Source organism: Mugil cephalus, chromosome 19, assembly GCF_022458985.1.
Source record: "Mugil cephalus isolate CIBA_MC_2020 chromosome 19, CIBA_Mcephalus_1.1, whole genome shotgun sequence".
Taxonomy (NCBI): domain Eukaryota; kingdom Metazoa; phylum Chordata; class Actinopteri; order Mugiliformes; family Mugilidae; genus Mugil; species Mugil cephalus.
In genome coordinates, this window is record NC_061788.1 from 114,099 (window position 1) to 258,277 (window position 144,179).

At 40.3% G+C, this 144,179-nt stretch overlaps 5 protein-coding genes and 1 pseudogene across 7 annotated transcripts in view; 3 read left to right on the plus strand and 3 right to left on the minus strand.

Annotated features, from left to right (window-relative positions):
• Positions 1 to 262: 262 nt before the first annotated feature.
• Positions 263 to 1,383, minus strand: LOC124996985 (septin-1-like). Its single transcript, XM_047570441.1, is given in 1 exon segment — positions 263 to 1,383. A coding segment is annotated over 1 exon segment (1,098 nt). The 5' UTR covers positions 1,361 to 1,383.
• Positions 1,384 to 4,654: 3,271 nt separating this feature from the next.
• Positions 4,655 to 25,544, plus strand: LOC124996283. Of its 2 annotated transcripts, XM_047569117.1 has the most exons (3): positions 4,655 to 4,681; positions 17,085 to 17,143; positions 22,678 to 25,544. In XM_047569117.1, exons 2-3 carry the CDS (start codon positions 17,133 to 17,135, stop codon positions 24,284 to 24,286), a joined length of 1,620 nt encoding a protein of 539 aa, XP_047425073.1. In that variant the 5' UTR covers positions 4,655 to 4,681; positions 17,085 to 17,132; the 3' UTR covers positions 24,287 to 25,544. The 2 variants fall into 2 exon arrangements, with proteins under 2 accessions (XP_047425073.1, XP_047425074.1); XM_047569118.1 differs by lacking the exon at positions 4,655 to 4,681 and having other exon boundaries at positions 14,248 to 17,143.
• A 25,378-nt stretch (positions 25,545 to 50,922) lies between these two features.
• Positions 50,923 to 90,708, minus strand: LOC124996228. Its single transcript, XM_047569031.1, has 4 exons — positions 90,665 to 90,708; positions 87,903 to 87,955; positions 55,937 to 57,442; positions 50,923 to 53,770 (listed from the first exon to the last, which is right to left on the minus strand). The coding sequence occupies exons 2-4, from the start codon at positions 87,911 to 87,913 to the stop codon at positions 52,159 to 52,161; spliced, it is 3,129 nt and encodes a 1,042-aa protein (XP_047424987.1). The 5' UTR covers positions 87,914 to 87,955; positions 90,665 to 90,708; the 3' UTR covers positions 50,923 to 52,158.
• A 3,555-nt stretch (positions 90,709 to 94,263) lies between these two features.
• On the plus strand, positions 94,264 to 109,525 carry LOC124996208. Of its 2 annotated transcripts, none has more exons than XM_047569002.1 (3): positions 94,264 to 94,302; positions 94,519 to 94,573; positions 106,954 to 109,525. In XM_047569002.1, the coding sequence occupies exons 2-3, from the start codon at positions 94,566 to 94,568 to the stop codon at positions 108,566 to 108,568; spliced, it is 1,623 nt and encodes a 540-aa protein (XP_047424958.1). In that variant the 5' UTR covers positions 94,264 to 94,302; positions 94,519 to 94,565; the 3' UTR covers positions 108,569 to 109,525. The 2 variants fall into 2 exon arrangements, with proteins under 2 accessions (XP_047424958.1, XP_047424960.1); XM_047569004.1 differs by having other exon boundaries at positions 94,279 to 94,302; positions 94,522 to 94,573.
• Positions 99,347 to 105,222, plus strand: LOC124996209 (annotated as a pseudogene).
• Positions 109,526 to 142,676: 33,151 nt separating the features above from the next.
• Positions 142,677 to 144,179, minus strand: part of LOC124996305 — a 21,194-nt gene continuing 19,691 nt past the window's right edge. Inside the window, exon 3 of the mRNA XM_047569148.1 lies at positions 142,677 to 144,179. This exon is cut by the window's right edge and continues 802 nt beyond it. Coding sequence (XP_047425104.1) covers positions 143,364 to 144,179 — 816 coding nt within the window. The 3' untranslated portion in view covers positions 142,677 to 143,363.

Genomic DNA, 144,179 nt, shown 5'->3' on the forward strand with positions numbered 1-144,179 from the left:
CTGTCTCCTCTCTCCTTCATCTTGTTAATCAGGAAGTCCAAGTGGACATGAGTGGACACTGAATTAACATTCAGGGCGATTTGCTCCAGGTTGACAACATGTTGGTAGGCCTCATCCAGGAGCTGGGACTTCTCTAATGTCAATTGGTTCATTTCTTTCTCAAGATTTTCCAAAAGGCTCAACTTATTCTCATTTTCTGATTTATTCTTCTCATACTTCTGTTTTATTTCTTCTTCAGTTTTCTGAACTCTCCTCATCTTGGTCACATCCACTTTTCTTTCACATGATCTGTTACCGGACACTTGTTGGTACAAACAGTACAGTGGCCTTTGTACATGACCTCACATTGTTCAGGTTTCCTGGCCATTGTGCATCCAGGATAGTGACCGTTCTCCTTACAGACAGCTCCTTTATGAAAAATCAACCCCCACATCCCACCATCAATAGCTTCTTTTTCTTTGTGGACCTCATCAACTTCTACAGTGAACTTTTTATTCTTCTTCATCTCTTCTTTGTGTTTCTTCAGTTTTTCTGCGATTAGTTTGATCTCATTCTGTTTCAGTTCAGTCAGTTTGATTCTCTCTTCCAGGTTTTGGATGCAGGCTGTCAGTCTGATACGTTCATTCAGAACATCCACAGTTTTCATCAGTTTCTGAGGAGCAGTTTTTTCCAGAAAAGCTGTGAACTCTCTCATTCCTCTCACTGATATTTTGTCAGCATCTTCCAGGTATTCTTCTTCTTCTTCCTCTGTTCTGTCTTCACTCTGACAGTTGTTCAACAGGAAGTGAAGAGGTTGATTCTTCTATTTTTTTGCACATTTAATTTTTGCAGCTTCAAGAGCTTGAAGAGCATTTACAGGTCTACTTCCATCTGAGTGTGTGATGAGAGCTACAATGTTTTTCTCCAGGTCTTTTCCAAACAGAGAAACCACTGAATCAAAGACGTACATCAGTCGATCACTGAGTCGATTCTCACTGGCCTTCACCACCAGACCCACTGCAATAACTTCATGAACTCCATCCTCTGATCTAAACAAGTCAAATAATCTTTGACTGATGATGAGATCACGTTCAATCCCTCTGGTGTCTCCATATCCAGGAGTATCGATGATGGTCAGAGAGTAGGGCAGAGTTTCACCTTCAAAACCAAAGATCTGGTACACGATCACATCTGATGTCTGACTTTCTGCTTGACTTCATTCCTCTTCCTCTATGATCTGATACCAGACTTTATCCTCAAACTTCACTCCCATGGTGTAGTTGACCAGAGAGTTGATCAGAGTAGATTTTCCTGCTCCTGATTCTCCAACCAGTAAGATGGTTCTATTGGTCTTGTTCATGTTTCTTTCTCCAACAGTCATTCTAATCAGAGTTCCAAACTCTTCTTTCTTTGGTTTCAGTTGGTAAACAGAAGGAGATCTGAATACTTCTGGGGATGATGTCTTCATAGTTCGAGGGGATTTTAGAGTTCCTGTTGAAAAAGTGTTACATGTTATAATTTAACAGATTATTTATATTTCAATTCAAGTAAATTAGATTTGACAGCAAATAAAGGTCTCGTTATTGTTGGATCAAATAAGATATTTCAGATGACCTACTTTCAGTGAGTTTGAATAAGCTGAGTTTTTTTTTCCTATTTTTTTTACAATTTGAATTCAGGTGTTGCTTTTTGAAAACAACACACACACATAAATATATATGAGCAAGGGAATCAGGGTCAGAGACAGGATACTAAGGCTACGTTATCAAGACCAAAAAACCTGGGTTGACTCGTTCACATCGAGTGAGTTTTTCACTCGATGTGAAAGGGGCAAAAGAGTGTCAACAACCCTGCAATCAACCTGGGATCTCAACACTGGTCGATGTGAATTGGAATGCTGCGTCGACCCGGGTTTTTCTCTTTGACACCAATATATCTGCCTGTTACATTCTGACTGGAAGCCTGACAGACTGGATCATTGTAGAAGCTTCAGCTCAAAAACAAGTTTTGATCTTCTTCCATAAAGACTGATCTCTGAAGGGCAGAGATTATTATTGTTCCTTTTTTTTTAATCAAATAAATCAAATATGCTGTAATACGATTGTTAATGGAAGTGCATAGGTGAATGACGACTGTGATCTCCCACACTTTAACCATCATGACAGCGCTCTGCATCTGAGGAAAAGAGGGGATTTGGTGGCAGATATCAGGCTCTGTGCAGGACACAGTGATTTATTCTAATATCAGCCTTTAGATAGAGCGGGGGTTTGACCGGTCCATTCTTCAGGTCATCAACAAACTGCAACTTTATCGGCAATATATGCAAAGACGTACGAGGGAGGAAAAAACAGGCAGCAGCTCTCACAGCGGGAGGTCCGACCTTTGAAAAGCTATCTTTTTTGAGTGTTTTTTTTTTCTCGACCGTCCCATTCATTTTCAATGGGAAATTCTTCGTAAGTTTTACAACTTGCTGCTGTAGGGGCTGGGTCCTTAGGTGAAGCCCTGTAGCCCCTAATAAAACCCTTATTGGCCTATATCTTCCGAACATATTGTGAAAAATAAATTATACTGGTGTTGTTTAGAATTGTAAATAAAAACTTTATTGTGATCTCGCAGGCCGAGCCGAATGAATACGAAGATGGTCGAATTTTACGATCATGTGGTTGACAAGAAGTGACGTCATCCGGAAGCGCCGGATCCTCGGGCTGAACATATCTGGCCCGTTGCACATCTGCAACGGCGTCCCCCTCCACAAGATGGCAGCCGCGCAGATGCATCAAGATGAGGATGAGCTTGGAAAGACAAAAGTTTCAGACAATTTCACACACACACTGTCACGCTCCAAGTAGCGAGAGTCCACGCTCTGAAGACTTATCAAAACGAGGATTAATACAACAATAAACAAGGCTTATGTCTACATTTTAAAATTGAATGAATGAATGGAGTATGTAGGTGAGAGTAGCCCCTAATCAGAAATTTGTATTTGCGGATAGCAAAACACGCGTGCAAATCAAATATATTTGTAGATCACCCTCTGTGCGTTGACAAATATTAATGAGACAAATTTAATCCCATACTAATAGAGGTGATTCAGGCTGACGTGAAGGTTCAGAACGTGACTGCAATGATGATTTGGTTGTTGTTGGAGACAATGGGGCGACTGTGGCTTAGTAGGTAGAGAGGTAAGTGGTGATTCTGTGTCCTTGTCTTTTATTTGTGAATGTGTTATGAGTTTCCTGTTTTATTTTGTTAAGTTTCTTGGCTTCCTGTCTTTTGTGCCTCCTTGTGTGATTGTTTATTGGTTTCTCCTGGTGTGATTGCCCTCATTAGTTTCACCTGTTTCACCTGTGTCTTGTCATCCCTCAGCCCTCTTGTCTATTTATGGCCCTGCCTTTCCCTTTGTTCTCTGTCCCATCGTTTTAATCTTCAGTTTCAGTGTTCCTGTGATTTTTGGTTCCCAGTTTGTCTGTTTTTTTGTTTTTTTTTTTTGTTTTGTTTTTTTTAGAGATGGGCAGATGAAGCCTTGTGAAGCTTTTGAGGCTTCTTCCTGATTGTACCGAAAAAAGATTCGAAGCTTCAAAGCATCAAAGACAGACCCTACCGGTGACATCTAGTGGTTAGCTGCAATTATAGCAGCAACACGGGCATTTCGCGTCTCCTTATAATGAGTGAAGCAGCGCCAAAGATTCGAATCAGCCACCTCACTTCCGGTGTTTCGTTGTGACGTATGAAGCTTCAAACGTCATCGGTCACGTGATTACGGAGATTTGATACAAGCCTACACACAGCGTTTCGAATCAGTCTGCTTCAACAGAGTGAAACAGGCTTCGGAGTCTCCGTATCAAACGTCCCATCTCTAGTTTTTTTCTTTCATTTTCTCATCCTGCCACTGCTCTAGCCAAATATTTTTGTTTGGAACCTTGGCCTCATCTCCCCATCCCAACATGACAGGTGTGGTTGGACAATGAACATAATTGATCTGTTCCCAGAGTCTCAAAGATAATCAAGCTGTTGCTCAGTATATTCTATTAAACATTCTAAGCTGGAACTGAACTGTTTATCTCTGAATCTGCAACAAACAGTGTTTGCTTTGCTGAGAGACGCTCTGTTATAAGAAGGTCAGAGAAAAGAGCAGTGGTTAATGAGGACAGTACAACTTTATTGTTCTTCACCCGTAAGCTGTGATTGAATCTGGCACCAGAAAGCAGCTGAGCGGGAAGAGCAATAACCACATTTCCTTATGACGGCTGGTTGAACTGTGATCACATTAAGTTTATCACGCAAAGATCAGTTGTGTAATTTACGTGAACCTTAGTAAGAATTAATGATTGAAGGAATCGTAAGACCAGGACATGATGGTTTTATGATTCATTTATTTGACTGAAACCTGATACTGGGCCACATGCTTTCACACACTGTTACTAAAATGAATGTGAGCTGTTGATTCAAACGTGTTCAAAATGTCAGTCATAAAAACATTTGTTTTAGGTTGTTTCGTTCCTTTGACTCACTAGGGACTCATCCTTTGGTTCAGTTCTCATTATTAATGCCTTCATCTGTTCATCGGAGGGTTCTAGTTAAAGCTTCTCTGAAGTCATGTGACCACAGCGTCTGTTCCTCCCTCTGTTGAAAGATAAAACCTCTAAGCTCTCACTCCTCTCTGTTCTTCTTGGCTCAGCATCACAGAGCTTCCTGACACCAGGTAAGACCAGTTCAAATGTTGGAGTTAGAGGGAAAACAACTGAGTTCAGTCTTTTATATATGTTTCTAAAATGCTAAATTAAAAAAAAAAAAGATTTTTTATACAGAGTGGAAACTGAACAGTCTTTCGATGTTAAAACTCAAGGCAGTGAGTGGTTTGTTGTTGCCTCTTGATTACTGCCCTGAGCACTGTAATTACTGAATTAAGTTCAGAGAGGTCGCTTCAGCTGGAGGAAGGAAGCCTTGAGTCTTTTCTCTAATTCCTACAATCTTAGAGTAAAGAAGCTGATGAAGTCATTACTACAGAGCTGAAAAGAGACTTGGGATTCTTCTTGTTTTCTTCTATTAACAGTGAATAATATGCTGTTCTACTATTATGCAGAGCTTTTTTATAAGTTCATAAACTATTTAATCTACTATGTGATTTCCAATTTAGACGTGAGAAACTCAGGTCACTTTCACACCAGAGCTGTTTGATCCACTTTATACGGACCAGAGTTCGTAGCTCCACTGTGTTCTGGTGGAGTTTGTAGGCAGCATGAATCTTCACAGGAGTAAACACAGGACCAAATGCAGAAAGCCACACAGTATGTAGTGTGTCTTCTCTTTTATCCGTGTAACACAGGACTATTCAACTATTTGCTGTGGCCATATTGTAGGAAGACTATGGTTTGTCGGCCGGACAATCTCTATAGTACTATTGTCAGATTGAATTAACAAAGTGCCACACATTTTCGATAATTTGATTGAACTCTTAAAATTCTAAACAGCACTGGTTAGATTTCTCTGCAAGTAATTAAAAGAAAAAAATAAGCAGTTAAATTAAATCAATATAGCTGCATGCACCAATGAGGGGGTCCAAGCACATCGGCCAATTGGCCATAAGGCCAGACGGGAAGTTCCGAGCCAATCGGCGAAGGATTGGCGGAAATACGAGCTGACTTCCTGGTTGGCAGCTCAGCCGGCAATTTTGATTGGCTGTAGCGGGCAAACGGATTGGACAATGAAACTGCCACTAAGTAACTTTTGTGCGGCTCGGTCTGAAGATAATCTGTGCCGATTTTCGTGAGAATCGGACAAAATTTGCGACCCATGAATCTTTTTAAGGTTGTGGACAAAATCCAATATGATGGCCACATTTTTGCAATAGCGTGAAAAGTTTTGCCAGATCCTGGAAGGGGACATTCCACAGTTTCAACTAACATGAAAATTTACTCTGAAATCCTAACACGTCAAGAGAAAAGAGCAAAAACGCAATTTCTTAATTACAGCTGCCTAGTCAGTGCCGACAACGATTGGCTATCACGAAAAGTTGGCATTAACTATCATTGGGGCACCCCACAGTGCCTGTGGATGTCACAAAGTCATTTCAAATATAAACCCACCAAGAGATATGGGCAAAAACGATGTTTTTCTAATTACAGCGCCCCCTAGTGCAAAATGGCACCAAATTCATGGTGTCCACTTGGGACCGGGTCAGGACCCATATTGCCAAATGTGATATCAATATGTCACACCGTTGCGAAGATATGAACTCACACTGAAAACGGCGCCTTCGCCGCTGATTTCGATTGGCCGCAGCAGTTGAACGAAGTGGAAATTAAAAAACCCATCTAGTAACTTTTGAAAACCCATCTAGACCCATGAAAACTTTTGAAGGTTTTTGACAAAATCCAAGATGGCGGAAAATCTATAATGACATATTGTGACGTCATAGGGTAGGCTGAACTCAGCATGATCCAAGGATCACAAGGACACCTTGTTTGTAAATTTCGGGCGTACCATGCGGCGGTTTTCCGTCGCTCCCTTCCACGATATGTGTTCGCAACGAGAGTCTCTGGGTTATATAAAATGATCCTCATTTGCATTCATAACAATGGCTGGATACAATCGATGTGCCGTGTGCGGATGTATCAATGATCCCAGATGTAACTCCAAGTAAGTGTACATGATTATGTCCGTAGATGTCTTGTTAAATGTTCCCAATTTGATGAATATGTTTTATATCATGTAACTGCTATGATTGAATGTATGTGTAAAGCTTCGGAAAATTAAATTGATGTATGTTGTTACCGGCTTATGTAAGGATAAGAGAGCAATTGTGATCATTATATCTATACTGTAAGGTGTTATTTTTAAATATATCATTAACATCATTAAATAACATTAATATCAATCCGTTTTGATAAATGCCTACAAGCCTTTCAGTGGCGTTGCACATGATCTGCATTTTCAATTCGACCAATTTATATAGTATCATAAATAAATGTCAGACATTTCTAATAAACCAAAGGGATTAAAAAAATGGGTTGAGAATTCAGTGAGTAATGATGCTTGTAATCGTTGATAGACCTCTGCCTCAGTTCACTAAAAGCGTCAGTAAATTGTTGCAGTAGCAACGAGCGCCATCTGCCGGGCCCTAATTAGAGGCGCCAATGAACGGCATCTGGGAATGTAATTTACAATGTTCATAGGACAAAATTTGTGAGATTGCAATGCCAAAACACAGTGGAGAAGTGACGGAAACTACGACTCCCAGAATGCATTGCACGCTTGGAAAATGGCCGCCCTCCTGGCGTCCCATTCATTTCTATGGGGAAATTTTTGGCAGTTTAATAATATCAGCACGAAAATTTATAGCAGGCATGGCGTGAATGACGCCCTCTGGGCACCCACACTAATGAGAAAACAGCCGAGATGTGCGGCCTTTGAGCTCCCCCTGGTTGGACAAATGTGAAAAAAATGGGCCAGCAGTGGTTCATATGAAGAGACAGTAGAAAATGTGTGGTCTTTCAGCTCCCCCTACTGTGAAATAAAAAGCAGTTCAGGCGTACATCCAAATATATTATGGTATATGAGGCAACGCGACACTTTTGCTACCTGCAGCGTCCCCGAGAAGCCTAAAGACACCAAATTTGGCAAGTGCCGTAGGGGCGGGGTCTGGAGACGGATTATTAAAATTACATTTCGATATGTCAAAGCGTTCCCAAGATATGACCTCACATCCCGTCTGGAACCTTTGCCACCTATTTCTATTGGCTATTGCGGACAAACGGATTGGACAATGAAAGTGCCACTAAGTAACTTTTGTGCGGCTCGGTCTGAAGATAATCTGTGCCAATTTTCGTGAGGATCAGACAAAATTTGTGACCCCGTGAAACTTTCTAAAGGTTTTTGACAAAATCCAATATGGCGGACAAATTCTTGCGATTGCGTGAAAACTTTTGCCAGATCCTGAAAGGGGACATTCCACAGTATCAGCAAACATGAAAATGTACTCAGAAATCCTAATACATTAAGAGAAAAGAGCAAAAACGCAATTGTGTTAATTACAACGCCCCCTAGTGCCTGAATGACACCAAATTTGGCACATCTCCTTGGGGTGGGTGCTGAAGATGTACAGGCAAATTTTATTTTGATATGTCAAAGCGTTCCCGAGATATGACCTCACATCCCGTCTATAGTACCTGTGGATGTCACAAAGTCATTTCATATACAAACCCATCAAGAGATATCAGCAAAAAACACGTTTTTCTAATTACAGCGCCCCCTAGAGGCCAAACAACACCAATGGTTCATGGTGTCCACTTGGGACCGGGTCAGGACCCATATTGCCAAATGTGATGTCAATATGTCACACCAGATATGAGCTCACATCGAAAATGGCGCCTTCGCAGCCACATTTGATTGGCTGTAGTGGGCGTACAAATGCGACGGCGAGGACGGCAATTAGTAACTTTTGTGCGGCTTGGTCTAAAGACGTCTGAAACTTTTTAAAGGTTTTTGACAAAATCCAAGATGGCGGAAAATCTATCATGACGCATTATGATGTCATAGGGTAGGCTGAACTCAGCATCATCCAAAGATCACAAGAATACTTTGTAAATTTCGGGCTTACGGTTCAAAAGTTACATATGCAAATGTACTTCCAATTTTGACCCATTGGTGGCACTAGAGCGTACTTACTGGCAACATGTAACGCAGCAAATTAAAGATCATCCTGTCCTTAATCAATGTGCAAATTTTCACAACTTTTTACCATACGGTTCTATGGGCTGCCATAGACTCCAATGGCAGAAGACGGAAGAATAATAATAAATATAGCTGCATGCAGCAATGAGGGGTCCAAGCAGTTATGGACTCCATACAGCAAGATGACGCCATGGGGAGATGCAAAACACCCAGCCGTCAGCAGTTCATATGAACAGAAATTAGAAAACAGCAGAGATGTGCGGTCTTTGAGCTCCCCCTGTGGGAGAGATATGAAAAAAATTGGGCAAGCAGTGGTTCATATGAAGAGGCAGTTGAAAATGTGTGGTCTTTGAGCTCCCCGTAGTGGGAAATGAAAAGTAGTTCAGACCTACATGCAAACACATCAAGTTATATGAGTCAACACGATATTTTTGCCACCTGCAGCACCCCCGAGTGGCCTTATGACACCAAAGTGTCGTCGAGGCAGGGTCTGCAGACGGATTATTAAATTTCATTTCGATATGTCTAAACATTCCCGAGATATGACATCATATCCCGCTGGGCCGAAATGTGTGGCTTTTGAGTTCCCCCTGGTGGGACAGATGTAAAAAATGCATAATTTTTGATGACTGCAGCACCCCCGAGTGGCCTAATGACACCAAATTTGGCACATCTCCTTAGGGTGGGTGATGGAGATGTACGGGCAAATTTTATTTTGATATATCAAAGCGTTCCCGAGATATGACCTCACATCCTGTCTGGAACCTTCGCCACCAATTTTGATTAGCTGTTGCGGGCAAACGGATTGGACAATGAAAATGCCACTAAGTAACTTTTGTGCAACTCGGTCTGAAGATAATCTGTGCCGATTTTCTTGGGAATCAGAGAAAATTTTTAGACGCGTGAAACTTTTTAAAGGTTTTTGACAAAATCCAATATGGTGGCCAAATTCTTATGATTGCGTGAAAAGTTTTGCCAGCCCCTGAAAGGGGACATTCCACAGTATCAGCAAACATGAAAATCTAGTCGGAAATCCTAACATGTAAAGAGAAAAGAGCAAAAACGCAATTTTGTTAATTTCGGTGCCTCCTAGTGGCCGAATGACACCAGATTTTTATTGCGCATTTCGGAGGGGGTCCCAAAGTGTGCGACCAAGTTTGGTCTTCGGAAGTCAAAGCGTCGTCGAGACACACGCAAATTTCCTGTTTGGTGGCGTAACCGTCGACAACGATTGGCTAACACCAAAACTTGACATTAACTATCAATGGGGCACCCTATAGTACGTGTGGATGTCACAAAGTCATTTCAAATACAAACCAGTCAAGAAATATGAGCAAAAGACACGTTTTTCAAATTACAGCACCCCCTAGAGGCCAAACGACACCAAATTCATCGTGTCCACTTGGGACCGAGTCAAGACCCATATTCTCAAATGTGATGTCAATGTGTCTCACTGTTGCCGAGATATGAGCTCACATCGAAAACGGCGCCTTCGCTGCCACATTTGATTGGCTGTAGTGGGCGTACAAATGTGAAGGCGAGGACAGCAATTAGTAACTTTTATGCGGCTTGGTCTAAAGATAGTCTGTGCCGATTTTCGTGAGAATCGGACAAAATTTGCGACGCGTGAAACTTTTTAAAGGTTTTTGACAAAATCCAAGATGGCGGAAAATCTATCATGACGCATTATGACGTCATAGGGTAGGCTGAACTCAGCATCATCCAAGGATCACAAGGATTCCTTGTTTGTAAATTTCAGGCATACGGTTCAAAAGTTATGTACACAAATGTACTTCCAACTTTGACCCATTGGTGGTGCTAGAGCGTACTTACTGGCAACATGTTACTCAGGCAAATTAAAGATCGTCCTGTCCTTAATCAATGTGCAAAATTTCACAACTTTTTACCATACGGTTCTATGGGCTGCCGTAGACTCCAATGGCAGAAGACGGAAGAATAAGAAGAAGAAGAAGAAGAAAAAAACGTAGAAACACAATGGGTTCCTCGCAGCTTCGCTGCTTAAATAATATTTACTCAGTTTAGTCATCAGATTAGGAGCACTTAACACCATATCTCTGGCTTCAGCTGGCATCCATGGTCTGCACACGTCTGTATCCCCAATAACGATCTTTGGAAGCATTGCAGTTTGCCCATCATCCTTAAATTTTGATCTTGTGATTACTTTCTCTACTGATGGTGGAACTTTAGACTGCTTCACAAATTCCATCTGCAACCCTGATGCCTGCTCTTCTGTCTGCTCTTGCTGATCGTTCTGCCCATCTCTTTCTCTGCCTCACTATCCAACATTCGATCTTGACAAGATCCTCCTGCTCCACACTGTCCTGATCCTTCACCTGAGTCGGGTACCTCTGGTTGTTTCAATGGTTATTTCAATCACTCAACATTCATTCAATTAGAACAAACAACACATTCTGATATCTCAAAAGGGCCCATCAACCTTACTTCAAATGCATCATAAGTTCTCTGTAGTGATAAATTACCTTGTAGTAATTTTATTATTTATGTTAACATATTAAAAATTTGAGAAGGTCCAGGTTCGAGTCCAGCTCGGGTCTTTCTAGGGGGAGTTTGAATGTTCTCCCTGTGTCTGCGTGGGTTTTCTCCAGGTACTTCGGTTTCCTCCCCCTTCCAAAGACATGCTCGTTAGGCTGATTGGTGACTCTAAATTGAACCTAGGTGTGAATGTGAATGGTTCATTGTCTCTGTGTTAGTCCTGAGACAGTCTGTCACTCGGGGGCGCAGCAGTCTGTTCATGCATTCAGAGCCAGAACCATTCTGACCAGCCCCTCATGCCAGGAGGAATATAAGATGAGAACTTAGGTGGGAGGTCAACCACTGGCTATCACCATCTGTGGTGGCAGTCATTTCATTTCGTTCCTAAAAAAGGAACACTGATCCACCTCCAAACTAAATCTGTTTTTGAGCAATTCTGTCACATTTTAAATCTTGCTGATGGTTTTAAGTGTGCTTCTTTAGCTTCAGGTCAAACAGGCCATTTCATAAATTTGGAATAGGCTTTGTCCAATTTAAAGTAATGACATTAGATCCTTTCCAAATAATCCTTCTGTCATAATCATTAGAACTTATTAGATTTCAAAAACCTACAAATTATTACATTTTCCACCTATGAAATTATATTGCCCTATGAATAAATTTGGTAGAACTGATGAGAAATCATTGTACATTGTATATATACATTTTTTAATCGAGTGAATCAAGGGCAACAGATGCAGTTTACGTAAGTTCTTATATTCCCTTTGAGAACAGCTTAACATGTATTTTTCTGTAAAGCCAGTCTGACATTTTAATATAATGGGTTTTATTACTTCACAAGAACTGGAAAATAACTGTATTGCTTTATGTTCTTTGAGGTAATGTATAGGGAATGGCAGGGATAGATCATGTTGCCGGTCCCTAAAGTAAAGCAGCTAGTTGACATGAATGACTACAGAACAGTGGCCCTCTCCTCCCATCTGATGAGGAGTTGAAGATGCAGTGCTCTACATGGTCCACAGGGTTCACTCACCTGGATGAGTCCGAGGGTTATGTTAGAGTGATGTTCTTTGACTTCTCTAGTGCCTTTAATACAATCAGACCTGATATCCTGGGGAACAAAATGGAGGGGATGGGGTTGGACCATCTCCTTACCTCCTGGGTTATGGACTACCTGAACCAACAACTGCAGTTTGTGCGGTTGCAGAATGGGGCAGCACCCCTATGAATTTTATGTTTTTGTTTTTTCAGACAGATCAATGATTTTTTAACACAGCTTTCACAAAACATCTTAGTTCTATTTTGGATCGTTACATTATTTAACTTTGCACATAGAAACTAAATTATTTCACAAAAAACAAAAACTACCAGGGTCTATCATGCTGGACATCAGTATGCAGTCGTTTGTTGGAGTTTGTTTGTCTTGCACATCTCCACGCCGAGGGGGGTCCCAGCCCTTAACCATATGGACATAAAGAAAGAAATAATAAGTTAAAATCCTTTGTCCATGAGTTATAAAAGTAAATGAATGAACCAAGTTAAAATAAGCCATGTAAAACAACATAAATATAAATCAACTGTGAAAATAAATAATTATAATCAGGATGAATTAAAATCATCAAACGTGATAAAAACAAAATCAAGAAGAAATAAAATCATGTAAATAAAATCCAATAAAAGCCTGATTAAAGAGATGAGTCTTGAGCCTCTTTTTAAAAGTATCAACAGTCTCTGTGGCCCTGAGGTTCTCCAGCTGTTCCACAGTCGGGGTCATAATAACTGAATGCCGCCTCCCCGTGTGTCCTAGATCTAACTTGTGGTTGGATAAAAGGCCGGAGGATCTTAGCGTCTGTGAGGGTTGATACGGTAAAAGTAGGTCAGACAAGTAAGAAGCTCCACGACCCTTAAGACATTTAAAAACTACTAAATCAACCTTAAAATCCATCCTGAAACTCACGGGGAGCCAATGCAGAGATTTAAACCTGGTGCAATGTGTTCTTGCCCTCTGGTCCTCGTCAGCACACCAGAGGCTGAATTCTGTAATAATTGTTAACTGGAATTTGTCTTTTTATGAAGACCAGAGAGCAGAGCATTACAATAATCCACATGACAGGAGATAAAAGGCTTTTACAGGCAGACTCTGGTTATATTCTCAAGATGGCAGAAACCTGTCTTTGTTGTGTTTTTGTCAAAGATAACACCCAGATTGTTAACAGATTGTGATATCTTAAAATCCTGTAGTTTCGGTAAAAGTTTCTCTCTCTGGTGTTCAGGACCAATGACTAAAACCTCTGTTTGTCCAGGTTGAGCTGCATGAAGTTCTCTGCCATCCATAACTTAATATCTAAAATACAGTTTAAGTCATCAGTCATAAGTCATCAGGAGACAGTCATATACAGCTGTGTATCGTCAGCATAACTATAAAAGTTGATGCCGTGTCTCCTGATGACGCCCCCCAGGGGAATCATGTGTAAGTTAAAGAGGGCTGGGCCTAGAATTGACCCCTGGGAACCCCACACTCAATCCCATGGGTTCCTAAAGAACAGGTATCCAGACTCAAAAAGAGACTTCTGTCGGAGAGGTATGAGATGAACGAGTTAAGAACAGAACCAGAGAGGCCGACCAGGTGTCTCAGTCTGTTAATTAAAATACAATGGTCTAATCTATCGAAGGTGGCCTTAGGTCCACCAGAACCATGAGTGAGTTTATGGTTATCTAAAGTGCACCTGATGTCATTTAAGATCTTTAAAAGGGCTGTCTCTGTACTGTGGTTCATCCTAAAACCAGACTGATGCTATTCTAAGACGTTGTTTTTACTCAAGAAATCATTTACTTGAATAAAAACTATACTTTAAAATGATAAGTTGAATACTGGCAGATAGTTATTAAAAGTGTTGGGGTCTAAGTTGTTCTTCTTCAGCAGAGGCCTCACCTGCGTAAGGTAGCATTTCCTCACCGTTCTCACAGGGGCCACGGTTAAAATGAACAATGTTAAAAAACACAGAAATGGTCAGACACAGTAAGATCCATAACAGAGGACACACCCACGGACAGGCCAAAGGCTATGACCAGGTCCAGGGTGTGCCTCCTGCTGTAGGTCGGCTGCGTGACATGTTGGGTAAAATCAAGGCAATGTAAAATGTTTAAAAGTTCTCTGGACAGAGTACGAAGATCAATTTGTAGATTAAAATCACTAGTTATTAAAACTCTGTTATATGATGTGTGGATAATTGATAACAGATTGGAGAAGTCTCAGATAAAAGAGAAGGAATAACGGGGTGGTCTGTAGATTGTGGCATGGAGGATAGGTGGGCTGCTGAAAACAGAATCAGAATCAGAATTACTTTATTGATCCCATGGGGAAATTACGTTTCGTTACAGCAGCTACTACCCAAAGTGAACCAGTGTTAAGAACAAAGAGCAATGTAAGCAATAATGTAAGAGAATGTAAAAACTATAAGACCATGTACAAGCATAAGTGAACCTGTGTTCTGAGTTGTTGCTCATTGAATTGAATATGGGATATTGCACAGCGGGAAAAGTCTTGCCCCAAAATTATTGCACATGGTGAAAATATATAAGGAAATATGTACAAGTATATGAAAATGAAGTGAACATGAGTTATTGCACATTATCAGTATAAACAAAGGTGTGGTACTCAAATAATGTCTAACTGTTAAAAAGAACTTAATTTTTTATAACTGACACAGTCCCTCAATTCAACTCAATTCAGTTTTATTTATATAGCGCCAATAACAATACAAATTGTCTCAAGACGCTTCACAAAAATCAGCCTGAAACCTCCAAAGCAGCCTGAGGGCGACGGTGGCAAGGAAAAACTCCCTTTAACAGGAAGAAACCTAACTGCTATAAACAAAAAACAGCATGATCACCCGAACGGAGTCCACATAATAGCTGGTGACTACAACCACGCAAACTTGGAATCTGTGCTCCCGACTTTGTACCAGCATGTGAAGTGTCCCACCAGAGGTAACAACATTCTGGACCACATCTACACTAACAGCAACCACGCATACAGAGCCATCCCTCTCCCTCACCTGGGACAGTCAGATCACTTCTGCTTGCTGCTTGCTCCAGCATAAACCCCCCTCAGATACAGATCACCACCGGTCACAAAGACTATCACGACCTATCCCCAGCATGCACTCTCTCAACTACAGGACTGCTTCGATCACACTATGTGGGACGTATTCGAACATGAGGACCTAGCAACATATAAAGAGTCAGTCCTGTCCTACATCAAGTTCTGTATTGAGAGTGTCACTGTGGATAAATGCATACGTGTCTTCCCCAATAACAAACCCTGGATGACCGGCCATGTCCGCATGCTCCTTCGGGCCCGTGACTCTGTTTTCAGATCAGGGAACAGAGAGCTGTACAGTGCTGCCCAGGCTGACCTGAAGAGAGGAGGCTAAGGTGGCTCACAAGAAGAAGATCGAGAACCACTTCTCAGACAATAACCCACAGCAGGTGTGGCAGGTCATACAGGGCATTACCAACTACAGAGGTCATATAGCAACACCTGGAAGCTCAGACATGTTGCTAGCACTCTCTGATGACCTCTCCTGGTCTTCAAACACTACAGCAGTGGTCAAGAAGGCCCAGCAGTGGATCCACTTCCTGAGGGTGCTCAGGAGGAACAACCTGGAGAGCAAGCTGCTGGAGACCTTCTACAGAGCCTGCATTGAAAGCCTCCTGACTTACTGCATCTCAGTGTGGTATGCTAGCTGCACTGAGGCAGACAAGAAGAGGCTACAGAGGATCATCAGCCACCCTCTGCCTTCCCTGGACACCATCTACACCTCCCGCTGCTCAAACAGAGCCAGGAAAATTATTCAGGACAGTTTTCACCCAGGCCATCACCTGTTCACACTGCCTTCCTCTGGACAGCGGTACAGGTGCATTAAGTCCAGAACAAACAGACTGAAAAACAGTTTTTATCCCAAAGCCAACACAATACTGAACTGAAACAGAGACTGACAACATTGCATTATATAAATGTACATACATGACATACATAAATACATAATTTATTCATTAACTTATTTATTGCAATTTCTATTTCATTTATCTTTTTATATTTTTAACATTGAATGACTGATGTCTGCACTGGTATTGTTATTGCGTATCGTTTGTCTGTCTTTTTATGTGATGGCACTTTAAGGTTTTAGCTTTAATTTTGTCGTACTGCTGCACAATGACAAATACATTCTGATTCTGATTCTGGTACCTGAAGAAGCAAATTAAGAGCAGAGGGTAGGCAGCGGACTGAATATGTTTAATATGAAGCTTCCCCAACATTTCTGCAAACCTTCCTGATGTGAAATTGGTTCCCTGGTCACTTTGAATAACCCTAAGAATACCAAAAACAGCAGTGAACCACATTAATGCTTTCACCACTGACTTGGCTGTTATGTTGCATAAGGGAAACACAGCTGGATATCCAGTTGTTTGACACAGAACTGTAAAACGATACAGACTCCCTGACTTTGATTTTGGCAACGGGCCAACACAATCAATCAGCAAATGCTCAAAAGGGTTACGCCCCCGTAGCCCTTATTAAAGAGCAAGAGAAGAAATACACAATCACACCTGGGGTTCAAATTTTCTGTGACAGGCACATTGTTTCCTGGACACCACCTTCACAGTCAATGATGACATGCAGCTCCCACAGGTCAGATTAGGAAGGAATCAAGAGAAGGGAGATTGTGATGGATGTTCAGCTACTACAGTACGTGCAAATGAACTATATTAGTAGTAGTAGTATATTTTTGTCCATGCATGTACCGCAAAGTTGGCAGATTTAGAAAGGGGATCAGTGTGGGATTTAAATGTAATGGTCTGTTTTTGTCTTTATGTCATAAAAGAAGCTGTGATGTTTTTTTTGTTTTATCCAGATGCCATCACGTGTTTGATCCTCACAGCCTCCGTTATCAAGCATCACCATGGAAACACAGTAAGTACTGTACCATTAACACAACATTATATATCCAATCCAATCCAACTTTATTTACAAAGTGCTTTAAAAAACACCAACGTGCTGTACAGAAGACTTAAATAAAAGACAACAAGACAACAGCAGCCGTGCAGTAAAAACAATAAGAAATTAAATGAATTCAACGTCTTTCATGATGTTCAAGGCTAAGGAGAAGATATGACTTAAAAAGTAGGGTTTGCAGGGTTATAAAACCGGACTGGTAGACCTCAAGAGTATTGTTGTCATCCAGGAGGCCATTAACACTGTACAGTATCTTTTCAAGGATTTTTGAAAGAACACAGCATATATACACAATAACAATATAAATACAGTATGTCAACAGAGAATAGGACTCTATATGTATATATGGATAGACGTCTATACAGTAAAAAGATTGTAAGGAAACACTAAAAATAATAGGTCAGGAAGAATCTCACACACCAGGCACATCTTGCTTAGTCAGTCTTGTTTAGATCAATTTTCAGGCACAAAACCAGGAAAACATGATTATATTGAGTAGATCAAGTTGAGTAACCAAAAGAACACAATACACACATAAAACTACCATTTGTTGCATACCTCTATGCCAAAGCAGGAACTTGAGGAGTACTTGGTGGCGGTAAAAAAAGCTAAGGAAAGGTTTAGGAAGATGGCACTCCCCTCTGATATTCCACCAATCGGAGAAATAGGCAGTCAGTGTGATGTTAGCCCACCAAGGTGGAAAGAGGTTCAGGAGGTGGTGAGGCGTGCAAGAGCCTCTTCAGCCCCGGGACCTAATGGAGTCCCGTATCGGCTGGATAAAAGTGCATCAGATGTATTGAGATTTCTTTGGAAATTGATGAAGGTAGTTTGGAAGAAAGAAGTCATTCCCAAGGCACGGCGTAGAGCATGGGAGATTTTCATTCCCAAAGAGAAGGGCTCAGTAGAGATAAATAAGTTTAGACCGATCAATTTACTTAATGTTGAGGGGAAGATCTTCTTCAGTGTTGTGGCACAGAGGCTGTCTAGGTACTTGGAGGAAAATGGCTCGATCTGTACTTCGGTGCAAAAGGCTGGAATCCCCGGCTTTTCTGGATGCTTAGAACACACCAGTATGATTTGGAACCAAATCCAGTTAGCAAAGTGAGAAAAGAGTGACCTGCATGCTGTATTTCTAGACCTGGCTAACGTGTTTGGTTCAGTTCCTCACAGTTTGTTTTTGGAAGCTCTTGATTTTTTCCAGGCAGTATCAAAGGCCTAGTCAAAGCAGTCTTTGCAGATATACAGCTCTGCGTTACTACAGCAGAGTACGACCATGACGTCAACTGCTCCATGTAGTAGCAGACTGCTGGATAACTTAAACAGCAACTTGCAGTGGGCTAGGATGAAGGTGAAGCCGAGTAAGTCTAGGAGTATCCCAGTCGTTAAAGGAAAGGTAGTAGATAAGAAATTTGTTATAAATGAGGAGGTGATTCCCACAGCGCTAGAGAAGTCAATGAAGAGTCTGGGAAGGTTGTATGATGCAAGTCTCAGCGATGTAGCACTGTTTGAGGGATTGAGACAAGAAATGATTCAAGGCATTTCAAGCATAGACCGGTCAGGGCTCCCAGGAAAGATGAGGTTATGGTGTATCCAGTTTGACCCGACTAATGTGGACACTGAAAGTATATGAGGTCTCTCTGATAAAGGTTGAGAAGCTTGAAAGGATGATTAACTCATCAATTAGGAGATGGCTTGGTGTCCCACGCTGCTTAAGTGGTGCAGCCTTGTATGGGAAAGACATACTTGAGCTCCCAGTAACTAGTCTAAAAGAGGAGTTTAAGTGTGCTAAGGCTAGACTGGAGATGACTCTTACTCAGTCAAAAGATCCAGTATCAGGCGGACAGCCCCCACGGTTAAGACAGGGAGGAAGTGGAACCCAAGAGATGCGGTTCAGGAGGCGTAGGCTGCCCTCAGGCTCAGGGATATCATGGGGCATGTGCAGCAAGGGCGTGGAGGCCTGGGACTGTGTGCAGAGGCAGGGAGCAAGGTGTCCATGGCGGAAAAGAGGAAGATGGTTGTGGAGGAAATTCATTGGCAAGAGGAAGCAATGAGATGCATGAAGGCAGTGTCGCAGGCTAAGCAAGGACAGTGGGTGAACTGGGAGAGTGTAGAGAAAAGGAAGGTGTCGTGAAGAGAGCTGTGGAGCATGGAGGCTAGTAGGATTAGATTTATGATGGGGGGGCAGTTTATGATGTGCTGCCATCTCCCCAGAACCTAAACTGGTGGTTAGGGGAGGATACTGCCTGCCCACTTTGTTCTTGTGTATGTACGCTCAGCCACATTTTGTCAGGTTAGTCTCTCCCAAGGGAGATACACCTGGCGCCACAACCAGGTTCTGAAATGCTTAGAAGCTACAGTTGAGGAAAAACGGATTGAAGCAAATTCCTCAGCTGCTAGAAAAGAGAATAAGCATATTATGTTTGTTCAGGAGGGAGATAAAGCCAGATCAGGGAGGCGCAGGCATAATGTAGGGCAGCTAAGTGTGGGCGGAGCCTGGGAGCGGAGGACCGATTTAGATGGCGCCCTGAGCGTCCCACAACAGATAGCTGTGACCCTTAAAAGGCCGGACGTGCTGTTGTGGTCTGAGAAAGAAAGGATAGTTTATTTTGTGGAGTTAACTGTCCGGTGGGAAAACAGAGTTGAAGAGACGAGAGAGATAGATATGAGGAGTTGAAATCGGAAGCGGAGCAGCGAGGCTAGAGCGCTCATGTGCGCCCAGTGGAGGTCGGCTGCCGTGGATTTGTGTCGAAATCTGCCATTGCTCTCCTGTGTGAGTTGGGCATTCATGGAAAAGAACAGAGGGTCACTGTAAAGAATATGTCCCTGGCAGCGGAGCCAGCGAGTCAGTGGTTGTGGCTACGGAGGAATCATGCTAACTGGGGAGCATGCTAAAGGTAAGGCTAGCTATGTACAGTCAATAGTTAGCAGTTATAGTAAAATTAATCTAATCTGTTGGTTCAAAGGCACATGGCTCACTGTTAAGCCTTCTTCCCATTATTTCTTACCTACTGCTGGTGGTTAGACTAATTAGCTGGTATCTGATAGTGTTATTTTGACAGGCAGAAGGAAGAGATGCCTGGTCCGAGGCAGGGTTACATCCTGCAATTCCGACATTCTACAATTCAACGTGTCACTATTCCGACATACGTACATCCCGCCATTCCGACAAAGTTTCGTCCAGGCATTCCAACACGGTTTTAGTTTCCATAGGGAAATGTGCATACTTCTGATGCAGCCTGACTTAATCCATACTATGCATTATGCATTATGTGAGATAAATGTAAGTCAGATAAATAGAGTTTAAATTCAGATTCTTTTTTTTTTTGTATGAAGTGTGCTGTGAGTAGGGAGGCTGATTGAGTGCAGGGAGGCGGCCGCACCCCTGCCTCCCTAGTTCCGATGTCTATGGCTGCCTGTCATTAATGTCATTAATGTCTGATCATAACAGTTTTAGAAAAGGACAGGGAGGAGGTCGCTTGTCAGTGGAGGTGATCGTAATGTTGTTCTCAGATTCCAACTTTTTGTCTAATGGAGCGGCATCACAGTTATCAGTCTCTGCATGTTAATGTAATAATTAATGTTGCATGTGATGTGTAAAGGCCACAAAAGATTTGTCGGTATGGAAGACGGATAATATACCATTATTAGGACCTTAGGAGGCAAATATTTTCGGAATGATGGGACGTTTGATTAAAGGGCTATGTGTTGCCATCCTGACAATTAGGACCTAATGTCAGAATGGCGTTATGTCCGTTGCCACCTCCGAAGCAGAAGGAAGAGATGTCTGGTCCAAGTGTAGTCGCATTTCCATCATCTCTATTACCTGCTGCTGGTGGCTAGGTTAGTTAGTAGCTGACCACCGGTCTGCTGGTTGGTTCTCCAATTGGACCTGGCTTCTAAAGGAGTTTTGCCTTAGATCATGGCACAAGGGATTGTGCAAGGGATCTCATCCTGTGTATTAATGAATATTGCTCAGCACAAAACATGTGACACACAAGAAGACTATATAAACTACACCCCAGATGTGTGTTGTGGGGTTGTTCCACGGTGTTGTTTGGTACAGATGTGTTCTGTGAAATAAAGTCCCACTAAAGATGAGTATTTGGCTTATGTGTGGTTTATTAACTTCTAATAGTGATTGGCAAAAATTGGAGTCAACAGAGTCAGTCTCGCTGATATATAGGCTTTGTTTCCAGGTCACATGTTCTTTTGTGACATCATCATTATCATCATCCATCTTTCCATATAAACCTACACTTGTGACATCTTTCCTCGGTTTGTCTCACAGCAGTGGCACTTGCAGAAAACCAAGCTGGTGCTGGTATCAAATGGTGGCTGTGGGTCTAAATTAAGTTTTATTCTCTTCAAACAAAGGAACTGACTGCATGTTATTAGCTCAGGTGTTGTTAGTGGCAGCAAGGAGGCCCAATTGTATGGAGGTGATTGATTGGTTGTTTCATGTGTTTACTCCTTGGTTTCATGCTGTGATTCGATTCGATTCAATTCAATTCAATTCAGTTTTATTTATATAGCGCCAATAACAATTCAAATCATCTCAAGACGCTTCATAAAAACCAGCCTGAAACCTCCAGAGCAGCCTGAGGGAAAAACTCCCTTTTAACAGGAAGAAACCTTAAGCAGAACCAGCTCATATGGAGGAACCATCTGCTGAAGATCAGCCGGTTAGAACCAGTGAAGATAGAGAGAAAAGAAGAACAGGAGAAACAAGATAAACTAACTTCTGTCATAGATACAAACATCAAGCTGAAGGAAACATGTAGGGTCTAGTAATATAACACATAGCTGATGATCTGTGACAGTTTGTGAGTATAACAGGAATCATGGGCAGGTTGGTGAATCGTTCATCTAGGTAGGAGTGGACAACTGGAGGACGACATGAAGACTGGGACAGATGTAGTTTATGGAGCTCCACAGGTCTGATACACAGCACTCCAGACCATGAAGACTGGGCTGGTTGATGAGGCCACGGCAGCAGATGTAGCTTAGAACTCCACAGGTCAGATATTCAGCACTCCAGACCGGAGACCCTCACAAGAAGATGGAGGGGAGAGAGGGAGACACAGTGGTTAGTAAATTATAAGAGATAGAAATAAAATGATAAGATATTAGAGGACAGGAGCCAGAGAAGAAAGAGGAGAGGACATGTCCTCAGTACATCGTCCCCCTGCAGCCTAGGCCCACGCACACAAACACACGCGCACATGCGCGCGTGCACACACACAAAGTGTGTCTTCTAGTGGACTAAGGTCCTTCTCATAATATTGTTAGCCAGCCTTGGAGGTTCCTGGAGTTCAGCTTACTGAATGATGATCTTTAATCTATGGCAGATGGTAAGGAATGATTTGAACCCAGCCTTACTATCCTGTCTCTGACCTTGATGCCCTTGCTTATATACAATTATGTGTGTTGAAAAAGTCAATATATAAATAATCTGTTAAATTATAACATGTAATGCTTCACTTTTTCAACAGGAACTCTAAAATCCCCTCAAAATATCAGGACATCATCTCCAGAAGTAATCGGATCTCCTCAGGATCTCCTTCTATCTACCAGCTGAAACCAAAGAAAGAGGAGATTGGATCTCTGACTAGAATGACTGTTGGAGAAAGAAACTTGAACAAGACCAATAGAACCATCTTACTGACTGGAGAATCAGGAACAGGAAAATCTACTCTGATCAACTCTCTGGTCAACTACACCATGGGAGTGAAGTTTGAGGATGACGTCTGGTTTAAGATCATAGAGGAAGAGGAAAGAAGACAAACAGAAAGTCAGACATCAGATGTGATCGTGTACCAGATCTTTGGTTTTGAAGATGAAACTCTGCCCTACTCTTTGACCATCATCGATACTCCTGGATATGGAGACACCAGAGGACTTGAACATGATCTCATCATCAATCAGAGATTATTTGACTTGTTTAGATCAGATGATGGAGTTCATGAAGTTACTGCAGTGGGTTTGGTGGTGAAGAACAGTGAGAATCGACTGAATGACCGACTGTCATACATCTTAAATTCAGTGACGTCTCTGTTTGGAAAAGACCTGGAGAAAAACATCATAGCTCTCATCACACACTCAGATGGAAGAAAACCTAGAAATGCTCTTGAAGCTCTTGAAGCTGCAAAAGTTAAATGTGCAAAAAATGAGAAGAATCAACCTCTTCACTTCCTGTTTAACAACTGTCAGAGTGAAGACAGAACAGAGGAAGAAGAATACCTGAAACATGCTGATCAAATATCAGTAAAAGGAATGAGAGAGTTCACAGATTTTCTGGAAAAAACTGCTCCTCGGAAACTGATGAAAACTGTGGATGTTCTGAATGAACATATCAGACTGACAGCCTGCATCCCAAACCTGGAAGAGAGAATCAACCTGACTGAACTGAAACAGAGAAAGATCAAACAGATTCAAGAAGAGGTGAAGAAACATGAAGAAGAGATGAAGAAGAATGAAAAGTTCACTGTAGAATTTGATGAGTTCTACATAGAAAAAGAACCTATTGGTGGTGGGATGTGGGGGTTCATGCTTCATAAAGGAGCTGTCTCTTGTAAAGTGTGTGAGGAGAACTGTCACTATCCATGCACAATGGCCAAAAGACCTGAAAAATGTAAGGTCATGAAGACAGGTCAGTGTACTGTTTGTACCAACAAGTGTCCTGTATCAGCTCATGTGAAAGAAAAGTGGAAATATGTGACCAAGACGAGGAGAGTTAAGAAAACTGAAGCTGAAATTATACAGATGTATGGGAAGAATATGGCAGAAAGATGGAAGAAGTTGAACCTTTTGGAAAATATTGAGAAAGAAATGAACCAACTGACATCACAGAAGTCCCAGCTCCTGGATGAGGCCTACAAACATGTTGTCAACCTGGAGCAGATTGCCCTGAATGTTAATTCAGTCTCCACTCATGTCCACTTGGACTTCCTGATTGACAAGATGAAGGAGAGAGGAGACAGAGAGAAGGTCCAGAAACTGGAGGAGATGAAAAACAGAGTGGATGAAGGAACCAGAGCAGCACTGAGATACATGAAGAATAAACAGGATCTGGAAAATAAGTTAGATGACTTAGTACTGTAGATGATCAACATGATTGTGATCTTTTAGCTGATCTGATCTTTAAACATGAATCAGTTGTTTGATTGTGAGTGTGTTCAGTGTAATATCCAGTTGATATTTCCAATCAGAAACATGGTGGAGGAAGTATTGCGATTATTGACTTCAGTCAAAGTACCAACACCAACATATTAGTAGTGTTATCAGTTGTCAGTAAAATGTAGTTCATGTATCAGCAGTAAAAGTATTCCATGAGGAAAATGTTGTATCAGTGTGATATGATTGTGTCTCCTATTCCTGGCTTGTTGTTGTCATTCTAATCAGTTTGTACAGAGGATGTTACTCACACTGAACTCCGACACAGTGGAGAAATCTTCTGCTGAGCTGGAGCTCCATCCAACTTTCACACTTGAGTGTTTTTGAAGAGAACAGTCCTGAAATCTAATGTTCTTTGATTTGATTCATACCTTGGATTCGTCATGTGTTTATGCTGGAATGACTAGTTGGAATATTTCACATGACTCAGTGGAAACATTTTGATCATTTTATGTTGTAAACCAGTGTTTCCCAATCCTGGTCCTCGGGGAACACTGCCCTGCATGTTTTAGATGTTTCCTGCTCCAACATTCAAATGAGTGGCTCCTTATCAGGCCACTGCAGAGCTTGATGACGAGCTGATCATTTGAATCAGGTGTGGTGGAGGAGGAAAACATCTAAACCATGCAGGGCAGGGTTAGGGTTAGGGGGACCAGGATTGGTAAACATTGGTGTAAACTGTGAATGGGTTTTAGGAGTCAAAATAGGAAAAACCTGGAAGTGTGCTTCTTTATTATTTTAATTTATTCAGAGGTCTGTGAAAGGGACACAACATCTCCACTGTAACACCCCACAGAGAATGGTGAAGTGGCTTTTATCAGTTATTTAGAATGGGACCCTTTGTAATCAAAGCAGAGAGCGTATCCCTCCTTCCACAACATGATTGAAAGAGACCAGTTGCTTAAATGTGTGTCTGAATAATGTGTTCTTATTATTCAAAATTGATACATAGAATAGACCACATGTCAGAAGTGGAACACTGTCGGTTCCATAGGTACTTCTTTACAAAGGAGTTGGAATCTTAATCTATATGGAATGACTAGTTGGAATATTTCACATGACTCTGTGGAAACATTGTGGATCATTTCATGTTGATTTTTTGAATTCATTGTATTCTGTTCTTCACATTCAATCATCTCCTGGTTGAAGCAGTTTTCTGTGAATCCCGAATAAAATTTTCAGTCTCGTTAAACTTCTGCTGAACTATGTTTCTGTAAAAGTTGATGTATTTTAAGTGTGCATTTTCATCACAGTAACATGTGTTCAGCCTGTATAATTAAATTTATTTTTTTCCAAAGCTTGAATGAGAAGAAAAACATAAATAGATACCTTCTGTCAAAAGGTTTGATGGACTACCCTCGTTGACCTGTAGGTCAATGGGGTGAGTCCTTAGGGAATTAATCGCACAGATGATGTTGCTGAAGGTCAAAGGTCACATATGGGAGTAATTATAATCCATGTTAAGTGTCTGTGAAGGTTCTCAGTCATCCAGGTCATGGTAATCCAAAAGGTGTTGAATAAGGTCAGCTGGACTTGTAGACATTCTTGAAGACGTTTCATCCGAGTAACTTCAGTTCTGATAGACTAGTGGAAAGTTGAGGTTTACATAGGAAAACTCTGTGGGTACCACCCATCAGAAACTTGTTTGACCAGAAACTGGGGTCACTATTTCCATAATGGCTGGTACTTACCTGTCCTTCAATGGAGGGGACTGTGTGTCTAGGCTACTTACCCTATGAATAGAGCTCTAACGGGGCTATTGTTAGTGGGGCTGTTAGTGGGGATAAGTTTGCACAGAGAACCACCTTGTCAGAAAACCTGAACAGTTTTTCGAGTTTCTGTTTTCAGAGCAGTACATCGTGAAGTGCTGTGGCTTTCTGAATGACTATGGTGCAGTGGCAGTACAGGGACAGGTACGTCCTCCCTCCTGGGAAAAGAAACAACATATTTATGGAGCTGGTACATGAGCATGAGCAGATTCTGTTCTACGATACAGACAGTTTAATCTACATCATCAGAGAGGGAATGACTCCACTCCCCACAGGAACTACCTGGGGCAGCTGACAGATGAGCTGGGCGAGAACAGCATTCAAGAGTTTGCAGCTGCAGGGCCTAAAAGTTATGCCTATCAGACCAAAGGGGGTAAAGTGTCACTGCACCTGACGGAGAACATAGTGAAACAAGAGAGCTGTAAAAAAAAAATCAATTAGGACACCATTAAACAGTTGGTAGAAGGCTACATTCAATTCAATTCAATTCAATTCAGTTTTATTTATGTAGCGCCAATAACAATACAAATTGTCTCAAGACACTTTACAAAAACCAGCCTGAAACCTCCAGAGCAGCCTGAGGGCAAAACTCCCTTTTAACAGGAAGAAACCTGGAGCAGAATCAGCTCATATGGAGGAACCATCTGCTGAAGACCACCCGGGTAGAAACAGAGAAGATAGAGAGAAAAGAAGAACAGGAGAAACAAGATAAACTAACTTCTGTCATAGATACAAACATCAAGCTGAAGGAAACATGTAGGATCTAGTAATATAACACATAGCTGATGATCTGTGAGACAGTTTGTGAGTATAACCGGAACCATGGGCAGGTTGGTGAATAGTTCATCTAGGTAGGAGTGGACAACTGGAGGAGGACATGAAGACTGGGACAGATGTAGTTTAGAAGACTGGGCTGGTTGATGAGGCCACGGCAGCAGATGTAGCTTAGAACTCCACAGGTCAGATATTCAGCACTCCAGACCACAGACCCTCACAAGAAGATGGAGGGGAGAGAGGGAGACACAGTGGTTAGTAAATTATAAGAGATAGAAAATAAAATGATAAGATATTAGAGGACAGGAGCCAGAGAAGAAAGAGGAGAGGACATGTCCTCAGTGCATCGTCCCCCTGCAGCCTAGGCCTATAGCAGCATAACTAAGGGATGGTTAAGTCCAGCTCTAACTATAAACTTTGTCTAAAAGGAAAGTCTTAGTCCTGACCTTGAATGTAGAGACTGTGTCTGCCTCCAGAACCCAAACTGGGAGCTGGTTCCACATGAGAGAACCCTGATAGCTGAAGGCTCTACCTCCCATTCTACTTTTAGAACCTCTAGGAACCACAAGCAGACCTGCACTTAGAGATCGTAGTGATCTGTTGGGACAGTATGGTTCTATGAGGTCTTTCAGATATGATGGAGCTAGGCCTTTCAGGGCCTTGTATGTAAGGAGGAGGATTTTAAATTCAATTCTAGATTTTAAAGGGAGCCAATGAAGAGAAGCTAATACTGGAGTAATATGATCTCTCTTGCTAATTCCTGTCAGTGTTCTTGCTGCAGCGTTTTGAATCAATTGGAGGCTTTTTAAAGAGTATTTGGAGCCAGACAGTAACGAGTTACAAAAATCCAGCCTGGAAGACACAAATGCATGAACTAGTTTTTCCGCATCACTCTGAGAAAGGATGTTCCTAATTTTGATGATATTACAAAGGTGAAAGAAAGCAGTCCTGGTCACCTGCTTTATGTGAGAATTAAAGGACATATCCTGGTCAAATATAACACCAAGGTTTTTCACAGTAGTACTGGAGGCCAAGGTAACGCCATCCAACAAAAGCAGGTGATTAGATAATGAATCTCTGACATGTTTAGAGCCAAATACGATAACTTCTGTTTTGTCTGAGTTTAAAAGTAGAAAATTACAGGTCATCCTGGCCTTTATGTCTTTAAGGTGCTTGGAGTTTAACCAGCGAATTAGTATCATCTGGTTTCATGGATAAATATAGCTGGGTATCATCTGCGTAGCAATGGAAGTTTATGCCGTGCTTTCTAATAATATTGCCTAAGGGAAGCATGTATAATGTGAATAATATTGGTTTTAGCACAGAACCCTGAGGAACTCCATAGCTTACTTTGGTATATATAGAAGAGTTGTTGTTTACATGGACAAACTGGAATCTGTCTGACAGATATGATTCAAACCAGTCTTGTGCAGTTCCTGTAATCTTGATCACACTTTCAAGTCTCTGTAGTAGAATACTGTGATCAATAGTGTCAAATGCAGCACTAAGATCTAGCAGGACAAGTATAAAGGCAAGTCCATCGTCTGAAGCCATGAGGAGATCATTGGTAACTTTAACCAGAGCTGTTTCTGTACAATGATGAGCTCTTAAACCTGACTGAAACTCTTCAAACAAACCATTCCTGTTTAAAGTCACCTACTATAATGACTTTATCTGTTCTAAGAACTAAATCACTTAGAAACTCAGAGAATTCAGCTAAAAATTCTGACTAAGGAGCAGGTGGGCGATACATCACAACAATCACTCTGCTCACTTCTTGTTTCCTCCTGCAAAACCCGCCCACCAAGGAAGCTACAGCTGTGTTTATCACATTTATGTATTTTCTCATAATTTCTCCTCTGAAAGTCGTCCTCTCTCTTCTCTCAGCTAAACAGAGACTCTGAAATTTCCCTCTAAGTGTTCATAAGCATCTTTGAAAACATGACCAGTCCAAACTGACTGAATGATCCAGTGACAACAGCCCCCATGTTATTCTTCATGGAACCATGTTAGTATATCAGGAGAACCCTGATTCTCATGTTTTACTATGATAACCTCGGCATCCAACACATGCCTCCCTCAGCCCCAAACAGTCTAATACCTCCACCTGACAAATGGATGAGAATCCTTTTACTCGGATACATAATTACGAGCTCAGAGGGTTATCTTGGTAACCAAACAATACTCACTATCTAATACTGACTAATTAGACACACAGAACCTTGGTTTGGTCACATTTGACTTCCATTCATAAGATTCAGAAAGCTGTTAAATACGATTGGATATCTACCAATATCCAATCATGAAATCATAATCTTTATTCAAGATTATCAGATCCAACAGTTCTTATCATCAAAGTGGTCGTCCTGCCTCTGCTGTTAGTGGTCGTTGTCCTTTATTTCTACTGTAAGGTACTGTATACATCAGACTGAGTTAATTGAAGAGTAGAGTGAGGTAGTAAGTCAGATTTGTGCACTGTCATGTCTCTCCAGGCCAGCAGGGGGCGGAAGAAGAACAGACAGGAGGACATTGAGCTGACTGAATGTGACCTCTGACATCTATCTATCTATCTATCTATCTATCTATCTATCTATCTATCTATCTATCTATCTATCTATCTATCTATCTATCTATCTATCTATCTATCTATCTATCTATCTATCTATCTATCTATCTGTTATAAATGCCCCTGCAGCACTCCTGTGGTCCAAGCACACAATGCAATTCAAATCTAAACACAAACAGATCAAGAAGTCAGGAGTGATTACAAAAAGGATAAATGTTTAATTACTGCTCTTGAAACGAATGGGTTAACAGCCCTCACGTGTCACTTGGAATAAAATTAGAGACACCCTAGTGAACAAGTAGTGTCTCTGTATCTCTGGTAGCATCCCTCCCTTTGACACTTGGTCTATACCAGGCATGTCAAACTCAGTTTGGCTCTGGGGCCGGATCCAGACTTTCTGTTCTCAGGTGGGCCGGATCAGTAAAAGAATGTCAACTCCAAATATTTAGCTTTGTTTTTCATTACTATGCTTTATCATTCAGCCTACATTTTTAGCCTACCCTACATATTATAATCACGGATGACAAGGGATCTTTTCTAAGCACAACACATTTATTCAAAAACAATGAAAAAAAAAAGATTTTTCATGTGTGGCGGTGAATGTGTTAACAACTAGTTTATTTTAACAGCTGAGTGAATGCAGTTTTACACCTGAACCAACTCACCACACTAAACAAACTCAAGTGGGAGCTATGAAAAAAATATTTTCGCCTTAATTGTCATACTGCTTTGAAATAAATAAAAAAAGAAATACAAAATAAAATAAAATAAGTAAATAAAATAAAAAGTTATAGCAGTGCATGGGCAATAGGATTAGACTACATCAGATCAAACTACTAGGCTGGGCCTACTGAGGCTGAGAATATACTGCACAATATTAATTGTCTTTAATATGACATACTTGTCTTTATGATGAGTGGCGCCGAATATTAAACTCTTTGAACACTGCAAGTTGCTGATTACATACCAAGCACACTGGTTTTGCATTCACTTCTGTGAATAAATACTTCTCGGTCCATTTCTCCTGGAAAACTCTGCACTCCGTGTCCACTCTTCTTTTTTTTTGACAGTGCCATTTTGGGAAGGGTGTGTTGACCGATAACTTGTTTAGTAGTGGTGAATGGTGAAGCAAGATTGCCGGTTTATTTTTACTTGGACACATCACGTTGCGAATGTTTATTTCCTGTGACTAACTCGTGTCAGTGCCGCATGCTTGACGTGAGCGCTTTTACACATTTACTGCCCTCTAGCGGCCGGAGGGAGCATTTGGTTTAAAAAAATCACAACTTTTAATAGAAATGAGCTAGAGACTCGATTCTTTTTTTGACATACTCAGAAATTTATGCCGGGCCGGATTAAATCACCCAACGGGCCGGGTCCGGCCCGCATGTTTGACATGCCTGGTCTATACCATGTGTCAGTAGTTCATGGTGAGGGAATAGATAGTTATGCACACATAATGTTATGACCCAGCTTGTGCAGTAGCTCAATGGGTAGTGTTAAGGAACTAAAAAAGCTATTTATTATTAGGCTCAAATTGTAGCCTGGAAACGTACAAAACAAACAAAAGGTGGACTCCAACAGATCTCAATTATCTAAGGTGACAAAAAGAAATAAAAACTAGATGATACAACAACTTTGAGCTATTTGTATCGTATGTACTGTATATCGTATGTATGTATATTTGTGAACCAAAAAAAAAGAAAGAAAAAGAAAAAAGAAAATCACCACAGTTGGGGCTCTTTAACAATGACAAAGTAAAAATGGATCTGATTACCTCTAAACAAAAGATCTTAATTACAGAAAAAAGTACTAGGCTTAAAACCAGAACAAAATCTGTAAAGCACTAATGCTAGATAAATGAAAGGTATGTACTCAAATAAGTGAACAGCAGTACACCCTAATGTTGTTGCCATGAGTGCCAGGTAGTCCATGCTTACATAGTGGTGTCCCATCCAATGGACCAGGATTGGTCAGAGTTGAGCCAATAGGACCCCCAGCAGATTAACAGAGCTCCTGTCAGGAATCTCAGGGACTATTTCTTTGATGTCAAATCAGCTTAATTAAAATGTCTTTGATCCAAATGTTTCCACTTAGTCATGTGAAATATTCCAACTAGTCATTCCAGCATGAACACATGAAGAATCCAAGGTATGAATCAAATCAAAGAACATTAGATTTCAGGACTGTTCTCTTCAAAAACACTCAAGTGTGAAAGTTGGATGGAGCTCCAGCTCAGCAGAAGATTTCTCCACTGTGTCGGAGTTCAGTGTGAGTAACATCCTCTGTACAAACTGATTAGAATGACAACAAGCCAGGAATAGGAGACACAATCACACCGATACAACATTTTCCTCATGGAATACATTTACTGCTGATACATGAACTACATTTTACTGACAACTGATAACTGCTAATACACTGCCCAGTCAAAAAAAAAAAAAAAGTCTTCACCTGTCTTTAACTGACCTAATAATTCAGAGCCTTCTGATGGATAATTAGTTCATGGTGATCATCTTTTAGCTGGTTTTCAACAAGTTATTTAAGACCAACTGATGCAATGAGGAGCTTCTCATTTCTTCAACAACCATGTGGAAAGACACATCCCGTGGTGGTGGAGAAGAAGTTAGTCTGTTGGAGAAGGGTCATATCATTGGCTGCATCAAGCAGAGGAAACATCTAAGGAGACTGAAGCTGGGTACTAGTAAATTAATAAATTAGTAAACTAATAAAACTGGGCTCTGAATCCCAAGCCATTTTTGGCAGTTTTTGGTATTTGCCACATTTTTACTCACTGTGATCTAATTTTTCTGTGCACAGTCAAGTCCTACACCTCTATAGATTCAGGACACATAGGGCTATAGGTAGATGTAACTAATTTTTGTCTCATGCAATATAACAAAATTTAAAAGCTTGAAATCATTAGAAAAAAAGAACGGAAATTGAATTTCTCTGATTATTTCTTGTAAAAATTCAAAAGTGTCAGGCCGTTACTCAAAGCAGGACTCAGAATGCAGAGATATGGAATGACAAAAGGCTTTTATTGGATTCTCCGGAGATCCCACACAGAGGGACAAACAAATGGCTACAAAAAACCTAGATGCTAACTGTGACTACTGTGAACGAAAAACTCTCCAGGAGGAAGAAAAACTCAAATCAAAGAAACAAATCGAAAAACACAAAAACACTCCGAATGGAGGAAAACCTCAGGACTAAGGATCTAAACTAAGGAAAGAATTAACAAACAAAAACTCTCTCTTCGAGAGGAATAACTGGCTTACTTGGCAACTTCTATGGGTGTAGACATGAAACAAGGCTCGGGTGCAGGTCGAGGACGATAACACTCTGGCACAAGACAAGGGGAACACAGACTACTTAAACACATGGAGGGAAATAGGGGACAGGTGGAAACACTTAGGGCAATCAGACTGAGAAATTAAAAATATTGGCGGTTGCACAACATTCAGAGAATATAAAAATTCTGAGACCTCTTTTGATTTTGGTAACTTTCGGCAGTTTTTTCTTCTCTTTCATTTTTACTCACTGTGGTGTCATTTTTCACCGTAATATGAAGTCCTACACCTCTATAGACTCAAGACACACAGGGCTATAGGCTGACATAACTCAATTATGTCTAGATGCAGTGTAAAAAATTTAAAACCTTTAATAATTAGAAAAAAGAAAAACGGAAATTGAATTGGTCTGATTTTATTCTTGTAAAATATTCAAAAAAATATGAATTATTATATACAACACATTTTCAGGTACCCTGAAGCATAAGGAACATAGGAAAAATATTGGTAGTTGCACTACATTCAGAAAATATAAAAATTCTGAGACTTTTGATATTTGTAATATTTAGCCGTTTTTTCTTCTGTTACATTTTGACTTACTGTGGTCTCATTTTTTATTGTAATATAAAGTCCTGCGCATCTATAGGTCAGGACAAGCCCGGCTACAGGCTGATATAACTCAATAATGTTTTCTAAGAGTTATAAAATAATCAGAATGTAAGAAAACATTGTAAAAAGAACAGGGTTGTTTACTTTCAGCCCATCCCCCCACCAGCCACATACACACAGACGTTCCTTCGCACATACACACAGGCACACGTGTGTTCGATATGTTAATGATGTCGCCTCTGAGGCATTCAGTCTTCAGGCGCCAGTCTTTACAGCTTTCAGATCGGACAAAAGGTTTGTAAATACGAGTAATTTAAAAAATAGTAGTACTTTGAGGATTCAGAGGGAACTGTCCAACGCTGCATTATTAAAAACTGGAAGGATCTTGGGGAAACATTGTCTTCCACGAAGAAATATCGTTAGTGTGGTGAAACCAGAGTCCAGACCTGAACTCCATTGAGAATCTTTAGGATGTGCTGGAGAAGATTTGTGCTGTGGTCAGACTCTAATATAATCAACACAAGATCTTCCAAAAGGCGTTGAATACGGGACAACTGGACGTGTAGAATTTTCTTGAAGATATTTCGCCACATATCATAAATGATGTTGTTGATCTACATCAATCATTATTTTGCATTTTTCCAATTCCCATCAGTTTACCCCACACATACTGTACACCAGCTGTAGTTCCTTCACCCTGTCTGTTTTTCATCTCCTCCAGTTTCCGGACCTTCTCTCTGTCTCCTCTCTCCTTCATCTTGTCAATCAGGAAGTCCAAGTGGACATGAGTGGACACTGAATCAACATTCAGGGCGATCTGCTCCAGGTTGACAACATGTTGGTAGGCCTCATCCAGGAGCTGGGACTTCTCTGATCTCAGTTGGTTCATTTCTTTCTCAAGATTTTCCAAAAGGCTCAACTTCTTCTCACTTTCTGATTTATTCTTCTCATACTTCTGTTTCATTTCTTCTTCAGTTTTCTGAACTTTCCTCGTCCTGGTCACATTTTCCACTTTTCTTTCACATGAGCTGATGCAGGACACTTGTTGGTACATGAAGTACAGCGACCTTTCTTCATGACCTTACAGTGTTCAGGTTTCCTGGCCTCTGTGCATGGATAGTGACAGTTCTCCTCACAGAGTTTACAACAGACAGCTGCTTGATAAAAAAAACCACCCCCACATTCCACCATCAATAGGTTCTTTTTCTTTGTAGGGCTCATCAAATTCTACACTGAACATTTCATTCTTCTTCATCACTTCTTCATGTTTTTTAAGAGCTTCTTGCGTCTGTTTGATTTCTGTCTGTTTCATTTCAGTCAGGTTGATTCTGTCTTCCAGGTTTTGGAATATGGCTGTCAGTCTGACACGTTCATGCAGAACATCCATCTAATTTCTGCAGCTTCAAGAGCTTGAAGAGCATTTTTCGGTTTTCTTCCATTAGAGTGTGTGATGAGAGCTACAATGTTTTTTACATGTTTTGCTCTAAACAGAGACTGAATTAAAGACGTACATCAGTCAATCACTGAGTCTGTTGTCACTGGTCTTCATCACCAGACCCACTACATTAACTTCATGAACTCCATCCTTTGATCTAAACAAGTCAAATAATCTCTGATGGTGAATCGATGATGGTCAGAGAGTAGGGCAGAGTTTTATCTTCAAAACCAAAGATCTGGTACACGATTACATCTGATGTCTGACTTTCTAATTGTCTTCTTTTCTCCTCTTCTATGATCTGAAACCAGACTTCATCCTTAAACTTCACTCCCATGGTGTAGTTGACCATTGAATTGACCAGAGCTGATTTTCCTGCTCCTGATTCTCCAACCAGTAAGATTCAATTCAGTTCAATTCAGCCGGTTAGAAACAGAGAAGATAGAGAGAAAAGAAGAGCAGGAGAAACAAGATAAACTAACTTCTGTCATAGATACATACATCAAGCGGAAGGAAACATGTAGGGTCTAGTAATATAACACATAGCTGATGATCTGTGAGACAGTTTGTGAGTATAACAGGAATTATGGGCAGGTTGGTGAATTGTTCATCTAGGTAGGAGTGGACAACTGGAGGAGGCCATGATGACTGGGACAGATGTATTTTATGGAGCTCCACAGGTCTGATACACAGCACTCCAGACCATGAAGACTGGGCTGGTTGATGAGGCCATGGCAGCTGATGTAGCTTAGAACTCCACAGGTCAGATATTCAGCACTCCAGACCAGAGACCCTCACAAGATGATGGAGGGGGTATTACGAAGGTGGAAGAAAGCAGTCCTGGTCACCTGCTTTATGTGAGAATTAAAGGTCATATCCTGGTCAAATATAACACCAAGGTTTTTCACAGTAGTACTGGAGGCCAAGGTAATGCCATCCAACAAAAGCAGGTGATTAGATAATGAATCTCTGACATGTTTAGAGCCAAATACGATAACTTCAGTTTTGTCTGAGTTTAAAAGTAGAAAATTACAGGTCATCCAAGCCTTTATGTCTTTAAGGCATGCTTGGAGTTTAACCAGCGGATTAGTTTTATCTGGTTTCATGGATAAATATAGCTGGGTATCATCTGCGTAGCAATGGAAGTTTATGCCGTGCTTTCTAATAATATTGCTTAAGGGAAGCATGTATAATGTGAATAATATTGGTCCTAGCACAGAACCATGAGGAACCCCATAGCTTACTTTGGTATGTATAGAAGAGTTGTTGTTGTTAAATGATCAAGCAACTGATTGACAACAACCCTTTCCAAAACTTTAGAGATAAAAGGAAGGTTGGAAATTGGCCTATAGTTGGCTAAAACATCTGGGTCAAGAGTGGGTTTTTTAAGTAATGGTTTAATTACAGCAGTTTCAAAAGACTGGGGCACATATCCTGTTAATAAAGATAATTTATCTGATTTAATATGGAGGTATTAATTAATGGATAAACCTCCTTGAGCAACTTAGTTGGGATGGGGTCTAGAAGACAAGTTGATGGTTTAGATGCTGTAATAACTGAAGTGAGCTCAGGAGGATCAATTAGGGAGAAAGAATCCAAATATTGACTAGGTCCTACAGAGGTTTCTAATGCCACTGTACTTACATCTTTGACAGATGGAAGGGTGCTAGGAATTTTATCTCTAATGCCAACAATTTTATCAGTGAAGAAGCTCATGAAATCATTACTGCTGAGGTCTGAAGGAATAGATGGCTCAACAGAGCTGTGACTCTTTGTCAGCCTGGCTACAGTGTTGAAAAGAAATCTGGGGTTGTTCTTGTTTTCTTCTATTAATGAAGAATAATACGCTGTCCTAATCTTACGGAGAGTTTTTTTATAAGTTGTTAAACTATCTTTCCAGGCTATGTGAGCTTCTTCAGAACTAGTGGAATGCCAAATTCTTTCCAGCTTTCGAACTGTCTGCTTTGAACTACGCAACTGTGAATTATACCATGGAGCTACCCTCCTTCGATTTACCACCTTCTTTTTAAGAGGAGCAACTAGATTTAAAGTTGTACTAAGCGATGCTGTCGTGCTGTCAACAAAATAATCTATTTGTGATCGAGTTAGATTGTGGTTGCTGACATCCACATCACTAACATAAGGCACTGGGTTAAATATTGAAGGTATTAATTCCTTATATCTAGTTACAGCATCATCAGATAAGTGTCTACCATAACGAAATGTCTCTCCAATTTCTGTGTAATTACTTATAGTAAATTCAAATGTTACAAGAAAATGATCAGACAATAGAGGGTTGTGAGAATATACGGTCAGACCTTCAGTTTCTATGCCATAAGTTAGTACAAGATCTAAGGTGTGATTGAAATAGTGAGTTGAACCATTTACATTCTGAGAAAAGCCAATTGAGTCTAATAATGACATGAATGAAGAGCTAAGACTGTCACTGCCAACATCAACATGGATGTTAAAGTCACCTACTATAATGACTTTATCTGTTCTAAGCACTAAATCCCATAGAAACTCAGAGAATTCAGCTAAAAATTCCGAGTAAGGAGCAGGTGGGCGATACACCACAACAAAGAGAATATGTTTTTGTGTTTTCCAGTCTGGATGAGCAAGACTAAGAGTGAGGCTTTCAAACGAATTAAAGCTTTGCTTAGGTCTAGGATTAATACATAAATCAGAGTGGAAGATTGCTGCCACTCCTCCTCCTCGGCCTGTGCCTCGAGGAATGTGATAGTTACTATGAATGGGTGGCGTGGACTCATTTAAACTGACATACTCATCATGCTGAAGCCACGTTTCAGTCAAACTAAATAGATCAATCTGATGATCAGTTATCAAATCAGGTCACTAAAAGAGATTTAGATGAGATGGTTCTATTGGTCTTGTTCAGATTTTTTTTTTTTACCAACAGTCATTCTAGTCAGAGTTCCAATCTTCTCTTCTGTTGGTTTCAGCTGGTAGACAGAAGGAGATCCTGAACAGATCAAAATACTGATGATGTCCTGATATTTTGATGAGATGCTGAACCTGTAGAAAAAGTTGAGATTTTATATATTGAAACTTTCCGCACATAATTTTCACCCTAGGTGCCTACTAGGTGTTGTAGCCCACCCATTAGAATGTTATGGTACACAGTGTCAAAGGCTGCGATTAGGTCCAGGACAAGGATCACGAAGTCACCAGAGTCGTTTGCCAGGAGGATGTTAGGGAAGCAAGTGCTCCTCTAAGCTCTTTCTCAGCTCCCACAAAGATTGTACCATTATCTGAGTGCATAGAAGATACTTGTCCTCTTCGGCTGATGAACCTTCTTAACACATCAATACATGCGTCAGTATACAAGGATGAAGCCACTTCCAAATGAACAGTTCCGCTTCCAAAACAAGTAAAGATGACACCATACCGTTTACACACACCTCGACCTCTCTTCACTTCTTAAGGCCCAAAGTAATCTACTCCCACATTTGCGAAGGGAGGGAGATCGGGAAGGAGCCTTTCCTTTGGTAAGTCTTTTCTCACAGCTGAAATGGTGCTTGTTATCCAGAACTTCTTTGACAGCATGTGATTTCTTCCACCATGGCCAACTTGTTGGTGCATGTGTCTTAATATGAGTGTGGAGATGTGTTGATCTTTCGACAAGATGAGTGGATGCTTTACCTCTTCTACCAACATTCATCTCCAACCTTCATCCCTTTAGAGGCGCAGTCAGCAGGGTTGTCTTTAGTATTGATGTACTTCCATTGAGAGACATGAGTTGCATCTCTGATGGTTGACACCCAATTCGCCACAAATGTGTGGAAACATCCGTCCTCATTTCTTATGTACTTGAGTACTGAAGTACTATCTGTCCAGAAAGTTGACTGATCCAGTGGCAGCTCCAATTCTGCTTTTACCATGTGATCCACTCTAGCGGCGAGGACAGCAGCTGTAAGCTCCAGGCGAGGAATGGTTATCTGTTTCAGTGGGGTGACTCTTCGCTTTCCCAGCAGGAAGGAGACATGGACCTGGCTCTCACTGTTTTCAACTCTGAGGTAGGTGACAGCGCCAAATCCATCTTCACTGGCATCAGAAAAGTTGTGCGGCTCTGCTTTAATGGGCTTTCCAAAGTGTTTGGGCTTAATGCATCTCTTCACTTTAAATGAAGCCAACCCTTTAAGATCCTCCAGCCATCCTGTCCACTGATGGCTAATGTCTGCAGGTATGCTGTCATTCCACCCACAACATCTGTGACAGAGCTCTTGCAACATAACCTTTACTGGCAGTGTCACTGGTGCAAGAAACCCCAAGGGATCATGAACTGAACAGATTACAGACAACAATCCTCTTCTACTCTGTGCTTGCTCTTTCACCATCATTTTCAATTTGAATGTGTCCGACTCCACACACAACTGCAGTCCAAGGGCTCTCTCAACTGGAAGCCCGTCTCTATCCAAATCCAGTTCTTTCCAGTCTTTAGCTCTATGCTCCTCTTTAATGGTTTGCAGCACTGTCCGGCTGTTACTGATCCATTTTGTCAAAGTAAAGCCTCCCTTTAGGCAGAGGTCCCTGAGAGCTTTAACATCGCAAACGGCCTCCTCCTCTGTGGGCAAACTCTTCAAACAGTCATCAACATAAAAATTTTGCCTGACCGTTTTTACCACCTCTGATGGAAAGTGTGCATAGTTGTCTTCTGCTGTCCTCCTGAGTGAATAACTGGCACAACTTGGAGATGAGACTGCTCCAAACAAATGAACTGTCATCCGATATTCCACAATCTCTTGGCTCAATTTAACATCAGGCCACCATAGGAAGCGAAGAAAGTCCTTGTCCTCTTCAGCAACTTTAACCTGGTAGAACGTAGACTGAATGTCTCCCATGAACGCCACTGGCTCCTGTCTGAATCTGGCAAGGACTCCTAGCAGTGAACTGGTCAGGTTTGGGCCTTGAAGAAGCTGGCTGTTGAGTGAGGCACCCTTAAACTCAGCTGAACAGTCAAACACAACACGCAAAGTACCCTTTCTGGGATTACGCACACCATGATGGGGAAGATACCAAACTTTTCCATTTTCTCCATCCAGTTGATGTTGAGGCACTTTCTCTGCGTAGTCTTTCCTTGTAACATCAGGGAAGAAACTGGTGTATTCCTTATAAAACAGTTAATCTTTTATGAACTTACCCTTCAGTCCTAGCAGCCTTTGCTTGACCATGCTAAGATTATTGGGAAGAGTGAGCTGCTCTTTCCTAATACTGTAATGACCATCCTGAAGCTGTGGCGACTCATCCATAATCTTTAAGAATCTGATGTCTTTCCTTGACATCTCTTTTTCCTCTGTACTTCTGTCATTGAAATCATGATCGTACTGGTTGTTCAACATCAGCTCCAGCTTACACATAGAAATCCTATTGACGGCAGCCACTGAGAACCCTGTTTTAAGTTTGCTGTTCTTTCCGTCTCGAAGGAGACCATTAACTACCCAACCAAGTACAGTTCTTACTGCATATGGGCCATTCCCTTGGCTGTTGACAACTTCCCAGGGTTCCAATACCTTTGGGACGTTGGTACCAATCAACACGTTAACACTGGCGTGTATGCAGGGAATCTGAACTTCAGAGAGGTGAGACCACTGTGACAGCTCTTCCTGTGAGATAATGTTGTTGGGCATCACAGGCATTTCTCTTTGAGTGAGAACTTCTGGGAGACTATAAAAGTCATCACTGTCAAGACCAGACACTTCCAGGCCATTCAAAACATGAGTGGAAACAATGTTTTCTTGCCCCATGGTGCATAAAAGGAAACTGGTTCTTCTACCGTTGATGTTCAACCTTCACATAAGATGCTCTGAACAGAATGTGGCTGTACTGCCGGGATCCAGGAACGCATAGGTTTGGATTATTTGGTCTCTCCTAATGGATTTATGTCGGACGTGTGAGACGTGGGCACAACACATGCATTTTTTGATCTTTCCATTGAGTTCTGCCTGTGTGGGATTAAGCATGAACCTTTGGTTGTGTCAACAGTAACTGTAGTGGCAAAGCTATCATCTCTGACTCTGCTGAACTTGAACTGAGACTTGAACTTGTTAACACTCGTTGATGCAGGTAAACCATTTGTCTTGTCCTGAATGTCCCCGAAGAGTGGATCCGGAATGATCTTAACTTGACGTTCAGTAAATGAAACAAGATCATTAAAACAAGCTCTGCGATTATACCTCTCCAGGATGTCATATGCTCTTGTCCTCCATTGTTCTCTGAATTTATATGGGAATTTTGTCATGATTGCTCTCATGTTGGTTGTCATGTCTAGTTCTCGCATATACTGAAGCTCCTCCATCACGTGGCAACAACCACGCAAAAATAGAAAAAAGGCTTGTAGTGATTTCACATCCTCTGATTTCACTGGAAGCCAAGACAGAACCTTCTTTATATATGCTGCAGCAATCCTGTATTCATTTCCAAAGTGTTCTTGTAGAAGTTCTTTAGCCAGTTGATAACCTCTGTCAGGAATCATGTGCTGACAGCTCCTCACCAAATCTCTGGGTTGACCTGTTGTAAACTGCTCCAAAAAATACAGTCAGCCTTTTTTGCATTTGATTCCACTCCATGCTCAAAAGCTCTGATGAAGTTTCTGTGCTGGAGAGGATCACCGTCGAATACTGGAATGTCTCGAGATGGTAAGGACAGTAAGCGTTGTTGTTGAACAAGAACTGCTGTTATTTCATTCTGCTTATGCATTATGGTGCATACATCTCCATGCATTTGTACAGAATATGGATGTAGTTGTTCAATTAATGCAGGCTGCTCATCATTTACTGGCAAATAAAATAATAAAAATAGTTTAATGCTGTGTGTCTCCATATTGTGTTTCTGTTGCTTTCCTGTGCGTCTCCTGTCCTGATCCAAGGATGCACTGCTGCCTTTTTCCACAGTGTGTGTGTTCCATGCTCTTGAGTCCTTATGACATACTGGGAAATTGGTTTGTGGCACTGCACTCCATGTCCAGGGTTCATATGACTTTGCTGCAGGGTTGAGTCTTTGGAAGTTGTTTTTTGTTCCATCTCTCTTTGTAGATATGAATTCATTCCATTTGATGATGCGTGGGATTTGTTTGAACGTTCTGAAGCAGTTCGTAAAACTGCTAGTTTTGCTGTAGATGCCGCAATTTCAGCATCAAGCTCCAGTTGCTCCCTTTTCCTTCTCAGTTCTGCTTCTTGCTTCTCCAGAGCATGTTTTTCCTTTAATGCTGCAGATTGAGCAAGGAGTGCAGCCTTTTCTGCCTCTGTTTTAATGTGGGCAGATGCTGTTGTTTGACCACTTTTGCTGCTTTAACTACTGCATGTACTTTTGCGGTGAGAACGTTTACTGGCAACATTTGAAATACTGTCATCAGGATGAACATCATCAATCACATCAACAACATTTTCATTTTTTGTGAACCATTATTTAACATCATCAATGAAACCATTTTCAATCAACATTTTTGCAGCAAACCATGTATTTTGTTTCCCACTTTCTTCAGTGGGCAGTAAAGGCTCCAGAGAATGATGAATATTTTTTGCTTCTTCACACAAACAAATCATTTTTTCCAGTGCACCTTTTACCTGTGCAACACTGTTTTATGCATATACTCTTCAATGACCTTCTCATATTTTTTACCTTGCTTAATTGATCCTTTCTTACATTTTGCAGATTCTCCAACTTTTCAACAAAAGCCTTATGTGTTAATTTAACAATTCTTTTACCTTTACCCAACTGTGCTTCATTTGAATTTCCCACTTTACTAGAAGCAGTGACAGCAGCCAGTTCCTCGACCGGCTCATCACATTTACCGTCCATAACGTCCTCAATGAAATCCAAACGATGCGAAAAGTTCAGTCTTAACACGCGATCATCATTGTTTTTAGCAACCAATGCATTGGGATTACGCTTGCAAAATAGTGTGCACACTTTCTTTTTATTATATATAATAATTATTATTTATTTTATTATGGCCATGAAACCGGTAGCGCTACTCCTCATACCTTGATGCCAGCTTTGGGCGCCGTAAGATGGTCCGGTGGGAGCAGTATCTCATTGGATGAATCAGCTGATGATCACTGTCACTCCGGAAAACACGGCCGTTGTTGACGTCTTCCGTGCGGCTCGGCTGGCTCGGAAACCCGGCGTTGACTCCAGCGTTGCCTCTGCCTCCGTGCGGTGTCCTTTCCGCGACTAACTACGACTTCTAACCGAAGTGAAGTTTTTGACTTAATGTAGTGACTTGCTCTTAAAAAATAACAAACGAACCTAAGCCACCTGAGGGGTGGTGAATGTAAACTTAAAACAAAGGCTCACATGATTGCCACAACGCAATAACCAAACAACATGCTATTACTTTTCTTTCTGAAATTAGAAAAACTGCGATAAATTTCCCATTGGAAATGGATGCGACGGACGAAAAAAAAAACCCGCAAAAAAGACAGTTTTTTAAAGGTCTACTGCTCAGGCATACTTTCACCTACAGACTTCATTTAAACTTTAAAATGTAGACACAAGCCTTGTGTATTGATGTATTATTTCCTCGTTTTGAGGACGGTCTTACCGTTGTTGATCAATCACTGTTCAATGACCATGATCTTTTTCCAAAAATCTCGTTTTAGAGTGCGGAATGTTGGTACTGTGTGTGAAATCGCCTGAAAATTTTCTCTTTCCATGCTCGTCCCCGGCACAATTTACACACTAGACACATGATTTTTTCCACAGTTGTAGACAAACTTGTTGTGTCTCTCACAATGTGCTCAGCAAAGCAGTGAGACGTACAGAATTTAAACTGCAAGCCTCTGTTCACGGTAAAGTACCTGTCTGCTCTCCATTCAGTCCAAAGATTTTCTGAGAGAAGGAGAAGGACCTTTGTCTTTAACTCGTGAATGTGTCCAAAATATTTACTCTACAAGGACAAAAAACATATCAAAGTCTTCAGGAAGGTCTTACGACACCCACAGTCTGCTTGTTTTTCTTATAGGAGCTAACGTTTGTCACAGTGAGCCCAAATGTGAGACCAGTGAAAAGGGGGGAATCTAGCTCTTTTCTGTGTGCCGGCTCTGCGCGCTTCCGTCGTCATTGATGACCACTGTGAGTTGCCATGGCAACCCCTGAGCCTCAGGCCTGGGCCACAGCTGAGACCAGTTCATTAATCAGCTGTCCCTGCTGTTAATACAGCTGATCCCTGTGTCCCACACATTAATGTTACAACAACACACACCAACACACACACCTCCCCACCAGGTACCTTTATGTTGTTACAGTTACACACATATACACACATGTCTGCGCGTAAGCACGCCACACACATACACACACAGGTAACTTTATGTTATTGCAGTTACAGATACACACAGGAAGAGTAGTAGGATGCACAAACATGTCCGCAAAAGCACTCATTAATCTCTCACACACAGGCTTACTGTGTTAAGTGTAGGCTAACTATGCTAACTCCCATGTTGACAAAGACGGTACACCCGGCAGCAGCCCCCCGTAGCCCTTTCAAAATTTTCCAGAGTGAATTTTCTAGTGTTACTCGGTTGTTTCTTAGTTTTTAGCTCCAGTGTTTTCCTCATAGGGGCCTTCCACTCACTGAAGGAGTTATGCCTAGCCTGCCTACAGTGGTGCAGTCCAGGAGGTTGTCTTGGTCTGCAGGGCTGTGGCTCCAGGGCTTTATGGCCGTCTATGGCATCTCTCAGTGTAGACAGCTTCTAAAGAACAAAGTTTCCTCACCTGGTCCATCAGTGCTTAGCCATACTGTATTTTATCTTGGGTGGGAGCTTGGGGAGTATGCATGCGTGTAGTATTGTTACAACCCGGCTCGTCTAGGAGGGCAGTAACATAACAACAAATCCTCTCTACTACATAACACATTTAACTGGGTTTTACAGAAAGGAGAAATACCACCCTCCTGGAGGGAAGCAACCATCTCAGTCATTCCCAAAGAGGACAAAGACAGGCAAGAGTGTGGAAACTACCAACCTATTAGTGTCCTTAATCTAAATTATAAATTATTTACGTCCATTTTGGCTCGCAGACTAGTAACAATTCTACCTGATCTCATCCGTTTAGATCAAACTGGATTCATCCAGCAGAGACAAACTCTGTACTAGACCAGACAAATACAAAACTAAATCATTGATAGTGGGATTAGACGCTGAGAAAGCCTTTGATTTAGTTCGATGGGTATTTCTGTATAAAGTGATGGGAAAGTTTGGCTTTCAAGATAAATTTATTAGAACAATTCAGTCCCTATATAATAAACCCACAGCTCGAATAAAGATTAATGGGGATCTCTCTGACTCCTTTGTCTTGGAGAGGGGAACGAGACAGGGATGTCCGATCTCCCCTCTTCTTTTTGCTTTATTTATCCAACCCCTGGGCCAATTGATATGACAAAGTGAAGTTGTCAAAGGTATCACCATAGCAGGGACTGAACGAAGAGTAGCGATGTTCGCAGATGATGTTTTGGTGTTCTTGGAGGAGCCCGAGGAATCATCTATAGGATTGATGACACTACTGGAGGATTTTGGGAAATAATCCGGTTATAATCTTAATATCTAAAAAACATAGGTCATGACTTTAAATTGTAGTGTCCCAATAAATCTACAGGATAAATTTAATCTCAAATGTGAAGCCAATTCAATAAGATATTTAGGCATTAATTTGCACTAGTGCAATGGGGAATACCAGGCCAGGTGGAAAGAATTAGAATTTGATTTGTCCACTATGTTTCCCCTTGAAGCCACAATTACTGATAGAGGACTGGCAGCTAAATTGGAAAACATAGACAACCCTTGGATTAATCAAACACTGAAAATATGGCAGAAAGTAGTTAAAGCTTGTGGAATACAGAAGGTGCTAACACTTTTTAGATGGTGTGCCTATGATACAGAATTTTTACCTAATAGGGGAGATAAAAGATTTGTATCTTGGAAAACAAAGTTTTCAGTGTTTAAAGGCCAAGCATGATCTACAACAAAATTACATTTTCAGATTTCTCCAAATTCATGACTATTTCAACCAAAAATGTAGAACTACAGACCTATCAGCAGCAGAATAGCATTCTACAAAATCTTGAAATCAGCCTCCAGCTCAACTCTGAAAAAATGCATTTCTAGATTATATGATTCGCTTTTTCATGCTACTAATGAAAATACACTTCATATTAAAGAAAAATGGGAAAAAGAGGCAGGAATGAGGCTGTCTGAGGAGGATTGGGGGGAAATGTGCACTTTTCAGTGGTCTTCAACAAACTCAATGGACTGGCAGGAGCACTGTTGGAAAAATGTTATAAGATATTTTAAGACCCCATATAAAGAAAAATACAAGAACTCAAACTGTTGGAGAAAATGTGGTTCTTCAGAGGCAAACCATTTTCATATATTCTGGGGATGCCCCAAATTGGACCAATACTGGAGTGGGATCCACAACACATTAAATACAGTGTTTAAGTGTCAAATTCCCCTTAATTTTGAAAATCTGTATCTGGGTCATGTTGTGTGTTTGACATTAAGGAGGGATATAAAGCTGCTTCAGGCCCTTTTGGCTGCAAGTAAATAATCCATCACCAGAAAGTGGTTAAATCCAACACCACCTACAATTAATGATTGGCACGGCACAATTCTGGAAATATTCGAGATGGAAAAGTTGGCCTATTGTTTGAGGACCCAAAAAGATAAGTTTGACCAAATTTGGGAAAAATGGATTGAATTCATAACTCGAGCAGACTTTGTATGACCCCTCTGAAGTATTTATTCATTTATTTTTCACCTTTTCCTAGATGAAAATTAAAATAAGTAAGCTCCCTCACTTAATTGTATATAGCTGTCATTTTAAGACTGTTAGTCTGATGTTTACTGAAAGATAACCCCAAGTATGCAGGCTGTAAACATGTAGGTAAAAGGGAGGGTCTAATGTGTGTGTGTGTGTGTGTGTGTGTGTGTGTGTGTGTGTGTGTGTGTACCTGAATGTACTAAACCTTCTATATTCAATGGACAGATTTTATATTTTTGGGCTGATGTCTGTTTGTAAATGCCTTTTCCAAACAAAATAAAAAAAATACAAAAAAAAAAAAAAAGGTTGTAGTCTTGTACCAACAGTGCACACCGCATGAGTCGCTGGTTGGGGGTAAACATGCGGAGCAGAAAAACAAGGGGATTATGATATTATGATCAGTGTACACGTCAACAGGTAGAGTGTTAGACCCAACATAGACCTCAAAGTACTGTAGTGCTAACAACAGAGCAAGTGTTTCCTTCTCAGTGGTGAAATAATTTGCCTGGTGTCGGTTGAACTTACGAGAAAAGTAAGCAACAGGATGATCAGTACCATCATCCCCTTTCTGTAAAAGGACTGCACCAGCGCATACAGCGCTGGCATCTACCTCGAGCTGAAGGGGCTTTGAAAAGTCAGGGGCTGCAAGCACGGGAGCATGACTTAATAAACTCTTTACATTATCGAATGCTACCTGGGATTCTGTAGTCCACACGTAGTCTACCTTAGTGCTGAGTAAGCTGGTTAGCAGAAAGGCGATACTGCAGAAGTTCCGGCACTAACTTCTACAATAGCCAGCCATTCCCAGGAACCGATGCAATGCTTTGCGTGAGGTTGGAACGGGTATTTCTAATGGCATCAACCTTCGCCTCCATGGGGTGCACCTGTCCCTGTCCAACTTGCTGACCGAGATAAGTTACAGTGGCTTTTCCAAAATCGCATTTTGCCAAATTTAGTGTGAATGTAGTGCAGGCCAAACGGTCAAAAACCTGTTCCAATACATGCATGTGTTTCTCCCAGGTATCTGCATGATAACATCATCGAGGTAAGCGCTGCAATTTGGTAAACCGGACAATGCAGTGTTAACAAGTCTCTGGAATGTGGCAGGGGCGTTACACATACCAAAAGCCATCACATTGTACTGGCAGAAATGATCGGGGGTGACAAATGCGGAAATCTCTTTGGCACGATCCGTTAAAGGTACCTGTCAATAACCTTTTAGCTAGTCCAACTTGCTTACAAAGTTTGCAGAGCCCAGGTTATCGATACAGTCCCCCATGCAAGGGAGAGGATATGAATCTCGAACAGTAACTGCATTTACTTTGGGGAAATCCGTGATAAACCTTGGAGAGCCATCGGGTTTAGCGTCTAGCAAACACGGCGAGCTCCACGGACTGGAACTAGCAGACGCCAAATCATTTTGCAAGAGATACTCTACCTCCTGTTTCATCAACTGTCGCTTAGTCTGATTGGCACGGTACGCATGTTGTTTTATGGGGCGCGCATCTTTTACTTCTATATCATGTTTCAAGACAGAAGTGTGAGTCGGAACATTGCTGAATAAACAATTATATCAGCCAAGCAGCACCTTCAGATCACATTGTTGTTCCGCGTTTAAATTTTGCAAACAGCACGACAGGGTTGCGAGCATTTTCAAATTTGAGAGGCGGACCGGCTGCTGTGTAGGAGCACGTATCTGCGGATCATCTCCGTGGGGAGCACCCACAGACTCTGTCACGATGATACCAGCAGCTTTAACGTCTGGCAGTCCGGCCTCTGAGGGTGAGGGAGCAGCCGCGCTGACCGTGTCCTTGCAGGACTGGTAGCGTTTTAACAGGTTAATGTGGCAGACTCTACTCTTACGCCTTCTGTCTGGAGTACAGAGTACATAATCAGTGTCACTAAGATGTTCTTTAATGACATAAGGACAGGAGAATTTTGCTGCGAAAAACAGATCCTGTGCAGGGTAGCAACACCAAAACTTTATCACTTACCTCAAACCTGCATGCTATAGCAGAATGATCATAATAACGCTTCATGACCGCTTGTGAGTCACTAAAAGTGGCTTTAGCCAGAGTGTTAACTCGTTAAAGACACTCCCTAAACTGGGTGACATGATCAACAGCAGGCTTTTTGGATGCAGACTCGCATGACAAGATCTGGTCGTGATTTAAGCGGCCCACAAGGCGTGTGGCCAAAAACAAGCTCTGCAGGACTAAACCCAACTGATTCCTGCACTACGTCACGTGCAGCAAACAAGACAAAGGGTATTCCCTCATCCCACTGTTATTCAATTTTCAGACAGTATTTTCTGAGCAATAACTTTATCGCTGATGCCAGCACTCTAATGCTCCTTGCAATTGGGGATGGTATGCGGAAGACACGATGTGGTGCACCCTCAAACTCTCGAGTACCTGTTTAAAGAGACCAGACTTAAAATTAGAGCCCTGATCCGTCTGGATCACTCGCGGTAATCCAAAGGTAGGAAAAAACTTAAGTAAAGCTTTCATTTTACTTACGTTATCGAACGGAGTGGAATAGCCTCTGGGTAATGAGTGGCAGCGCACATAATATTTAACAAATACTGATTTCCGCTTTTAGTTTGCGGTAAAGACTTGACTAGATGAGTCAATGTTCACCTCACGATCTGCTTTAATCAGTCCTACCCCTTTTGCTTGAGAAGAGCGTGAGGACTGCTCTCTGCGTTTTAGTGTCAAGCAATTTGCAATGACATGGCCGACCTGATGACAGTAGTAACATTCTCTTGCCTCTTTCAGCCCACGGGTTTTGATGGTTTGGGAGCAGAGGAGAAATTTGGGACAGCAGGGACTTGTGAAAAAACAGATTTATGGGTTAATACATACTCATCAGCCAGCACAGCGGCCGCAGAAAGTGTATCCACTTTCTGTTCATTCAGGTACACAACAATACGCTCAGATAAACACTTTTTAAAGTCCTCTACAAGGATCAACTCTCTTAACGTATTGAAATCATGCACTTTACACGTTGCACACCATTTATCAAAAAGAGTTCCCTTCTCACGGGCAAACTCAACATAGGTCTGAGCAGAAGTTTTCTTATGACCTCGGAACTTCTGGCGGTACGCTTCAGGCACAAGTTCGTATGCTCGTAAAATAGCCATCTTGACGGTTTCATAATCTAACCTTTCTTCGACAGGGAGTGTGGCCATAGCGTCCAGAGCTTAACCATGCATTTTACACTGAAGAAGTGTCCATGTTTCAGGTGGCCATTGTAAAGCAGCCGGTATCCTCTCAAACACATTGAAGTAGGAGTCAACTTCATTATCCTGAAACACCGGTACTAAAGCTATATGCTTACTGATGTCAAGGTGGAAGGTGGCGCTACAGGCTGAGCCTGTAGGAGCCCTGCGCCCCCTGTCAGAAGCCTCAAACTCAAGTTGTCTCAGTCTCACAGCCCATTCCGTTTCAGCCTGAAGTTCAGCTTTTCTTATTTCAAGGATCATACTTGGGCAGAGTAAACGGGGTCTTCCCTCACACACCTGCCTGGTAGGCTTTCCCAGCATTTACGGGCATCTCAGTACTTGGACCACTCTCTGCTTCTGCTGGAGAACTGGGAAGAGACACAGACTCCATCTGTTCAGTCAGTGTAATCACCCCCCGTTCCACCAATCCACCAATCACTCGTTCTTTAATTTCTTTTTTAAACATGGACCGGACAAAGGGGATATAGAAGTGAGTCGCTGTCTCCACTATATCATCCTTCCTACAACTATGTACTTGTTCAATAGTAGGATTTACTACGAATTCATCCAACCTTTCTGCCATGGTGCCTAGTCGTCAGCACTCGTTCAAGAAACAGCTGACTCCACTAAGGATCTCACTTTACATAGTAATCAAAATTTCAACAACTCTCACTAAATAATTAAACAGTGACAGACCCAATTCCAGTGTCAAATTTACAATTACCAATGTACAATTTTTACTTCATAGAGCTGACAGAACAAGAAAAAAACACAACAAAAAAGGCTACGACAGCCGACAGCGGCAGCCGTAACAAGTATGCTGTGTGTCGGTGTATGCATGCGTGTGTGTGCTTAAATGAGGGTATGGACAAATATAGTTAATGATTCCTGCTCTTTGGAAACAAATGGTGAGTGTAGGATTTAACCTGAAGAATAGTTTTTATTTACTTAAACCTTCCCAGGTAAACTTAAAAAATAATAATAATAATAATAATAATTAAATTACACAGGCTGCACAAATTAGTAAGCTAATATACATCAACTTTTACATAAACATTGTTAAGCAGAAGCTTGAAGACACTGAAAAGTAGCTGATGATCCAGTGAAGACACTCTGAGTAAACTGATTTCATGAAGTAGAGATTTTATTCATGATTCACAGAAACCTGTTTCATCTAGGAGATGGTTGAAAGAGAATAAAAGAATATAATAAATTTAAAAAGTCAGAGCAACATAAAATTATCCAAATGTTTCCATTGAGTCATCTGAAGTAATCCAGCTAGTCATTCCATTTAGATTAAGATATGTATTTACAACAAGTGAACTCTGTGGTAAAGCAGTACCTATGGATCTGACAGCGTTCCTCTTCTGACACGTGGTCTATACCATGTGTCAATTTTGAATGATGAGAACACATTAAGGCAAAAACACATTTAAGCAACTAGTCTCTTTTTTCATTGTTGTGGGAGGTGGGATTTGCTCTGTGCTTTGATCACAAAAGGTCACATGCATTTAAACCTATTATAAATTACTGATACAAGCCATTCAAATCACAACTCAACACTCACTTGGCTGACTCACTGGACCCTGCACTCTTCTTGCCTTGCCACTCTCCCTGTCACTCTTTGTTGTTTTTACCTGGTCTTACACCTTTAGGGTGACGTTGGGAGACCTGAAAGGTACAATAGACCTTAAATGTATTATCAGTATAATTAACATGATATGAAGTGCACTTCCATCTAGAATGAAAAATCTTCCAGGTTCTCTTTAGACCTGCAGCACCGATTATGTCAACTACTCAAAACTCATTCACAGTTTACAACATAAAATTATTGAAATTATTTAGTCTGAGTCATGTGAAATATTCCAACTAGTCATTCCAGCATGAACACATGAAGAATCCAAGGTATGAATCAAATCAAAGAACATTAGATTTCAGGACTGTTCTCTTCAAAAACACTCAAGTGTGAAAGTTGGATGGAGCTCCAGCTCAGCAGAGGATTTCTCCACTGTGTCTGAGTTCAGTGTGAGTAACATCCTCTGTACAAACTGATTAGAATGACAACAACAAGCCAGGAATAGGAGACACAATCATATCACACTGATACAACATTTTCCTCATGGAATACTTTTACTGCTGATACATGAACTACATTTTACTGACAACTGATAACACTACTAATATGTTGGTGTTGGCAGTTTGACTGAAGTCAATGATCTGAATACTTCCTCCACCATGTTTCTGATTGGAAATATCAACTGGATATTACACTGAACACAATCACAACCAAACAACTGATTAATGTTTAAAGATCAGATCAGCTAAAAGATCACAATCATGCTGATCATCTACATCAATGAAGCTTTAACTCATTTTCCAGATCCAGTTTATTCTTCATGTATATCAGTGCTGCTCTGGTTCCGTCATCCTCTCTGTTTTTCATCTCCTCCAGTTTCTGGACCTTCTCTCTGTCTCCTCTTTCCTTCGTCTTCTCAATCAGGAAGTCCAAGTGGACATGAGTGGACACTGAATCAACATTCAGGGCAATCTGCTCCAGGTTGACAACATGTTGGTAGGCCTCATCCAGGAGCTGGGACTTCTCTGATGTCAGTTGGTTCATTTCTTTCTCAAGATTTTCCAAAAGGCTCAACTTATTCTCACTTTCTGATTTATTCTTCTCAAACTTCTGTTTTATTTCAGCTTCAGTTTTCTTAACTTTCCTCGTCTTGGTCACATATTTCCACTTTTGTTTCAAATGGGTTAATGCAGGACACTTGTTGGTACAAACAGTACAGTGACCTCTCTTCATGACCTCACATTTATGAGGTTTCCAGACCATTGTGCATCCAGGATAGTGACAGTTCTCCTCACAGACAGAACAACAGACAGCTCCTTCATAAAACAACAACCCCCACATCCCACCACCAATAGGTACTTTTTCTTTGTAGACCTCATCAATTTCTACAGTGAAGTTTTTGTTCAACTTCATCTGTTCTTTATGTTTCTTCAGAGCTTCTTGAATCTGTTTGATCTCATTCTGTTTCAGTTCAGTCAGTTTGATTCTCTCTTCCAGGTTTTGGATGCAGGCTGTCAGTCTGACACGTCCATTTAGCACATCCACAGTTTTCTCCATTTTCTGAGGAGCATTTTTTTCCAGAAAAACTGTGAACTCTCTCATTCCTCTCACTGATATTTTGTCAGCATCTTCCAGGTATTCTTCTTCTTCTTCCTCTGTTCTTTCGTCACTCTGACAGTTGTTAAACAGGAAGTAAACAGGTTGATTCTTCTCATTTTTGGCACATTTAATATTTGCAGCTTCAAGAGCTTGAAGAGCATTTTTAGGTTTTCTTCCATGTGAGTGTGTCATGAGAGCTACAATTTTCTTCTCCAGATCTTTTCCAAACAGAGACGTCACTGAATTTAAGACGTACATGAGTCGATCATTCAGTCGATTCTCACTGGCCTTCATCACCAGACCCACTGCATTAACTTCATGAACTCCATCCTCTGATCTAAACAAGTCAAATAATCTTTGATTGATGATGAGATCACGTCCAATTCCTCCTGTGTCTCCATATCCAGGAGTATCGATGATGGTCAGAGAGTAGGGCAGAGTTTTATCTTCAAAACCAAAGATCTGGTACACGATCACATCTGATGTCTGACTTTCTGATTGACTTCTTTTCTCCTCCTCTACGATCTGAAACCAGACTTCATCCTCAAACTTCACTCCCATGGTGTAGTTGACCAGAGAGTTGATCAGAGTAGATTTTCCTGATCCTGTTTCTCCAACCAGTAAGATGGTTCTATTGGTCTTGTTCATGTTTCTTTCTCCAACAGTCATCCTAGTCAGAGTTCCAATCTCCTCTTTCTTTGGTTTCAGCTGGTAGATAGAAGGAGATCCTGAAGAGATCTGAAAACTTCTGGAGATGATGTCATCATATTTTGAGGGGAATCTAGAGCTTCTGTTGAAAAAGTAAACCATTACATGTTATAATTAACAGATTATTCATATTTCAACCAAGTAAATAAAATATTACATCAAATAAAGGTATTCTTAATCATGACTTTTTGGCTCAAACATTAATGATACAACAAGTAGTTCCGACCAAGCAATCTGATTGGTCAATAAGATATTTAGAATGTGCTCAAATCAGCATTACAGCACGGCTGACTCATCACTAAAAAAAAATGCTCCGCCAAGTCTGTGGCAACATTGTGTCCGTCTCCATGGCAACACTGTAACTGTCAGAGTTGGAGCAGGAAAACGCAGAAAATACAAAATAGATCGGTTGTTGTTAATTTTGATTTATTTGGTGGTTTCAGTTTCGATGAATGGTTGGAGCATTTTTGCTCATTTATATATATTGATTTAGTTCTGTAAAGACCGAGACTGTGTTAAAACATGAACGTCAGCTCATCTGGGACTAGAAAATCATTTCTGTTGCTAGGTCATTACTAAGGTTCAGATTATTTGCTGTAGTTGTGAACTAGGTTCCATTACACATAGGGGTCTACTGACGTGACTGATTGTGTTCCAGTTCCCTGTTTCCATTTATTTCCATGGAAACAGGAAGCACACTCGCAAAAAAATTTAAATTTTGAGAGCAAAATGTCCATCAACATGAACATATATTTAAATATGCACTTTATTTTGTTGGTAATTGTTGTATAATCGCTTGATCGCTTGATCTAAAGATAGTCTATGCCGATTTGTGTGAGAATCGGACAAGATTTGAGAACGGTGAAACTTTTGAAGTGTTTTCGACAAAATCCAAGATGGCGGGCGAATTATTACAATGACGTGAAAACTTGTGCAAGATGCTGAAAGGGGACCTTCCACAGTATCAGCAGAAGTAAAAAAAAACTATTTTAAATCCACACACGTCAAGAGAAATAAGTAAAAATGCAATTTTGAGTCACAAAGCGTCTGACCAAATGTGGTGTTCGTAAGGAAAAATGTCGCCAAAATATGACCAAACTTCCTATTTGGCGACTTCACCGCTGATGGTACTCGGCTACCATCAAAAGTTGGCATGAACTATCAATGGGGCACCCCACAGTACCTGTGGATGTCACAAAGTAATTTCAAATATAAAGTCATCAAGAAATATGAGCAAAAACCATGTTTTTCTAATTACAGCACCCCTAGAGGCCAAATGACGACTTGGGACCGGGTCAGGACACATATTGCCAAATGTGATGTCAATATGTCTCACCGTTGCCGAGATATGAGCTCACATCAAAAACGACGCCTTCATTGCTGATTTTGATTTGCCACAGCGGACGAACAAAATGTCCATCTCATGACTTTTGTGCGGCTTGGTCTGAAGATAGTCTGTTCCGATTTTCATGAGAATCGGACAAAATTTGCGATCCGTGAAAACTTGTAAAGGTTTTTGACAAAATCCAAGATGGCGGAAAATCTATCATGACGCATTATGATGTCAAAAGGTAGGCTGAACTCAGCATCATCCAAGGATTCCAACGGTACCTTGTTTGTAAAATTTCGGGCATACGGTTCAAAAGTTACGTATGCAAATGTACCTCCAACTTTGACCCGTTGGTAGCACTAGAGTGTACTTACTGGCAACATGTAACTCAGGCAAATTAAATGTTCAACTGTCCTTAATCTATGTGCAAAATTTCATAACTTTTTACCATATGGTTCTATGGGCTGCCATAGACTCCAATGGCAGAAGACGGAAGAATGCTTGGAACCCTAGCACAACAAGCTCTCCATACTTGCTGCACCCAAAACAGGGAATATAGAAGATAACCCTAGGCCAACTCAAAGCTGAATCAGTGACTCTTTTGGCAGCGATTCTGTTGACACCATATAAACACAGTGTGGCTCTTCAGCGACAGGAGAAACAGCAGCTGTATCAAGCATGCGTATCTTAAAGCGATACAATTACCAACAGAAGGGTTTCGCTCTGGGACTATGACCCCCCCCCACACACACACACACACTCTCTCTTTCTCTCTCTTACTCTCTCTCTCTCTCTCTCTCTATATATATATATATATATATATATATATATATATAAGGTTTCTCATTTAGATTATCTTTAGAATATCTTTGTTTAAATTTCTGCATGTTACAGTGCCTTCTTTTTGGTCTACCATACCTGTTATGCAGTGCTGCTTTTGTTCCATCCTCCAGTTTCTGGACCTTCTCTCTGTTTTCTCTCTCCTCCATCTTCTCAATCGGGATGTCCAAGTGGACAAGAGTGGATACTGAATTAACATTCGGGGCGATCTGCTTCAGTCTGACAACATGTTGGTAGGCCTCATCCAGGAGCTGGGACTTCTCTGATGTCAGTTGGTTCATTTCTTTCTCAAGATTTTCCACAAGACTCAACCTCTTCTCACTTTCTGATTTATTCTTCTCATACTTCTGTTTCATTTCAGCTTCAGTTTTCTGAACTCTTCTCGTTTTGGTCACATATTTCCACTTTTCTTTCACATGAGCTGATACAGGACATTTGTTGGTACATGAAGTACAGTGACCTCTATTCATGACCTCACAGTGTTCAGGTTTCCAGACCATTGTGCATCCAGGATAGTGACAGTTCTCCTCACAGACAGTACAACAGACAGCTTGACCATAAAACACCAACCACCTCATCCCACCATCAATAGGTTGTTTATCTTTGTAGGGCTCATCAAATTCTACTGGAAACGTTTTATTTTTCTTCATCTCTTCTTGAATCTGTTTGATCTCATTCTGTTTCAGTTCAGTCAGTTTGATTCTCTCTTCAAGGTTGTGGATGCAGGCTGTCAGTCTGATAGGTACATGCAACCCAACTAATGCCCGCAGCTGATGAGGTGTTGTTTTTTGTAGGAAGGCTGTGAAGTGACCCATTCCTTTCTCTGTTAGTTTCCATGCACTTTCTAAACTAAACTGTGTTCCCTCTGTTCTCTGTAGGTTCTGTTGGTTATCAAACAGGAAGTGAACAGGTTGATTGCTCTCATTTTTTGCACATTTAGTATCCATATCTTCTAAAGCTTGAAGAGTTTTTGGTTTACTTCCATCTGAGTGTGTCATGAGAGCTACAGTGTTTTTCTCCAGGTCTTTTCCAAACAGAGAATCCACTGAATCAAATATGTACATCAGTCGATCACTGAGTCTATTGTCACTGGCCTTCATCACCAGACCCACTGCATTAACTTCATGAACTCCATCCTCTGATCTAAACAAGTCCAACAATCTTTGACTTATGATAAGATCTTGTTCAGTTCCTCTGGTGTCTCCACATCCAGGGGTGTCGATGATGGTCAGAGAGTAGGGCAGAGTTTTATCTTCAAAACCAAAGATCTGGTACACGATCACATCTGATGTTTGACTTTCCGACTGACTTCTTTCCTTCTCGTCTACGATCTGAAACCAGACTTCATCCTCAAACTTCACTCCCATGGTGTAGTTGACCAGAGAGTTGATCAAAGTAGATTTTCCTGATCCTGTTTCTCCAACCAGTAAGATGGTTCTATTGGTCTTGTTCAAGTTTCTTTTTCCAACAGTCATCCTAGTCAGAGATCCAATCTCCTCTTTCTTTGGTTTCAGCTGGTAGATAAAAGGAGATCCTGAACGGATCAGGATACTTCTGGAGATGATGTCCTGATACTTTGATGACCTGTTAAATGTAATGTAAAAAAAAAGAAAAAATACATTGAAATGTTAATTGCAGTTTTGTATTTTTAAGTTTATTTCATTTTTATAGTACCTTAAAAGCGAAGAACATTTGCACCACACACATTGCGTTGCGGATGACGCAAGAATGGTAGTGATGTGGTCTCACTCCTTGTTAAATTGCAGTAGTCCAGCCTGGATTATATGAATGCATGAATAACTGTTTCTAGGTCAGGGGATGATAAGAAGTGCCTGACTTTTGACATGGTTCTGACGTGGAGGAAACTGGACCCGACAACAGAATTTAGATGCCTGTTGAAACTTAAGTTACTGTCAAGACACATAGTTTCTTTGCATATGATGTGATATAGGAGGAGAGGTGGTCGAGGTACTCACAGTAGTAAACCCAGTCTTTGATGTCATCAAACTACGGGTGATGTCAGTCTGACTTGAATCGAGGGGGAGATAGATCTGTGTGTCATTGGCATAGCAATGAAAGGAGATGTCTTATCTTTGCATAATTTTTCTGAACGGGAGCATGTACAGACTGAAGAGAAGTGGTCCTAAAATTGCGCCCTGGGGAACCCCACATGTAATATTTGTGTGGAGGAGGAGTTACCAATAGAAATAATGAATTGTTTGTTTGAGATCTAGAACAGAACCATTCAAGGACAGGACCGATCATGCCAACCCAGTGGAGAGATGGAGGAGATGGAGGAGAATTTTTTGGTTAACAGTGTCTAAGGCTGCACTGAGGTTTAAAAGAATTAAGATGGAGCATTTGCCGGCATTCACAGCCCAGGGGAGGTCATTTGTTACCCTTAAAAGAGATGCCTCTGAGCTGTGGTGTTACCAGAACCCTGACTGGGATTTTTTTACATATATTGTTGTGGTTTAAGAAGGACAGAATAAAAATATTTTTTTCCCAAACATCTTGCAAGGAAAGCTTAAAAACTGTAAAAATGTTTGGAATATTTGGGTCAAGACCAGGCTTCTTGATGAATGGCTGGAGTATGGCATGCTTGAAACAAGACAGTACGACACCTGTGGCTAAAGAGCTGTTAAAAATTGTCATTAAGCTTCAATTGATTGCTGCAATAATTTTGTTGCATCAAGTTTGCAGCTAGTTGCCTTCTTGCTTGTAATTATGCATCTGAGCTGGGGTAATGAAATAGAGATGAAATTGTTAAAGACAGGAGGTTTCCCAGAGGAACAATAAGATTTTCATAGTGTGTGAAATATTTGACCTGATGTTTTCAATTTTGTTTAGAAAGAAGTCTTTAAACTGGTCACAAGTTATTTGGGAGGGGGAGTCAGCTGGGGGGTTAATAACAGAGTTTATGATACTGAACAGGTTTCTGAAGTGATGATTGCTCTAGATGATGATATCTTGGAGGTATTTTGTTTTTGAGTCTCTAACGGCAGATTGGTATGTAATCAGAAGTTCCTTATACTGTATATTTCACACGATATATGCAGTTTGTCTTTTGTCCATTTATGCTCTGCTTTCCGGCACTCTCTGCGTATAGAGCGTGTAGATTCATTTAGCCAGTGGTTCATTTTAGACCTCCTTGCTTTGATCTTGAGAGGGACGATGGAATCCAAGATAGACAGACATGATGTTTGGAAGAGGTCTAATAGTGCTTCAGTTGTCAAACAAATAGAGAGGAATTCAATAACAGACTGTGGAATCAGCAATATAGGCACTGACAATAGGCTAGGTGTGGTAGAATTGATTATGCGTGAGCAAAGGGACAGGCAGTTTTAGTGCTGGTAGGGGAAGCTCAGTGTCAAATAGAACTAGAAAATGACAAATTGTAAAGGGTCTTAATGTTATGCTGGTTCACGTAGGTGGGGCACATTCGAGCGTGGGGTTGAAGTGGGGGTTCATGGGGTGGGCCAGGGTGGGCTGGGGATCTGCCATCCTTGTAAGTTGCTGTATGTGTCTGAGGGGGTGTGGTAGGGGTGGGGGGTCATATGCTGCAGTCGGGGGAGGCTGGAGTCTATCCCAGCTATCATTGGGTGAGAGGTGGGGTACACCCTCCACAGGTTGCCAGTCTACATCAGGACCAACACAGAGAGATAGACAACCATTCACACTCACACTTATGGCAATTTAGAATCACCAATGAGCCTCATGAGCATGAGGTGGGAGGAAGCTGGTGTCCTCAGAGAGAAATCTTAAAACTGGTGTAATATGTTCTCTCAGACATTTTCTGTAATTTTGCCTCAGAACCAATAACTAAAACCTTAGTTTTGTCCTGGTTAAACTGTGGGAAATTCTCTGCCATCCAGGTCTTAATCTCTAAAATAGTGTTAAGAAGGACCTCAATCAGTCCTGGGTCATCAGTAGACACAATTATTTATAGCTATGTATCATCAGCAGAGCTATGAAAAAACTTATTCTGTGACTCCTAATGACTTTGCCAAGTGGCAGGATGTACAGATTAGAAACTGTTGGACTGAAGACTGAGCCTTGGCAGGCACCACAACCCAGTTTGTTTCTCAATTTCTCAGAAGAAGAATAGAAAAAGAATAGAATAGAAAAATACTTTATTCATCCCCTGGTGAAAATTTGAGTGTCCAGTGGCTTGTACACAAACATACACATACATCAACATAACCAAAAAGAGGAGGAAGACTGGAAATATGTATAAGACTGTATTAACATGTAAAACTATGTACATTTGACCAATTTACAGGTGAGTATTTCAGCATATAGACAGTGGTGACTTGTAGAATATGAGTAGCATTTCAATGTACACACTGAAGGATCTGAGTCTCCGAAGGAAGACGAGTAGTCCCTTCCTGTAATGGCATCCGTGTTAAGAGACCAGTTAAGAGTCTGGTAGGCTGGTGAATGTATAATTTTTGTTGGTTTAAGTTGAATTAAATGTGATATGCTGTATATGGGGTTAAAAGGAGTGTCTGAAGCTCCTTAGTGCCCACTGCCATCAGACTGTACAACGGCAGTGTGAACAGAGCTCACAGCTCTGAACTCACTGAGCCCATATGTAGCCTACTTACACTGTCACTTTATCCAAACTGCTTTCACTTTGTATCCTGTACTTGTTGTTGCTTGTTGCCTGGTGTCCTGTTTAATCTTGTTGTCCTATTTAATTTCTTTAATTCTTTAATTTCTTTCTGGTCACTGTTGTGCTGCTGTAACATTTGAATTTCCCCAATGGGGATCAATAAAGTACTGTCTTATCTTGTCTTGTCTTGTCTTAATTTTGTTTTGGTTGGAAGGTTTAGTGGTTTTCTTTGTATTTGCTATTGTAGGTACTATATGCTGGTATGTTGATGTTTATGTTGGTGTCAGTATCAGCTGTTAGTTTGACGCCAGTCACACATGTTACCGGGAGTGTGGTCAAATCAAATCAAATCAGCTTTATTTATTGCATGCATCAGCGTCTGTGTTTGCTCAAGAGAGAAACGGGTGGACTCTGGCTATGCTCTTGAGGTGGTAAAATCCAGCTTTTACTATGCTTTTAACATGAGGAATAAAACCAAGCGGTAACACTTTCTATGAAGGTTGTATTTATAATGCCCTATGAATGCACTCATAGTATTTCATAAGGTGTCTATAAAGCATTATAATGGTCATTATTACCATCTATACATATTCACAAGTCGTCATAACCAACTTCATGATGCATTATGACAACTGGTTATGAATGATTATAATTTTAATCTGAATAGTGCATTATAAATATGTCAATATCTGCCTAGTCACTTGTTAGTTTTATGATGCATCATAACTACTTTGCTTTGCTAAATGTGTGCAGTGCTGCATAATGAGTTTTGACTTCTACTATAGTGCTTTATATCTGTAGCTATAAGTATATGTAATAAAGTTATAATAAAGTATACATCTCCCTACAGCACACACTTATAAACAGCTATGCAATATCACGAGTGCTATTCGTCAGCTCTAAGTAAAGTGACAAGAATATGACACTATTATTAACAGATATAAGTTACTATGAGTAATTAAAAGGTGCAATGAACTAAGGACTGAGTCTGGCATCTTTACCCCATATGCGAAATATTATAAATGACTATGTTAATATCATAGGTGTTATTTGTCAGCTTTAAGTAAAGTAGAGAAAATGAGGTGTATATAAATAGATAAAAGACTATTATAAACAAATATGAGGCACAATGAAATGAGAGCCTGGACAGTAAAGACAAAAGGAATGCATTAAGTTCACTTTATTCTCATTTAAACTAACACACATAATCAGAATGATTATCAATGCTCTGAGCACATTACACAAACACATGAAACACGTGAAACAGGCCAAGAAAGTGGCACGGCGTGGTCCTAGAGATGTGGCTCTTAAAAGTGCCTTTGGGTTGGTGAGGTGATTCAGGGTCAGAGGTCAGGAGATGGTTTGACAGCAACTATAAGAAGAACACAGGCAAATCTTTAGTGATCTAGCTGGGTTTGTTTTTATGCAGAAAGGTTTGATTGAAAACACATAAGCAGATCACGTTTTTGTTGTTTAAAGCAGCCTAATGAGACATTATGTTACCGCATATCATGCAGGCACCGCAGATTACCCGTAGGTGGCTTAAGCTAGCTAGACGAAAGTTACCAGACACGGCTAGTTTTCCCTCACAAGTTAGATCGTTTTCATATTCTTGCGTTTAATGATTGAAACCATTTGAAATCATTGCTTTAATATGTAAACAATGTGCTTCATGTAAGCAAAGTAAGGCATTAGCTCTGAAAACACTAGCAGGACGGAGACATATCCTACCTGTCCTGGAAAGGGCTCAGCGGAGAAAGGGCAGAAAAACCGCTTTACAACCAGTACATACAGTCAATGCTTTACGACAGTGGGAGGAGCTGGAGAGGGAGGTGGGTGGGTGGGGTCAGAGATCAGGGGTCATGGACTAAGGAATGACATTTCTACAATAATAATAATATTAATAAAAACGATATTAAAATAATATCTGATGGCATTAGTTTTGACATAATATCTGATGGCAATGTCCGCATGAATAAATGCGGACATTTCTAGCGATCCTGTATAAAGAAACCGATATAACAAATAACCATCAATTTTTTTTTCGAATCTCAAAGTGCCGAATCCTGCAGCAAAATTGACATTACATTAAAAACCTAAATAATACCATTACAAATCTAGTCTAAATAATTAACCAGTGTGAAATACGATAAACGATCACACGACTTTACTGTCCCTCCCGATCGTGTATCGTATTTCACATTCCTTGAGGAATATCTGGGAAATAAAATGTCCTGTTCCATTGTAATTAAGGTTCAAAAATGAAATAAAATCAAACCCCTTCATTGCGCAGTGTCACATTGACAGTCGTCCTCATAGCATGAAATACCTTCCAATTGAAATACATCAGTTTGCAATTCGTTTCGAGCGGCACAAAAATTTGAGAAAAATCGGCAGGCACCAAACAATAGATTCATTTTCGTGAGAGTTTCACATCCACTGTGAGACCGGGTTGGGATTTAACATACAGGATCGCTAGAAATGTCTGCATTTATTTATTTCTATGTACGGCAAGATACCACTACACTGGCAATGCCATCAGATATTATTTTAATATCGTGTTTAATAATATTATTATTATTGTAGAAATGTCATTTCTTAGTCCATGACCCCTGACCTCTGACCCCACCCACCACCCTCTCCAGCTCCTCCCACTGTTGTAAAGCATTGACTGTATGTACTGGTCGTAACGCGTTTTTTTCTGCCCTTTCTCTGCTGAGCCCTCTCCAGGACAGGTAGGACGTCTCTCTGTCCTGCTAGTGTTTTGGGAGCTAATGCCTTACTTTGCTTACATGAAGCACATGGTTTACGTATGAAAGCAATGATTTCGAATGGTTTCAATAATTAAACGCAAGAATATGAAAATGATCTAATTTGTGAATTAAAACTAGCCGTGTCGGGTCACTTTCGTCTAGCTAACTTAAGCCACCTACGGGTAATCTGCGGTGCCTGCATGATATGCGGTAACATAATGTCTCATTAGGCTGCTTTAAACAAAAAAACGTGATCTGCTTATGTGTTTTCAATCAAACCTTTATGCATAAAAAACAAACCCAGCTAGAGCACTAAAGATTTGCCTCAAAGGCACTTTTAAGAGCCACATCTCTAGGACCACGCCGTGCCACTTTTGTGGCCTGTTTCATGTGTTTCATGTGTTTATGTAATGTGCTCAGAACATTGATAATCATTCTGAGTATGTGTGTTGGTTTAAATGAAAATAAAGTGAACTAAATGCAGTCCTTTTGTCTTTACTGTCCAGGCTCTCATTTCATTGTGCCTCATATTTGTTTATAATCTTATATCTGCAACACCTCATTTGCTCTACTTTACTTCAAGCTGACAAATAACACCTATGATATTAACATAGTCATTTATAATATTCTGCATATGAGGTAAAGATGCCAGACTCAGGACTTAGTTCATTGCACCTTTTAATTACTCATAGTAACTTATATCTGTTAATAATAGTGTCATATTCTTGTCACTTTACTTAGAGCTGACAAATAATGATATTGCATAGCTGTTTATAAGTGTGTGCTGTAGGGAGATGTATACATTATTATAACTTTATTACATATACTTATGGCTACAGATATAAAGCACTATAGGCGAAGTCAAAACTCATTATGCATCACTATACACATTTAGCAAAGCAAAGTAGTTATGATGCATCATAATACTAACAAGTGACTAGACAGATATTGACATATTTATAATGCACTATTCAGATTAAAATTATAATCATTCATAACCAGTTGTCATGATGCATCATGACGTTGGTTATGACGACTTGTGAATATGTATAGATGGTAATAATGACCATTATAATGCTTTATAGACACCTTATAAAATACTATGAGTGCATTCATAGGGCATTATAAATACAACCTTCATAGAAAGTGTTACCAACCAAGCTCAGAGTCAATAATAATGCCAAAGGTCTACATTGTGTGTAGTTGTGGTAAGAGTTTCTCTTTCTGAGCCTCAGGTCTGATAACTAAAACCTCAGTATTGTCCTGGTTGAGCTGTAGGAAGTTCTCTGCCATCCACGTCTTAATATCTAAAATATTAAGATATATTGCTGCCAGCCATACTGGAGGCTGGGTACCCACCTCCCTGCCGCGGATCTGTGAGGATCCGTAGACAGGACCACGTGCTAGATAATCTCCGTCTGGTTAAATGTGCCTCCATAAAGACGGATCAGCGTTTGGTACGCATGGCTCTCATCAACACCAGATCCATTGCAAATAAGAGTTATCCTAAATGTCTAGTTTACTAAGTATTCCTTGGATTTCCTCCTGTTGACTGAAACCTGGCTGAAACCAGGTGAAAACATTGCGTTTTCTGAGTTCCTCCCACCCAGCTGTTCTTTGTTCAGCTCCCCGTGATTGTCGGGGCGGGGGGCTTGCTGCTGTGTTCAATGATAATTTTGAATGTCGACTTCTTCTTCCATCAGGTACATACTCCTTGTCTGAATTGCAATTGTTTAAGCTGGAGATCGTAAGTCATGTTTTGTGTGCAGTCGTCTATAATCGAAATATGATAAGGGCTTTATTTACGAGTCATTCCCCCAAAATATGACAAGCTCCTGATCTGTGGGGATTTTAATGTTCACGTTTGTTGCCCATCTGACCAATTTGCCACTGACTTCATCTGTGGATAAACCAACACACCATCTTGGGCACACATTGGACCTTGGTATTTCTTTCAGGCTCTCGGTTTCCCTTAAAGAGATGATCTGAGACTGCAATCTCAGATCATCTCCCTATCGTTTTTGAAGTGATAGCCCCCCCAACCAGTCAGCAAACCTCTTGCTCCATCCTGTCAGCGGAGTATCATCACTCCCTCCACAGACGATGAATTTACTGTTGCTTTCAATGACTTACAGTTTCTTCCCTTGAATGGCTTGGCTTCCCGTCTCTGTCCTGATCATTTTCTCTCCTCCTTCTATTCCACCTGTGCTGGGATTCTGGACTCTATTGCCCCTTTTAGGCTAAAATCTGCCAAGCCAAGAACGGACCTCTGGCTGAATGACACTACCCGCACCATCAGGCAATGTTGCAGGCAGGCAAAACGCAGACTGAAGACAAACTGCATGTGTCTCTGGAAATGTCAAGGGACTGTCTCACTGATTATCAGAGAGCTGTACGTGAAGCAAAATCTCTGTACCTCTCTAATATTATTTCTAGCAGCAGTCATTGTCCCAAGGTGCTATTTGATACAATAAATGTTTTTGTTAACCCATGCACTTCTGCTGTGACTGATGTATCAAAAGTCACTTGTGAGAATTTTCTTCATTATTTTGTTGACAAAGTGGATTCTGTCAGAAAAGACACCAGTGAGAGTGTCATTATGAGAACAAATAAGGATTTGCCTGTTGCCCCAGCTCATTCTGCTGAGTTTGAACTGGTTTTCCTCTCTTCTCTCTGTGACATAGTGAAATCTCTGAAACCTACAAATCGCCCATTGGATATTGTCCCTGCCAAAGTGTTGAAAATGGTTTTTAATATTGTGGGGCCCAGTCTCCTGGTTTTTATTAACTCCTGCCTTAGATTAAGAACCGTCCCATCTGCCTTTAAACATGCTGTGGTCATGCCCCTTCTTAAAAAGCCTAATCTTGACCCCTCAGTGTTATCAAACTTTAGACCTGTTTCAAATCTGCCCTTTCTTTACAAGGTTTTAGAAAAAGTAGTTTTTATACAATTACAGTCCTTTCTTCTCAGCACAGCACTGAGTCTGCACTGTTAAAGGTGCACAACGATATTGCTCTGTCTGTGGATGCCAAATGCCCTGTTGTGTTAGTGCTGCTTGATCTCACAGCAGCCCTTGACACAGTGGACCATGGAGTCCTCCTGTCACATCTAAGTACTTATGTCGGCATGCATGGCTCTGCATTGAAGTGGTTTACGTCTTATTTGTCCAGAATAACCTTCCCCGTTATGGTTGGTGACCTGTCCTCTTCCACTGCTCCTCTCTCCTCTGGAGTCCCACAAGGATCTATTCTTGGCCCTATCCTCTTCTCATTGCACATGTTACCACTTGGGTCAATTATAGCTGAGTGTGTAGCTTAATTTGTAATATTTATACCACTGCTACCTTTATTTTTTAATGAAATACAACAAGAAAGTGTCAGACACTCTCTGTGAAGTAAAAAATAAAAAAAAAAATGGTTAGAGCCAGCCAACGGTTAAAACAAAGAAAAAGAAAAAGACCTCCATCAGGCAGGGACGCAGCACAAGTTGCATTAATCTGCACCACGTCCGAACGAACCCACGTTTACTAGAACTCCACTGGTTGATAAGTAATTACAAACCACAGTAAAAACAAACCTGAAGAAACTCTAAATGTTATGGGAAAAGACCGCGAACCTGAGAGACAGAGAGCTGTTGTGTGTCACAGTGAGCAGAGAGGGACACAGTAACACATGTGTATGTGTGTAGAGGAGGGGAGCAGCGCCTATCACAGAATGCAGACACAGTCAGATAACCAATGAGGATTTCATTCATTCTGAGCTCAGATATTGACTCCTATTAGTCCTATAATACTCGTACTCTGCAAAAGTGCTCGATCCGTACCAGATACTCGTTTCAGCCTAATATCTGGCTCAACTCTACCCAGTAGTAACACTTTTATCTTATTGTATCTTTTCGATTTTGTTGTATTTTATTGCTTTTCACTGTTCTTCTATTGATTTAAATAGTTTTTGCTTATTCTTCTCTTTATTTATAACCTGCTGTACACTGTAAAAAAAAAAGTAATATAACGTATATTACTGTTTATTTTACAGATAGTTTCTGTTTATAAAATACAATTTAATTTATGAAAAGAGACTGTGATTAAGAAGAGACACGTCCGATGTAAAATAACATGAAATTACTGTAACTGTGAAAATAAAAATACTGATATTTATTGTTAAAATACGTTCACAAATGTATTGTAATTTTACAAATATTTGTGCGTTATTTAATGGAATAAACTGTAAAATTCAACTTTAAAACTTAAAACTTCAAAAAATCATTTAAAATTACTGAGAAATTAATAGTAAAATAACTATTTAACAATGTAGGCTACTGTGTGTATATATATACAATCCAATGTAAATCACAACGTCTTGAATTATTTCAAATCATGTCTGAACAAAACACGTGTAATCAGGAGACATTTTACTGCTGTAACGTCTCCCTGCACAAACACAAAAGACAAAAATGATGACAAAAGTATGGCCAGCGGGGGCCAGTATATATCTATGACTGTTAGTAGTCAGCCAGATCAACCACTTTTTATTTTATTTACACTAACGTTAGCTTAGCACTTAACAGTGAGTCATTACGTTTGCTTTTGTGAACTGACTGACACAGGCGGAGAGAAAGAGGAAAAACATTTCTTTAGAGCTGCAACAATGAACAATAATCGATTATTAATCCTCTTTTTCACTAATTTTTTGGCCATAACTTTTACTGGGTGTCTTGAAATAGCATGATTTCTGGCTAGGATAGGAAGCTGGATTTTATGGAACGTGTCAAAATGTCAAAGTCTTCTTTCCACGCAGACTGCTCCTACTCTTCCACTTGCAGGTGTCACTACTGAGACATTTTAAGTGTATTTTCTTCCAAAGAAGAGACAACAAATGTTTTATAAATGATACTGAGATTTGGTAATGGTTTATTTCAACCAGTTACTCTTTCTTAAAACTAATATTTTCATCTTCCTCTTGCCTCTCACAAATATAGGAAGAGCGACCTACTCTGCCTTTTTCAAGGTTTTTCACGTTTTAATTTTGGTGCAACACTAGTCAGTGGTCAGCATGAAATTCAACACCATACTGAGAAATATGTAAAGGATAAGCTAACGTTCATCTTCTGGTTTATTGAGGGGAGATCTGCTAATACAGTTTACGTCGACTATTTCACAACCAATAGCATTTATTTAGATTTTGGGAAATTTCATGATTTATATTTTTTTTTTTCGTTCTCTCTGCAGATAAGTGGTGAGAGTTGATTTCATGGCATAAACTGGTGGTTAAGAACTCCACTCCTTTCCATGCTGAACTGTACAGTGAAGCAATGCACTTCACAGTAGGAGAAACCTTAGTCAAAGAATCCAATGTTGAGCAGCTACCAAGGTGCAGTGGAAAGGCACTCGGTACGAAAAGGGTCTTTCTGTGTTTAAACCAAGGTTAGGCACTTGAATTCAGAAAGACTGAGCTCATGCTTGTGATGCCGGACCAGCACGTATACTTTGTTACACCTCATGATGTGTCCTATATGCCAGCATTTGCATTGTATGAAGTGAAACAAGAAAGACAGAGCATTAAATGTTGGAAACCTGAGCAGAAACTAGATTATTACCATTTGCATGTGTACAAGCTTTGTGGGACAAGAGTAATTTCACTTAAGCATAGCACTGTTGACTCCGAGTCATCTGGAGTTTGAAAGATTAACATGTGACAGTAAAAGTAGTAGCAATAGTTCCCCCAACAACAATATGTTGTTCATTTAGTTCCCATGTATAGTCAGTCTGGTGTGTATTTTCTTAGTAGTGTGTTATGTTGACATCTCACAAGCTTGTCTATCCCAAAGCAACGGTGTCATCTAAAGTCGGACTCGTGTGACTGCTGTGGTGTTGGAAAAGGCTGTATCTTCTTGCACCTTTATCCTGGTCCTGCCCCTTAAACTGTTTTTAGCTCTTATTAACCGCTAATGTTTTCTGTCTTCTCTTCAGGTGGTTACAGCTCAGAAACTGCAACTTCACCACGGTCAACAAAAAGTTCAAGTATGGACACCACACCTCGTCAACTGTCTGGATAGAGTATGGATTCATTTCCAGTGAGGTTTGACAAAGTTTGTAATCAATGTTGTGGATGTATGGTGACTCGGCCAGGTTATGGATGCCTTGTATGTAAATTGGTAACTCAACTATTTTGTACTTCTTTCTTTTTTACTTTTTTTTCATAACCAGTTCAGTTGAATTTTATTGTTTTTTTGTTTCAGAACCAGTCATTTTAATTGAATTGGATATTTTGGAATATTGCTGTAATAATAGCTACCTGTTACAGTTGAATAAAAATAGGGAGAATGGGAAATTGAGCTGTTCTTGTTCAGCTTCATTCTTGCAATCTAACCAAATATCTACCGTGTTTTCCGGACTATAAGCCGCTACTTTTTTCCCCATGCTTTGAACCATGCAGCTTATGCAAAGATGCGGCTTCTTTTTTTTTTTTTTTGCGATAAATCCTTCACAAAAACTGGCCGCATGCAAAAAGCATCATTTTCAGCCAGCTTTACCCCGGGATGACAGCGACACAGAAAAGGTATGTGACGAAGCTCTTCTGAGGCTGTTCAACTCAGACACTGAAGAAGATGACTTCAGTAGTTTCAGTTCCCAGGAGGAGGATGAATAAACCAATAACTTTTCTGTTTTGTTTGATCAGCACATTTACTTTTATGTTACAGGCACCGTTCGGAAACTGATCAGTTATATTCAGCTAAACTAATCAGTTCAGTAGATATCAGCAGTTTATAGCCCGGTGCGGCTTATATATGTACATTTCCATTTAAAAAAAAAAAAATAAAATAAAAAAAACTTTGTGGGTGTGGCTTATATTGAGGTGCGCTCTATAGTCCGGAAAATACGATAGTTTTGCAACAGTTTTTTGACGTGTTTTGAAAGATGAATCACATTATTTTGTGTCATATACTGTTATATTACATCAAATATAAAGTAATATACAATCTCTTCCCATAAAATAATGTCATTAAAACCGATTAATAACAGTACATTTCTGTAAATTTAAGCATTATTATTCGTAATTCAACATTTATTTACCATATTTCTAGGTAATTTAATTGTTTAAAAACGTGAAAATGTTTCGAATTAATTGTTAAAACAACCTGAAAATTAGACGAAATCTTGTTATAATTACAAGTACAAACTGTATTGTAATTTACGATTTTTTTTTACAGTGTAAAGCACTTTGGTACACTGAAAGGATTGTTGTAAAGGACTGTATAAATAAAGTACATTTACATTTACATTATGGTTTTCACTGATAATGTTTGAAAAATGTGCCCGTCTTGCTTCCTGTATTGCCTTATTGTATGTTTTTAGCTCAGACTTTAGAATATGGAGGTTTATTTGTAATTTGTTCTTTCTCCATTTCCAACCCGACACTTTCTTTTTAATTGTTTTATTTCATCATTAATCCATGGAAGTGTTGGGTTGCAGGTGAGTTTTTTTGTTTTGGAGCAACTTCATCGAGTACTGTTTTTTGAATTTTCTTATTAAAACTATCTAAAAATAAAATCACAAGACGATCAGTTAAAATATCCATAAAATTGGTAGCCACCGGACTTTCGGTTGCATCATATAGAGAGAGGACGCATGTGTTAAGGCTCCCAGTTCGCATTTTGTTACTTTAATTTTTTAACTACCTTTCTGTGAGCATTTTGATATAATCTACGTTGCTTGACCTAGTTTAGTCAATTTCGCATAAGATGAGCAAACCTAAAAACACTAAATCAGCCAACAACTTGGAAACTCCGGCTACACATGCTGCTATGAGTGCTGCGGGCAAGCTAGCATCTTTTGCAGCTAGCAACTCTTCAGCATCGGCAGAAACTCCAGCAGCTGTGGTCAGCATGGACCAGCTGTCTGCAGAGTTCGCCAAACAAAGAACCTCGTTATAGGAGGATGTTTCTTCCCTGATTCAAGAGGCTATCAAACTGCTGCAGACTTCACTGGACACACTGTGCCTAGTTTTAGTTACACCACTACATTTTTGCAACAAATGCTCACTTTAGTTCATCTAAGAAACATAATTGTGTACTTTATTACAACCATTGCTCTTACTTATCTGTACTTACTACTCTTTCCATTCTTATTCTTTATAGTTAAACATTAGGGATGGTATTGATGCAAAGAGGGCTGCCATATGATTCATTAGCTGGAATCTGAAAGGTGTAAATGGGCTTGTTAAAAGAGCCAGCATATTTAATCATCTAAAATACTTAAAATGTGATGATACATTTCTATAGGAAACCCATTTACTGGTTAAAGATCAAGTCAGACTAAAAAAAGGATGGGTGGGGAATGTTTTCCATTCCAGTCTTAATTCTAAAACTTGTGGAACAGCCATATTGATTAATAAGAGAATTCAATTTAGTGCAACCACTGTCACCTCAGACCCACACGGACGATTTGTAATGGTTTCTGGGCTTCTCTGCCATAAGCCGGTGGTTTTGATGAATATCTATGCCCCAAATTGGGATGATGATAAATTTATGGGGAAAATAATTTCATTAATTCCAGATTTGAACTCACAACAATTGATATTTGGCAGCGATTTAAACTGTGTAATGAATCCAGTAGTAGATGTTCCAATTTCAAATCTACGAACCTGTCTAAAAAGGCCAAGCTGTTATCAAACTTTATGAACCAGATAGGAAGTGTTGACCCCTGGCATTCTTTATTTCCACAAAGCAAGACCTTTTCTTTTTTTTTCCCCTCTGTACACTACTCGTATAATAGAATAGATTATTTTTTTATTGACCAGACTCTTCTCCCCTTTGTCACAAACGCTGAATACTGAACTATAGTTGAATCAGAAGATGCCCCTGTAATATTAGACCTTGCATTCCTTTCTTACGAATTAGAACACTCTTCTTGGAAATTGGACAGAAATCTTCTGGTTGATGACACTTTTTGTGAAATGATTTCCCAAAAAAATAGATGACTTTATAGATCTCAACAAAAATGATGACACTTCCCCTCCTCTTTTGTGGGAAACATTAAAAGTGGTAATCAGAGATGAGATTATATCATATTCTGCTAAAACAAATAAAATGAAAAGAATAAAACAGGAGGAGTTCATTAAAGCAATAGCTATAGTGGATTCTCAGTACTCAGTACTTGATATGTTTAATTATTCTTTGTCCTATAGATCCGATCCACTGACACTGACTGAAGCATCAGTTACCCTCTTGCTTAAGCCAGGTAAAGATAGCACGGAATGTGGCTCACATCGACTTATCTCTCTTTTAAACTGTGACGTGAAGATCTTGGCCAAGGCCCTTGGCTTACGCTTAGAAAGCACAATGCATGATGTGATCTCTGCTGACCAAACTGGTTTTATTATGGGGCGTCATTCATTCCGCTGGCTATTAAATATTATTCACTCTCCTGCGTCCAGAGCAGTCCCCGAGGTGGTTATCATGCTCAATGCTGAGAAAGCTTTCGATAGGGTAGGATTTATTTACATGCTTAAAGAAATTTGGGTATGGTCCTAATTTTATTTCATGGATTAAACTCATACACTTCACCCAAAGCATCAGTGATTACTAATGGTAAGCGCTCTCAGTATTTTCAGCTGTCAAGAGGCACACGTCAGGGCTGTCTGATCAGCCCACTGCTATTTGCCCTGGCCATAGAGCCCTTGTCCGTTACACTTAAATGATTACTCTCATTAAGTGCAATCCATAGGGGAAGGGAAGAGCACAGAGTATCTCTGTATGCAGATGATTTATTAATGTATGTATCGGACCCTGTCGGACCCTGTTTCTAGGACTCCCTGTTTCTCGGACTGGACAATGCTCTACCTTTCCAAATGTCTAGAAAGGGCTTTAGATATCTGGGCATTAACATTGCAAGGAACATGCAGAAGCTTTACCAGGAAAACTTTTATTTGCTATTTGAGAAAGCCAAATTAGACTTGAAGAAATGGAAAAAACTTTATCCATCTTTAGCGGGAAAAGTGAACTGTATAAAAATGAATGTGCTCCCCTAATTTCTCTGTCTGTTTCAGTGTATTCTACTTAATCTCCCTAAATCTTTCTTCAAACCTATTGATTAGGTCTTCACTTCATTTTTATGGGACGGGAAGAAACCTATATTACGGCTAGAACTGTTACAGAGGCCTAAAATGCACTGGCTCCACAGTCCTGATACAGGCTGGTGCCGTTTTGAAGCTGCATCTTGCACTGGTCACATCTAGCCTCCCCATCTCTACTTCTCAATACACCAACAATCCAGTAGTCATAAATACCCTCAAAATATGGTTTCAACTTAGACATAGCTTCAGTTTTAATAATCTTCTCCATATAAGTCCCAGACACAATAATCATCTTTTCTTTCCAGCTAGACTAGACTCCGAATTCACTCTCTGGCAAAGACAAGGCATTGATAAATTTTGAAATATGTATATAAACAGTATTTTCACTAGCTTTAATGACTTATTGCATAAATTTGGCCTCCCTTGGTCTAGCCTGTTTTGTTATTTCCAAGTTTGCCATATGTTAGAAACTACCTTCAGCTTTAAAGGACTTATTTCAAGAATCAATAACTGTATATCTTTTAAAAATACAACTCTTGCAAAGATCAATGCAGCTTGGGTGGATGAGCTAGGAGAGGACTTGGAAGAAGATAGACAGCGCTTTACTAAGAGTGAATGGTAGCTCTTCATGTGCCAAATTAAGCATAATACAGTTTAAAATCTTACATCACTTGCTAAAATATACCCTAACACGGAAAAGAGGGATATCTATCAACCTTGAGTTCTCTAAAATCTAGTCATGATGATAAAATAGCTGCTGTTGCTATGCAACTAACCAAACAATCTTGGACACTGTTTTGCCAACTATTTTTGTATATTTTTTTCATAATTCTAATTCTGTAAATTCTATTTATATCTTTTTTTTTTTTTTTTTTTACTTTAATCTAATTTTATTTTATCTTTTTGTGTTTACTTTTATATGCAACAAATCTACTGTGACAGTTATTTCCCTTTCGGTGATTGCACCCAAGATTTCATGGACTTCAGAATGTTGGTACATCTGTTTTGGTGCAACTTTCTCACCAAGTTGTGCTAACTTTGCACTGAGGAAATGTGCCAAGGACATTGAAGAATGGTTCTGTCAAGAGACAATTGAGAGGCTTCTGCATTGCTTTTATGTGAATGACTGTTTGGTATCGACAGCCATTGAGGATGAAGCGGTGGTGCTTTACCATGACCTGGTCTCCATATGTGCCAGAGGAGGCTTTAAGAGAGTTTTGAGAGAGTGCTTGGGGTGCAATGGTGCATTCAGTCTGAGGCCTTCAAGTTCAAGATCGTGGTGCAGGACAGGCCTTTGACGAGAAGGGGGATCCTCTTTGTCATCAGTTCTATATATGATCCCCTAGGAATTCTGAGTCCCATTGTCCTCTCTGCTAAGATCATCTTGCAGGAGCTGTGGTGGCAGCAACTCAGCTGAAATGACCCTTTATCACAATCAGCTGCACAGGAATGGAGAAACTGATTAAAGGAACTCCATCAGATAAAACGTTTTCAGGTTGCTCAGTGCCTAAAGCCCCCAGATTTCGGAGAGGTCACTGTAGCACAATTCCACCACTTTAGAGATGCAAGTGAAAATGGTTATGGTGCAGTGACCTAACTACTTCCGCATAATGCACATGTACAGGTGCACAGCAGCTTTGTTATGGGAAAGTCCAGGGTGTCTCCTTTGAAGTCAGTCTCAATACCTCATATGGAGCTCACAGCTACTACCATGGCAAGTCACCTTGGACACCTTTTGGAAGAGGGAGTTGCACATGTCGTTAACATTTTGGACAGACAGTAACCCGTACTAAAGTACATTAAGAACGAGACTTCAAGGTTCTGCACCTTTGTTGCTGACAGGGTACTCAAAGTATCGCAGCCATCTCAGTGGAGGTATGTAAACACCCTAAGCAATCCTTCAGATGTGGCCTCCAGAGGGCTGAAGGCTGATCAGTTTCTGAGGAGTAGGACTTGGTTGTCAGGACCTGCGTATCTTCTGCATCCTGAGCAGGACTTGTCTGTGGGTTCAGTTTGTTCAGGGGAACCTTTGCCAAATGATCCAGAAGTCAAGGTCAAGGCGTGGCAGCGAATGTGGTGCAGACCTCAGAGGATGTGGATGCAACCACTCGGGTGATCCATCATTTTTCCTCTTGGACCCATTTGAGAAGGGCTGTGGCTTGGGTTATTAGGCTAAAGAACTTGCTGCGGTGTCTTAGCCAAAGGAGGAAATGGTCTGATGCAGCCTCCATCCAGTCTGACTCACAGGAGCAAGAAAGATCTTCTTCCAAGCAGGAAAATGGAGGCGCCTGGCAAAGGTTGATCAGATCTGTGTGGAAAGTCTTGAATGCCACCCTTTAAGTGAAAAATCTTGATGAGGAGGGACTGCACACTGTCCTCTGTGAGGTTGAAGCCATCATTAATGGTCTTCCAATCACCAATCACCTCAGCCAAACCTAGTTATCTGGAGGCTTTAACACCTAATCATCTATTGCTGTTGAAAACCTCCCCTTCCCTACCAGCAGGGGAATTTCAGAGGAATGACATCTATGTTCATCAGCAAATCCAGTACATTTCCAATCTCTTTTGGAAGAGATGGACCAAGGAATATTTACCACAGTTGAAGGAATGTCAGAAGGGGACTGGTATCAAGTGCAACTTCGCAGTAGGGGTCATCATGCTTATTCTGGAGGAGACAGCACTTCAGAACTCGTGGGTCAGGGGAAGAGTCATCCAAACCTTCCCAGACAAAAGAGGATTCGTGCAACGGTTGTTCATCAAGACCAAGACCAGCTCCTTGGACAGGCACATAACCAACATCTGTCTTCTACAGGAAGCGGCAGCCAGGCCTCTCAGTTACTGACTGACAGCAAAGTAGTGTGTTCTACTTCTTTTCCGGAAAGAAGAGCCCATTGATGAATTGTGCTGATGGACTATAAACGGGGACAATTCTGGATTTTGTGATTGCGTGTTTCTTGTTTATTTGTTATGATGTAATTATTACAATGTTAATCATTAGGGACTGGGTTGTAGGTGCCATGTGCTGGTATGTTGATGTTTATGTTTGTGTCAGCATCAGATGTTAGTTTGACACTGGTCACGCATGTCATGGAGGGTGTGGTCAAGGACCAGTGATTGAGTGGTTGAATGAATGGTGTTATATTCACCTGTTCATAGCAGTGGCTGCATGGAGAGGGGGTGAGTAGGGAGAGTGTATATTTTGTTGACCACTAAATCAACTGCAAACTGAGCATCCTGAACATCTTGCCGTGCCTTGTTTGTGCAGCATTGAAATAAATACAAATACAGTCAGAAGCACGGGAATGGCTTGTTGTTTGTGTAGCGAGTCAGCAGTGCAATGCTCCCTCACTTCTGCTTTTGTTTGGAGTCACCATAACTATTATAGTTGAATTGTTTGCTTTATGACACTCCTTTCAGAAGTAAACCCAACTGCTTTTAAACTGTGAGCTCCCTGTCTCAGGGAAGGCCACAAGGAAGTCAACCACAACCAAATACCTCCAAAAAGTAAGGCAAGTCCTGAAAAGTCAGATGAATAGTATAATGCCAAGATTCAAGCCATCAACAGTGGCATTAGAAACCTCTATAGGACTGAGTCAGTATTTGGATTCTTTCTTTCTAATTGATCTTCCTGAGCTCACTTCAGTTATTACAGCATCTAAATCAACTTGTCTTCTAGACCCCATCCCGACTAAGTTGCTCAAGGAGGTTTTTTCCATTAATTAATACCTCCATATTAAATCAGATAAACTTATCTTTATTAACAGGATATGTGCCCCAGTCTTTTAAAACTGCTGTAATTAAACCATTACTTAAAAAACCCACTCTTGACCCAGATGTTTTAGCCAACTATAGGCCAATTTCCAACCTTCCTTTTATCTCTAAAGTTTAAGAAAGGGTTGTTGTCAATCAATTGGTTGATCATTTAAACAGGAATGGTTTGTTTGAAGAGTTTCAGTCAGGTTTTAGAGCTCATCATAGTACAGAAACGGCTCTGGTGGCTCTGGTGGCCCTGCTGCTGGATTAGAGACTTCATCTCCAACCGTGTACAGAGAGTCAGAGTCGGGCTCCATCTCTCAACAGCCCTCAGCCTCAGCATTGGCTCCCCACAGAGCTGTGTACTCAGTCCTCTTCTCTACACTCTGTACACCCATGACTGTGTCAGCAACATCATTGTTAAATTTGCAGACGACACCACCTTAGTGAGACTAATCTCTGGTGGTGACGAGACTGTCTACAGGGAGGGGTCCAGAGGCTGGTGGAGTGGTGTGATGACAACAACTTGGTCCTCAACACCTCTAAAACAAAGGAGATGATTGTGGACTACAGGAGGAGGAAGACTCTCATGAACATAATGACTGTGCAATAAGCTTTTCCTTTTCCCCAAACAGAAGGGTAATATTTTATATGCTATCTTATGTCTCCGTTTACAGTCCTGTTTATATTGTGATTTGTATATAGTGTCCTTTTTAGTTTGTTTTTTGTACATGCCTTGTCTAGTTTAGTTATTTATAGAATATTTATCTCTTGCACTGACTTGCACTGAGAGCTGTGCCTCAATTTCGTTGTGCAAAACAACAACACACACCAACACACACACCTCCCCAACAACACAGGTAACTTTGTAATTACAGATATACACACAGGCAACACACACAAACACACAGGTACCTTAATGTTATTACAGTTACAAATACAGACAGGAAGAGTAGTAGGATACACAAACATGCGTGCCACCCACATACACACACATAAACACAAATGCACACACAAACACACAGGTTACAGTTACAGATACACTTAGTAGGAGTAGTACGATGTACAGATATGCGCGAGCGTGCATTACTCTCTCACACACAGGTTAACTGTGCTAAGTGTAAGCTAACTGTGCTAACCATATGCTAACTGTGCTAAATGTAGGCTAACTAAGTTAAATGTATGCTAACTGTGCTAAACATGGGGTTAAGTGTGGGTTAACTGTGCTAACTGTAAGCTAACTGTACTAACCATAAGCTAAATGTAGGCTTACTGCTAATTCCCATGTTGACAGAGATGATACCCCCGCATTAGCTTCCGTAGCCCCTTCAAAATTTCCCAGAGGGAATTTTCTACACTGTAAAAACAAATCGTAAAAAAATGACATTTTTCTGGCAGCAGGGGCGCCTGCTTTCTCGTAAAAATACAGATATTTTCCGTAATTAAAATAGTTTATACTTGTAATTTTAACAAGATTTTGCCTTATTTCCAGGTTGTTTTAACATTTAATTGGAAACATTTTCACATTTTTAAACAATTAAATTACCTAGAAAAACGGTAAATAAATGTTGTATTACGCTACTTTACAGAAATGTGCTGTTAATAATCGGTTTTAATTACATTATTTTATGGGAAGAGATTGTATATTACTTTATATTTGATGTAATATAACAGTATATGACAACAAAATAATGACATTCATCTTTGAATATGAATTGTACACATTGTAATATGAATAATAATGCTTGAAGTTACAGAAATGTGCTCTATTAGTTCGTTTTAATTGCATTTTTTATTTAAAAGGGCTGTATATGACTATATTATATGTAATTTAACAGTATACAACAATAATTTGATCTTTTCAAAACATGTCCAAAAAAAAAATTAGACCAAGTTGAACAAGCTACAATTTCCCATTCTCCCTATTTTTATTCAACTGTAGCAGGTAACCATTATTACAGCAACATTCAAAAATCAATTCAATTAAAATGACTGGTTCTGAAACAAAAAACAAAAACAATAAAATTCTACTGAACTGGTTATGAAAGAAAAAAGTAGAAAAAAAAAATAGTTGAGTTACCAATTTACATACAAGGCAACCTGGTCGAGTCACCAAACATCCACAACACTGTTTCCAAACTTTGTCAAACCTCACTGGAAATTAATCCATACTCTACAGTACAGTCAACAGTGCTATGCTTAAGTGAAACTACTCTTGTCCCACAAACCTTGTACACATGCAAATGGTAATAATCTAGTTTCTGCTCAGGCTTCCAACATTTAATGCTCTGTCTTGCTTGTTTCACTTCATACAATGCAAATGCTGGCATATAGGACACGTCATGAGGTGTACGTGCTGGTCCGGCATCACAAGCATGAGCTCAGTCTTTCTGAATTCAAGTGCCTAACCTTGGTTTAAACACAGAAAGACCCTTTTCGTACCGAGTGCCTTTCCACTGCACCTTGGTAGCTGCTCAACATTGGATTCTTTGACTAAGGTTTCTCCTACTGTGAAGTGCATTGCTTCACTGTACAGTTCAGCATGGAAAGGAGTGGAGTTCTTAACCACCAGTTTATGCCATGAAATCAACTCTCACCACTTATCTGCAGAGAGAACGAAAAAAAAATATATAAATCATGAAATTTCCCAAAATCTAAATAAATGCTATTGGTTGTGAAATAGTCGACGTAAACTGTATTAGCAGATCTCCCCTCAATAAACCAGAAGATGAACGTTAGCTTATCCTTTACATATTTCTCAGTATGGTGTTGAATTTCATGCTGACCACTGACTAGTGTTGCACCAAAATTAAAACGTGAAAAACCTTGAAAAAGGCAGAGTAGGTCGCTCTTCCTATATTTGTGAGAGGCAAGAGGAAGATGAAAATATTAGTTTTAAGAAAGAGTAACTGGTTGAAATAAACCATTACCAAATCTCAGTATCATTTATAAAACATTTGTTGTCTCTTCTTTGGAAGAAAATACACTTAAAATGTCTCAGTAGTGACACCTGCAAGTGGAAGAGTAGGAGCAGTCTGCGTGGAAAGAAGACTTTGACATTTTGACACGTTCCATAAAATCCAGCTTCCTATCCTAGCCAGAAATCATGCCATTTCAAGTCATGCAGTAAAAGTTATGGCCAAAAAATTTGTTAAAACATAGAAGAGGGTTAATAATCGATTATTGTTCATTGTTGCAGCTCTAAAGAAATGTTGTTCCTCTTTCTTTCCGCCTGTGTCAGTCAGTTCACAAAAGTTAACGTAATGATTCACTGTTAGGTGATAAGCTAACGTTAGCGTAAATAAAATAAAAAGTGGTTGGTATGGCTGACTGCTAACACTCATAGATATATGTCTATGACTAACACTAGCAGACGCCGCCGCCGGCCATACTTTTGTCATCATAGTTAACTAACATTTCAATTGACGACATGCTAGCGGATTGGTTTTGTCGACTGAGTAAAGTCAGAGGCATGGTGGTAAATAAAGGTAATACTACTAAGCTTCAGTTTGATACTTGCCTTCTGCCTTCGTCCTTCCTCCAGCCTCGACATTAGCTGCTGTTTGCTCCTAGTTTCTGCGACCAAACGTGACCTTGTTAAGCGTAACGTCTCAGACTGATGTTCAGTGTCAATGGCATTATTTCTTCTTCTTCTTCTTCTTCTTCTTCTTCTTCTTCTCGAACCGTTTCAGTCGACCAATCCAAACGGGACCCGCGCTTTTCAAAGCATGCACTCTAGTGACATGTCGTCTTCACGTTTTTGTCTTTTGTGTTTGTGCAGGGAGACGTTGCAGCAGTAAAATGTCTCCTGATTACACGTGTTTTGTTCAGACATGATGTGAAATAATTCAAGACGTTGTGATTTACATTGGATTGTATATATATACACATAATAGCCTACAGTGTTAAATAGTTAATTTACTATTAATTTCTCAGTAATTTTAAATTATTTTTTTAAGTTTTAAAGTTGAATTTTACAGTTTATTCCATTAAATAAGAGACAAATATTTGTAAAATTATTATACATTTGTGAACATATGTTAACAATAAATATATTTACAATAAATGTATTTCTAATGTTTTTTTTGTAAAAGAACAGAAATGTGCTTTCACAGTTCCAGTGATTCAATGTTATTTTACAGAAACAATCTGTATTTATTATAACATTATTATTATAACAACAAATGTAATATAACATTCCGTTATATTACTTTTTTTTTTTTTTACAGTGTAGTTATGCTTCTTATTTTTCATCTTCCTCCTGTTTTCGGCCCTTAACGAGTTATATATCAAAAAGTGAGGCTTGATCAGGATCCCTCTGCTATTACTTTTCTTGTCGAAATACAAAAAACTGCGATAAATTTCCCATTGAAAATGAATGGGACGAAAAAAAACATGCAAAAAAGACAGTTTTCCAAAGGTCTACTGCTCAGGCATACTTTCACCTAGAGACTTCATTTAAACTTTAAAATGTAGACACGAGCCTTGTATATTGGTGTATTAATCCTCGTTTTGATAAGTCTTATAGTTTTTCATCAATCACTGTTCAATCAATCAATCAAATTTATTTATAAAGCACATTTAAAAACAACTGAGGTTGACTAAAGTGCTGTGCTGAAAAAACAAAACAAAGACAAAAAAAGCAACCAAAAATCCAGCATTTGATCAAATCTTGATTTGAAAGGGTCAATGAACGGGGCAAGTCTGACAGAGGGGATGCTGTTCCACAGTCAGGGGGCAGCAACCGCAAAAGCACAGTCACCCCTGAGTTTATGACGAGAACGTGGATCTTTTAAAAGCCCTTGGTCAGCGGACCTGAGGGGCCTGGAAAGGGAGTAAGGAGTTAGAAGTTCTGACAGGAGGAGGGTGCTGCTCCATTCTGGGCTTTATATACAAATAAAAGAAGTTTAAAATCAATTCAAAATTTAACTGGCAGCCAGTGGAGGGAGGCAAGGAGCAGGGTGATGTGGTCTCTCTTTCGAGACCCTGTCAGGAGTCCGGGTGCAGCGTTTTGAATTAATTGTAGACGGGATAGAGATGATTGATTGATTCCGTTGTAGAGACAGTTGCAATAGTCCAAGCGGGTGGTAATGAATGCATGGATAACTTTTTCTAGGTCTCGGAAGGTGAGGAATGGTTTGATTTTTGAAATGGTGCGAAGTTGGAAGAAGCTGGCTTTGACTACTGAGTTGACCTGTTTATCAAATTTGAGTTCTGAGTCAAAGGTGACACCGAGGTTCTTGACATGGGGTTTGGTGAGGGTGGATAGGCTGCCGAGACTGTTGGATATCAGATTGATGTTGTCAGGGGGGGCAAAGAGAATGATTTTGGATTTGGATTTGTTTAGTTGAAGAAAATATTCTGCCATCCAGGACTTTATTTCCTTTATGCAACTGTGGATTCTGTGGTGCGATTTGTCTTAAAGTCGGATTGGAATTTCTCTAGGATGTTATTCTGATGCAGGTAGGGCAGTATCTGATTGAGGATGATTTTCAAGGACTTTAGACAGGAATGGGAGTTTAGAAAATGGGTCTGTAGTTTTGGGGCTGGGTGGGATCATTGTTTGTTTTTTTCAGGAGAGGCTGGACAACTGCATGCTTGAAATAGGATGGGACGGTACCAGAGATGATGGAGCTGTTGATGATGGAGAGGATACATGGACCGGTGGTGACAAAAACATCCTTCAGGAGATCGGTGGGGATAATATGAAGAGGGCAGTTTGCTGGTTTCATGCTGAAGACAATCTGTGTCAGGGTGGGTAGGGAGATAGGAGCGAAAGAGTTCAAAAGAGTTTGGATGAGCAAACCTGGGGAGCGGTAGTGTAATGGGAGGAGGGATGCAAATTGTTACTGATGGCTTCCACTTTGTTGATGAAAAATGTGGAGAATTCCATATAGTTGGCAGGGGATATGTCAAGGGTGGTGTTTGGAGGAGGACAAATGATAGAGTTGATGGTGTTAAATAAGATATTTTGGGCACTATTGGAAATTAAATTGGAGAAGTATTTGGTTCTTGCTGACTTGACTGCTTCCTGAAATTTGTGTAAGTGGTTTCTTAGGATCTGGAAGGAGATCTGCAGCTTGTCCTTTTCCCATTTTCTTTCTGCCTTTCTGCACGATTGCCTGAGAGTACGGATGTTGTCGTTGTTTAACCGGGGTGAGTTTTGTTTTGGGGTTTTTTAAGTTTGACAGGAGCGATAGAGTCTAGGATGTTGACACAGGTTGAGTTGAACTGGGAGAGTAATTCCTCGATAGAGAGGGGCGAGGAGTCCAAGGTACGGAAGATAGATATGCCTGAGTGAACTGTCTGGCTGTGGAGGAGGATATTATACAGAGTATGAGGCAGGTAGTTGAGGTGTAGGATCAGAATGAAGATTTGTAGAAAACTTAATGCACAGGTGATCTGAGATCCCTAAATCCTCAACAGTCATGGTGGGAGTGGTCATGCCAAGGGTAAAAACTAGATCTAGAGTGTGACCATGGTTGTGGGTTGGGCCAGAGATTCGTTTTAAAAAGTTGAAAGACTCCATAACACAGATAAAATCAGAGACTTTGTTATTAGATACAGTGTCATCATGAAAATTGAAATCACCAGTGATTAGAATTCTATCATGTACTAAGACCACAGAGGATAGAAACTCAGAGAAAAAAAAAATAAGAAATCCAGATGGGAGTATAAGATAAGGTCATTTAGAATGAAGGTCTTGTTTGAGAGAGACCTCACATTTAGGAGGGCCAGTTGGAAGTTGGTGGTGTGGCAGGAACACAGAGTGTTATGTGGGAGAGGTTATTATAATTTACAGCTTTGAAAGCGACATGAGTGCTGAGGGGTAAAACTGTCAAAATGGTCTCAATGAGGAGACCAGTGGCAGGGGGGTGTAGTGACACCTGGGGCCTGAAGGGGGACGTCGCGAGAGTAGTGGTATTCTTAGGGGGGATAATGTGGAATGAATGATTTGTTTGATTAAAAAAAGACCTCACATTAAGAAGGGCAACTCTGGTTCGGGGTAAGTTGATTGGTTGAAGCAATATTAAGTTTTCAGAGATAACACCTCTGTTGGTTTTATAGTGGTGGTGTTTGTTGGTGACAAGAATAGGAATAGAGCGAGGTGGAGTAGTAGCGGGATCTAGCCACAAGGGGGAGATGGCGTGAGACACAGGTGTAGCAGGGCTTGTTTTGGACATGGGGGAGGGAAGAGGAGTAGGTGCGCAGCCAGCAGCGGCGTCTTGGGCGGGATGGACGCCGACGGCCAGAGGTGGCAGCAGGACGCGGGACAGAAGTTGCAGCAGCCGGGTGAGTGGACGGTGAGGAGGACTTCATTGGTGAGGACTGGGTGGGTGAGGCCGGGTGGGCAGAGGACTTCCGTGGTGCCGGTGTGAAGCACGGTATGGAGCGGCGAAGCCTGGCGCGGGCACACCACCTAGATCCATCAGATGGAGGTGACGGAAGACTACGGGGCCTCCGTGGGGATGGAGGCACCGGCTGGGATGGTGGAGCCAGAGGAGGAAAATCATGCATGTCGAGGATGTCATACCTGTTTTCCAACCGGATGTTGTAGTGGTGGTGTGTATGAGAAGAGCGCCTTTCATTCCTGCCGCGCACACGGATGTGAGACCTGGGGCCTCATGTATCAAAGTTGCGTGCGCCCAGAAACGTGGCGTACGCCCACATCAACGTCAACGTTCAGACGTATCAAAAGTGAATTGACCGTAGATATGGGCGGTGACCTCCGCCAACATCATGGCTGGCTACGCCGGTTTCCACAGCTATTGTTCCTTTGGCGACACTAAGAGGCGACGCTGAGGAACTGTCAGCAATTAACACACACGTGTTTGTAACCACTGGTGGATATAAAAGCATGCGCAAAGTGATGAAAAAAATGGTATTAACAATGGCAACCTTGGCTTTGTTAATCCCAAGATTTGTTAGACACAAGATGGTGACATTAGGCGTGAGAGAGTGTTTAGAGAACACGATGATCTACTCGCACGACGACAAGTGGCTCATGAGTGGTTTTCGTTTACTGAGGCCAGTATTACTGGAGCTGTGGGCAGAGCTGCAACTGGCCCTAGAGAGCAACACAGCGCGGAGCCAGGGGTTGTCCTGCCCACACAGGTGCTGACCACTCTGGGGTTCCTGGCAACAGGTGCTTTCCAGCGGGAACTGGCCGACCGGTCAGGAGTGTGTCTGTCAACCATTTTTCATCTCATAAATGTTTAAATAATATGTGATGCGCAAATGCAGCTCACTAGCATCGTAGCAAGGTGGCCTGGTTCATTCTGACCAGCAGCATGTTGGGAACAGGCTGGAGGCTGGTACAGTTGGCGCGATGGGCGGCTTCTCGGTGGGTAAATATTATCCATTAATAAAATTGTTTTGTTCTAAGTGTTCGTTTCCCACTGAAGCACCTATAATTAGAAATAAAGTTAGTGTGATTAACTCAAACGGTGTATGAACAAAGGACAGTCGGGCGGACTCAGCAGCTGGCGTGGAGTCGCCGATGAAGGCAGCGCCAAAACTGTCTAGAATTGTCAGAAATAAAAATAAAGAAAAATTGAACATTGAACATGAGTCAACGTGTTTAATATTCTGGCAGCTTCACGTACGACCTCTGTGTATTGTGAACAGCCTATTGTACGACCAGTTTAATGACAATATTTCTAAATTTAACACATTTACCTTGGAGATGATCTGTGTCACTAATGGGCTCCTATAACACCCTGTCGAGGGCTGTGTCACCCACTATGACGGCCACTCTCTGGTGGAGGGGGTCCGTTCGTCCCCCCCTGACCCCCCGCCCATTGCGATCATGTTTCGGCGGTGTTCCGAAATCCTCCGCTTCACTTCCACCTTCATGTCAGACCATTTCTTTTTTATTTCGCGCTGCTCCACGGCATTAACAGAGTCACACACCCACTCCCACTCACTTTATGCCTGACAACACGCAACGAAACAGAGTATCACTGCATGTCTCTACTTCATTTAGTAACACTTCGACCTCAGACTCGGTGAAGTTCCTTTTTATCGCTTTACTCATGGTGAAAATCCGATCGTGCAGAGTGGGAAATCCACGATGCAGGCCCTATTTAAATAAATTTGGATATTTAAATTGGGGCGTCGACAAGGAGGAGTTTGGCACCTCTACATGTGCGCTCAATTCCACGGTGTTTGTGATGTACAAACGAAAAGTGCTTGGATCCAGGCGCACGCACACTTTGATACATTTGATTTCGTTTGGGCGAACGCCAGTTTCTGTATTTTAGCGCCATGTTTCAGTGACAAATCGACTCAAGTCTTTGTACATGAGGCGGAACAGCCAGTATCATCAGCGGGGCAATGGTGACGGCAGGCTCACAGGTGAATGCACTGTTCTGAACTGGTCCAAAGATGATAACCATGAAAATTTCTCTCGAAATTCGTTTCTGCGCGCATTGATGACCTCTGTGAGTTGCCACGGCAACCCCTGAGCCGCAGGCCTAAGCAACAGCTGAGACCAGTTCATTAATCAGGGACTCCTCTTGGTGTCTCTGCTGTTAATACTCCCAGCACACCACGCACATACGCATACACACACAAACACCCCGGTAACTTTTTGTTGTTACAGTTACACATACAATGAGTTGTATGACGCACACACATTACTCTCTCACACACCGGCTAACTGTGCTAAATGTGGGTTAAGCGTGCGATATGTGGGTTAACTGTGCTAGCCATAAGCTAATTGTGCTAAATGTAGGCTAACTATGCTAACTCCCATGTTGACAGAAATGGTACCCCCGGCAGCAGCCCCCCATAGCCTTTCAAAATTTCCCAGAGGGAATTTTCTAATTTATTTTCTATTACTAACCACTGTGTCTCCCTCTCTCCCCTCCATCTTCTTGTGAGGGTCTCTGGTCTGGAGGCTGAATATCTGACCTGTGGAGTTCTAAGCTACATCTGCTGCCGTGGCCTCATCAACCAGCCCAGTCTTCATGGTCTGGAGTCTGTGTATCAGACCTGTGGAGCTCCATAAACTACATCTGTCCCAGTCTTCATGTCCTCCTCCAGGTGTCCACTCCTACCTAGATGAACTATTCTCCAACCTGCCCATGATTCCTGTTATACTCACAAACTGTCACAGATCATCAGCTATGTGTTATATTACTAGATCCTACATGTTTCCTTCAGCTTGATGTTTGTATCTATGACAGAAGTTAGTTTATCTTGTTTCTCTTGCTCTTCTTTTCTCTCTATCTTCTCTGTTTCTGGCCTTAAACAGATGGTTCCTCCATATGAGCTGGTTCTGCTCAAGGTTTCTTCCTGTTAAAAGGGAGTTTTTCTGTGTTGCTGATTCTTGCTTTTTCCACTTGAGGAAGTTGGCCTAAACAAAGTCGACTCTTTTGAGGCAGCACTTGGAGACAGTAACCCATCCCTTTGTCACCTCTTTGTTGGATTACTGTAATGCAGTGTATACGGGGGTTAGTAGGTAATACACTGCCTGTCTCTAGATGTTACACAACGCTGCACATCTTTCAACTGGCACCCGTACGTACGAGCGTATTACCTCCATTTTAGCCTTAGGAATGATTTGCCTCTAAACATCAGATCGGCCTCTTGTGTCTGCTTTTAATCTTTTCCTTAGCCTTTGACACCATATAAGATGTTGAATTTATTTAATTTCTTATTCTTTTTATTGTCCGGCTGCTGTTTTTTTTTTTTTTTTTTACTCATTCATTATTTTATTTTTTTATTTATGTCTTTTATTTAGGTCTTCTGTAGAGCATGTTGGTCATTTTTAAAGTACTTTATAAATAAAGTTGGATTGGATCAGATTGCATAATGTTTACTTGTGTTAATGGTCCAGTACTTACTTTGTTGCCATGGTGATGCTTGGAGGCTGTGAGGATCAAACACGTGATGGCATCTGGAACACAAACATAACAACATCACAGCTTCTTTTATGACACAATGACAGAACATTAAATTCCACCTCAACAGATCCCCTTTCTAAATCTGCCAATTTCTCTGTATGTGTCTGAACAATATATGGACAAATATATACTACTACTACTAATATAGTTCACTTGCATGTAGCAGCTGAACATCCATCACAATCTCCCTTCTCTTGACTCCTTCCTAATCTGACCTGTGGGAGCCACATGTCATCATTGACTGTGAAGGTGGTGTCCAGGAAACAATGTGCCTGTCACAGAAAATTTGAACCCCAGGTCTAATGTCATTGTGTACTTCTTCCCTTGCTCTCTAATTGTATGTACTGCTCTTCACCCCCCTAATTGTCCCTCTGGGATAAATAAAGTATATATTTTTTAATTCTGATCAGGAGAGATGGCACCCAAATGGATTTGGATGGTGTCAGTATTTTAGAAATCTAAAAACACACAAGAGTATACATGAGTAACTAATAAAGATAACACACACACAGCTAATGAGGTTCTTTACAGTAGAGGACAGGTGCTTGGTGCATTGAAGCCATGAATCCCAACCACTGAGCTGCAGAGATGAATCAGTGTCATTCCCCCAGATGTGACCCCTCTGGAGTAAAAAGATAAAAACATCCTTCTATCATGTTACCTGGGCGACAATAAAGCAGTGACATCACATCAACACATCAGGTTGTTGTCCTGAATGAAATGATCCTGATTCTGAGCTGTGTTTGAGCTAAAACATCCTCTTCTTTGTGTGATTATCTCCTGGAAGATGCGTTCACGCCGTAACGCTCTTCTAGTGATTTGGGCTCCGATCTTAATCAGGTCTTCAATGAAAGGACACGTGATTCTTTCCTGAACAGCTGATTGGCCGGTGGGCGCAGCCTTTCATCGGATTCAGATAGATCCTGAAAGTTACCCTGACCTGAAGCAGGTCAGCTGTTCAGAGTAAGTTACCTTGGTAACGTAGCTCCATAAGAATGAAACCAGAAACCCAGAGTTAACCCTGAAGTTTCCTCCATGAGTCTGTGATCCTGCTTCATGATACAGGCCTCAGGACTACGGACTGTAATCTAGACTCTATGTTTGTATATGCCACACAGGGTTGATGCTCTGGCTCCGCCTTCTTCTTTTTTTTTTTTTTTGTCTGAGGGCGCTAACAGAAACAGCGCCACTTATAGGCCTGGGGTATGTACTACTACCTTTCTATAGCTAGATGTGATTTTTATGGAGAAATTGTGGATCCAACGCCAAGGAAGACTGGAGAAAAAGAGATTGTTTTGGTACGTGTGGATGTGGCCTAAATTGAACACTTCTGTTTTTTTCACAAGCACCTACTTTTGTTAAGCAACTTATTACCTGCTTTTTTTCTGCAACTGCCTCCTCTTGATATTTCTTGTTATTTATTACCCAGTTTAGGGTAATAGACAGTTTGGAAAGAGCTTCAACATTTATGGCATAGTTTTTTGAATATATATGTATTGTGCTATTTTTTTGTTTCTTAAAAGTGTCTCATTCGTAAATGTCATGCTGCTCGCATGTGTCTTAAATTGCTCCCAGACAACTAAAGTTTTCTGAATCTGGATCTCACAGTACCCTAGAGTTTAATATGAAGGTGTTGATTAATGGAAAGAGCTGGATAATGTGGGATGTGAACTCCACATTAGAAAAGATTTGGATGAAAGATTTTCACTAAGTCTAAAACTGAAAATTTGACCTGATGATGGCGCTAGAGGAAAGGTCATATCATCACCAAAAGCAATTGGGTCCATACTCATGTGGTCATTAATGTTGTCAGTAAATTTGGGAGGAATTGTATAAAAACTTTACAAAATACATTCATTCTAATTTAAAAGTTTGCCCTGATGGTGGCGCTAGATGGAAAGTCAACTCACTGGTAGGTTTCATTATCAAGGGGTTATTTATGTATTCAACAAATAAATTAAGTGTCTGACACAAAAACCTTCACGTAAATAATTTTCTAGAGGTAAAATGTAATAATTAAGGATAATAGGATTGTTAATAATAGACCACATGATGAAGCACATACAGCCTCCTCATCTTCAGTCATTTCACAAGTAGAGTCTGGTTCAGATTGGTTCCTTGTTTAGTTTGGTTCTCAGCTCCAATGCCAGAATCTTTTAAAGGGCTCATTACTATAAGACATCACTTATTCGGGTGATCACTTCTACCAATGGTTGAATGGAGGAGTTCAACCCTTCCTCTTCAAAGATTTATTTTCTTTTTAATTGTAGGCATTAGAGAAAAAAAAATAGGCATCCTTGTTTCAATGGTGAAGTCATCCACACAGAAAACAACATGCATCAATGCTGGATCATGGAAACAGTGAAGATCAGGAAGTAAGTCCATACAGATGTGTAAGAGCACACATCAGATGATATATCAGCTGATTTATGGTCAAGCAGCATCAAGTGATGTATTGCCCCTCGAGGATAAATACACGTTACTGATTCTGATTCTGAAGAAGACAGAACAGCCTATACCATCGAAACATGCCAGGCATATTTAAACAGCCTTAAGTGTCTGACAAAAATAAATAAATTAAAAGACACTATGAATTTTGTTAGTCTATTTATTGTTATATTTAGTACTTTAGAAACATGTAGTCACCAAAAGACTGAATTCAGTTGTTTTCCCTCTAACTCCAACATTTGAACTGGTCTTACCTGGTGTCAGGAAGCTCTGTGATGCTGAGCCAAAAAGAACAGAGAGGAGTGAGAGCTTAGAGGTTTTATCTTCCATCAGAGGGAGGAACAGACGCTGTGGTCACATGACTTCAGAGAAGCTTTAACTAGAACCCTCCGATGAACAGATGAAGGCATTAATAATGAGAACTGAACCAAAGGATGAGTCCCTAGTGAGTCAAAGGAACGAAACAACCTAAAACAAATGTTTTTATGACTGACATTTTGAACACGTTTGAATCAACAGCTCACATTCATTTTAGTAACAGTGTGTGAAAGCATGTGGCCCAGTATCAGGTTTCAGTCAAATAAATGGATCATAAAACCATCATGTCCTGGTCTTATGATTCCTTCAATCATTAATTCTTACTAAGGTTCACGTAAATAACACAACTGATCTCTGCGTGATAAACTTAATGTGATCATAGTTCAACCAGCCGTCATAAGGAAATGTGGTTATTGCTCTTCCCGCTCAGCTGCTTTCTGGTGCCAGATTCAATCACAGCTTACGGGTGAAGAACAATAAAGTTGTAGATATATTATCTGTCCTCATTAAACACTGCTCTTCTCTCCAGTCTCTCTCTGACCTTCCCACAGCAGAGTTTCTCTTAGCAAAGCAGTCACACTGTGTTAGTTGCAAATGTTAACAGTATAAACAGGAGGGAAAGGTGGAAAAATACAGAAAACTGTTTCACAAGATATTCTCTCTTATCCTCTTCACCAAATAGTAGGAGGAAGGTCCCACAGATACACTCAAAAAATATTTCAGTGGATGAACATGATTTTATCTTGGTATCCAAATTCCATCTACACAAATCAAGTACATTCAGTCAATAAGTCATGTTATTTAAATGATAATATATTTGAGTAGGTGCAACGTGACTTTATAATTTTCATTCATGGTGGTAGTTTGTTGTTTACTCATGATGTTGAGAAGCTCATTCAGAGCATTTTTAGCATTATCATTATTGGAGGGATGTACAAACCAACAATCATAATCGTAAACACTCTAGGACAATAATACAGACTGCACGTCACGATCATGAATTCCAGCAGCAGTGAATTTTGTCCTGACACTGTTCCATGGTGACTAGGTTCCATCAATGCTTCTGTCCATATTTCTGGACTTCCACTCTTCTTTTCCAGATTTCTGCTCAAGCTTATATGGTATATTACAAGATCACAATCAAGTGAATACAGAACCAGTTAAAAGGAAGTGGGAGGAGGGGATTGAGTTGGAGATGTTGAGAGAGATCTGGGGAAGGACATCTGTTAATGCAAGACATGACTAAATGCAATTCAAAATCACTCACAGATTACATCATTCAAAGATGAAACTGAGCAAAATCTATCCACCTGTCACCTAACTGTGATAAATGCAGCTAGGCAGAAGCCGACTTAATACATAGTTTTTTCTGTGTGTCAAGGATTACATTGGAAATTTTTGACTTTTTCACAAAGTTTGGAAGTGCAAATGAAGCTGGATCCTGTTATAATTTATTTGGTGTCCCACAAATTACAAAAAAATGTTGAATGCACAATATCACTTTCTGTCTTCTGGTCTTCTCTGTGCAAAGCAATTGATTTTGCATTCACACACTGATTTTACTAACAGATACCCTCCACCAAGAGAAAAATCAGACATGTCTTCAGTGACAGAGTGGAGCATGTCATTGGAGGTAGGAGGAAACCAGAGTACCTGGAGAAAACCCACGCAGACACTGGGAGAACATGCAAACTCCACCCAGAAAGGTTTGAACTGGACTCAAACCTGGACCTTCTCACTGGGAGACATCAGTACTAACCACGAGCCACTGTGCTGATACAATACGTGATAATTTTGGATATTGGGTAGCACAGCAGCTCGGTAGTTAGCACTGATGCCTCCCAGTGTATATGTCTGGGTTTGAGTTTTCTCCAGGTACTCCAGTTTTCTCCTACCTCCAAAGACATGCTTGTGTTTGCTCAATATTTTTTTTTTTTTAGTATTTTAACTTTAGCTGTACATTTGTAAATAGTACCGTCTTTGCACTATTTTTTGCACTGAAAAGGAGACGCTCTCCAATCTTATTGTACACTGTGTAATGACAATAAATTATATTGTATTCTAGTTGTCTTTTTAACTTATGTCTATTGTCTAATTTTTTTGTTTGATCGATGTTGGTTCATAAAGTTAACATTTTCAACATTAAAACATACAAAAAGTCGAAAACAAAAGAAACAATCTGGATCAGTCCAGGATTTATCTGAGTAAATAGAAAGCCTGAACCATCCAGGGTTAGTCTGTGGTTGAATCAGAGATCCATCCTACACATCAGAGGTTCCTGGAGCTCTGAACAGGAGGCTTTAAGTTCAAAGTAGCTGGAGGTGCTACACATGCATCATTCTCCATCAGGTCAGTCTCCAAAAAAGGAGAAAACAGTGATTAAAGAATGAATAAAGGTTTGATAACGAGGAGTGAACTCGCTTACCCTAACCAAACTCTAAGAAATCTGATGTAACACAAATGAAAGTTAAACACTTCATTGATTCTATTCATAATCAGACAACCTGTTATGACTGTCACACTCTGCAACCTGCAAAACTGGTTGATGAATAACAAGCAGAGCCGCGTTCAGGTCCTGTTACAGTGACCACTACTGTGAATCCTAAGGGTTAGTTCCAGTTTATTGGTGCTGGCTAATTATTGTTTTATATAGTGATTATATCTAACCTGTTATCTCCAATAAAACTGCTATCAGTATCACAAGTGGTTGTACTCTGACCTACTCTTAAATGAGCATGTGAAACTATAAAAGAAATGTTATATAAAAGCAGTGAGTTTTAATTAATATTTATTTAACTTTTATTTCACCAGACAGATCCCGTTGAGATTATAATCTTGTTTTTCAAGTGTGACCTGCCCCTCGCATCCCCCCTGGACTCCTCTGAAATCCATCGAGTGCAAGACCACTGGTCAGACTACAGTGGGTCTGTTGAACAATGCTAGGGCCCCCCACGGACACATGAAACCCACCACCATCCCACTGGAAATGTTCCTTTTTGTTTTTTGTACATATTGTATGTATTGTATGTGTATATGTTTTGATTTTTTTTTTAATCTTATTTTATATTTTTAGCATCAAACACCAAGACAAATTCCTTGTATTTACAAACATACTCACATATATGAATATATGAATGTTCCAAGCTAAATTCCATTGCTTTATTCTGACAATGACAATAAAAGATTGATAGGTTGATTAATTCATGTGTGAGGCGACCACAGTCAGTGAAATCAAATAAATCCATGATGACGACACAAGCAGCATAGGAGCTCGTAGAGAGAAACACGAGTGATTCTATAGTTGTTTTACCACATGAATAAGACTGAAGCTGATTCTCTATCAGACCTAACCCTAACCCTAACCCTGACTCTGTTTAAAAGCCTCTGACTCTGTTTGAACTCACTCGAGTTCAGTAAGAAGCAGGAAGGATCCTGTTAGAGTTTCAGTGAAATCATGTGACCACAGAGAGTCCGTCCCCTTCACTGATAGAGAATATAAAAGCTCTGAGCTCTGACTCCTCTCTGCTCTTTCTGACTCAGCAGCATCACAGAGCTTCCTGACACCAACAACAAGGTGAGAGGAATGAGGAAACAGTCACAGTCAGGATTGGAAACTCTGTACAGATCGTCAAGAGAGACACTTTGACACTTTGATTTCTTTATTTGTCTTTAGTTACTCAGTCGCTCTTTTATCTGTTTGTCTGTAGCTAAGATTTAAATGTATTACTCTATAACTTACCTGTATTACAGAGGAATCAAAATATAATTTTACTATTTGCATTTTTTTTAGCAGACGACTTCAGATCTCCATCACATCATCACTTCATCATCGCCACGATGGGAGAGTGAGTCACTTACGCAACTGTTTTCATGTTATACAATATTTTTTGTGGGGTGGGGTAATTCGTCTGCTTTAAGAAGTCACGTGTGCTTTCAGATAAGATAACGTAAGATATGCCTTTATTCGTCCCACAATGGGGAAATTAAATTAAAAAATAAAAAAAATTTAAAAAAAAAGAAAGATACACACATACATACAGTTGAGAAGGATGGATACAGACAAACAAAACAGTAATTCTAAAAATATATTTACATGTAGTTACAATGAGAACGGTAGTGAATGAGGAGAAGTATTGCACATTACACATATATTGCGCATATGTTGTATTTGTGGGTCTACTGGGAGGAGACATGGTTGTAGCAGAGGGGAGGAAGGACCTGTGGTACCTCTCCTTAGCACAACGTGGGTGAAGCAGGGAGTGGTTTTGCACCAGCAGATGTCCACAACCAGCTCTTTGGTTTTTCCTGTATTAGTCCAGAGGTGGTTCCTCTGGCACCAGGCCACAAAGTTCTGGTTCAGTTCTCTCTACTCCCTTTCGTCTCAGTTGTTGAGACCATCGATGGCTGAATCATCCAAGAACATCTCTAGGTGACAGTTGGTTGTGTGGTGGGTGAAGTTAGCAGTGTAGATGGTGAAGAGGAGAGCAGCCACCGTCCCCTGTGCTGCAGATCACTGTGTCAGACCGTAGTCTTTTGTCCAAACAAACTGTGGTCTGTTGGACAGGAAGTCCAGGAGCCAGACTGACAGCTGTTGGTGGACCCCCACATGGTCCAGCTTGTCCCTCAAAAGTTCTGGCTGAATGGTGTTAAAGGTACCGGAGAAATCATAGAACATGATTCTAACAGTGCTTCCAGAATTCTCCAGGTAGGACAGGGATCTCTGCATGAGGACGATGACAGCGTCCTCAGCTCCAATGCTGGGTGTTGATGGGCTGTAATACATGTGATGTTTTGGAAAATGGGTTGTAATGTGGTACTGTTTTATTCTCTCCAATCTGAGATGTATTTGCTTTAATATTATAATATCTTGTGAGAAAAGTCACATGACTGGGCAGGACTATAGATGTCTAAATAGCATAAAGCAGAGATGACATGATTAAAGAGTCATTATTGCCGAACTAGACACTTTCATGAGGAATCACTTTGTTCTCTTCAAACATGGTCTCTGCATTAACAAAGTTTCCTACTTTTGATATCAGTGAAGGTCAAAAGACATCTCTCGGCTGGAAGAGCGCATTTTCATATGTTCATATTTGCATTAAACATGGAAACAGAAATGATGCTCATCCACCATCATTCTGAGGGGAATGTGCAGGTCTATGTTGTAGTATCACCAACGACTTTTATTTTAATTACAATTAATAGCTGAAAAATCTATTATTGGCATTGAGACTTTCGTTGGTGTTTTAACATCTGGAGGAGAGGTTTAAGGGGAGGGGCCTGGGTAGGCTAATATAATTATGGCAGTTTAAATACTTTTCATATAAATGCTGAAAAAAAAACATAAAACATAAAAACATTTCACAAAAAAGCTAGCTCCAGCCTTCAGGTGTGAGCTATAGAGTGTATATAAATATGGAATTAGACTTCAGACTTTAATGATCCACAAGGAAAATTATTTTGTCACCATGGCTTTCTTGCACATGAAAGTAAATACATATAAACCACAAGAAAGATAAAATAAAATTAGATTAAATTAAAGTAAAATAAAAATAAGTAGCATCTAGCAAAATAAAATAAAAGAGTGTAATAAAAAAAAAACAAAGAATTATCATTATGAACAAATATACAAAAGTAGCTGGCAAAACAGTGTCCAAGGGGATGCAGATGTTTGGCCAGTTGCATAGCAACAGCGGTAAGGATGGTGTCACAAGGTGTCTCGTTGTTGCTGAGGGAAGGATGCAAATGCCAATGGAGCATGTCCGCCCACGGAGTCATGAAGCAAGACACAGATGTAATGTGGTCCTATGAACCAGGTCTCCAACTCACTCCTCAACTCAGGGGACACAGACAGCGCTAGCAACTGATCTCTCTGGAAGACACCACCGGAAACAACGGCCATTCCACACAACTCCAAAAAAAAAACCAAAAAAAAAACGACCATTAAAAAATTAAATTCTGAAATGGATCATCCATCCCTGTGTTCTGAGATAATTCTTCAGGAAGAGCCGTTAGCTCCACCAAGACTGGTGATGCTTCCATCTGGGGCTATATTGTTAGCAATGAAAGTGCAACAGAACATTCCAAACATTTGACATACTATTTTGCCATGTTATAAGGGAAGTGGGGTTAATCATTCAGCTATGCCTATTATGCCATCTGTGATTTTTAAATCTCTGTTGGTTATAAGTAGTAATCAACAATCTTTTGTTTATTGTAGACCACCAGAAAAGAATGACTCAAACCGAGGTATCCATTGAGTACATGCTTAAATCAATCAGGAACACCTCTTGGTACACCAATAGCATCGATATATATTCTGTTATCAAACGTACGTCCTGGCTGAGCTCTCTTTGTACACCCTGTGTGGGTGGTTTGTCATGGAGTATGGCTGAGAGATTCTTAAAATCTCCCACTGCAGAGTTAGAATGGAGTTTTGTCATCAAATGTGATATTTGTTAGATACGTCACCTGTGTATCAGTAGAAAGTGTTGGTTGATTTCTGCTTCTGTAGCTGTAACAGGCCGTGTTCAGGCAGTCTGTTTATAGTTTGGGACAAGAGACATCTCTCGGTCTGCAGTTCACTTTATTTCGATCTCTATCCCTCACACATATACTTTTCCCTTGTCTGTCCCCTTATATGTTCCCCACTCAACAGGTACACATCTGCTCTCACTACAGTAGCTAAGGTGGTGTTGGTTCTAGTGGCCTGTATAGTGAAGTGTCCTAATGGGTCTATGTCTATTGTGTGATCTGTGTCTAGTCTTAATGCATGTAGTTATCCATTATCCTTATTTTTAAGTGATATTATCAGATGACTACATTTAATACTCTGCAGTAAGGCAGTAAATCTGTTTGCTCTGTTTGTTAAGGGGTCTGGTCCATCCTGTTTTCTGGGAACTGGGATCTTTAACTCTTCACTGGGTTTGAGACAGTTCTGTAACTCTTCCTATTTGAATCCCTTTGTAGCCCAACTTTCCCCCAGCCACTGGTGGATCAGTGTGTCTCAAATACCTTTTACAGTGTGATATGTGAATCTTTGCAGTCCTTTTAGCCATTGGAGTGGTGAGAAGGACTCGGAATGGGCCTTCCTACCTTGGACTGGACCACATCTTTCTCTTTATGACTTTATGACTCCAGACTTACAGTGGTGCTTGAAAGTTTGTGAACCCTTTAGAATTTTCTATATTTCTGCATAAATATGGCCTAAAACATCATCAGATTTTCACACAAGTCCTAAAAGTAGATAAAGAGAACCTAGTTAAAGAAACGAGACAAAAATATTATACTTGGTCATTTATTTATTGAGGAAAATAATCCAATATTACGTATTAGTGAGTGGCAAAAGTATGTGAACCTTGAGGATTAGCAGTTAATTTCAAGTGAATTAGAGTTTTCAATCAGTGGGATGAGAATCAGGTGTGAGTGGGCACCCTGTTTCATTGAAGAACAGGGATCTATCAAAGTCTGCTCTTCACAACACGTTTGTGGAAGTGTATAATGGCATGAACAAAGGAGATTTCTGAAGACCTCAGAAAAAGAGTCGTTGATGCTCATCAGGCTGGAAAAGGTTACAAAACCATCACTAAAGAGTTTGGACTCCACCAATCCACAGCCAGACAGATTATCTACAAATGGAGGAAATTCAAGACCATTGTTACCCTTCCCAGAAGTGGTCGACCAACAAAGATCACTCCAAGAGCAAGGCGTGTAATAGTTGGTGAGGTCACAAAGGACACCAAGCCTTCTCAGCAACTGAAGGCTTCTTTCACATTGGCTGATATTAATGTTCACGAGTCCATCATCAGAAGAAGACTGAACAACAATGGTGTGCATGGCAGGGTTGCAAGGAGACAGTTCTTTTTCTCCAAAAAGAGAAATTGCTCGTCTGCAGTTTGCTAAAGATCATGTGGACAGTATGTTTTGTGGACGGATGAGACCAAAATAGAACTTTTTGGTTTAACAGAAAAGCATATGTTTTGAGAAAGAAAAACACTGAATTCCAGCGTAAGAACCCTATCCCATTGGTGAAACATGGTGGGGGTAGTATCATGGTTTGGGCCAAGACGGCTTGCCATCATTGATGGAACAATGATTTCGGAATTATATCTAAGACAATGACCCTAAGCACACAAGCCATTCTACCAGAGAATGGTTTAAGAAGAAAGAAGTTAATGTTTCGGGATGGCCAAGTCAAAGTCCTGACCTTAATCCAATTGAAATTTTGTGGAAGGATCTGAAGCGAGCAGTTAATGTGAGGAAACCCACCAACATCCCAGAGTTGAAGCTGTTCTGTACGGAGGAATGGGTTTGCAGGGCTGATCAGCAGCTACCAGAGAGGGTTAGGGTAAGGGCAGGGTTAGGACCCCCCTGCACAGGGGGGTCACACCAGATACTGAAAGCTAAGGTTCACATACTTTTCCCACTCACTAATACGTAATATTGGATAATTTTCCTTGATAAATAAATGACCAAGTATAATATTCTTGTCTCATTTGTTTAACTAGGTTCTACTTTTAGGACTTGTGTGAAAATCTGATGATGTTTTAGGTCATATTTATACAGAAATATAGAAAATTCTAAAGGGTTCACAAACTTTCAAGCACCACTGCAGTGTCTAGAGTGTCAAGGGAGTATTTGGAAAAGAATTAACTGAGATCTCTCTTGTTATGCTATGTAATCAGCTAATGTCTGTCCTCTCTCTTCTTCTGGTGTCTTGAATGGTTCTACCTGAGTAATCTGGTATGGTCTGCCATACATATTCAATTGACGTTGGTAGTGTTGATGATACTGGGGTAAAATGCATATTCAGTATCACGGAGACAACACAGTAGGACTAGTTCTTTACAATGTCTTGCACCATACATAAATAAACTGTTTATGACTAGTTTGCTTTCAGGGCAGGTGTATAGTTCTATGTTTATTGGTAATTTTACTGTTTTGTTTTCACAGTTCTGCCTTTTCTTTTACATTTTCCAAAAGCTCATAATCATAACCATATCAGCTGTTAGAAACACACATCTGTATTGATATTAATCATTCCGTCCTTTTGGAAGGAAAACTATTTAGGACATATCCAAAGTAACTGAATGCTATTCATGAACACGTTGGAGCTCATTCATGGTCTTAGTCTCTTTTTTTTTCTTTTTTTTTTTGTAAAGCCAAGACTCTGAAGTTGACGCACAGTCAAAAAAAAACAGGTTGTTGGGTTCACATCATTTTTGTTTGTTTGTTTGCTTGTTTGTTTTTGAAGAAAATGTATAGAACATTCATTATCAATCAAATAAGAAGAAAATTACATATTGCATCATACAGCATTTACTCAAACACAGCTCATGTTCAGAGATCCGATTGGTTCAAAATGCTACTGCTCTCTCATGTATGACCCAGCAGAATGTTAAAGGGTTAATTTTGGAGTTCATAAAAAATACCATATTTATTACATTATATTTATTTACTCTAAATATGAATTATTAATCACTTAAAATCAGCTGTTCTGGGTCCCTGTGGACTTATTTTTCATTGGTTATTGTCAAAGTACCTCATACAGTCTTTGGGTTTTTAATCCTTAATGCCAAACATTTTCGTTGACCTTGATCAACACTGAGGGAGACAATAGCTCACAGCTCAGAGTGTGAACAAATGCATGGGCCAAATGCAGAAAGATATTTCCCCATGAGGATGGATACAGTATAAAGGTGGTTCAGGAGATTTAAGACTGGATCTGTAAACCTCCACATTGGCAAACAATTTAGGTCTAGGTTGGTACTAAGGTCATTCCCCAATTGTCTGAAGGGCTGAATCTGGCCCCAAACTCATTTTGGAATAAGAATTTGCATTAGTAATGCATTACATTATATTTTTTAATCAGGCCACAGGGCAAAGCACGCACTGGCTCATGCAACTATGAAATAGCTGCAGGAGTCAGTGCGTGTTGCTTCTTCTTATTCTTGGGAGGCAGTATAATGTGTTGGCTACTATATTGCAAGCGTACATACTTATTCTTCTTCCGCCATCTCCCATCATTTTTGTCATGTAACCCGTGCCAGAGTGTTATGACTTTTCTAAGCAATTTGTCCAACGGGTTGAGAATAATCGGGTGTAAAGCGGGCAAATGCTTTGCTGAAAGATTACTCAGCCACGCTTTGAAGTAGAAAAATGATTAAAGGTTTGTATGCGGCATGACAAGTGTAGCTTTCTTTCCCACAAAATGGCCTTTCGATACTACAGATACTACATGCTACAGTTTCGTCGTGGCCACATTTTCTGAGCTATAGAAATAAAAATTACATATAATCTTAGGAATTTGATTCTCTGATTCCTGTAGGTCCTATAGTTTGGACTCCAGGATCAGGCCAGTGAGGAGTGCGCTGAGCATTCTATAAACTTTTTATGTATGTGGAGGTTCTTTCACATTTTCTGACAAAAATCCCAGCGCATGCTCTTCTCTCTCTCGCCACATTTTTAACTGTATATGTGTGGAGCAAACATTACATAGAAGAGGACCCTCAGCTGATGCTAACAATGCGTTAATTTTTCCCGTACGACGTGTCTTACCGAGATATAAGCAGTTGTTCGGAGGCCAAAACCTAGGATTAGTCTATGTATCTGCCATATATTTTAACAGAGCTAAAGCATCGTGTGCATCTCACCATTCAATGCCATGCTAACAACGTTTCACTTGTAGCCGATGAACTACCTCAGAGTGAGACATCTCACTTTTCCCAACTTGTTGATGCACTGACAGCGCTCTAGTGTCCAGGAACAGACGGGGAAGCAGCAACATGTAAGTGGCTGGAACAACAGTAATGCAAAACAATACAAAACTTTGTCATCGTATCATCAGATCTACAGTTGTATGTCTTGTATGTCTTTTATTGTACAACAAAATTGTATGGCTGGAAGGAGGGTTAGTCCTGTTGGCCAACCTGACACGGCACCTAGCACCCTTTTTTTTTTTTTTTTTTTTTTTTGATGATGTCATGCAAACACAGGGAGAGCATGAAAACTCTACATAGAAAAGCCCTGAGGGATTCAAACCGAGGGCAGTCTTGCCATGAAGCACTAACCACTGCTCCACCGTGGTACCCCTCGGGCATTAGTACAAAGATATAAGGCAAATTCGCCACCTGACTACAAACTCATACATATTTGCATTGTAAATGTTCATTGATATGGGGTGGCACAGTAGTGGGGTGGTTGAAACTGACACTGACTCTGGCCTTTCTGGGTGCAGTTTGTATGTTCTCCCTCTGTCTCTGTGGGTTTTCTAAGTGGGTCTTCAGTTTCTTCCCACCCTCCAAAGACATACTGGTTAGGTCCGTTGGTGATTCTAAATTGTTGTAGAAGATGAGATATTCATTAATATGTTTTGTTCCATTTTTAAAAATACGACAAATAAGTTAATAAGTTAAGGTGCAGAGCTGTTAACTGATCAGAGGCCTCTGTCCATGAGATCTTCAGCTCCCACCTCCAGAAGAGCTTCACGTGCATCCCAGGGTGAGTTGGAGACATGGAATCAGAGTGGGGCATGTTCAGTTTGAAGGTTGTCAGTGCTTGCCACAGTGCCAGTCTTAGAACCTGCTGTGAAGCTGTGAAGCTGAAGAAGGATGCCTTGTGGGCCTGGTTGACCCTTGAGACTAAACAACAGGCAGGGAAGAGTTTGGAGAGTCTATGGAAGACGACTTTCATGTTTCAACCTCGAAGAGGTTGTGGTAAACTATGTGATGTTTGAGGAAAAGATAAAAGGGCATAGCCAATCTGTGCTTATAATGGTAGGAGAACTGTGGTTTGAGGATGTTGTGAATCCTGCCACCATGTCTCCAAGGAATGAGGTAGAATCTGAGGACTTAGCTCATCCATATTCCTGGCAGAGGTTGCTGAGGTAGTTAAGCAGCCTCCCAGTGGAAAGTTGCCAGGAGTGGACAAGATTTGCCCTGAAATGCTGAGTGCTATGGATATTCTTTGGCTATCCTGGCTGACCCATCCATTAACTGTATCATGGAGGTCTGGAATAGTACCTGTGGTCAACAGACTGGGGTGGTAATACACATTTTATAAAAGCTCTTTCATTGTACTTAAACATGCAACCCAAAGACTAGCAGCAAATGGCCAGCTTTGTTGAGGTTTACTCTACTTTTCACTCAATGGTGAGTGAAACTGAGCGGCTCCTTTTGGAGTTGAAGTTAAGAAATGCGGATTAATAGTTAACATAGAGCAAACGTCTGAGTAGACTGAGTGAATGAGACTCAACATAGGAGAACTTTCTGTGCTAATAAAACCTGAAATGCGCTAAATTTCAATGTGTAAAATCTCAACTTTTCCTACAGGAACACAAACAGCTCATCAAAAAATCAGGACATCATCTCCAGAAGTATTCTGATCTCCTCAGGATCTCCTTCTATCTACCAGCTGAAACCAAAGAAAGAGGAGATTGGAACTCTGACTAGAATGACTGTTGGAGAAAGAAACATGAACAAGACCAATAAAACCATCTTACTGGTTGGAGAATCAGGAGCAGGAAAATCTACTCTGATCAACTCTCTAGTCAACTACACCATGGGAGTGAAGTTTGGGGATAAAGTCTGGTTTCAGATCATAAAGGAGGAGAAAAGAAGTCAATCAGAAAGACAGACATTAGATGTGATCGTGTACCAGATCTTTGGTTTTGAAAATAAAACTCTGCCCTACTCTCTGACCATCATCGATACTCCTGGATATGGAGACACAAAGGGACTGAATGTGATCTCATCATCAGTCAAAGATTATTTGACTTATTTAGATCAGAGGATGGAGTTCATGAAGTTAATGTAGTGGGTCTGGTGGTGAAGTCAGGAGGAGGGAGACTCAGTGATCGACTGATGTACGTCTTTGATTCAGTGATGTCTCTGTTTGGAAAAGACCTGGAAAAAAACATCGTAGCTCTCATCACACACTCAGATGGAAGAAAACCTAAAAATGTTCTTGAAGCTCTTGAAGATGCAAAAATTAAATGTACAAAAAAATGAGAAAAACCAACCTGTTCACTTCCTGTTTAATAACTGTCAGAGTGAAGACAGAACAGAGGAAGAAGAAGAAGAATTCCTGGAAGGTGCTGATAAAATATCAGTAAATGGAATGAGAGCGTTGACAACTTTTCTGGAAAAAACTGCTCCACAGAAACTGATGAAAACTGTGAATGTTCTGAAAGAACGTATCAGACTGACAGCCTGCATCCAAAACCTGGAAGACAGAATCAACCTGACTGAACTGAAACAGAATGAGATCAAATGGATTCAAGAAGCTCTGAAGAAACATGAAGAAGTGATGAACAAGAATGAAAAGTTCACTGTAGAAATTGATGAGGTCTACAAAGAAAAAGAAGCTATTGGTGGTGGGATGTGGGGGTTGTTGTTTTATAAAGGAGCTGTCTGTTGCACTGTCTGTGAGGAGAACTGTCACTATCCTGGATGCACACTCGCCTGGAAACCTGAACACTGTGAGGTCATGAAGAGAGGTCGCTGTACTGTTTGTACCAAGAAGTGTCTTGCATCAGCTCATGTGAAGGAGACGTCGAAATATGTGACCAAGACGAGGAAAGTTCAGAAAACTGAAGCAGAAATTATACAGATGTATGGGAAGAATATGGCAGAAAGTGAGAAGAAGTTGAGCCTTTTGGAAAATCTTGAGAAAGAAATGAACCAACTGAGATCAGAGAAGTCCCAGATCCTGGATGAGGCCTATGTTGTCAACCTGGAGCAGATCGCCCTGAATGTTGATTCAGTGTCCACTCATGTCCACTTGGACTTCCTGATTGACAAGATGAAGGAGAGAGGAGACACAGAGAAGGTCTGGAAACTGGAGGAGATGAAAAGCAGAGAGGATGAAGGAACCAGAGCAGCACTGAGATACATGAAGAATAAACAGGATCTGGAAAATAAGTTAAAGACTCATTGATGTAGATGATCATCATGATTGTGATCTTTTAGCTGATCTGATCTTTAAACATGAATCAGTTGTTTGGTTGTGATTGTGTTCAGTGTAATATCCAGTTGATATTTCCAATCAGAAACAAGGTGGAGGAAGTATTCAGATCATTGACTTCAGTCAAAGTACCAACACCAACATATTAGTGTGATATGATTGTGTCTCCTATTCCTGGCCTGTTGTTGTCATTCTAATCAGTTTGTACAGAGGATGTTACTCACACTGAACTCAGACACAGTGGAGAAATCTTCCGCTGAGCTCGAGCTCCATCCAACTTTCACACTTGAGTGTTTTTGAAGAGAACAGTCCTGAAATCTAATGTTCTTTGATTTGATTCATACCTTGGATTCTTCATGTGTTCATGCTGGAATGACTAGTTGGAATGTTTCACATGACTCAATGGAAACATTTGGATCATTTTATGTTGTTGTGACTTTTTTAATTGACTATATTCTGTTCTTCTCATTCAATCGTCTCCTGGTTGAAGCAGTTTTCTGTGAATCTTGAATAAAATCTCTGCTTCATGAAATCACTTTGTTCACAGTGTCTTCACTGGATCATCAGAGAAGGAGAACTGAATTCTAAACTCAACTACACGTGTTGTGGTTTTAATACTGACAGTGATATTTTTGTTCAGACGACCAACCTGATCTACTTTGAGAGCATTATTGTAGCATGTAGAGGTGCACTCTACTGCGTTTTATGATTGAAAGCCACAATCTGTCTCATTTTACCTACTTAAGCAACCAAAGGCATGTTTATATGCTCAAGTGAATCTTTCAAAGATTCAGAGACAATTTTACTTGCATTCATTTCATCACATTTGGGTTTTTGTAACAGCATGTTTACCTCTCTGAATAAGAAATCACTGCCTTGATTTTGGGCTTTTACTAGAACCATGAAAAAGATCATAATTATAATTTATTTTACGATTTTTCTGATTACTTTTAAAACAACCTTCACTGTAATGTCCCCAGCTTTATCACTGACTTTTTAGCATCATAAATACCAGTAGGTATCTTGAGACCCTCGGTCAGAGTTTTACCATCTATTCCAGGGGCACGACTAAAAAGTAAAATGAACAGGGCATCCACAGCTGTTCAATGATCTGCCCAAAGAAATCAGGTCAGCTGACTCGGTTATTTCCTAAAATCTTTCTTCTGATATACTTTTATCTGGGAGCATTTTCATTTACTTCATCCACTTTGCTTACTATCTTGTACTCTTGATTGCATCGCGTTTATACATGATGTTGCATATACGCTTTAACCATATGTATGAATTCATCTCTTCCTTCTTGGTGTTCTCCTCGTCCTTTCTCTTCTCTCTCTTTTCCATCTCTTTGTGGTTTCAAGTAGATGTTTTCTTCATATGAACTCAGTTCTGCTTAAGGTTTTTTTTTATTTTTTCATATTTCCAACATTGAATCCAGACTGGAAATCTGTGTTGGATTAAATGACAATTTTCTCCAATAGTTTGTGACCTGTCTCCAGGACAACTTTGTAACCAAACAGACCAACATGTGTGGCCTTTTATAGGACTCAGTTCATGAATCATAGTATTGATATGTTTCATTAATCCATAGTAGTAACTTGGTGAGTCTGTTCTTATCAACTTATTATTTTTGAAAACTCTAAACCAAATCAGAATGCTGTCATTTGTCTGAGGTTACATTTCCAGCAGAATAGATCACCATTGCAGTCCAATGTTTTTGCTATGTTTCTTTAAATGTATTTTATGAGCATTTTGTTTTGCATGGGTGTGCAAGAAAAACTATATATACCGTTTATTTTGTTTTTGCGTATTTAAAATAAACTGGAGAACATTCCCAAAAATCACGTCCATTAAAATCAGTGATTCCAAAGTGACACATGCTGAGCCAAGTTTCTTGCAAGAACATTTCAGAATCTCCACTTAACTCCAGGGTGATCTAGTTATAAGAATAATGATGATAATAAGAAAAATAAAATAAAATTCTCCTCCACAGGAATACTAACATCTCATCAAAGTATCAGGAAAACCTAACCTCTTATACAGACCACCTCAATACCACACAGCATATTGTATTATATAACCTACTTATTTATTTGTTGGATTAAATTGTTTTGAAGGAGTGCAGTTATGTGTGTCATTGAAACTATGTTTTCATCTTGGCACAATATGGGTTTCCAGAATTCTTTTCTTACAAAAATAAAACAAAGGGCAATAAAAATTGATGTGAGTTCAATTTCAATGTGTAAAATTTCAACTTTTTCTACAGGAACACAAACTGCACATCAAACTATGAAGACATCATCTCCAGAAGTATTCAGATCCGTTCAGGATTTCCTTCTATCTACCAGCTGGAACCAAAGAAAGACAACATTGGACCTCTGACTAGAATGACTGTTGGAGAAAGAAATTTGAACACGACCAATAAAACCCTCTTACTGGTTGGAGAATCAGGATCAGGAAAATCTACTCTGATCAACTCTCTGGTCAACTACACAATGGGAGTAAAGTTTGAGGATAAAGTCTGGTTTCAGATCGTAGAGGAGAAGAAAAGAAGACAGTCAGAAAGTCAGACATCAGATGTGATCGTGTACCAGATCTTTGGTTTTGAAGATAAAACTCTGCCCTACTCTCTGACCATCATCGATACTCCTGGATACAACAACACTAAAGGGATCAAATGCGATCTCACCATCAGTCAAAGATTATTTGACTTGTTTAGATCAGAGGATGGAGTTCATGAAGTTAATGCAGTGGGTCTGGTGATGAAGGCCAGTGATAATAGACTCAGTGATCGACTGATGTACATCTTAAATTCAGTGGTTTCTCTGTTTGGAAAAGACCTGGAGAAAAACATTGTAGCTCTCATCACACACTCAGATGGAAGAAGACCTAAAAACAGTCTTGAAGCTCTTGAAGCTGCAAGAGTTAAATGTGCCAAAAATGAGAAGAATCAACCTGTTCACTTCCTGTTTAATAACTGTCAGAATGAAGACAGAACAGAGGAAGAGGAAGAAGAATTCCTGGAACAAGCCGATGAAATATCAATGAGAGGAATGACAGCGTTGACAGCTTTTCTGGAAAAAACTGCTCCTCAGAAACTGGAGAAAACTGTGGATGTTATGAAAGAACGTGTCAGACTGACAGCCTGCATCCAAAACCTGGAAGACAGAATCAACCTGATTGAACTGAAACAGAATGAGATCAAACAGATTCAAGAAGCTCTGAAGAAACATGAAGAAAAGATGAAGAATGAAAAGTTCACTGTCAAAGTTGATGAGGTCTACAAAGAAAAAGAAGCTATTGATGGTGGGATGTGGGGGTTGTTGTTTTATAAAGGAGCTGTCTGTTGTACTGTCTGTGAGGAGAACTGTCACTATCCTGGATGCACAGTGGCCTGGAAACCTGAACAATGTGAGGTCATGAAGAGAGGTCACTGTACTGTTTGTACCAACAAGTGTCTTGTATCAGCTCATGTGAAGGAGACGTCGAAATATGTGACCAAGACGAGGAGAGTTCAGAAAACTGAAGAAGAAATGAAACAGAAGTTTGAGAAGAATAAATCAGAAAGTGAGAAGAAATTGAGCCTTGTGGAAAATCTTGAGAAAGAAATGAACCAACTGACATCAGAGAAGTCCCAGATCCTGGATGAGGCCTACCAACATGTTGTTGAACTGGAGCAGATCGCCCTGAATGTTGATTCAGTGTCCACTTATGTCCACTTGGATTTCCTGATTGACAAGATGAAGGAGAGAGGAGACAGAGAGAAGGTCCAGAAACTGGAGGAGATGAAAAACAGAATGGATGAAGGAACCAGAGCAGCACTGAAATACATGAAGACTAAACAGGATCTGGAAAATAATGCTGAATCCACAGTACTGTAGATGATCATCATGATTGTGATCTTTTAGCTGATCTGATCTTTAAACATGAATCAGTTGTTTGGTTGTGATTGTGTTCAGTCTAATATCCAGTTGACATTTCCAATCAGAAACATGGTGGAGGAAGTATTCAGATCATTGACTTCAGTCAAAGTACCCACACCAACATATTAGTAGTGTTATCAGTTGTCAGTAAAATGTAGTTCATGTATCAGCAGTAAAAGTATTCCATGAGGAAAATGTTGTATCAGTGTGATATGATTGTGTCTCCTATTCCTGGCTTGTTGTTGTCATTCTAATCAGTTTGTACAGAGGATGCTACTCACACTGAACTCAGACACAGTGGAGAAATCTTCCGCTGAGCTGGAGCTCCATCCAACTTTCGCACTTGAGAGTTTTTGAAGAGAACAGTCCTGAAATCTAATGTTCTTTGATTTGATTCATACCTTGGATTCTTCATGTGTTCATGCTGGAATGACTAGTTGGAATATTTCACATGACTTAGTGGAAACATTTGGATCATTATATGTTGTAACCTGTAAATGGGTTTTAGGTGTCAACATAATCTTTGCTGCAGGTCTAAAGTGAACCTGGCAAAGCTTATATTTTCATCATGTTATTTGGTTCAAGACAGTTTCATTGTAACATTTCATAGAGAATGGTGATAATTTAAAATGCGTATGAAGTCTTTTGTGATCAAAGCAACACCCGGATGATGGGAAATTTTTTAAGATTCTTAAATGTGTGTCTGAATGAGTTATTATTCAATAGTTGTAAATATAAATCTTCATCTAAATGGAATGACTAGTTGGAATATTTCACATGACTCAGTGGAAACATTTGGATCATTTTATGTTGTTGTGATTTTTTTAATTCACTATATTCTGTTCTTCTCATTCAATCGTCTCCTGGTTGAAGCAGTTTTCTGTGAATCTTGAATAAAATCTCTGCTTCATGAAATCAATTTGTTCAGAGTGTCTTCACTGGATCATCAAAAATTAAATCAAGAGATAAATCAGGAACATTATGAGAAGACAAATCAATAGGTTGTTGAAATGTAAAAATAGACACAGTGGTAAGCTCACACTCTTTGGTCAGGACAGTAGACAGGCAGAGGACACACTGTTGTGTCAATAGCGTTGAGAGACCAGTTGGTCAATTCCATGTTTTGTAGTTTGGAGAGCAGTGCAGAGAGAGTCTCTCGAAAGTATCGACAGTAGACAGACGAGACGAGAAAATTGAAAATGAATGGGAGGCAAAAAACACGCAAAAAATAGTTTTTCAAAAGTCTACTACTGAGGCATAATTTCCCCTACAGACATCATTTAAACTACAAAATGTAGACACAAACCTTGTGTATTGTTGTATTATTCCTCTTTTTGATACGTCTTATAGTTTTTGATCAGTCACTGTTCAATGACCATGATATTAGAGTGCGGAATGTTGCTACTTAGAGTGAGAGAACGTGTGTGAAATTTCCTGAAATTTTCTCTTTCCACGCTCGTCCCGACCTCAATTTACACACTAGGCACATTATTTTTTCCACAGTTGTAGACAAACTTGTTGTGTCTCTCACAATGTGCTCGGCAAAGCAGTGAGATGTACAGAATTTAAACTGCGAGCCTCTGTTCGTGGTAAAGTACCTCCCTGCTCTCCATTCACTCCAATGCAAAGATATGGACAGAGAAGCAGAAGGACTGTTGTTTTTAACTTGCGAGTGTGTCCACAATATTAACTCTAGAAAGACAAAACACATATCAAAGTCTTCGGGAAGGTCTTACGACGCCCACGGTCTGCTTTTTCTGATAGGAGCTACCGTTTTATCACAGTGAGCCCAAATGTGAGAGAGACCAGTAAGAGGGAGGGGTCGTAACCATGGCTACAGGAGACACACACGGTGGCGGTCATCTTGACATCGCGCAATGCATTGTGGGTATTCACCACAGCACTCTGGGAGTCAAAGCCTCCACCACTACAGACTGCTACGCGTGTTTGCAACAGGAGTCTCTCGGTTATTTGAACTAATCCACATTTGCATTCATAACAATGGCTGGATTCAATCGATGCGACGTGTCTAACCCTTAATTATTTAATCAGTTTACCGGCTCCGTTAACACCCATGTTAAACAACACAGATTTTTCTGCTGGCAAGCACACAAACCCGTTTCTCGCTGTCACAATACAAGTCCTTTCCATACCGAAAGTAACATACAAACAGTACCACCTCGCTAGCACAAGCCTCGTGCTACAAATGCTCAAGTCCTTTCAGTGATATTTACAACGGTTTGCAGTTCCACACCTTTTTCTGTCGTGTGTGTTCTCCCTTTTGCGGCAGCTTTTGTATAGCTTTTTATATTTATGATATAATGATAACAGTTGTTTTCTTATCCATACACAAGCTAGTAATAAGATACGGCAGTTCCGAAGCTTCACACATTCTTTCAACACGTTCATAACAGTTACATACAACCCGGTCTCATCATGGATCGTGAAACTGTCACAAAAATGAATCTATTGTTTCGTGCGTTTTTTCTCATATTTTCGTGCTCCTCGAAACGAATTTCAAACTGATGTATTTCAATTAGAAGTTATTTCGTGCTATGAGGACGATATGACGATGTGAGATTGCGCAACGAGGGGGTTTGTTTTTATTTAATTTGAACCATAATTACAACGGAATAGGATGTTTTATTCACCAGATATTCCTCAAGGATTGCGAAATACGTCTGGAAGTGAAGATACAAATGATCATTAATTCATACAAAGAAAGAATGGTTATACAATACACGTTGAACCTTTAACTCTCTCAGTTGTGTGTGATTATTTATGTGTCCAGAGTGCTATGTCTTACAGGAAGCACTTTTCCATGACAGTTTTGGAGGTCCCACCGAGATTTAATGAACTACTGCAATCTGCTCTTTGAGGGGAAATCATCCCATGGCCAGGGCAAAAGAGAAATTCTCGAACTTCTACGAAAGTTTCTTTCGCAGACGTCTCTGTAATCTCCCTCTTAAAGAACAGACAGCACACAGTAAGTGAATGGGATTTTTTTTGCTTTAGCAGGATTGATTCAATTCAATTCAGTTTTATTTATATAGCGCCAATAACAATACAAATCGTCTCAAGACGCTTCACAAAAACCAGCCTGAAACCTCCAGCCTGACTTAAAAACTCCCTTTAACAGGAAGAAACCTGGAGCAGAACCAGCTCATATGGAGGAACCATCTGCTGAAGACCAGCCGGTTAGAAACAGAGAAGATAGAGAGAAAAGAAGAACAGGAGAAACAAGATAAACTAACTTCTGTCATAGATACATACATCAAGCGGAAGGAAACATGTATGGTCTAGTAATATAACACATAGCTGATGATCTGTGACAGTTTGTGAGTATAACAGGAATCATGGGCAGGTTGGTGAATTGTTCATCTAGGTAGGAGTGGACAACTGGAGGAGGACATGAAGACTGGGACAGATGTAGTTTATGGAGCTCCACAGGTCTGATACACAGCACTCCAGACCATGAAGACTGGGCTGGTTGATGAGGCCACGGCAGCAGATGTAGCTTAGAACTCCACAGGTCAGATATTCATCACTCCAGACCAGAGACCCTTACAAGATGATGGAGGGAGAGGGGAGCGGAGGAGAGACACAGTGGTTAGTAATAGAAAATAAAAAGATAAGATATTAGAGGACAGGAGCCAGAGAAGAAAGAGGAGAGGACATGTCCTCAGTGCATCGTCCCCCTGCAGCCTAGGCCTATAGCAGCATAACTAAGGGATGGTTAAGTCCAGCTCTAATTATAAGCTTTGTCTAAAAGGAAAGTCTTAGTCCTGACCTTAAACGTAGAGACTGTGTCTGCCTCCAGAACCCAAACTGGGGGCTGGTTCCACAGGAGAGGAGCCTGATAGCTGAAGGTTCTGCCTCCCATTCTACTTTTAGAAACTCTAGGAACCACAAGCAAACCTGCACTTAGAGATGGTAGTGATCTGTTGGGACAGTATGGTTCTATGAGGTCTTTCATATATGATGGAGCTAGGCCTTTCAGGGCCTTGTATGTAAGGAGGAGGATTTTAACTTCAATTCTAAATTTTAAAGGGAGCCAATGAAGAGAAGCTAAAATTGGATTAATATGATCTCTCTTGCTAATTACTGTCAGTGCTCTTGCTGCAGGGTTTTGAATCAGTTGGAGGCTTTTTAAAGAGTATTTGGAGCCAGACAGTAACGAGTGACAATAATCCAGCCTGGAAGACACAAATGCATCAACTAGTTTTTCTGCATCACTCTGAGAAAGGATGTTCCTAATTTGATGATATTACGAAGGTGAAAGAAAGCAGTCCTGGTCACCTGCTTTATGTGAGAATTAAAGGACATATCCTGGTCAAATATAACACCAAGGTTTTTCACAGTAATACTGGAGGCCAAGGTAACGCCATCCAACAAAAGCAGGTGATTAGATAATGAATCTCTGACATGTTTAGAGCCAAATACAATGACTTCAGTTTTGTCTGAGTTTAAAAGTAGAAAATGACAGGTCATTCAAGCCTTTATGTCTTAAAGGCGCTTGGAGTTTAACCAGCTGATTAGTTTCATCTGGTTTCATGGATAAATATAGCTGGGTATCATCTGCGTAGCAATGGAAGTTTATGCCGTGCTTTCTAATAATATTGCCTCAGGGAAACATGTATAATGTGAATAATATTGGTCCTAGCACAGAACCCTGAGGAACTCCATAGCTTACTTTGGTACATATAGAAGAGTTGTTGTTTACATGGACAAACTGGAATCTGTCTGACAGATATGATTCAAACCAGTCTAGTGCAGTTCCTGTAATCTTGATCACACTTTCAAGTCTCTGTAGTAGAATACTGTGATCAATAGTGTCAAATGCAGCACTGAGATCTAGCAGGACAAGTATAGAGACAAGTCCATTGTCTGAAACCATGAGGAGATCATTGGTAACTTTAACCAGAGCTGTTTCTGTGCTATGATGAGCTCTAAAACCTGACTGACATGAATGAAGAGTTAAGACTGTCACTGCCAACATCAACATGGATGTTAAAGTATTCTATAATGACTTTATCTGCTCTAAGCACTAAATCACAGAGAAACTCAGAGAATTCAGCTAAAAACTCAGAGTAAGGAGCAGGTGGGCGATACACCACAACAAAGAATTGTTTTTTGTGTTTTCCAGTCTGGATGAGCAAGACTAAGAGTAAGGATTTCAAATGAATTAAAGCTTTGCTTAGGTCTAGGATTAATACGTAAATCAGAGTGGAAGATTGCTGCCACTCCTCCTCCTCGGCCTGAGCCTCGAGGAATGTGATAGTTACTATGACTGGGTGGCCTGGACTCATTTAAACTGACATACTCATCATCCTGCAGCCACGTTTCAGTCAAACTAAATAGATCAATCTGATCATCAGTTATCAGATCAGTCACTAAAAGAGATTTAGATGAGAGAGACCTGACATTCAAAAGACCACATTTAATTTTCTTATTGCTCTGTTAATGATAAATACAAAATGTTGCCTTGCTGAAATGAAATTGTTTTGTCTTTTCTTGCACTTACAGGTAATTTACACACCAGGTAAGATCTGTTTTGGAACATTGCTGAATACGGTATGCCATTGAACGCACCCCTTTTCGCCGTGATAAAACTGCCACGTAAAAACATGCCAAAAATAGCACTAATAAATATAAATGTTTACTATTAATAGCGTATCTCTACTCACAATATCAACAAATAAGTTGGGAATATACCTTTTTTGTTTGAAAAATGAGTGGATATATGTTTTCTGAACCCTAATATCAACATCCTAACCCTAACACTGAAGAAGAATTCAGGAACTACATTTTTTTCCGCGTCACAATACACAACAGTTTGCCGCGCCATAGATTTTGTAGTTCTGATGTATGTCTCTATTATGTAAAATTGTGACTGTGATCTTAGCAAACTTTGCATGGGCTTTAGGGCCTGGGGAACACAACTGTTTGATCAGATTTCATCTCTGTCATTGGTAAGAGGGTGAAATCAGGTTTTTTCAAGGTTTCAACACTAGTCAATAGCGCCACCTATTAGTTTACCTTTAGGTATCATAGCAGAGGTCAATAATTTTCCAAAACCGTTGACCCTGTGTCTGTAGCATGTTTTATTGTTGAACAGTATGCCTTCAAATGTGTCTCAGGTACAAGGTTCAAAGGGCACACCTGAGGAGCAGGACCCGCCCACAACTCTCATACTGACATATGTTACTCCCCAGGTCAAGACCTTTCAAACGATGTCATCACTGTTGTCCTACGACAAAGTTTAATTTTCATCTGGCTCTCAGCCATGGCTGTCTCAGGTGAACATCCAAAGACCTCTTTCTTACGGTGGCCGACAAGGGCCAAACAGACAGCAACGACCCAACACGTCTCAGTTCGAGAAAACAGCTTCAAATACAGAAATTTGCAAAATCACAAACTCTAAACAAGGTACAAAAAGAGGAATGTGGTGCAAATGAAAAAATGTGCTGAAAAAAAAGATGGATGCATCATCATGAAACACGCTGCAAATAGAGAAATGATCTGCAAACCATGAACGTTCCCGCTGTATTTTCATGCAGTTGTTCAGCCAGCTGTTAGTGGGAATTTTGGTATCGAGCCAATACCAAGTAAATACCATGCTAGTATCGTCGATACAGGTACCGATATTTTTCTTGAAACGTCATGATCATTGAGTAATTTTGTAATTTTGCCCTTAATTAGTTGATTATGATAAAATACAGGACAAATATTTAGGCAAATAAACTAATTACAGTATCAAACAACTTAACAGTGCAAAATGTTAATAATTCCCCTTTTACTGCATATAATTGTAACCATCAGCTTCAGTGTGTGTGCAGCACAGCACGAAAGGCAAAATAGAAGACAGGTTGATATTGTGTGTGTCTGAATTACCTGAATTTACCAGTATTCATGAGCGCCTAGTTCTAACCTTTTTAATTCTTCGGAACCGAGTGGATCTTCAGCGATCTGTTAAAATACGCGGTTTTTGAAATACTGTTACTCACAATGGTTTGCATTGTTGACAAAATTGCATATGATACGAACAATGTAACAAAAATATAAAACCCAATAAGTAACAATGGCAAATGAAGTCAGTGATAGTAGTTAGTTGAGCAAATAAGTAACAAAAGCAACAATGTAATAACAAATATTATAAATTACACAGAGAAGGAAATGTTGGCTCATTAATTTTCCACCACAGAAGTGAGTCCTTTTCCTGACGCATTTTAATAAGTCAGTTCCAGCTATGCGATACCACTGTGATGCTATGATTTGAGTATCAAACTCTGTCCATGTGAACCTTTTACTACAGGTGAGGATAGAGAAGCTCCTGCCTTAGACTTAGAGGGAAGCTGCACTCACATGAATTCTGTGATGAGTAATTAGGGGCTACGGGGCTTCATCTGAGGCCCTATTGTTATTCCGTGCATTTCTTATTATTATTATTAAAGATCTTTATACATTGTTATTTTTCTGGCACGTTTTTTGGCACGTAACTAGTCCCACAAATTTTGTCCTATAAACATGTACATGTACATTCCCAGATACCGCTTATTCACAACATTAGTGCTATTACTTTTCGTGCTGAAATATTAAAAACTGCCAGAAATTCCCTCATTGAAAATGAATGGGAGCACCGAAAACCACAAATGCAAAAAAAAACCCTGTTATTCAAAGGTCCATTGCTCAGGTATATTCTCACCTACAGACTACATTTAAACTTGAAAATGTAGCCACAAGCCTTGTGTATTTGTGTGTTAATCCGTTAATCCGCGTTTCGATAGGTCATCATCCTCACCCTCCCTCTCCTGGCCATCACCCTCACCCTCACCCTCCTGGCCATCATCGTCACCCTCCTGGCCATCATCCTCACCCTTCCTCTGCTGGCTATCATCCTCACCCTTCCTCTCCTGGCCATCATCATCACCATCCTGGCCATCACCCTTCCTCTCCTGGCCATCATCATCACCCTCCCTCTCCTTGCCATCATCCTCACCCTCCCTCTCCTGGCCATCATCCTCATCCTCACTCTCCTGGCCTTCACCCTCCCTTTCCTGGCCATCCACACGCTGCTGTCTGTCTGGCCACAGATTCTCGTCCATATCACAGCGTATATTTTCCCGTGCGATGCAACGAGGGAAGAAACAACGTGCATGTCACAACCATCCCCCTGCACTGATCTCCTGTTATATCATCACACACAGCGTCCATTGGATGGAGCAAGGACCTCTGATTTTGAGCCTGATGCTCATACACTCTCCACCTCCAAGCGGAGAAAAACTCCTCAATAGGATTGAGGAAAGGAGAGTAAGGTGGTAGGAACACCATGACCATCCTTGGATGAGTAGTGAACCAGGCTCTGATCAGCGGGCCACGGTGGAACTTCACATTGTCCCACACAATTACATACTTTGGTAGATGAGGCCCTACGAGACCTCTCTCATTTTCAGGGATCAAATCAGAATGAAGGCCGTCCAAGAAGATGAGGAGCTTCTGTGTATTGTATGGGCCAAGACTGGGGATGTGAGTGTCCACACCATTCTCAGAAATGGCAGCACACATAGTTATATTGCCCCCACGCTGGCCTGGGACATCCACCGTGGCCCGGTGGCCAATAATATTATGGCCACGTCTTTGGCCCTTGGCCAGGTTGAAGCCAGCTTCATCCACAAACACGAGGACATGTTTCTCATTTCCTTCCAGTGCCATTATTCTCTACAACAGAGTAAAAAAAAAAAAGCATCAAATCAGTAATAGAGAAGAGTCATACACTAGAGTAACAGAAAATGACATAGGAATGTTCTATGTTCTCCTTCACAAGTTCTATATACTACTGGCCACTACTGCAGTGGTTCCAAACCTGGGGTCCATGTACCCCTAGGGACAGGCCTACGCAGAGGTACCACAGAGGGTATTTGAGAGAAAGCGGAGGGGGAAATCATCAATGACTAGACATAGTGAAATGTTACAGTAAAACCCACAGTATTAGATCTGCTTGGGAGGCACTAATTAAGCAAATACTTGGATTCAGACATCAGGTAAAGGGGTAAAGGGGGGACTGAAGCCAAAAAGGTTTGGGAACCACTGCTTAATGGTAAAAAGGTTATAATGATAGACAACCAGTGACTGACTTACATGTACATACTGGTACCGCAGCTCTTTCACTATCACAGTTCCTCTCAAATGGTACCCTGTAAAGTTGCTTCATGGTCGTCTGATGCTTGGTCAATATCTGGTTTGTTGTGGAGATGCTTATAGAGTTGACATTTTGGAATATGGCGTTGTCTTGTATGTTTGCAGTGCGGATCTGTCTCAGTGTGATGCATTATTTGCCATCTCCATGTTACAGAGGTTTTGTTCTTGTTGGTCATTGAGAAGTTTTTCTCTGACGCCCATGCGAGGTTGTCGTCCAATCCTAGACATACAATTCAAAGGACAACACTGTATTACCATTCCTAATTTATGCCTTATGTATGTCTTACAGAATGACTTACTAATGTAATTGTATTGTTGTTTTGCTTACAGTAACTTTACCACAATTGTATCAGTGCATCACTGCACTGTTATACTGCTGTGAACTGTATCAGCAATAATTCAATAGTTTATTTGTCATTTTTAGTGTCATAACATCCCACTGAGGTAAGATATTACTGTAGGCCTATAACACACACACACGAGTAAATGAGTAAATTACATCTCTTGCTTTATGCACAGTGTGCCGTCCTATTCAACATATAATTCTATCATTGACTGAGTACGTACCTGTTTTCCCTGTGAAAGGTTTGGATGATGGAGGCGACTGTAGATCACATTAGGCTGCACTCAGCCACCTGCCTGATAACATGGTCTATAAGTGTGGCCCGAATTTCATCTGGAACAGCACGGTGTCTTCTTGCTCCTCGACCTCTTCCCCCTATTCTACCACCACGCACCCTTATTCCTCCTCCTCTTCCTCTTCCTTGAGCAGGCAGTTGCCCTTGTTCATGAACTCAACCAGGTGACTCCATGTTCAGACATTGTACTAGTCCTGGTCAAGCTCTATATATACATGTTTAGCAGAATTCACAATCATGGGCAGCACCTGTCAGGTAACTAAACATATTGTTTGATTGCTCATCTGAGATGTGTGAAACTCCTCCTTGGTTAGTCAAGTTCTAGATTAACCTGACAATTAATCAAATGTTCCAAGAGATTCATATATGATATTCATGGTATTAGGTTCTTGACTCATTTTGACAACTGAACAGACTATTTTGCATGTGATGACTTATAGAATGAAATGATGCTGACATGTTTTGGTGAGAACAACCATTAAACTGAGAATCGATCAACCAGTTTAGATCAACAGGATCTATTCACTATTCACAATATAGAAGGAACCCGTTGCATTGCCTCTATAATAGATGCGAGCAATAACAATATAGAAGCATTGCGTTGCATTACCTCTATAGTAAGTATGCACAATAACAATATAGAAGCAACGTGTTACATTGCCTCTATAATAAACACGAGCAATAACAATATAGAAGCAACGCGTTGCATTGCTTCTATAATAAATGCGCAGGAAAACAATATAGAAGCAACCTGTTGCATTGCCTCTATACCAACGCATTGCATTGCCTCTATAATAAACGCGTTGCATTGCCTCTATAATAAACGCGCAGGAAAACAATATAGAAGCAACCTGTTGCATTGCCTCTATAATAAACACGCACGAAAACAATATAGAAGCAACACGTTGCATTGCCTCTATATTAAACGCGCAGGAAAACAATATAGAAGCAACGCGTTGCATTGCCTCTATAATAAACGCGCAGGAAAACAATATAGAAGCAACGCATTGCATTGCCTCTAAATAAATGCGAGCAATAACAATATAGAGGAATTGCGTTGCATTGCCTCTATAATAAGTATGCACAATAACAATATAGAAGCAACGCGTTACATTGCCTCTATAACAATGCGTTGCATTGCCTCTATAATAAACGCACACGAAAACAATATAGAAGGAACGCATTGCATTGCCTCTATAATAAACACGAGCAATAACAATATAGAAGCAACATGTTGCATTGCCTCTATAATAATAATAATAATAATAAGAAGAAGAAAACGTAGAAAAACAATGGGTTCCAGCAGCTCCGCTGTTTGGACCCCCAACCAACCCGAGACAGTACAAGCTTTTCAGTCCACAATTAGTCGAGCCAGGACAGCAGCAGATCTAATCATGGTGGCCAATGACCGGAACACACCAGGACGCCAAACAGATAAGTGCAGAACTAGAAGAGCAAGAGTCGCTGGTTACAGCGCCCCACTCTGCAATAAAACCTGGATCCTGCCAGTGGCACTGACGCCTTGTGACTCCTCCACGACGCTCGCTGGCACCTACTGACACACTGTGACGACATGTCACACACTGACGCCTTGGGTCGACTGACACTGACGCCCCGTGCTTTGTTGGCAATGGTTGCCTCTCTTTCGAGAGATGCCGTCGCTCTTTCTGCAGTTGACAAAGTTTATTAGATTCGATTAAATGAAAAAGCAACCAGGAAGGAAAAGACCCCGTTCCATTTCGTTTGCACGTTTATATCTTAAGTATTAATTAAATTATTAAAGAGATTAAATCATGTGAATGTTGCACTGAATAAAAAACTAAATATTGTTCTTTTAAATTTAGTTCACTTTTGTTTTTTACTCTTATCAAGGTTGGAGGAGGTTGTAGAGGTGAGGACCCAAGTGCAGGACTATAGATGAGGCAGGCAGGGAATTCAAACACAAGGTATTTAATAATTAACCAAAGGCGCTGCCTACAGCAGGAAAACCAAAATACAAAAATCAAAAAGGAATCATGGACATGGCATGGAAATGGAAAAACATGGAACATGGAACAAGACGTGGAAACATCAAACATGGCATGGAGACATTAAACAACACGACAAGGAACAAAGGGAAAGCAGGGCTAAATACAGAAGAGGGCTCAGGGCTGATAAGACACAGGTGAAACACATGAGGACAATCAACACAGGTGAAACCAATGAACAATCAAGGGACAAACAAGGAACACAGACAGGACCACCAGAACTTAACAAGATAAAACAGGAAACACAACATTACATGGACAGACATAACAAACCACAAGGAAACACAGCCGACAGGAAACGAAGAAACTTGGCAAAATAAAACAGGAAACACAAAACATTCAGTCAAAACACGATTTCTCCATACAACTTCATTGTGAAGAGTAGTAAAGACAGGTGCTTATTTGTTTGTTCTATTTATTAGTATGTAACACAGTATATCTTGAAGGTGGTTAGGTGGTGCTCTTCTCTATGCACTAAATGCAAGAGCATTTACCTACTTGTGTGTTTAGTTGTCCTTATGCCAAATGACTGATTTCTCGTGCTGATGAATAGCATCCTCACTGCTTCTTGGTTAACTTTTAGCCAAGCATTGCGTTTGAACTATAAAGATATTGGTCCCATACATATTGTTCTTATGTAATGCCTTCCATTTGTTCTGGATCAATTTTGTCCCACAACAAAAAATTCCTTCTAGTAAGTGTCTATACCAAATTTTACACTACAGATCTATTTAAAATCTCTAAATAGCCATTCTTCTTCCTCTTCTTAATGTTGTTATTATTTTTATTATTATAGTTTTGATCTACCAGTGTTGGTCAAAGCACAGAAAATAGCATTTCTAGGGAATCTTGAAACTAGTCTTTTTTTAGGGGACAGTATTGGCAAAGTTCAAGGGGGAATTTGACACTGTCTTCCACAGAGGTCGACACCTGCTGGTCTTTGAAGGGGGATGGGGAACGGCAAAGTGGAGAAACAGTAAAACAGAGCACACTATTTGCTACTTTGTAGATTGCTTTATTACCTTACAGGTGCTTGTGTCAATTTGGGCTGGCTCCTCCTCCCACCCTAAAACTCAGGTTCACAAACTTTTTTTTTCTGGACAAAAAAAGACAATATCACTATATACGGCTCACTAAAACTTACATCTTTGCTGCAAATTGAATATGTAATTTTTATCTCTACCATATACTAACAAATGTTCAATGAAATAAATCAAGGGACATATTACATTGTTTTTTGTTTGTTTGTTTTTTTTTTATGTATAATGACCATTTCGTCTTCAATCAACTGGATTTTAATTATGATTTACTTTTTTTATTCGAAATCACCCACATTTTAGGCAATTAACATATTAATTCATTTTGAAAGAAAACAACAATAATAAGGACATTACCTAGCTGTAAGCAGGTAATATGCCACAACAAAGTTCACTGCCTTAACATTTTTAAAAGGATATTATCAAATCTGCGTCATAGTGTTGTTTAGTTTCCAATGTCATATATTGTAAAACTTTTGTAAACAGTCTGTGAAACTACAATAAAGAACTTCCAGTGTAGTGCTCATTAAACATACACATTAACATTGTTAACAGTTATTAAAAATGATACATTCCTCAACAAATTTTGAAATACCTGAAGAAATAGATCAATCCTAAAAGGTTTTTGCTGATTCTGGGTGCAGTCCAATTTGGGAGGGAGGGGGTAGGACCCTAAAGTGGGTACCCATCCTGACCTCTGAACGGCCTTTTCAATAAAAGCACCACCCTCAACAGGCAAGTCACTTTACCAGTTCCCCTGACACCATACAGATTCAGAGTCACACCATGGCAGGTAAGGAACAACAAATTTCTACCTAAATACTGTAAAAATGTTAATTTATTGTTGTCCATTTTTTTTCCAATGAAAGAAATCTTACCAACATATTGCATTCTTATTTTTTTATCAATTGAACCAACAAACTACATTGAATGAACTCTTGGGTTTTGATTTGCATGTTGATGTTGCTTTAATAAATGAATTAATTCAACCTCATTTTTAGCCAATTAACAGATTATTGTATTATTTAACTGCAGCATTAAAGAATGTTAAGTTTTGAAAAACTGCTCAGATGAGGGTATTTCCTAGTAAATATGCCACAACAATCCTCACAGCCTCAACATTTTTGAATGCATGGTATCAAATGTACTATTTTTAATGCATAAAGTCAGCATAATAATCATCCCAGGGATGAATTTGGACCTATTCAGTGTTTATAATTAAAAAATATATTGTTTTTTGGTTTCATGTTTCATGACTTTTCCTAATTTGATCGTGGCAACTGGTATAAAATGTTCTTATTTTTTTTCAGTGTGCTGATCACACATTGCATGCATTGGTGTTCTGTGTACACACTGTGTAAATATCTTATCCCATTCTCTTTTTATAACCCTTTATCCTAAATATGGTGGCGGTCCTGGAGCCTATCCGAGCTAATTTATAATTATGAAAATACAAATAAAATAAAATAAAATAAAATAAAATAAAGGTGTGGGGCGGTTGAGAAGTGGTGAAGGCGTTGGATGGGGGGTTAGGGGGTGTGATTGCATATCTGTCCATATGTGTGTGTCTGTGTGTGTCTGTGTGTGTCTGTCTAGGCCTGGAGAGTCGCTTCGTCTAGAATAACAATCCTGGTGCCTTAGTCCTGAGACAACCTTAATTGGGTCCCAGACAGAGTCAACTATCAGCAGGTGTCTGTGGGAGTGGGGCAGGAATACAAGAGCGTCTCACTGCAATGATCTTCAGGGGAGTTGTTGTTCCAGCAGCAGCCTTGGCCGAGGCCAGTGCTGTGTTAGGGCGCCAAAACCAGATTAGATTGAGACTGTTTGGTCTTGGTGCAAGTAGACGCATTCTTTTCACGACTACTCTGTTTGTCCATTCTGGCCTCTGAATCGTTCCATTTCCCTTTGCAAAGCCGAAAGCTTCTCCAAGGTGTTATCCATGGTGCGGTTCAAGTTCTGAATAGCCACAGTCTGAGCGCCAACAGCTCTGCCCATTGCTCCAATCATACCGGGCAGCTTTAAGGGGCTTTGGACAGCTGTCACCGTTCTTTGATTTCTTTGATAAACCAGGGCATTGCCTAATCCAATCAGCCAAAGACCTGTGATCATGGTTCTGAATAGATAGATGTCTTCATTGTCCTTCACAGAAAGAACTGCCAGACACACGACCCGCCACCTCTCCCACGCGTCCATCGTGTAGCCAGCTGCAAACGTTCTAGCTGTACAGTCCGGTTCCCCCGAACCCAGGCTTCTCAATTGTGTCCATAGCGTTGAGAGACCAGTTGATCAAATCCATGTTTTGTAGTTTGGAGAGCAGCGCAGAGAGAATCTCTCAAAAGTATCGACAGTAGACAGACGAGACAAGAGGAGCAAAGCAGGGAAGATAAGGGAGAGGACAGGGAGGAGAAAATGCGGCCACCTTCATTGAGAGCCAAAGCAAGAAGTGGAAAAAAAAAATGTAGCAATGATCGCCGATGTAACTCCAAGTAAATGTACATGCTTATGTCCGTAGATATCTGGTTAGACATCCGCACACGGCACATCGATTGTATCCAGCCATTGTTATGAATGCAAATGAGCATTATTTTATACAACCCAGAGACTCTCGTTGCATAGACGCATATTTACACAGAACTTTTAACATTTATTGCACCTCAGATCGGACTGGTAGACATATACCACTTTCACATCAAAAATCCCGGGGTTAACCCATTGTGAGAGCTGCTGCCTATTTTTTCCTCCCTCCTACGTCATCGCGTACATTGCAGATAAAGTTTCAGTTTGTTGATGACCTGAAGACTGGACCCGTCAAACCCCCGCTCTTTCAAAAGGCTGCTGATATTAGAATAAATCACTCAGTGCGTTTACATGCAGAGCTTAATGGAGCTTTGCTCTAAACTCTACTTTCTGATTACAGTCCTTGTCCCAGTTTACATGCAGCGCAAGAAAATCTAATAACTGTTCTCCTCCTCCACCCTAGGGGGCGACACGTGTCTTTTCAGCGGTTTAATACCACGTTAATACGGCCCGATTTCTGGTTGACCTATTACGTGTTATAATAAACAGTCGTTCATGTGTCAGACAGACATTTAAACAACAACCAGACAGATATCAGTACATTTTTAATCTTATACATAATGTTCGCGCTACTTCTGGTGCAGGTAAGATCCGCGCAGTTCTTCTAGCGGCTCCGTTTCTTTTCTTCTTCTTCTACGATCGTCTTTCTTGGACGTGTTTGTTCCGGGGTCACGCGCCAGCGCAGCGGTGGTGGAGCATTGCACACACATTATCCGATGAAAACTCAGATTCAGTTGCATTATCTGGGCGTCTCAATCGGACAATGAGAACTCTGACTGTAATCAGAGTAACGTGTTTACATGCACTTAAGTTCTCCTGTTAGAGTCCGATTAAGGCAATAATTTGTTTTTTTCACCTGCATGTAAACACACTGTGTCCTGCACGAAGCCCGATATCTGCCGCCAAATCCCCCCTCTTCTGGATACAGAGCGCTGTGTGGGAGATCACTATACAAACTGTATATTTAGAGTCACCGTTCACCTATGAGCTTAGATTATCAGTCATGTAACAGCACATTTGATTTGTTTGATTGAAAAAAACAAACAAAAAAAAAAAACAAAAACCCTTCTACCCTTCAGAGATCAGTCTTTATGGGAGTAGACCAAAACTTGAAGCTTCTACACTGATCCAGTCTGTCAGGCCGTCCAGCCATAATGTAACAGGCAGATATGAGTCAGACAGAAAAACCCAGGTCGACCCGGTCCAACCAGTGACAGCTTGCAACTTTCCCTCCACTGCCGCTTACCTCTGCTGGTTCGCTGTGGATGTGATTTGTTTAGAGGCCACCTTAGCCAATCATCATCACCTATGCGGTCGTTTCGCCCCTCCCTCCTCTCCTTGCCAAAAAAAATAAATAATCAAAAAACAAACATACAAAAAAAAGACAGCTTCTGGCTCCCGTGGCCGGGAACCAAGTAACACACCCCATTTAATTTTCAGTAATGGAAACGGCGTTAGAAAGATGGAAACAGTAATTAGTTAGATTACCCCATTACTGAAAAGGGTAATGCCGTTAGTAACTCTGTTTATTTTAACACCGTTATTCCCATCACTGCTCATTTCAATGCCAACCCAGGGGGAGACTCAGTTGATATCTCTGTATTATAACCTTCCTGCCAATAGACAAGGGCTCTAGCATTTGCTGCCCAGCAGTAATGCAGGAAATATGGTAGTCCTAACCCACCCATTTCCCCTAGTTTATGTAAATGAGTTTCTGAAATTCTGTGATCTTTAAAACCCCAAATAAAAGGAACAACTATCGAGTCCAAATATTTGAAAAAAGATTGTGCCAAATAAATATGCAAATTTAGGAAGAGATATAAGAACCTCGGCAAGGAAACCATTTTGATGGCATTTATTCGACCCACCATTGAAAGAGGAAGAGTCCTCCATTGTTCAAAGTTCCTCCTCAGTTTCTCCACTTTCTCAAGAACGTTCAGCTTAAAAATTAGATTAGAGTCTTTTGGCAAAACTACACCCAGGTACTTCAGCCTATCTGTAATTTTGAATGGGAGATTATGCAAAGAGTCAAGATCAGCACCCAGTCACATGAATTCATTCATCTGCCAGTTAATTGAGTATCCCGAAACTTCACCAAATGTTCCAATAAGATCCAGCAAAACAGGAACTGATTTTTCTGGTTGTGAAATGAAGAGAACGACATCGTCCGCATATAGGGAAATATAGTGATCCATATTACCCAACCCACCCAATATAAGGGTGATTCCTGATACTAATAGCAACAGGCAGTGAACCGCTTTACCATTGTAGCGCAGTGACATGTGAGCATGATAATGAAAAAAGATTCAAAGAACAATAAGCATAGAGACTTCCCAAAATACAGCGTGTGTTTTTATCATGTACCTGTGTTGTCCAATGCTAGGTTCAGTCTCCCTGCCCTTCCCTCAGACATCAGTCACACCACAAGGGCTTCCATAAGCAACCGTAGGAATTCCCTTCTCGGGCCACCAAGGTCCACAGCCTCTTCGCAAAACTTGATATTCATCTGATACTTGGAATTGTAGGACAGTGTCTTGTAGCCCTGAAGAGCACCATCCAGCACTGAGGACCTGTTGATGTTGAATCTGCATCTCTGGGTGGCATGACAGGCAAGACTGAGGAGGACTTCTTGTGCTGATTCTGTGTTTGTTTTTTCAGATACCCTGTTGAGTGACATGAAGAAGAAATAAATATCAATGAAGTGTTACAGTTATCTAGTTTTTCTGAATAAAATGTGATAAAACAATCAAAGTTGGTTTCTTCTTCTGCCATTGGATCTTCAGTGTTCAGTCTAGAATGTAACTGTGGCTAACTACAAAATTGATCAGAACAGAAAGTACCGTTTGATGTAAAAATTATTTATTATGTAGAATGAAAAAGACAGAGATGCATTGGAGTGAATGGAGAGCATGCAGATACTTTACCGCGAACAGAGGCTCGCAGTTTAAATTCCGTACGTCTCACTGCTTTGCCGAGCACATTGTGAGAGACACAACAAGTTTGTCTACAACTGTGGAAAAAATCATGTGTCTATTGTGTAAACTGTGGCCGGGACGAGTGTGGAAAGAGAACATTTTCAGGCGATTTCACACACGTTCTCTCACTCTAAGTAGCAACATTCCGCACTCTAAAACGAGAATTTTCTAAAAAGATCATGGTCATTGAACAGTGATTGATCAACAACAATAACTCCTATCAAAACGCAGAAATAATACACCAATACACAAGGCTTGTGTCTACATTTTAAAGTTTAAATGAAGTCTGTAGGTGAAAGTATGCCTGAGCAGTAGACCTTTGAAAAACTGCTTTTTTGACGTGTTTTTTTTTTTTTTTTTCAGCCATCCCATTCATTTTCAATGGGAAATTTCAACCGTTATCTGATGAGATTTCGTCACAGCACTTTACCGTAAAAGTATCTTAACTAACACTATCATGCAGTATTTTTGGCATTCTGGGAAGAGCATTGCCTGAGCTACACATGTTAAGCTAGATACCTGCCATTCTTGATCCATCCCCATCTTACTAATTATTTGGTGAGTGTAGCAATTTTATGTGATTATTTTATATTATATATTTATGTTTTATTTGATTGTAATTGTTTTGTTTGCATTGATGATTACTGCATGTGCACATCATGCTATAGAGGGATTTACCAGTGAGCTACATTTTCAAAGACAATTCATCAAACAACACAAGGTTAATGTGTGTTGACACCTGCATTTTTCCAGTGAATTCATGAAACCTTGTGTAAGTCTTGTGTAAACATTTTACTGACTAAGTCACTTCAGCATTTGAATCAGGCTAATATTATGTAAGACTACAGTGCATGCTAATTATTGTGTGTCACAGTGCAGATTCAAATGAAAGCAATATTATTTTCAAGATATTTATTGGATTGCAAATTAAGTACTGAAAAATATTTGTTTTGCAGTAACCATGACTGTTTCTTCAGCTTACATTGTGCAAGGGACAGTTCATTTGTATTTAGATTGATTTTTAGCACATTTCTCTGAAATTGTAGATGCAGTAGATGATTTTACTGTTGCCCTTCTGATCATAGTAAGTAGAATACTTGCATGTTCATCACATGACACAGTTAATCAATTATTTTTTCAGACATCAAACACTGAAATAAGCAACTATAGGGTGAACTGAGTAGCTATTTTTTCTTTCTTGCCTCACTCTCTTTTCCTTCATCTCTCTCCCTGTCTGAGTTCCTCTTTTCTTCTCCCTCTCTCTCTCTCTCTAATACTTACAGTATTTTCTCAGTCATTCTTTTGCTCATGACACCTCTTTTTCTTATACTTTGTATTTGTTCTGCCATTTTATCTGTGTTGTTGTGTTCTGTTTATGAATCTACACATAAACTGGATGTTTCAGGTTGGAATGTCATTATGATAGGAGGGAATGTGGGGCACCAATGTTAATTTTGTATGCATTATAAGTTGTTTTGGAGCTGATATCTTTCTCTCTCTCTGTTTCTCTCTCTCTCACCACACACACGGCTACCTAGGCTGGATTGAGGAAACCTGGTGTCTTTGACTGAGTCATAACTCTCCTGCCAATGTTCTTGGACTTCCAACAGTAATTACAGTTTTGTAACATGCACTGTATAGTGATGTTCATTATACTGATGTTTTTTTTTTGTTTTTTTTTTAATTTGAACTGTTTTGCACAGACATATTTACGAAACTTTTTTTTTTTTAATTTAACATTCATTCATTTAACATGAAATTACTGTACAATATGAAGGTTTTGCATGTCAACTTTACATTCAAATAAAAAGTAAAGTGCAATAAGAAGCTGTGAAGCGTATTTTCTTATACTGCATCACAGGATTGAAGAATCAGTAGGTTTATTTTATTATGGTTCACCATCTGTTTGTAGCCATGGCTTAAACTGATTTTGTGACAGTGACAAAAGTGCCTTTAATTTTATGCAGTCATATAACTATTCATGTTTTTATTTTTTTTTTAAATAATTCATTAAAATTTATAAATAATACAAACTAAATATTCATTTAATTGTAAAATACTGTGAAAGTAATTTTAAAAACTAGTTCATACTGTATTTTTCATGAACAGTACAAACTGTAAAGTGAGCAATAGTAAAAAGATGTTAATTTTACAGTAATATCATGGCAACCCAGCTGCCAGTTGTTTACTGTTATTTACAGGAAAAGTTCTAACAGTGCAGTATCCTATAATAATAAAATACAAATCTGCGATAACCGGCCCGTGCACGGAAATAAAGTGTTAATAGAAGATTATTTGTGCTTAAATGATGTGAAGGAGGTGAAAAGTTGCAGGGAAATACTCTGGCACTGGTAAAAATGAAGAAAAATGTAAAAGAAGAGATGTGTTTTCAACTTATTAAGCAGGATTTTCACAAAGTCATTTCTATATTTATAGTTTTTCTTACTACACACAGACTGTAGTATTTTGTGCGAGAGAAAAGAATCAGGCCGATCATGGCTTCAGAACACACTTTACTTCAGGTAACAGACACACACGACAGGTGCTGCTCGGCTCAGTAAACACATTCAAAAAGGTGTTGGCCAACCAAAACCTAACCCAGCAACTAACTGCCTTAATTCACTTCAATCTATTACACAGACTTTCTACTGTTTAATGTCTGCAACAAGATGTTGCAGATGTTCTATCAGTCTGCTGTGGCAAGCACCATCTTCTTTGCTGTGGTGTCCTGGGCTGCAGGCATCAAGGCAAAGGCGCCAACAGACTGTACAAACTCATCAGAAAGGCAGAGTCTGTTGTTGGCTCTAAGCTCATCACCCTGGAGGAGGTGGTGGAGGACAGGATGCTGCAAAGCTGCTGAGAATCATGGACAATCCCTCTCACCCCCTCTACAAAACACTGGACAAGCTGAAGAGCAGCTTCAGCCACAGACTCATTCAACCTGCTGCTCTAAGGAACGATACAGGACATCGTTCCTTCCAACTGCAATAAGATTCTACAACTCACAGAACTAAACCTGCACTGAATCTAACTGTCACCCTTTACTACATGTCACTTTTGCACTTCAAGTACATTTTACATAATCAAGTACTTATATGCATATATTATACCTATACGATATATTATATTATATCCTATATATAGGTAGGCAGCACAGTGGCTCACCTGTGTCTGTAGTGTACTGTAGTGTAATAATGGTTGTAATGATTTGCAACTTGTCCTGCCTCTCACCCGATGCCAGCTGGGATAGGCTCCCGACGACCCTAGTTCAGGATTAAGCTGTATGAAAGATAAGATGCAGTTGTAGTTAGCTGGTGTTTTATTTCTGTGGTTAGGTTAATTGTATCTAGTTTCTGACATAGGCAGAAGGTAGAGATGTCTGGTCCGAGTGTAGTTGCATTCCCATCATCTCTATAACCTACTGTTGGTATCTAGGCTAGTTAGCTGGGGTTTTATTTCTGTGGCTAGGCTAGTTAGTAGCTAACCGCTGGTCTGCTGGTTGGTTTTCCAGTTGGACCTGGCTTCGAAAGGAGTTTTGCCTTAGATCGTGGCACAAGGGATTGTAACATCTCGTCCTGTGTATTAATTAATACACATACATTAATACATGTTTACATATTATATATTGTAGTTATGTATGTATGCTCACGTTGCGCATATGACACGTTTCTATGTGTATTATTATTATTATTACATAATGATACTGCTGCCATTATTAGTACTGTATACTGTTATTATACTGGTATCATTATATATTATTATTATTATTATTATTATTATTATTATTATTATATATCATATTATTATTATATTACATACTTGTGGAAGTGAAGATACAAATGATCATTAATTCATAGAAAGAAAGAAATATGGAACACCTAGACATTGTCTAGGTGTTCAGTGTCATAGAAGGAGACCTTTCAATGTTTCTGTGTGGCAGGAATGTGGTTCAGATATGGTCATCTTCCTGATGTGTATTCTTAGCTTTCGAAAGTAGGCAATCATATGATAATCCCTGTCTTTGTGAATACTATAAGAGACAAATGTTTTCCAGTTGTACCTTTGAGATTCTCCTTGTCACTTTGTGTGTTAAGGTGTTGTAATAATCTCCTATTGTACAATATATTCTAATAACTTAGCTCTCTCAGTTTTGTTTGATTATTTATGTGTCCATGATACTACTATTATGTACTGTTTAGTTACAATAACACTACCATCATATCATCAGTACTACTGCCATCATCTGCACGTTATCCACCTATGTATCTTGTGTTTTTAAGTGTCCTTGTCCTATTCTGTGTTTTTACCTTTGCTTTTATTTTTATACCTCAGTATTTTATTCTATTGTATTAATAATACATTACAATACAATACATTAATAATAATGGGAACTCTTTCTGGGGAAAGCCTGGGCTGATTAGACGAGATGGAGTTCATCCCACCTTGGCGGGTGCTTCTCTTATCTCTAGGAATTTGGCCGATTTTATTAACCCCCCAAAACCATGTCAACCCAGAGTTCAGTCCAGGAGGCAGAGTTGCAGTCTTACATGCCTCTCTGCTGCTTCTCTAGTACTGTCTCACACCCATAACTCCACAAACTCCATAGATGTGCTGTCTGCTCCCAGATTTCTTAAATGGAAAAATAACAATAGAGGAGTTATTCATAGGAACCTTATCCAAATCAACACAAATTCACTAGTACAGCAGAACAATAAGAAGATTAAATGTGGTCTTTTGAATGTCAGGTCTCTCTCATCTAAATCTTCTTTAGTGACCGATTTGATAACTGATCATCAGATTGATCTATTTAGTTTGACTGAAACGTGGCTGCAGGATGATGAGTATGTCAGTTTAAATGAGTCCACCACACCCAGTCATAGTAACTCTCACATTCCTCGAGGCACAGGCCGAGCAGGAGGAGTGGCAGCAATCTTCCACTCTGATTTATGTATTAATCCTAGACCTAAACCACTAGTTCTGAAGAAGCTCACATAGCCTGGAAAGATAGTTTAACAACTTATAAAAAAAACTCTCCGTAAGATTAGGACAGTGTATTATTCTTCATTAATAGAAGAAAACAAGAACAACCCCAGATTTCTTTTCAGCTGTAGCCAGGCTGACAAAGAGTCACAGCTCTGTTGAGCATCTATTCCTTCAGCCCTCAGCAGTAATGACTTCATGAGCTTCTTCACTGATAAAATTGTTGGCATTAGAGATAAAATTCCTAGCACCCTTCCATCTGTCAAAGATGTAAGTACAGTGGCATTAGAAACCTCTGTAAGAACGAGTCATTATTTGGATTCTTTCTCTCTAATTGATCTTCCTGAGCTCACTTCAGTTATTACAGCATCTAAACCATCAACTTGTCTTCTAGACCCCATCCCAACTAAGTTGCTCCAGGAGGGTTTTCCATTAATTAATACCTCCATATTAAATCAAATAAACTTATCTTTATTAACAGGATATGTGCCCCAGTCTTTCAAAACTACTGTAATTAAACCATTACTTAAAAAACCCACTCTTGACCCAGATGTTTTAGCCAACTATAGGCCAATTTCCAACCTTCCTTTTATCTCTAAAGTTTTGGAAAGGGTTGTTGTCAATCAGTTGCTTGATCATTTAAACAGGAATGGGTTGTTTGAAGAGTTTCAGTCAGGTTTTAGAGCTCATCATAGTACAGAAACAGCTCTGGTTAAAGTTACCAATGATCTCCTCATGGCTTCAGACGATGGACTTGTCTCTATACTTGTTCTGCTAGATCTCAGTGCTGCATTTGAGACTATTGATCACAGTATTCTACTACAGAGACTTGAAAGTGTGATCAAGATTACAGGAACTGCACTAGACTGGTTTGAATCATATCTGTCAGACAGATTCCAGTTTGTCCATGTAAACAACAACTCTTCTATATATGCCAAAGTAAGCTATGGAGTTCCTCAGGGTTCTGTGCTAAAACCAATATTATTCACATTATACATGCTTCCCTTGGGCAATATTATTAGAAAGCACGGCATAAACTTCCATTGCTACGCAGATGATACCCAGCTATATTTATCCATGAAACCAGATGAAACTAATCAGCTGGTTAAACTCCAAGCGCCTTAAAGACATAAAGGCTTGGATGACCTGTAACTTTCTACTTTTAAACTCAGACAGTTATTGTATTTGGCTCTAAACATGTCAGAGATTCATTATCTAATCACCTGCTTTGGTTGGATGGCGTTATGTGGGCCTCCAGTATTACTGTGAAAAACCTTGGTGTTATATTTGACCAGGATATGTCCTTTAATTCTCAAATAAAGCAGGTGACCAGGACTGCTTTCTTTCACCTTCGTAATATCATCAAATTAGGAACATCCTTTCTCAGAGTGATGCAGAAAAACTGGTTGATGCATTTGTGTCTTCCAGGCTGGATTATTGTAACTCGTTACTGTCTGGCTCCAAATACTCTTTAAAAAGCCTCCAACTGATTCAAAACGCTGCAGCAAGAGCACTGACAGGAATTAGCAAGAGAGATCATATTACTCCAGTATTAGCTTCTCTTCATTGGCTCCCTTTAAAATCTAGAATTGAATTTAAAATCCTCCTCCTTACATACAAGGCCCTGAAAGGCCTAGCTCCATCATATCTGAAAGACCTCATGGAACCATACTGTCCCAACAGATCACTACCATCTCTAAGTGCAGGTCTGCTTGTGGTTCCTAGAGGTTCTAAAAGTAGAATGGGAGGTAGAGCCTTCAGCTATCAGGCTCCTCTCCTGTGGAACCAGCTCCCAGTTTGGGTTCTGAAGGCAGACACAGTCTCTACATTTAAGGTCAGGACTAAGACTTTCCTTTTGGACAAAGCTTATAGTTAGAGCTGGACTTAACCATCCCTTAGTTACGCTGCTATAGGCCTAGGCTGCAGAGGGACGATGCACTGAGGACATGTCCTCTCCTCTTTCTTCTCTGGCTCCTGTCCTCTAATATCTTATCATTTTATTTTCTATCTCTTATAATTTACTAACCACTGTGTCTCCCTCTCTCGCCTCCATCATCTTGTGAGGGTCTCTGGTCTGGAGTGCTGAATATCTGACCTGTGGAGTTCTAAGCTACATCTGCTGCCGTGGCCTCATCAACCAGCCCAATCTTCATGGTCTGGAGTCTGTGTATCAGACCTGTGGAGCTCCATAAACTACATCTGTCCCAGTCTTCATGGCCTCCTCCAGGTGTCCACTCCTACCTAGATGAACAATTCACCAACCTGCCCAAGATTCCTGTTATACTCTCAAACTGTCACAGATCATCAGCTGTTTGTTATATTACTAGATCCTACATGTTTCCTTCAGCTTGATGTTTGTATCTATGACAGAAGTTAGTTTATCTGGTTTCTCCTGTTCTTCTTTTCTCTATATCTTCTCTGGTTCTACCCGGCTGGTCTCTATACAGCATCTATCTATCTATCTATCTATCTATCTATCTATCTATCTATCTATCTATCTATCTATCTATCTATCTATCTATCTATCTATCTATCTATCCATCCATCCATCCATCCATCCATCCATCCATCCATCCATCCATCCATCTAATATTCTGACTCACCCTGACTGTCACACTTTTGCTGGTCACCTGCTAATTTTCTTCGTGAACAAATTGTTGATCTCTCCCTGACAGAACAGAAGTTAGCAAAACATTGTTGTGACAGTGTAGTTTCCGGGGCCTCATTTATCAACCGTACGTACACACAGATGTGTGCATAATCAGAGCATTACCACATTCGGTAACACTTTCTATGAAGGTTGTATTTATAATGCCCTATGAATGCACTCATAATATTTTATAAGGTGTCTATAAAGCATTATAATGGTCATTATTACCATCTATACATATTCACAAGTCGTTATAACCAACTTCATGATGCACTATGACAACTGGTTATGAATGATTATAATTTTAATCTGAATAGTGCATCATAAATATGTCAATATCTGCCTAGTCACTTGTTATTTTATGATGCATCATAACTACTTTGCTTTGCTAAATGTGTTAGTGATGCATAATGAGTTTTGACTTCGCCTATAGTGCTTTATATCTGTAGTTATAAGTATATTTAATAAAGTTATAATAATGTATACATCTCCCTACAGCACACAGTTATAAACAGCTATGCAATATCATAAGTGCTATTTGTCAGCTCTAAGTAAAGTGACAAGAATATGACACTATTATTAACAGATATAAGTTACTATGAGTAATTAAAAGGTGCAATGAACTAAATCCCGAGTCTGGCATCTTTACCCCATATGCACAGTGTTAATATCATAGGTGTTATTTGTCAGCTTTAGGTAAATTAGTGCAAATGAGGTGTTGTGGATATAAGACTATTATAAACAAATATGAGGCACAATGAAATGAGAGCCTGGACAGTAAAGACAAAAGGAATGCATTTAGTTCACTTTATTTTCATTTAAACCAACACACATAATCAGAATGATTATCAATGCTCTGAGCACATTACACAAACACATGAAACACGTGAAACAGGCCACAAAAGTGGCATGGCGTGGTCCTAGAGATGTGGCTCTTAAAAGTGCCTTTGGGTTGGTGAGGTAATTCAGGGTCAGAGGTCAGGAGATGGTTTGACAGCAACTACAAGAAGAACAGAGGCAAATCTTTAGTGCTCTAGCTGGGTTTGTTTTTTTAATGCAGAAAGGTTTGATTGAAAACACACAAGCAGATCACGTTTTTTTGTTTAAAGCAGCGTAATGAGACATTATATTACCGCATATCATGCAGACACCGCAGATTACCCGTAGGTGGCTTAAGCTAGCTACACGAAGGTTACTAGACACGGCTAGTTTTAACTCACAAATAAGATCGTTTTCATATTCTTGCGTTTAATGATTGAAACCATTCGAAATCATTGCTTTAATACGTAAACCATGTACTTCATATAAGCAAAGTAAGGCATTAGCTCACAAAACACTAGCTGGACAGAGAGACAACGTACCTGTCCTCATACCGGACCCCCTCCGACCAGATAATGGCCGTCATTGTGGGTGACACAGCTCTCCCCGGAGTTATGGGAGCCCATTAGTGACACAGATCATCCCCAAGGTGAATGTGTTAAACTCAGAAATATTGTCATTAAACTGTTCACCATAAGCTGTTCACCATACACAGAGCTCGTGTGTGAAGCTGCCAGAATATTAAACACGTTGACTCATGTTCAATGTTCAATTTTTCTTTATTTTTATTTCTGATAATTCTAGACAGTTTTGGCGCTGCCTCCATCTGCACCGAGCGCCCGGCGACTCCACGCCAGCTGCTGAGTCCGCCCGACTGTCCGTGTCCTCACCCAGAATGGGCCGGAATCACAAGACGAAACTGTCAGATCCGTGCCATCAATTATTGTCGGGATCAATTACATTTTTTCTCCATTGGTTTTGCTCATTTCTTGAAACAGAAATTACATTCTCAAAACAACATGGACAAACCTCCAAACCACTTGGTAATTGTTCACAACAGAATCGTATTTCTCATTGATTTCATCACTTTGCAAATGTCTTAGTACATTTTGCAAATGATTAAGTACAGGTAGCCTACAGTCAGCACAGTTAGCCTACAGTTAGCACGGTTAGCTTACATTTAGCACAATTTCCAAGTGAATAGATCCTGTTGATCTATACTGATTGATTGATTCTCAGTTTAATGGTTGTTCTCTCCAAAACATGTCAGCATCATTTCATTCTATAAGTCATCACATGCAAAATAGTCTGTTCAGTTGTCAAAATGAGTCAAGAACCTAATACCATGAATATCATATATGAATCTCTTGGAACATTTGATTAATTGTCAGGTTAATCTAGAACTTGACTAACCAAGGAGGAGTTTCACACATCTCAGATGAGCAATCAAACAATATGTTTAGTTACCTGACAGGTGCTGCCCATGATTGTGAATTCTGCTAAACATGTATATATAGAGCTTGACCAGGACTAGTACAATGTCTGAACATGGAGTCACCTGGTTGAGTTCATGAACAAGGGCAACTGCCTGCTCAAGGAAGAGGAAGAGGAGGAGGAATAAGGGTGCGTGGTGGTAGAATAGGGGGAAGAGGTCGAGGAGCAAGAAGACACCGTGCTGTTCCAGATGAAATTCGGGCCACACTTATAGACCATGTTATCAGGCAGGTGGCTGAGTGCAGCCTAATGTGATCTACAGTCGCCTCCATCATCCAAACCTTTCACAGGGAAAACAGGTACGTACTCAGTCAATGATAGAATTATATGTTGAATAGGACGGCACACTGTGCATAAAGCAAGAGATGTAATTTACTCATTTACCTATTCATTTAGAGAGTGTGTGTGTGTGTGTGTGTGTGTGTGTGTGTGTGTGTGTGTGTGTTACAGTAATACCTTACCTCAGTGGGATGTTATGACACTAAAAATGACAAATAAACTATTGAATTATTGCTGATACAGTTCAGTGTAGTATAACAGTGCAGTGATGCACTGATACAATTGTGGTAAAGTTACTGTAAGCAAAACAACAATACAATTACGTTAGTAAGTCATTCTGTAAGACATACATAAGGCATAAATTAGGAATGGTAATACAGTGTTGTCCTTTGAATTGTATGTCTAGGATTGGACGACAACCTCGCATGGGCGTCAGAGAAAAACTTCTCAATGACCAACAAGAACAAAACCTCTGTAACATGGAGATGGCAAATAATGCATCACACTGAGACAGATCCACACTGCAATCGCACAAGACAACGCCATATTCCAACATGTCAACTCTATAAACATCTCCACAACAAACCGGGTATTGACCAAGCATCAGACGACCATGAAGCAACAGGCTTCCATTTGAGAGGATCTGTGATAGTGAAAGAGCTGCGGTACCAGTATGTACATGTAAGTCAGTCACTGGTTGTCTATCATTATAACCTTTTTACCATTAAGCAGTGGTTCCCAAACCTGTTTGGCTTCGGTTCCCTTTACCCCTTTACCTGATGTCTGAATCCAAGTATTTGCTTAATTAATGCCTCCCAAGCAGATCTAATACTGTGGGTTTTACTGTAACATTTCACTATGTCCAGTCATTGATGATTTCCCTCTCCACTTTCTCTCAAATACCCTCTGTGGTACCTCTGCGTAGGCCTGTCCCTAGGGGTACATGGACCCCAGGTTTGGAACCACTGCAGTAGTGGCCAGTAGTATATAGAACTTGTGAAGGAGAACATAGAACATTCCTATGTCATTTTCTGTTACTCTAGTGTATGACTATTCTGTATGACTGATTTGATGCTTTTTTTTTTACTCTGTTGTAGAGAATAATGGCACTGGAAGGAAATGAGAAACATGTCCTCGTGTTTGTGGATGAAGCTGGCTTCAACCTGGCCAAGGGCCAAAGACGTGGCCATAATATTATTGGCCACCGGGCCACGGTGGATGTCCCAGGCCAGCGTGGGGGCAATATAACTATGTGTGCTGCCATTTCTGAGAATGGTGTGGACACTCACATCCCCAGTCTTGGCCCATACAATACACAGAAGCTCCTCATCTTCTTGGACGGCCTTCATTCTGAATTGATCCCTGAGAATGAGAGAGGTCTCGTAGGGCCTCACCTACCAAAGTATGTAATTGTGTGGGACAATGTGAAGTTCCACCATGGCCCGCTCATCAGAGCCTGGTTCACTACTCATCCAAGGATGGTCATGGTGTTCCTACCACCTTACTCTCCTTTCCTCAATCCTATTGAGGAGTTTTTTTCCGCTTGGAGGTGGAGAGTGTATGAGCATCAGGCTCAAAATCAGAGGCCCTTGCTCCATCCAATGGACGCTGTGTGTGATGATATTACAGGAGATCAGTGCAGGGGATGGTTGCGACATGCACGTTGTTTCTTCCCTCGTTGCATCGCAAGGGAGAATATACGCTGTGATATGGACGAGAATCTGTGGCCAGACAGACAGCAGCGTGTGGATGGCCAGGAGGGTGAGGATGATGGCCAGGAGAGGGAGGGTGAGGATGATGGCCAGGAGAGGGAGGGTGATGGCCAGGAGAGGGAGGGTGAGGATGATGGCCAGGAGAGGGAGGATGAGGATGATGGCCAGGAGAGGGAGGGTGATGGCCAGGAGAGGGAGGGTGAGGATGATGGCCAGGAGAGGGAGGGTGAGGGCAGTGACCAGTGAAGAAATGTTAGTTTTGAATCTCCGGCTTTATTTACAGCACTGTAGGCTACATATAATTTTCCTTGTTTTTTGTGTGTATGTGTTTATATTACAGTATATTGTGATGTATACTATTTCTTTTAACTCTGATGTATGGAAGTTACTTCATGTGTGTGAATAAAAATGGTTAAATTTCCTTGGCAGTATGAGTGCAATGTGTGAAGCCAAACCTTGGAGGGTACTCTTACCGTAAAGTCCTATTGTTTCTTTTTTTTCAGTTTTATTCACATTTGTAATCTGTTAGCTAGAAAAAAAAAATGAGTACAGTAACCATTGTGAATGAAGGACTGGGCTCAGACTGAGAGGTGGACATAACGGATATTTCAATGGTCCTATGCCATAGTGACATCTAACCATTTTGACTTGCAGTGCTCACATAATGCCAAAGGGACAATGCATTTTGGGGGGACTGACTGTTTATATGAGAAAGAAATTTAGTTTTGACACATGAATGAACTGTTTTGGGAGAAACGTGAGCTTTTGGAGGTGAACCATGGTGTTGTGCTGAACCATCCAGGCTATTTTGGCAAAAGCACCAAGAGTGTTGAGAACATCCAGTCTGTTTGGAGAAATGAGCCAAAGCAATTGAGAAGGATCTCTTGCCTTTTGGGGGCACTGACTATTTATATGGGAAAGGAATTTAGTTTTGAAGCATGAGTGAATGGTTTTGGGAGAGATATGAGCTTTTGCAAATGAACTATGGTGTTGTGCTGAACTGTAAGACTGTTCTGCCAAATGATCTTTGAGTTTTGAGAATGTAATTTCTGTTTCAAGAAATGAGCCAAACCAATGGAGAAAAACTGTAATAACCGTCCTTGGAGATATTAGCAAGGCAATAAATGCTCTTGTAATAAGTAGCTAAATTGTGTCCTTTCCTCTTTACATGGTTGAAATGACATGCTACCTGGTCCGTTATCGCTTCCCGAGGTCCGGCATCCAGTTCCTCTGGTGGGGGGATGTGCTCTGGCAGTGGTATGCCATGGTGGTGTGCCACGTTGTGCAGGACGCCACGGGGCATTACAATGTGGCACCTTCTCTGGTCGTAGAGCAGCTCTCCCCCCGACCTGTCCAAGCAGCACCAGTGTCTCTTCAGTGGCCGATTTCCTTCCACCACTGCCCGAGTTCGGGGCTGGAGGTCATTGTACCTCCTCTCTTGGTCGTGCCGGGGTTGGTGAGAGGGGTCAACAGCCACGTTCTCAGGGGGGCAGCCACGGGCCCCCTGGGGTCAAATGAAGGCAGAAAACATCCGAAATAGATTTAGTTTCCTTTGTTCATACCATTTGAGTTAATCACACTAACTTTAATTCTAATTATAGGTGCTTCAGTGGGAAACGAACACTTAGGACAAAACAACTTTATTAATGGATAAATTATTTACCCACTGAGAAGCCGCCCATCGCACCAACTGTACCAGCCTCCAGCCTGTTCCCAACATGCTGCTGGTCAGAATGAACCAGGCCACCATGCTACGATGCTAGTGAGCTGCATTTGCGCATCACGTATTATTTAAACATTTATGGGATGAAAAAATGTCCTGTTGACAAAAACAAATTCATCTTGTTATGGCTCTTTGATAGCATGTGTGTGCAGTCAGTGGCTCCGATTACATTAGAGAAACCGGCTCTTGGTGTAAACTGTACTTTAATGTTGGCCTGTTAAACAGCATTGTGTGGGAATTTGATGTACCTGGATGACATTCTGATGATCCCGTCACACACAGCTGGCATGGCTCGGCTCAGGGTTGACAGACACACTCCTGACCGGTCGGCCAGTTCCCGCTGGAAAGTCCCTGTTGCCAGGAACCCCAGAGTGGTGAACATCGGTGTGGGCAGGACAACCCCTGGCTCCGCGCTGTGTTGCGCTCTAGGGCCGGTTGCAGCTCTGCACACAGCTCCAGTAATACTGGTGTGACGGCCCACCAGGACACTTCCTATTGTTACTATTGAAGGAGCCCGGGTGGATCGTCAGAGGAACTGATCTCACCTGAGAGAAGGGAGTAGCCAAAAGGCATAAAGGGATAGCCTTCCAGTCAGTTCTCTCTCTCTCTCTCTCTGGGCAGCTGCCATGATGCCGTCTATATTGGTTTAGGTTTGGTTTGTTTCTACATTTGTTTCAACACTCATCCACACCCTCTCATGCATCCACACTTTACAGTACTGATCCTCTTCATATTTACACACTTCATCTTTAAGTTCATTTCTATGGTTAATTTAAATAAATTACATTTGGTTGACGTTATCACTTTGTGTGATCTCCCTGTTAGTTACCACCCTGAGCCAGGCAGTAATACTGGCCTCGGTAAACGAAAACGACTCATGAGCCACTTGTCGTCGTTTGCGAGTAGATCTTTGTGTTCTCTAAACACTCTCTCACGCCTAATGTTACCATCTGCGAGGTCTAACAAAGCTAAGGCTGCCATTGTTTAATACCATTTTCTTCATCACTTTGCGCATGCGTTTATATCCACCAGTGGTTACAAACACATGTGTGTTAATTGCGCATTAATGTGTCTCTGATGTGCACATCCTCCGAGAACTACTTGATGTCACATTGTTGACAGTTCCTCAGCGTCGCCTCTTAGTGTCGCCAAAGGAACAATAGCTGTGGAAACCGGCGTAGCCTCCATGATGTTGGCGGAGGTCACCGGCCATTTCCACAGTCAATTCACCTTTGATACGTCTGAACGTTGACGTTGTTGTGGGCGTACGCCACGCAACTTCCGGACTTCCTGGCTCAGAAAAACATCAACTTTGAGAGCTACACTGCCACTACTCTCAGTGACATTTACGGCTGTTTGATGCCTCTGTCCAGTTGACCAAGGAAGGAGGAGAATATACAGTGTTGCCAGTTTTAGGACTTTGAGAGCCGCATTAATCAACACTTAAGAGACATAAACATCATTAGCAACACGGTGTTCAAGACAAGTAATGCTGTTTTCAATTCTGTTTTTTCATGCGGACGGGAGATGTTATATAGTCCAATCAGCCGCTTCTTGTGAAAATCTTATGATTTAAACGGTAAAAAAACAACAACATTAACGTATTAATAATTGGCCTAATATTTATTTATTTCATAAGTGACCATGGTATAAGCGAGTTAATGTCCTTCCAGGTGTGCATTATCTGAAATTAATGAACGGCCTCCGCGTTGTCATAAGTTCCTTCTAATTTCTCTGACCTGCCTGTGACTAATATATTATAACACTCCTTCTTACTGTAGAATGGACTGTTCTCCAGACTCCACCCATCCCTGTCTCGATCCACGACTGAAATCCTGCTCCGTTCATTCGTTCCAATCACAACTTAAAACCCATCTGTTCAAGCCTGCCTACTCTTTATATTTGGACCTTGCTTGGCCTGCAAAAAGTAATATGCATTAAAGATGGAAATGGCGTTAAGTTCAGTAAATTTTAGTAAAGTGAAAATTCCTAGACTTTTATTTATTTTTTTATTTTAATGAAGCAGAGATTTTATTCAAGATTCACAGAAAACTGCTTCAACCAGGAGACGATTGAATGAGAAGAACAGAATACAGTGAATTAAAAAAGTCAAAACAACATAAAATGATCCAAATGTTTCCACTGAGTCATGTGAAATATTCCAACTAGTCATTCCAGCATGAACACATGAAGAGTCCAAGGTATGAATCAAATCAAAGAACATTAGATTTCAGGACTGTTCTCTTCAAAAACACTTAAGTGTGAAAGTTGGATGGAGCTCCAGCTCAGCAGAAGATTTCTCCACTGTGTCTGAGTTCAGTGTGAGTAACATCCTCTGTACAAACTGATTAGAATGACAACAACAAGCCAGGAATAGGAGACACAATCATATCACACTGATACAACATTTTCCTCATGGAATACTTTTACTGCTGATATATGAACTACATTTTACTGACAACTGATAACACTACTAATATGTTGGTGTTGGTTCTTTGACTGAAGTCAATGATCTGAATACTTCCTCCACCATGTTTCTGATTGGAAATATCAACTGGATATTACACTGAACACAATCACAACCAAACAACTGATTCATGTTTAAAGATCAGATCAGCTAAAAGATCACAATCATGTTGATCATCTACAGTACTGTGGATTCAACATTATTTTCCAGATCCTGTTTAGTCTTCATGTATTTCAATGCTGCTCTGGTTCCTTCATCCTCTCTGTTTTTCATCTCCTCCAGTTTCTGGACCTTCTCTCTGTCTCCTCCATCCTTCATCTTGTCAATCAGGAAGTCCAAGTGGACATAAGTGGACAATGAATTAACATTCAGGGCGATCTGCTCCAGTCTGACAACATGTTGGTAGGCCTCATCCAGGAGCTGGGACTTCTCTGATGTTAGTTGGTTCATTTCTTTCTCAAGATTTTCCAAAAGCCTCAACTTCTTCTCACTTTCTGATTTATTCTTCTTAAACTTCTGTTTCATTTCTGCTTCAGTTTTCTGAACTCTCCTCGTCTTGGTCACATATTTCCACTTTTCCTTCACATGAGCTGATACAGGACACTTGTTGGTACAAACAGTACAGTGGCCTTTGTACATGACCTCACAGTGTTTAGGTTTCCAGGCCTCTGTGCATCCAGGATTGTGACAGTTCTCCTCACAGACAGTACAACAGACAGCTCCTTTATAAAACACCAACCCCATCATCCCACCACCAATAGGTTCTTTTTCGTTGTAGACCTCATCAACTTCTAGAGTGAACTTTTTATTCTTCTCGTTCTGTTCTTTATGTTTCTTCATCTTTTCTAGAATCAATTTGATCTCATTCTGTTTCAGTTCAGTCAGGTTGATTCTCTCTTCCAGGTTTTGGATGCAGGCTGTCAGTCTGATATGTTCTTTCAGAACATCCACAGTTTTCTCCAGTTTCTGAGGTTCATTTTTTTCCAGAAAAGT

Excerpts from the sequence above, each read along its gene's own strand:
- LOC124996228 (XM_047569031.1), bottom strand. Across the intron at positions 53,771-55,936 it reads AAAGCAGCACTGCATAACAG|AAGCTCTAGATTCCCCTCAA; the intron begins GTATGGTAGACC and ends CTTTTTCAACAG.